This window comes from Rhipicephalus microplus, chromosome 2, assembly GCF_043290135.1.
Source record: "Rhipicephalus microplus isolate Deutch F79 chromosome 2, USDA_Rmic, whole genome shotgun sequence".
NCBI lineage: Eukaryota > Metazoa > Arthropoda > Arachnida > Ixodida > Ixodidae > Rhipicephalus > Rhipicephalus microplus.
In genome coordinates, this window is record NC_134701.1 from 78,206,695 (window position 1) to 78,348,738 (window position 142,044).

Below are 142,044 nucleotides of genomic sequence, written 5' to 3' on the forward strand. Positions count from 1 at the left end.
GTCATATGCGCTACGTAAGAGAGTGCCAGTATAAGGTGTGGTAACCTTACGTAGACGAGTACACAAATCCGCATGAATAACAGAAATAGCAGCCCACGTGTCTTCCAATGCCTGAACTGGTACCCCTTCCACATACACTAATAACAAGTTGGCTGGGCCCTCTGGAGGTCATGGTGTTTGTTCGAGCAATGCAGCTTTCCCTCCAAAAACTGCACTAGCTAGTTTTCAGACTGGTGGTCAGAAGTAGGTACAGCCAGTCTCAGAGGAGTTGTTGAGCGTCGTAGAGGTGAAGGGGACCGCCGGCGTCCAGGATAGCAGGGGCGAGGTGCGGCGAGTGGAGAAATCGGAGAGAAGGAACGTGTCGTAGAGCGTCGCTGGTACTGGTTCAGGGATGGCTCCGAATCCCTTTCGTAAACATCGTAGGCACGGCGTTCGTCCTGTTGGAAGCGCGTGGAAGCGGCCTAATTGGCCCCTTCCGCGCGAGGGGGAAATTAGTGTAAGCACAATATTGACACCGTTTGACTTTCATCTTCTTCATCTGTATATAATCATCATTGCGAAAAACGTCGTCTTCGTTCAAAGGGTTTATCAGGCGATTCGGCCTAATAAACGCCGTCGAGACTCCAACGCTGCTACTGTCTTACAGAGACTGTCTTACACTATTATTGCGCAGTCACTGTTCGAATTTGATTGTTTTGGAATTCCGGACGAGCCGAATGAAACTGAGGTGAAGCTAGGGGATGAGGTTGTTTACGGCGTCTTTCGTGACAAATTAGGGATAAAATGTACAACCGTGGTGCGAGTTCACCCAATTGAAAAAGCATACTCCGGAAGGCTGGTCATTGCGCTCCTTCAGAGTTACTCTGAAAAAGAAGCACTGCTAAAGAACGCACGCAAGCTAAAGGGAACAGGCATATCATTGCAAAATGACTATTGTGCAGACACATTGCGCAGGTGCTGACTTCTGTGGAGCAGTACACAAGACGAAAGAGCAAGTGGTAAGAAAGTCAAGCTTGTTCATGATAAGATTCGCATTGACCGTACTCTCTACTTTTGGGATGACGCACACAATATACAGAAAGAAATTTCAAAGAAAAAGGAAAACTCTGAGACAAGAACGTAACATACAGAATAGCAGTCACAGTATCGGAAGTTGCGACTGCTTACGCTAAGTGTCCATAGTATGGTCAACAAAATAGAAAAACTGCATGATACCTTGCTGGCAAACGATCCTCAAGTGTGCGTTATTTGTGAAACTTTGTTGCACGATGGGGTGCATGATAATAAATTGTTTCACCGAACCTTCAATTGTTTTGAGCAGATAGATGTTCCCGAGGTGGTGGTGTTGCAGTCATTGCAAAAAACAGCGTTGGTGTAAGAGTACTAGATCAGATTAACAAACATGAAAGTTTACTTTTGAGTGTCACTGTACAAATCGTGCAAGTCATAATATGTTGTTTTTATCGGGCCCCAAATGCTGATGATCAGTACATACAGAAGTTATATGATCACATTTTGAAGTTTAAAGAAAAAAAACTTAATAATTACTCGTGATTTTAATCTCCCACAAATAGATTGGTATCATCGGAGATATGGATTGGTATCATCAGAGATAGCCTGTTCTGTGACTTACTCATTGATATTCTGCTAAACATGAATCTCCATCAAGTTGTACATGCACCTACCCGTGTTGGCAATATTCTCGACTTGTTATTTGTTAGTGACGTTTCCAGCGAAGGAGTTGTTGAGATTGAGAATGGCGTTTGTTATCATCAGTTGATTTCCTTCACGGTTTCAATGAGTGTGAGTAATGTATGGTTACCCTGTGAAAAAACGGAAGTTAGAGATTATCATAAAGCGGCTGATGAATCTCTTATTGATTATTTAGACTAGTACCTAACTATTGTTGACAGCGATGTAGACCTTTCTCGGCGAGTGTTTACGAGCACCATTACTTATTGTATTGACAAATTCATTTCTTTGAAGAGCGTTAAGAAACCCTTGTCCAACGCTTGGCTAAGCAGAGACATTATCCAAACTAGGCGCAAACTCAAGAGAATAAAAAAGAAACATAAATCCAAGAGCCCAGTGGTCACAGATTTAAAAAACAATTTGCTGGCTAAAGTGGAAAAGGCGCGAGATAGATTTTTCAATCATAGCATTCCTGAATTTATTACAAACTCTCCCCGAAAGTTTTGGCGCTACCTAGGCCAGTCTAAAAAAGCCGCACAAAAAGTAAACATGAATGGTAAAATTATAGAAGACCCCCAAGAAATTGCAGAACATTTCAATGATTACTTCTTGAGTGTGTTTTCTGAATTAGACTGTTATGAAGTAAGCAATGCAAGACATGTAGTGCACGAGATTACGCTTTTTCGAGAAGGTGTTTTGGAAATGCTTCTTTATCTTCATGTACGTAAATCTGCAGGCCCTGAAAGGATACCGAATGTTTTTAGGACGTTACTCGGAGCAGATTTGTGTTTTTAACAGAATTTTTTCAGTTATGTTTACGCTTAGAGAATATTCTATCCTACCGGCGCAAAGCCAGAGTTGTCCCAATTCATAAAAAGGGAGACTATCTTGCAGTTTCTAATTATCGACCAGTTTCTATTACAAGTAGTTGTAGTAAATTATTAGAACACATTGTAGCAGGTTTTATTCGCCAGTATTTGAGCGATCACAAGGTCCTCTGCAACAACAGCATGAATTTCGAAAGCGGATATCGACTACAACTCAGCTTGTGTCAGTTGTTCATGATATCTCTGAGGTACTTGACTCGTCCGGACAAGTTGACATGCTATTTTTCGATTTCAGTAAAGCCTTCAATAGGGTGCCTCACTGAAAATTAATCTACAAGCTCGAGAGCATTGGTCTCCCTTCAAACATTATATCATGGATCCAGGCATACCTACGCCACAGGCAACAGTTCGTAGAAATTAAGCGATGCTCGTCCGTTGCGCGCCCTGTAACGTCGAACGTGCCCCAAGGCAGCGTACTGGGCAACTCCTATTCCTGATCTATATGAATGATATCTCAGAAAAACTCCCTAGTAATGTGCATGTAAATTTATATGTAGATGACTGTGTCATATTTAAAGAAATTACTTCACAGAATGATCACCAAAGCTTGCAGCAATCAGTCACAGCTATTTCAGAGTGGTGTAGACTTTGGGGAATGGAAATAAATGTACAAAAATAGTTTTAATGAGAGTAACAAGAAAAAAAGAACCTAGCATATTTTCCTATGTTCTGAACGACACCATAATAACCGAGGTTGACCAGTATAAATACATAGGCGTCACGTTTAATAACAAACTTATTTTGTCAGATCATATATTTCTTACATGCCCTTCAGCTCTGCGCAAATTGCGGTTTTTGAAAAGAAAGCTTAGCAAAGCTCCGGCAAATACAAAGATTTTGGCATACAACGCAATTGTGCGCTCAAAACTTGAATGTGCAGTAGTTGTATGGGATCCTCACACCAAAAAAGACATCATGAATTTGGAGCGTGTGCAGAGGAAGGCTGTTAGATTTATTTTTGGAAAATACAAAAAAGAACATTCCCCTTCACTTCTAACGCTTACTAATAAAATTAGTTCACTAGAACATCGCCGTAAACTTAGTCGTCTACAGTTCCTGCACAACGTAATAAATGGGAAAATTGGCCTTCAGAAGCGTCATTATCTAGTGCCCCTAAACACACGGTTGACTAGACACAGACACAGCTTTTCTCTCACGCCTATATTAGGCAAATCCAAATCTCACATGAACAGTTTTTTCCGTGCACCATAAAAGAATGGAACTTTTTACCTGTTCACGTCATACAATCAGAAACCTTTACAAACGAATTAGAAAACCACTTCTCTTAATAATTAGTGTTTAAACATTTCTTGCAATTGTGTCATGAATCCCATGCGTCTTGCACTGTACGTTTTTCTTCTTGCATTGTTAGTCTTTTTGTGAATGCCTTGTCATTGTATTATTGTATTTGCCCCTCCTGCATGGGCCAGCATATTGGCCTGCAGTATCGATAAATAAAATAAATAAGACGCATCGTCATATGACGAAAAGTCAGTGGTTAGTATTTTCAGCCCAATTTTAGATTGGATTTATTCCCTTCGACTACCCATTTTCATACCCGTTTTTGTGGCGGAATTTTTGGCACTAGTGCTCACCTTACGCAAGTTAGATACAGCAATTACATCAGCTGTCATAATAATAGATTCATTATCTCTCTGTTCGGCACTTCCTGTTGGTGCTGACAATCAAGTAACAAAGTGGTTCCGTGCACTAGTGCCTGCGCATTCGAGAAAAGTACGATTAGTTTGGGTGCCTGGACACAAAGGTTTATTTCTAAATGAAAGAGCCTATTCCTTTGCTGAGTCGTCAATTAGCGAACCAATTCTACCGCACTGTCCATCATCCGCTTATGTGACTGCTGCTCGATTCCACAGACGTACGCTTATGGAATTCTTTAGAGGTACAGCACTAACAAACTCTACAGAATATCGCTATTTACTATATCCCTAGCGAAGAGACTTTTGTCGCACTCGTAAACAAGAAGGAGCTGTCACAATGCTGCGCTGCCGGGTACGAAATCTGACTTTCTATGAACACAGGTCTGCTCAGACACCTTAGCCACTGTGCGCGTTCTGTCATGAACTGTAAACAATAGATAATTTCTTTTTGACATGCAGGTGGTTTAACACATTACGAAGACCCTTTTAAAAATACCTTTACGTGGTATTGGTATGTACTTATCGGTGCTTGTCATTTCGTCTTTTGGAGCTTCCATTTCTAGGTTCTCTGATGCGTCAGTATGCGCGGCCGTTCGGGACTATATTGATGAAACTAATAGATTGTATAATTAACCTGTTTCGTTATCCAAACATGTCCGCAAAACTATATACGTGTAAAAATCATATTATTGCTCTATTCTAAGAATAAATTTGTTTATGTATATAATTTTATGCATTACATCAAGCGTCACACTTTCCTAGGCTATCGGTGATCTTTCTATATCCATTATTCCAAATCTGAACAGTAATATTTAAAACCACTCAATTTGTGGCCATTACCCCATAGTGAGCATGCGCCACAATCAATTGGTGGCGCATGCTCACTATCAATTGGTGGCAATCAATTGGTGGCGCAATCAAAAAAGAGGTTCTCCACGATCGCCGTCACCACGGCGACGCGCACGGACACCGCCGCCGGAAAACTAGTCGGTGCGGCCAGTGGGGTTGAGGCGGCGAGATCACAGGCGCTATCTACTGATATACCCCCGTAGCGTTTATGTTGAAGAACAGAGTTCATGTAGTTGTCGATAAAGTGGCTACTATGACACTTGTGTATACAGGCGCATCAGTCTCAGGGATGAGTGTAAATTCTAAGAATCTGCTAGGGCGTGATGTTTTGCCTGAACTGCGGGGTGACATTTCGTGGTGTAAGTGGCGACGCGTTGTGTCCGGTGGGGCATTGCACTGTGGACGTCTCGCTGTGTGGGAAGGTGTTTTGCACAAAGTTTGCGGTTGTTCCGCGGTCTACACATGACTTTATTTTGGGTATCGAGTTCTTGTGTGAGTGTGGGGCAACTGTAGACTGCAGAAGTGGGCACCTTTCTATACACGGTACTTTCCTAACGGTGTTCTTGGAAAATTTCTGTCCGCATGAATGAATCTATTTTGTCTTCGTGAACACAGTCATTTCTTCATTTTCTGCTGTGTTGTCGTGACATGTTCCAGTAACAACTGCGGCACGTTTGACGCCATGATCGAACCGATTGACTTGGCATGTCTGAAAAAGAACATCCTCCTTCCCTATCGTATAGTGTCAGTCGCTGATAGATGGGCAGGTGTGCGGACAATGAACAGCTGCATGGAGCCTGCAGTTTTGTCAGGCGTCATGCAACGCAGTACTTAGACCCGAATTATCTACGACGCTGGTTGCGCTTGTTGATGCTACAAGCCAAAATGAACATCTAGGCTCACAAGGTTCAGAGGATGCATAATTGCTACAAGTGGTCAGCAAGTCGCTTGACCAAAGCGAATGTCATGCACTGCTTGACGTTTTATCTAAGCACTCAAAAGTGTTCGATTTTTGCAAAAACAGCGAAAGGTCCTTAATTCCAGCGTCCCGGATACGTCGCCAGATTCACACCTAGTCGGCGCATCCCATTAGGCAGAAACCTTACCGAGTGGCACCACCGTAGCGCAAGATCATCGACGAGCCAGTTCAAGAAACACTGAAAAGGGGAATAATACAGGAATCAGCAAGTCTGTGGGCTCCTCCCGTCATTCTAGTGAGGAAGAAAGATGGTACTTGGAGATTCTGAATTCACTAGCACTGACTGAGTTCTGTTACCAATAAAGGCGTCTATTCACCGCCACACATCGATGATGCTCTAGGCTGCCTGCATTCCGCGTCCTACTTTTAACCTGTTGACATGAGGTCAGGTTACTGGCAAATTTCGATGCACGCAGCTGACAAGGAAAAGTTGGCATTCGTTACGACCGATGGACATTATGAGTTCAACGTTATGTCATTCCGATGATGTAATGCTCCTGCGACATTCGAAAATTTTATGGACTTTATATTGCGTGGTTTAAAATGGCATATATGCATGCGTTACCTTGACGATGCCGTAATTTTCGGACATACGTTTGAGGAGCACAACACTCGCCTAGACCTCGGGCTCAACTGCATTGAAAAAGCTGGCCTTGCATTGAATGAAAAAAAGTGCCACTTTGGCGAGCGACAGACATTTGTATTGGGACGTCTCGTCGACAAAGAAGAATTAGACTTAACCCACAAAACACAGCGGCCGTTGAATTATTTGAGCCTCCTGAATCTGTGAACACCTGCGCAGTTTCATCGCTCTTTGCTAGTATTTCCAGGTTTGCGTATGTGGTCCACCCCCTGACGAGCCTTCTTTGCAAGATTAGCCCATTTCAGTGGACCTCCGAGTGTGATGCCGCGTTTCACCAGCTGAAGTGTTTGTTAACTTCGCAGCCCATACTTCGGCACTTTGATCTTTCGTCGCCCACGGAAATTCACATAGACACCAGTGGCATCGATATTGGCGCCGTTCTCGTTCAGCGTTCTGGTAATGAGGAACACGTCGTGGTGTAAGCAAGTGGTTCTTTAAGCAAGCCTGAACGCAACTACACAGTGAACGAACAGGAATGTCAAGCGGTAGTCTTTGCTGTGCAACGGTTTCGCTCACACATCTATGGTCGTTCGTTCACTACCATCACAGATCACTATTCCCTGTGTTGGCTGGTCAACCTTCATGAACCATTCGGCCGCCTCGCACGATGGGCTATTCGTTTGCAAGAATTTTTCTTCACCATTTCATACAAGGCTGGCCGTCTACACGCTGATGCTTATTGCCTCTCCAGGATGCCGCTATCGACGACAGATTGTGAAGCTGCTAACTTTGACCACCTTATCGCTTCTTTGCGTCTGGCTTTCCCGATGCCTTGACTTTAACCGCTGAGCAGCGTGATGAGCAAGCTTGAAAGCTCGCTTCCCTAGAGCAAGAAAGTCAATAAGCGAAGGCCGATTCTGCGTCCGAAATTGTCTTCTTTACCAGAGAAACTTCTTGACGACGGGCGCCCGCTTTCTGCTGGTTTTTCCTGCGTCCGTCGAAACGTTAGTTCTGCGTCTCACGCATGATGACCCCACCTCTGGCCATATAAGAGCCGCACGAACACTTAGTCGCACGAAATAGCAGTTCTATAGGCCGAAAATGAGCAAGACAATTCAAAGCTACGTGGCCAGCCGTACGCAGTGTCAGAGCCACAAACGGCCCACCTCAGGTCCAGTTGGTCACCTGCAACCCGTAAAGCCTCCCGGTTCACCCTTTGAAAAGACCGGAACAGATCTGATGGGACCATTTCCATGCTCCTCCAAAGGTAATCGGTGGATAATTGTATGCGCCGACTACCTGACGTGGTACTTCGAGACGGCTGCCTTGTCCTCCGCCACGGCCGTCCAGGTTTCGGTGTTCTTGTTGCATGCAGTCATCCTCCGACAAGGGCCACCTCACGTGATAATAAGTGACCGCGGACGACAATTTACCGCTGATATTGTGGAATCATTACTTTGTTTCAGAGCCTCCAAGTTCCGACACTCAACTGCGTATCATCCACAAACTGACGCCCTCACCGAGCGCACAAACCGGACGTTCATCAACATGTTGTCAATGTACGTCGCGTCCGACCACAAAAACTGGGATGAAGTATTACCATTCGTCACGTACACCTTCAACACGGCGAAACACGAAACGACAGGCTACAGCTCTTTCTATCTGCTCTACACTCGCTCACCTCGGCATACGCTGGACACTATCTGTCTTTTGTCGTGCGTGATGATTTAACAATAGCGGAAAGTTTGTGTCATGCGGAACAGACACGTAGACTTGCCTGCTTACGAACACAGGCAGCGCAAGAGTCCTCCAAAACTCGCTACGACAGTCAACACCGGCATGTCACTTATGCCCCCGCAGATCTAGTGTGGGTGTGGATTCGAATTCGCAGACGTGGCGTGAACCAAAAGCTACTGGCACACTACGCCGGTCCGTTCGTGACACTCCATAGTCTCAGCGAGGTCAGCTATGAAATTGAATGTGTCTTTCCTAGTGGGCCGACGTTCATGCAAGACAGAGGTGACGCATGTTGCCCGCTTAAGCCGTTTACACGAAGGATACAAGATTTACTAGCCCAGAGGGCTTCGTCTGATAGAGGAGGAATGATACTAAGTCTCATTACCAAGAAAACCAAGGAAATTCGAGAAGGAAGACGACGCTACTTCGACTGTGATCGTGGACTCAGTGCCCAATAAACCCCCCCCCCCTATGTTACCTTACCATACGTAACACTACTCACAAGGCAAGTTTCTCTGACATATGACAATGCGGTATATATTCGTCAGCAAGGCCGGCTGGCCATAGTTCGGTGAACTCACTCATGTGTCGACTTATTTGCACTTACGCAGACTCAGATCGAGCCGTGAGACTGAGTGAGTTTAGGTGAGTTGTATTTCGGTGAGCTGTAGTCCGAGTGAGTCCGCTTCAAAAATACTTTCGTGAGTGTGAGGCCGAGTGAGTTCAACTAAAGAAATTCTGGCTAGTCTTGAGTCCGAGAGAGACCAAAGCGCAAGATACAGTTCTTGAGCACGTATGAGCGAGGTCCACTTTTTTTACCGACCTATAGCCATATTTACTCTTCTTCAGCATTACTCTTAGCCTCCCTTGAATTCGCGTTTTTACTCACGTTTAATCACCGGTATTCCAAAGCAGTTTTTCAATCACCCATTTCTATACGTATTGATCAGACGTGTGAATTCCGTAAGGTAGTGCCTTGACCTCCCCCTTTTGCGCCAGCTTTTAAGACTTCTGGATCACTATTTCAGTAGATCCCACGTATAAAGGGAATCAATGTTATGCAAAGAATGCGCATAGATTGTGACTGTGTTCTAACATTTTAATTGAGCGAAACGTCACAAAGTGGCACCAATGATATATGTACAACTGCACGTACAAATATACGTTAAACAGCCGCATATACTCTATGTAACTACTGTTTTACAATTGCGTAACGCTGCCAACTGGAAAGTGGGTAATAGAAACTTCAGGAATGCTGTATACCCGTGCATTCAGATTTGGGTGCACGGTAAAGAACCTCAGGTAGCCGAAATTTCCAGAGCGTTCTGCTACAGCGTCTCTTATTATTATATACTGGTTTTTGGACGTTAAACCTTCTTTATCCTTAGCAACACCAGAAGCGGTAAGCTGATATAAAGTTTTGGTGCTTGCGACAATGATGGCCCTGGATATTGCCCCATAAATCAGCTTCAGCGGATGGCCCCTAACTACATTTGACGTCAACGCGACGTGAAAGCTGCATCATAAGGGTACATATATAACGTTAACAAATTGGACAGCGAGGAATGCAAGCATAATTCACGTTTTGAAAACTTTATGGTTTACTTGAAAAGCAGCTTCGAAACCTGGCGTAGATCTGTGCTAGAATACTTGATTGCTACGAATAATGCGGGTGTTCTATTCCTGTTCGGACCCCGACATTAACTTTTTGGATTCATCGAGTCATTGCTGCCGATGCCGGTCGGATTTTTTTTAATGCTCACGCATTGAAAATGTCCATGTCTGTTCTCGCCTTTCCTGGGTATATATAACGCGTCAATAATATGTGGCGCAAACGAGTGGCACGTTTTCGCCGGCGGGTGTGGGTCACTGTTTGACCTAGAGTATTCGACGACGTATACATGATGCTTTTGTGACATGATCTGATAACCAGGAAGTTGTGTTGGTCCAACCATGTTACTCTTTCATACTAATTATGGTTTACCCCGAGTTAAGCGTGTGATCACGAGAGCACTCAAACGTAGGCACCCAGATGGATAGATACATTATTAGGCGCTCAAAGTGCCGGCAGTACGCGAGAAATCCTTCGCATTTAATATATAATATGTTGTTCTGTGTTTTAGGACAAGATGACATAGTGAATTTCTTCACCCTTGACTAGCTTCTTCTCTAGATAAGGAGGGAAGGTGCTGACGTTCGGAATGGGTTCGCTCGGTGACCCGAATGCTTGGTGGCAGCGCAAAACAAGAGCCGTAGTCAGGTGAAGACACGCTTTATTGCAGTCTCAGCCATCTGCCCGTGTCCAAGCTCAAACCTCCGCTCTTCTATTTCACATTCAAACACCCTCTTTTCAACCCTCGGCTGAACAACGGGTCTCCACACAAGCAATCGCACGTGTGGGCTCGAATTTCCACAACCAATTGCAAAAATACTTTCATAACAGGCACTGCATTGATAAAAACAATGTTACGAAATACAACACGAGAGGGGACAAGTTCTCCACGAGCACACTCTCTCCCATGCCATGCCGTTTATGGGCTGACCTTCGTCAGTAGCCGTTCTCACGCTCGAGCTTCATCAGCTTTCTCATTAAATGTCACTTCGTAGAAGCCTCCTTAAGCACCGAGAGTACACCTTCAAGCCCTGTGCGCTGACCAGGTGTGCTTGCGACAGCGAGGCGCCCCGCCATATTAGCAACCCTCAGTAATGACGTATAGCGGGCAAGGATAAGCTCCTCTCCATGAAGCAACTATGGTTAGCCCAGTGGTTGCGTTCCTGCGGCAATCTCGATGGCACAAGTACATGCCGACAATGACTCAAACTCAGATCACTGCACTTGACTTGATTCTTACAGGACGCGTTTCCGAGTAAGCATTCCTCGTCTAGTCGCAAACGGGGGTGACCTTGACGGCTCTGCTCGTGACGTGAACCATATGAAAGAAGGAGTCTCCTTCCTTTCCCGGGCGCGGGTCTTCTGCGTTTGCCTTTCCAGAACCGGTCGGCGTCGTTAGTTTACGGGAGCTCCGCCGTGGCGGTCTAGTGGCTAAGGTACCCGGATGCTGACCCGCAGGTCACGGGATCAAATCTTGGCTGCCGCCGCTGCATTTCCGATGGAGGCGGAAGAGTTGTAGCCCTGTGTGCTCAGATTTGGGTGTATGCTAAAGAACCCCAGATGGTAGAAATTTCCGGAGCCCTCCACTACGGCGTATCTCATAATCATATAGTGGTTTCAGGACGTTAAACCCGACATATCTATCTTAGCTGATGGGTCGGGAACTCATTTTGTGTTCTGCAGCAGCCACATTAGTGGCGCTACACACAACATCCCGGTAAATTTTGCCTCATACTAACTTACCTTCTTAGTCTAAGAGCACCCATAACTCGTATTCGAAGATACTTTACCGAATTGCACCAAGGAGAGCACCAATCACGTAGATTTCAGTGTTTTGAGGCGAATTTTAGGCAAGCAGGTCCATAAATCGACTCACACAAACTCACTGAGACTGAAATAAAGCTGTGAGTCTGATACTGAGTGAGGCCGCGACTCCAGGTGACTGTTTTCCTGAGCTTCGGTTAGAAGGAGTCCAGTGAAAGAAAATTTTTTCGAGTCTCGGTCCGAGTGAGCTCCACACCTGAATTATATTTGGTAAGTGAGTCTGAGTGACCTCTAAAGGTTTTGCTTACCTCTGCTGCTGACCAATGGGAAAAAGAACTTTCAACATAGCACGTTCAAGGGGCGAAGCTCCTTAAGGCGTGGGTTGTGCGCTGGCAATTTATGAAGTAGTTGTAGTAGTGCGTCGTAGTAGTAGGTTGCCACCACCGCAACTATAGACTTGAAAAGCGCAGCACGTGCGCACTCAATAGAACTAAGAATAAAAACCACACATGTTTTATATAAATAGAAAAATACTTGTTTCTGATGAAATAACCTACACCTACGAGTATCGGTGACTTAATCTCCACTAAAATTTACCTTGAGCTTCATTCTACTAAACAAAACTAGTATCAGAAGGACGCACTTTGAGCACTATCTGACCACAAAAGGTTACCACGTTGAACTCGCTTGGCGTAACCTTCTTGGTTTTAGCAAAGTTTAGTGAGGGTTGGGCCTCAATGCCATAAACTAGAGGCAGTGAAAAGTGGGAACTAGACACAAAGTGCACGCCATAGGAAAGTACGCGCGTGCCACTTCTCTAGTCTGGCCGTGTCACCTCTTGTTTATTTTTGAAATGTCTGCTGGATTGTGGTACTTCTATATGATTAATATATTATGAAAAAGTGTGAGATACTGATTCTTGGAGTGATCACTAGATGAGTGGACGGATGGACGCATGGACGGAGAGACAGACAGATGCACAAACAGACACATGGACTTATTGACGGAGGTGCGGATGGACAGACGGACGCACAGACGGATGACCGGACGGACGGATGCATGGACTGACCAGTCGGTGGACGAACGGACGCATAGGTGGACGGATGGGCGCACAGTTGGAAGGACACACGGACGGATGCACGAACGGACGCATGGACGCACGAACGATCACACAGACGGACGCACGGACGGACTGAAGCGCGGACGGACTGACGGATGCTTCTCCCCACTCATCCCATGCACTCCGAGAATATGCTGTTTTTTTATTACACCTAAGGTGCGCTAAAATATCCAGCACGGCACTCTTTTTGCAGCATGTTTCTAGTAGAAAGTACACAGCTTCTAATAGGTACACAGTGGGCTGCACGTTGCACAGCAGTCCACCGGGGCGTGTAACACTGGAAAGTTTAGCGATGATATCGTCGTGACGTCAATGATTTTCGACATGGAGCACCTCAATACTTGCCTGTTGGGTGGTCATTCACTGGCCAGGCGGAAAAAGTCCCGTCGTCGCATCGATGAGACGGGGGTCGCTGCGGAAGTCTTGAATGAGGTTGTAGTGTGCCAAAAAGACTATAGCCAATGCTTGGCTCGGTGGCATCGGCGATGACAAAATTTCATTGAAAGATTCTAGTGGAATGTAGTGTAGCAGCGTAACGTTGTTTGATAACCAAGAGTTTATTCTCGAGTATTTTCTAAGAAAGCGTCTAGGTCATGGATGCCTGTTCAAAATCTGCTGTGAATAAAGTTTGAAGGGATCACTTTTATCAAGCGCCTAATTCTTTACGTTCAAAAAAATATTGTCAGAATGGTAAGAAATAGAACTGGACATAGAGTGAGAAAATAACAGCAAACGAGAGCACTTTACTCCTAAGCACTGGTTTAGTGGATAAATCGAAATATGCGTAGACGTTTTGCGCAGTGCGCAATGCTTCTGTACATAATGTGGCGCTGAACTGTGTTCGCGCTACAATAGGTATGGGGAAGTCAGTTTTTTTTGTCGTTATAATAAAGAACAAACGAGCGTAGTTAGGTGCTCTCCTCAAGAACTTGCGGTTTTCTATAGTTAGGATTGAATAATAAACACAAGCACCCCACGTGAACGAAGCGTAGTCTCTTTCCGTTGTCGCGAGATGAAAAAGCGCAGTAAATGACACAACCCGGTAGTGAAAGTGAAGTTATATATTTTATCACGTACAACACAATTCCAGCATGTGTAACGGTGGAAGTGATAAACCGGAAAATCACACGACAGTAGTCCCTGGAGCCCCTGTTATTCTCACGAAAGTGACTTGCACGCACTTTCCATCGCAGTCGTTGTGTAATTATTCGCTAGGAAGGGTGCCAGTTTCTTCAGTCGGTGGAGCCGCAAAAACGCTCCGTGGCCGCACTTGTTATTCCCGTCTTCGAACTCAATGTTGACAGCCGCCAAAGAGAACTTGAAGGACAGCGCGTTCAACTTCGCCTCGCATAACTGCAACAGAAAGGACCACCATTATAATTTCCTACTTACAAGCAGTGCCGTCTAGATCTAAAGCACGCGCCTAGCAATGTCGTTCTTGCAACAGTTTGTAAGAACAATAGTTGGGGCATGCAAGCTTCATGCCATTTGCATGAATTTCTTTCGCTAGGCTTTTGACGTAAAACTGAGAGAGGCGACACACACACACAAAGAGTAATCAGCAAACTGTACGGGTTTCTGTAACAGTGGCCATAGTGGCATCAGGGGAGGTTAGCCTGACTTGAATGACCCGTAATTGTTCTGCCTCAGCATATTTTGGATTGTATAGGTCTGAAACCTAGTGTTTAAACAAGCCAGTGTCTCACAAGAAGACCATAGAAATTCGTTACACGTTCCTTCTCGTTGTCCAGGGCGCTTCTGGAAAGATGGCGCCTTCAAACGTCTGGTGTGTACGACCAACTTTTTGCAAAATGCAGACGATCTCACCGTTATTCAGCTGCCTCATAAATTCAAACCGCGCCATCATATTACAACAAGTAACACGTATGTCCGAGAGGCCCTAACTTTCAGTACTATTTTGGGCCACGGCAAGGAATATATGTGGGCACACCTGACTTTTAATCACGCCTGTGCAGAAGGTGTACAACAAGACACAATCACTGATTTCGCAAATAATACAATTTTTTAAGACTGTCTAATGTTTTTTACGATGTCTTTTTTAAAATAAAAAGCATAGCGCTGCTACGTCGTAAGTTATCTGTACAATTACTGTTTGATTGATAAGTAACAAACTCTCACACCTCAGGCTGGTGACAAAACGAAGTAGAAGTGCTTGTTGCTCAATAAAGTATTCGAACTGACTAGATGGAATTTCTTGCCGTAGTCTTCAGAAGTATGCCCGTAGATAACACAATACACCAACTGACTAGATGGCATTTCTAGCCGTAGTCTTCAGATGTATGCCCGTAGTTAACACAATACACCAATAATATTCGAGTTTGAATCGCCACCTTTAGGGCATACTAGCGCCTTAAAATTTCGAGCCGTTTTATAGAGATTGATTCACTGAAATGTGGGGTTTAACGTCCCAAAACCACTATATGATTATGAGAGACGCCGTAGTGGAGGACACCGGAAATTTCGACCACCTGGGGTTCTTTAACGTGCACCCAAATCTGAGCACACGGGCCTACAACATTTCCGCCTCCATCGGAAATGCAGCCGCCACAGCTGGGATTAGAACCCACGACCTGCAGGTCAGCAGCCGAGTACCTTAGCCACTAGACCACCGCGGCGGGGCGTTTCATAGAGACAGTCTGGTGTCATTAGCTACCCGCAGGAGTGTGTAACTAACCATAAGCCACATCAGTTGTATGTAACACAGTTCCCAGAACAGTGATTTTCAGTTTCATACAAAAGATTTGGGGATGCTGAGGCAGCACCTTTGTCACCTAAGAATGGGGCTGCCACATATGCCAAATACAATGACTTAGGGTGGAGGAAGGGCGCTGCTATGAACCATTCTTCAGATGCAAAAATTTTCAGACATCAGATTTTGGGAGAACTTGGTATTTCCTCTTCTCGGGGCTGAATAGAAAAACCTAAAGAGGCAAAGGGTGGGGGTGGGTCGCTGAGGGCCATCACGTTGAATTTGGCGGTGATCGCACATGAAATGGTTGAAAAATACAGTTAGTGAAGCAGTACACGGGCACAGCATCCGTTGGTGGAAAAGAAATAACGGGCACGAGCTACTATGTAACAGTTATGGCAACGTAATGGGCATTGTAATAACATCAAGAGTGCAAGCATGTGCTATAGTAGCCACGATGCAGCTGTTAATTGAAGCTTGCAGTCGAAGTCAGTTTTTCTGTGCCTGCAAGCTCAGGGCGCGAAAACCATCGCGTGGTTAATGACACGAAGGAGTGGTCTTTGATGAGCGCTGGTGCTGTCATATACAGCATCTATTAGAAAGATGAACAAAAAACGGCGTTCAACAGTCGTAAAGAGCAGCCCGATTTTGCAATATTCCTTTTTCACCATCCCAATTCCGTTGATGTAAGCGACATAGCACAAGTGTCTCGGCATTGACGTTCCGAACAGCCGCTACTCAATTATCACCGTTACTGTCACTCACCGTACTTTTATACGTATTTAAATATCTGAAAATGCAAAAGAGCAGAATAATTGGCCTCGTATTTGCATTTTGCGCTGCAAATGGCGCCGAAAGACGATAGTCTTGCATCTGGAGAGAGTGAACGAAACGTTTATTTGATTTTTATGCGCAAGAAAATCGGTGAGTGGTATTCTGGAGGCGCTGCGTTAGAGTGCCGTGAGCGTGCCGCGCAGCCGAACGAGCACATCTAGTCACATCACACGTGAGACATCAGCGCTATCTGGCAGTTATCCTGGAAAACGAAACGCGCGGCGTGCGCGCCCATCGTGGAGGCGATAAGGAGTAGAACGCAAGGCGATGGGTAGGTGGCGCCACCGCGTCGTCATAGCAAAGCGTTGTAAACAATTTTTTTTCTGAGCATCGTGTTGCGCTGTGAGCGCAGTGTGACAAACGCGACGGTCGTTAGAATTACTTATGTGTGTCCTCTCTAGTATACAGCCACAAATGGAAAGTATTACCGTAGTTTTATGGTGCCTAAGATATGCGCAATTATTGCTTTCGAATTGAAAATCGCACAAGTATGAACGGTAAATGTTCAGCAATACTGGTGGGCGCTGTGGATGGGGCCCACCGTTTAGAGTACCGTTTAGGGTATGATAAGGGCAGACAAACAAACAAAAGTACAGACCAAAATTTTCGCGCGGACGGTCCCCAGGAAAGACTATCGTCTTTTAAAGACTTTGGCGCACAGAATCGAACGTGGGACCCCTGCGTCTTGAAAGCAAGGAGTTAACCACTAAACCACTGAGCCGCACGTACTTCACCTGTGAAACGGCAAGCTATTTATATCTGGCACACATCGCTGCTGACGCGCATCTCGGGAGGCATGGTGTTCTCATCATTACCAGCAAAGTAGCGCAATGATTGCGCGGCACCACATCACGCAGTTGTGCGCGCTCTAATCTTTCACGCGTACTTTGCAACGCTTAGAAAAGGGGCGGGACGCTCCCTTGTGCGCCCTTCACTCTATGCTCGTGCGTCCTCATCCCGCGGTAGGGAGGAGGGAAAAATCGTGCGTCTTGGCTGGCTTCAGGCTTTACCTGGAACAAATCTGCTGTAGTTATCAGGCACAATAAGCTCGCTGCAATAATCGCAGTCTCCGTTCGTGAAAAGCGCGCCCTTTTCAGACACAGCGTAATAGCAACTGAGACGCTTATTCTGATGACATTCAGAATAAGCGTGCATCCGTACCTGTGAGTATGTGTAGTGCGTTACTTCTGCGTGAAAACAGTGGGGCACGTTTTGATCTGCTTTCCATTTTACGCGTGACCTTCCAATTTGTTGCTATCGCGCTCATTGCTTCACCTTTGCGGCAAAGCTGTTACTTTTAGTCCACTTCTCTTTCTTCACATTTGTAATGTTTTTATTACAAATGGCTCCCCCTATATTTTCTTTGGCATTATCGTTTGTTAGTTATATTTATATAGTTTCTACCAAGAAAAAAGGAGCCCTTCAAATTTCTACTCCTTCAACCATAGTTACAAGAAGAAAAAGCAACACCGCGCGGAAATAATGTAGATGAAAACCCAGATAGTTAAGAAAATAAATGGGTGGCTAAGCTTCAATTGCTGTACCTTCTGAAAAATTCTGTTGCCTACGAACTTATTCCTAACGTGTTATTTCGTGCTTCTTCTGTCGACGTAATGTAAGGTCACGTGGGTACTATATTTCATTCGCCTGGCTGTAATAAGGTGCCGAAAGGTAAAGCCTGTGGGACGCACCTATTTTCTGTCCTCGTCTGATAGTACGCTCTGAATTTCTAGATTATGTCATAACAATACGTTCATACCACCAGAAATATTAGGTTGCGCTGCGTCTCACGCTCAAGTGGTGAGCTGTGACAACAACAACAACAACAACAACAATCATAATAATAATATTATTATTAATATTATTAATAATATTATTAGTAATAATATTATCAATATATCATCGGCAGTTCTACGTTCCGAAACAACTACTTGATTGTGAGAGACACCATAGTCTATCATAAGCTGGCTCCCGGAATTCTGTAACATGCGCTTACATTATATCGCACAGCACACGGGCCTGCTAAATGTCACCATCAAAATACGATCGCCGTAGACGGGATCACACCCGCGTCCTTCGGGTGAGCATCTGGGCACCTTAACGACTGCTTCACCGCGATGGACAGTAGTGATCTATAATGACTGAGAAGTCAGCAAGTTCGTGAAAGGAGGAAATAGTGTGCTACTAGTTTTACTTTGTATAGCATCCTAAAGTATTGTCTTAGCCCGCCTTTCTGCACCCTTGAAGCAACACTGTGTTTTTTTTTCTTTTTTCAGCGAAAATTAGCTGGGACACAAGCGCAGGCACACACATCTATTCATCATTGCAAGTGGCGCACTGTCAAAACAAAAGTAAATCAGTGTAGCATTGCGTTAACACGCGTGCTTACCTTGGCTTGAAGCGCGGATGCACTGTCGTATGTGAAAAGCCAACGTTCTGCCTTGTCGTAAGTGACGAGTGCTTTAAATTTCTTGTCAAAATAAAAAGTGCCGTTCAAGGTCGCGTCGCTGCATACCTGTAAGAAAACTTGTTGTGAACTTAAATTTTCTTATTACGTGTGAGCAAGTTATTATAGAGCAGGTTAAAAAAACTACACCATTTCCCACTAAATAAAAAAAAACATGCAGTTGCGAAGCAGCGGGTGTTCACGCTCACAATGGGGACGACGTTGACGTCGGCCCTCATCGCGGTGTTGCGCAGGAGAGAAACATGTGGATTCGCAAAGCTCGCAGTGACGGACCGGTGTTTCAAACTGGAACAAGAAAATCACTGCTCATGGGCAATGAGAGGCATAAACACTCTCATTTGAGGCAGAGGCCCGCAGTCTTCACTTAGTTAACGCGAACACTGCGAACTTTATTGTACAATAGCGCACAAAAGATATCTCACACCAGCACTATCTTGGAGGTGAACAGAAGCCTTAGAAAGTATATAGCAATGATTAATAAAGAAATTTAAGACCACTGTCGGGTACTGTGCAAGCAGCAATGGAATGAACTATGCGATTCTGTGGATGGTGGTAATAAAAGGAGGGACACCTGGAATTTACTCCAACATTTACTGGATGAGACTGATTCTAAGTCTAATCAGAGGATAGTGACAGGTAAGCTGGTGCATGAGGCGTGCTAAAACTGATCAGAGGAAGAGGTGCTGAGGAATTTGGCCGAGAGATATCTTTCACTGCAAACCTGCCAGGACACATCTGCCGTTCGTTTGGAATATGGTGGAGATGAGAATATATTTATGGATAAAGAATTTACTGAAAGTCATATAAGGATGACATTGCAGGATTTTTATAGTCGATCGGCAGCAGAGCATGATGGCATTGGCAATAAATTGTTAAGAAATTTAGACAAGGGGTCTATTGCGTTTCTTACGCGGGAGATAAATAGCAGAAGGAATGAAGGATCTTTCCCATAAGAATGGAAACTTACGATCACTTTTCTCATACCGAAACCGGGCAAGAGCATAGGGCTGGAAAATTTCAGACCAATTTCGCTAACATCGAGTTTGGCGAAAGTCACTGAGCATGTCATTTTAAATAGGCTAACGCGTTATGTTGAGGACAATGGGGCCTCTACGCACTCAATGATAGCTTTTCATCCCGGCCTCTGCACTCAAGATGCCATGGTTAGGATTAAGCGTCACCTACTTGATCGGTGGAAAAGGGATACTAGGGCACTACTTGGACTTGATGTGGAAAAAGCTTTCAACAATCTCCGACACTCCGTCATTCTACAGGTGCTGTGAGACTTGAATCTGGGGCAACAGCTTTTTCTCTTTGTTAAGGCTTTCCTTGAGGGTAGAAGGACATGTCTCAGGTTAGGGTAGATCAAGTCTTCAGTCTTCAAATTGTGTTGTCGTGGTCCATCACAAGTATTTGTACTCTCGCTAAAGTTGTTCAATGGGGCGATGTCAAAGCAAGGTAACGTACTGGACGCTGTCGAGGGTATTGGCTATGCTATCTACGTGGACGACGTCACAGTATGGAGTGTTGGTGACAGTGACGGAGAGCTTGAGGCTAGGCTGCAGAAGGTTGTAAAGCTCAGGGAAAACGGTTTGGCTCGTATGGGACCAAAGGGCTCCTCCTAAAAGTCGGAGTTGTTAATCTTCAAATCCAAGAAGTTAGGTCGCAGGCCGAAGAATTACACACCGGAAGTTGAGACTGCATCAGAGTTGGTACTAGCAATGGGTTATTGGTACCAAAAGTTGATGCTGTAGGGGTTCTTGGTTTTGAAATTGATGCAAATGGATTGAATAATATCACTTTTCAGCGTATTACCAAGAAGACACAGGAGGCCACAAGACTTATCCGAAGCATCTCTAACAGGCATAGAGGATTTGGCGAAAAAGGTGCGATGCGCTTGTTTCACGCATTTATTTTGTGCTATTTTCGTACATAGCTGCTATGCTAAATTGGAAAAAGGGGGAGAAAGACAAATTAGAAGCTTTAATTAGAAAAATCGTTAAGGCGGCGCTTGGTTTACCTATGAGTACACCGGTGTTGCGGCTGGGTTTGCAAATTACTCTTCCTTAAATTGCCGAGGCTCAGCGCATAGCACGGAGAGAGAGAGCGGTTGCTAGGTACGCCAGCTGGTAGGTATATCTTACAGTCAATCGGAAAATCGGTGGTGACTCGTGATGGTGCGCGCCTATAGGAGTTAACAGTGAGCATGAGGTTCATACCATCGTTCATCCGTTTCCGAGAAACGTGCACCCCAAGTATATTGTAGGGATGCGAATGGCGAGAGCTGGGGCTTTGTTGCGCGAGGCAAAGGATCAGGACGAAGAGTCTGCGTTTGTTGACGCAGCATGGATAGCATGGATTACCGGAAAGATGCTTACTCGGTGGCGGTGGTAGATGTAAAGGGGAGCATTCGAAATGTCGCTTCCGTTTATACGAAAGATCTGGGGGTTACTGAACAGGTGGCTATTGCCCTAGCACTAATTGATTCGGGAAGAGTTCTTTAGCGACTCGCTCGGCAATTAAAGCCTTCTCGAGGGGAATTATTAGCGAACCGGCTTGCGACTACTGCAGGGTAAGGACATCACACCGCATACCATTAATTGATTTTCAGTGCAGATAGGGTCAGTGGAGGGAGCCCAACGTAACCCTAACAAGGTGGCGCACAGGAAGGCACGAGGATTAGTTTGCCCTGCAATCTCTGAGGCGGCGGAGTCTTCCGCTCCGGAGTTTGGGGAGCAGCTGTTGACGTACAATGATAAAACCACACTATATTACTTAAAGCGCGGAAAATTCCACTTGCCACATTCTAGATTTAACAGGCCACAGGCGGTTACATTAGGACTTCTGCAGAAGTGGACGTACCCCAACCCGGTCGTCATGAATAAAATATTCTGGAGTGTGGGGTTTCAATTTTTTGTAGTAGCAGTGGCGGCTTTCTCGATTTTGAACACATGCTTCGGCACTGCTCGGCAATGGCTGGTGCGGCTTCTCACGGTGAACAGTCGTGGCAGTGAATGCTGCACAGTGACTCACTGGCGGACCAACTCAGGACTGTTCAGAGGGCCCATATGGTGGGGCTTGCTCGATTTTGAGCACATGCCCTGGCGCTGCTTGGCAACGGTTGGTGTGGCTTCTCATGGTGAGCAGTGGTGGCAGAGAATGCTGCATATTGACGCACTGGCGGACTACCTCAGGACTGTTCAGAGGGCCCATATGGCGAGGCTTGCTCGATTTTGAACACGTGCTCTGACGCTGCTTGGCAACGGTTGGTGTGGCTCCTCGTGGTGAGCAGTGATGGCAGAGAATGCTGCCCAATGACGCGCTGGCGGACGAATTCTGGGCTGTCCAGAAGGCCTGTGTGGCGGTGCTTGCTCGACTTTGAACACATGCTCGGGCGCTGCTCGGCAACGACCAGTGCTGCTTCTCACGGTAAACAGCGGTGGCAGAGAAAGCTTCCCAGTGACGCGCTGGTGGACCAACTCAGGGCTGTCCAGAGGGCCCGTGTGGTGGGGCTTGCTCGATTTTGAACACGTGCCCTGGCACTGCCTGGCAACGCCTGGTGCGGCTTCTCATATTGAGCAGTGGTGGCAGAGAATGCTGCCCAGTGACGCGCTGGTGTACGAACTGAGGGCTGTACACAAGGCCTGTGTGGTGGTGCTTGCTCGATTGTAAACACGTGCTCTGGCGCTGCTCGGCAACGGCCAGTGTGGCTTCTCATGGTGAACAGTGGTGGCAGCGAATGCTGCACAGTGATGCACTGGTGGACCATTTCAGGACTGTTCAGAGGGCCCATATGGTGGGGCTTGCTCGATTTTGAGCACATGCCCTGGCTCTGCTTGGAACGGTTGGTGTGGCTTCTCACTGTGAGCAGTGATGGCAGAGAATGCTGCACATTGACGCACTGGCGGACCAACGCAAGGCTGTCCAGAGGACACGTTTGGCGGGCCTTGCTCGATTTTGAACACATCCTCTGGCGCTGCTCCGCAACAAGCAGTGCTGCTTCGCACGGTGAACAGTTGGCAGCGAATGCTGCACAGTGACGCGCTGGCGGATCAACTCAGGGCTGTCCAGAGGCCCATAAGGCGGGGCTTGCTCAATTTTGAAGACATGCTCTGGCACTGCTTGGCAAGCGTTGGTGTTGCTTCTCACGGTGAACAGTGGTGGCAGCAAATGCTGCACCGTGACGTGCTGGCGCGCAAAATCAGGACTGTTCAGAGGGCCCATATGGCGGGGCTTGCTCAATTTTGAACACATGCTCTGGCGCTGTCGGCAACGGCCAGTGTGGCTTCTCAAGGTGAACAATGGTGGCAGTGAATGCTGCATAGTGACGCGCAGCTGGACCAACTCCAGAGAGCTCGTGTGGTGGAGCTTGCACGACTTTGAACACATGCTCTGGCGCTGCTCGGCAATAGCCGGTGCGGCTTCTCACGGTGAACAGTCGTGGCAGTTAATGCTGCACAGGGACGCGCTGGCGGACCAACTCAAGGCTGTCCAGAAGGCCCGTGTAGCGGGGTTTGCTTGATTTTGAACACATGCTCTGGCGCTTCTCGGCAACGGCCGGTGTGTTTTCTCATGGTGAACATTGGTGGCAGTAAATGCTGCACAGTGACGCACTGGCGGACCAACTCAAGGCTGTCCAGAGGGCCCGTGTAGCGGGGTTTGCTCGATTTTGAACATATGCTCTGGCGCTGCTCGGCAATGGCCGGTGTGGCTTCTCATGGTGAACAATGGTGGCAGTGAATGCTGCACAGTGACGCGCTGGAGAACCAACTCAAGGCTGTCCAGAGGGCCCGTGTAGCGGGGCTTGCTCGACTTTGAACACATGCTCGGGCGCTGCTCGGCAACGGCCGGTGTGGCTTCTCATGGTGAACAATGGTGGCAGTGAATGCTGCACAGTGAGGCGCTGGCGGACCAACTTAAGGCTGTCCAGAAGGCCCGTGTAGTGGGGCTTGCTTGATTTTGAACACATGCTCTGGCGCTTCTCGGCAACGGGCGGTGTGGCTTCTCATGGAGAACAATGGTGGCAGTGAATGCTGCACAGTGAGGCACTGGCGGACCAACTCAAGGCTGTCCAGAAGGCCCGTGTAGCGGGGTTTGCTTGATTTTGAACACATGCTCTGGCGCTTCTCGGCAACGGCTGGTGTGTTTTCTCATGGTGAACATTGGTGGCAGTGAATGCTGCACAGTGACGCACTGGCGGACCAACTCAAGGCTGTCCAGAGGACCCGTGTAGCGGGGTTTGCTCAATTTTGAACATATGCTCTGGCGCTGCTCGGCAATGGCCGGTGTGGCTTCTCATGGTGAATAATGGTGGCAGTGAATGCTGCACAGTGACGCGCTGGCGGACCAAATCAAGGCTGTCCAGAGAGCCCGTGTAGCGGGGCTTGCTCGATTTTGAACACATGCTCTGGCGCTGCTCGGCAACGGCCGGTGTGGCTTCTCATGGTGAACAATGGTAGCAGTGAATGCTGCACAGTGACGCGCTGGCGGACCAACACAGGGCTGTCCAGACGGCCTGTGTGGCTGGGCTTGCTCGATTTTGAACAATTGCTTTGGCGCTTCTCGGCAACGGCCTGTGCGGCTTCTCCCGGTAAACAGTGGTGGCAGCGAACGCTGAACTGTGACGCACTGGCGGACCAACTAAGGGCTGTGAGGCGGCAGAGGGGCCTGGCCTCTCTAACTCGACGTGGGAAGAGCCAACATCAGTCCTGGACGGATCCTCAGGACTCCAATAAAGTTATCCATACTACCTTAGAGGCCAAGATCCAGTGCCTGTATATACGGAGTGGCCAGTGAGCGGTTGTGCTGTGCGATCGAGCAGTCGGTTCTTGCAATCAATAAACTCGCTAGAAGATGCCGTCTGCGTGGGTGTTGCGAGGCGTAGGAAAAAAAGATACAGGGGAAAGGGACGTGCATGCACAATGGTGTTGTAAACTCAGAGGAGAGGAATGCCTAGAGGAGAGAGAGGGGGAGTGATCTGAAGAGCTTGTTAAATATACACTACAGAGAAATATGGCTCTAGTGTCTATGGCAGCTGCAATGCATGGCGCTTCACTGAGCACGGGAATTAGGGATATGACAATACACTGCCTAGTCTTCGTATTCTATGATCGTTCTGGCTTCGCATGCCTTGAAGCTGCTTTGTCACGAAACAACAATAAGCAAATGTTCGGCAGTTACGCTTCAACCCTTAATAATTATTGTCTACCATTTTATATTGCCTCATGTTGAAAAAGAGTTGTTCTTTCTCTAAAAAACATAAACACAGCAATAAGTGAAGCCGCAAGTGCATTAGACGCCTGCAAGCATGAAGACTTGGCATTTCTACGCCATACTCAAATATCCCATGGTCGCTGAACAACCCCAGCGCCAGTGTCTCCTCTAGTTATATTAGGAAATTCTATAGAGCGAGCGTTGGTTAGCAGACGCTCAATGCGTTAGAATTGTGAGGCGAGAGAGAGAGGGATGCGTAGTAAGGCTGATCATGCCGCACAGCAAAACAAACTCGACCCTAAGCTTTTTCGCATTTAGAATTAGTTTATTGATTAACTCAAGAGAACGTAACGATTAAATTAAGAATACATGATATCTTTGCGTGCGTTATGTTGATCTTATAGTGTTTATTAGGGTTTATCGTCCCAAATCCACGATATGATGTGAGTGATGCCTTAGTAGAGGACTCTGGAAGTTTTGAGAACTTGGGGTTTTAACACGCACCTACACCTAACTACACGGGCCTCAAACATTTTCGCCTCCATCTAAAATGCTGCCGCAACGCCCGTTATTCACTCCCGCGACCTGCGGGTCAGCGGCTGAGTGCAGAAGCCACTACAACACCGTCGGGTTAGATTTCAATCGAGCAACACAGCTGATTTTCATTTAGACACCACGTTGTGTAAACCGCCCTTGAATGTGGACAAGATAGTGCTTTTGTTAAACTTGTGATTTTTATATTACAAAATATACAAACTTAAGTATCCTGAATCTTGTTTTAGTGCTGAATATAGCTCTTGGACTGAGACATTCAAGTAGAGTGTAATGTTGTGACAAGAAAGAATTCAAGCGCGAAACATTTTGGTGAAATTCGTGGAAGTGTACTTAGTACAACAATTGCATTGATATATTGAGCTTCCAACAACTTACAAAACTAGATTACTCAGCATAATAACCAAATTTCGCGTAGCCGAAAAAAGGATGCTCTTACAAAAGGTTGCTAAGAAACAACGCTAAGACAATATTCACCAAAGTTGGAAGGACACCACGTATCAACAATTTTTCTCCGTGACATATGCTAGCTTAACTCACTCTGTTCGTTGCCATAAATCAGAATGGTTTCTTTTTTTTTTCAAATACGTTTGAGATTGCCACCAAAATGGCCGAAACGTTCGGCGTGCAGCAACAGTGTGGTGAGCTTCGAACAGCCAATCTGGACAAAACGTCAGCGTCAATCTCCTTACACAACTCGAGAGATTCATACGCAGAATAAAAAGCACGAAACGTTAAATGAAAGCATTTAAGGCACCTATGAAAATCCGAACAAGCAAAAAAAATACATTCCAGAAGAAGCCTCCACGAGAATTATTGAATGTACCTAGTTTTGAAAGTATTTTTATTATAATTCAAATGTGCCACCGCACTTCGAAGGCATAATCATTTCACCAAAAATATGCGCAACCATGAACGAAAGGACATATCTACTTTTGGACATTGTACCCAGGGTAGTACGCATTCGCATGAACGAACGTTCGTAAGTACGTGATTAACGTTTCTTATTCATTCCTCCTACGTATCTTTGTCTTCAACAATTCGTCCACCATTATGGCATTTGACAAAGGCTGTGTTGGTGGACGTAATCGGCACCAAAGCAACAGTATTTGTTGGAAAACTTCAAATAAAGAAAAAAAGGTGACAACTGACTAGAAAATTGTACATGTGACAGGAAAAAAATAATACAAGCCCGAATCGGCTTTTCAAAAGTGGAGCTGAATTTGCGGATCTGATTACTTATAAAGCAGTAGAGCCACAGTTTAAAGACCTAAAACATTTCACGTGATGCGATATGTTTTTAGCTCAGAGCATTTCGTGTTTACTTTTATTCCTCAGACATTACACGCGACAGCGTTGATACCATGAGCATGAAGGCCGAGATGGTAGACTTTGAGTAAAGATGGCCCTACTAGGATTACTAAACGTGCACGTAAACCTAATTTTCAATGACCATATAAATAGGACTGCGTGCGAGAATCGAACACGGGTCTACAAGCTATATTATACCCACACTATAGCTGAGTCACTACGTCCTCACAGCCGGCAATTTCACGTTGTCTAATTTCGTGCCGCAGTACACAGTGCGGAATTTTCAAATTGATGCAAGCAGGTGAGTATGTGTACAATTTTATTGTCACCTTGGAAATGCCGCCTAGCTGCCCCGACGGCGGAACTTTCTTGGAGCAGGGCAGCCCGAGCGAGTAATTGCCAGGCGCACCTATTATAGTGTCCGTGAGGTTCGGCATGTACCAGCGACCTTCTATACCCAAGGTTACGGCAAACGAAGTTATGGAAGGCCATAGACTAGCTCTTGACGACAGGTCCTCCAATGTTTTCTCCTGGAAATGAAAAAAAAAGTTCTCCATAAAAAAGGTCTCCGCAATTCACCTTTTTCTCAATATAATTACTGTACAATGTCATAAGTTTGGAGTGTCTTCATAAAAAAGATGATATTCTGTGCCTGTTCATGCAGCCACATAGGCATTTCCAGATGGTTTGTCTTTAAAAGAAGCTTATCTTCGAGTAAATAGCGTCGACTGAAATTGTTGCTTTGAAGAATAGCACTGGTTACCCTGTGTGCGTGCCAGCGTTACCGGGGAGGAGAGGGGTGCTTAGTACCATACAAGCGCAATAAACTACTGACATATTGCTTGAGTGCATTTGACAAATTCACAAAATAAGTGCTGCTGTTAAACTAATATGTGAGCAAACTTGTAAACAAGTGTTAAGTTCAATGCTGTTTTTTTGTTAGACACACTATTAATGAGAACTAACAAGCAATGATGCCAAGGAAAATATAGAAAGTGGTATTTTTGCTAATTTTAGTGTTACAGAAGGAGAAAAAGTGCAATAACGGGACGAAGTAACAGCCACAAAACGCAGGCGCTTGTGTTGAGTAGTCATTATTACTTCGTCCCGCCCTTGCGCTGTTTCCCCTTCGGTATCACGTACCAACTATCCCTCCGAGATACCCTTCTCGAATTAGAATCTAAGCGAAAAAAAAGAAAAGTGAAAGTAAAATTGAATACCCGCTGGTAGGTTCTGAAGTTACGGCATTTTAATGACGCGTCTGATGCCCTAACAACTAGGCTATGGCAGTGGTAACCCCTCCGTACACTTCAGAGATTTTATATTTACACTTAAACGTGGAAGCGTTAGTCAGCGCTGCCGTGTGTTGCTCCTTCACAGGTAGTTCTTTAAGGAAAGAATCGAACCGCCGCTCTTAGCCTGTATACGCAGCGCTGCTCTGTATTATTACATACATCAAAACTTGTATATAGATATCTCGAATCACTTGCAACGTGTCTAGTTTGTTGAAATTTGCAAGGTATAGATTGTGACGACCTACCTTTTTTTTACAAATGGTGCCTACAATAAATGTGCTTATTCACAGTTTTCGCGATCGGGTTTTCTCCAGTTAACCCAATCTTCAGCAAAGAACTTTTGTCGCATCGTAGATGTCGTGCATGATGACTACAGAGCTCTAGGTAAAAACTTTTGTTTAGGAATTTATAATTTCTCAGAAGACTGGGATACTGACCTTCACATCCAGCAAAAACGATTGTTTTCAAGTTTCAATTTGCGCTAATAATATACATTGTTAATCCTTTGGAGGCTTCCACTCCCTTTTGCGACACTCTTTTTGAGAACCTTTCATTATTACATAGGAGGTAAGAAAGGCCGATGTCGTGATGTGATCATAATCCCGCTAACGGGCGTCGCTGTCCCCGTAACCTACTTCCTTCGCATTGATTAGAGCTGGGGTCGGCAAGCTTTTCAGGCAGAGAGCCGAGCTGCATTAAGCCGACATGACGGGGCCCACACAGTAAACAAGAGAAGGTGAAGAGGGAGAGGATTTGAAAGTATTGATATTTGCACACACCCTAGTTTGTGATCCTGTTCACATGACGACAGTCGACGCAGAAAGTTCCGTCTTCCTTCATTAACACCACGGAAGACACCCAGGGATTCTTGGATGGCTCAGTTATGTTGTCGTCTAGCGTTTTGTCGACTTGTTCATTTATGGCTTCTCGTTCTCACATTGAAACTGATTACGGGCTGCGACGAACTTGATGGGCACTTTCTCTTGTCATGGCACAATGTTTTTGGCTAAGGTCTGTCGAATTATTGACAATGTAGTCCATGAATTTCAGGAGCAGATAATTCGCGCTGGTTTTTCTGGTGCTTCGGGAAGCTCGGGTTGACGCCGAAATCTATTTCGGGACGTCCAATTGTCGAAGCAGGTTCAGTAGCATTGGAGAGAGTGCAAGCATCGCTGGTGCCAACGATTTCTTTTATGTAGGTGGCCGCCATACCAACGTTGAGGACGTGTACCTATTTTATCACATGAATAGACAACGCCATGGACAATTCGAACTTCATCTATGAAATTCAAGACAGAAGTCGATGAGAGAGACCGCGAAAAGGTTTTCTTTACAACATCAGATGGGCTGTGCGAGTTCAAGGCCATGTCATGTGGTGTTAATTCGACCCCCGCAGCTTTCCAACCTGTTATGGATACAGTACTGGCTAGCTTGGAGTGCGAGAGTAGCCTTGTGTACCAGAAACATGTTTGCGCTTTCCTTATACTTTTATTAACACTTCAGGCATCTTTAAGCTGTCCTGCAAGCAATCAGGACTTCTAGACACAAAATTGGTAAAGCATTCTGTGGAAAATTCTTGTTTTCAATGATCACTGATGAAGACGTGTCATCACATAATCAATGCAAGCTTGCAGACCCAGGTTGAACGTTCATTACATTGTGGTTATCCTACGCGCCTGGTAAGTGCCATCGCCGAAAATGTGAGCGGGAAACGAAGAGAGCACTCAGCCGCCACTAAGGCAGCCAACGTCACTGTAGCATCCTACGCGTATGCCATTTCGCATAATGTGGGAATTGATTGATTGATTTGTGGGGTTTAACGTCCCAAAACCACCATATGAGTATGAGAGACGCCGTAGTGAAGGGCTCGAGAAATTTCGACCACCAGGGGTTCATTAATGTGCACCGAAATCTGAGCACACAGGCCTACGACATTCCCGCCTCTATCGGAAATGCAGCCGCCGCAGCCGGAATTGCAACCCGCGACCTGCGGGTCACCAGCCGAGTACCTTAGCCACTAGAATACCGCGGCGGGCGCATAAAGTGGAAGACTAGCGAAAATTTACAGTGCGGACTTGGTGTTTTCAGCCCCGTGTGGTTACCAGGATTGTGAAGAAAAGGTTTATGCAGACAGCAGCGGGAAACGAGATTATATGATAAAGAACAAGAAACCACGTGAAATTCGTTTCAGTCAAAGTGTTGTATTGTGCACTAATTTACTTGTGAACGCGTGTACACCAACCAAACTGGGAGGTGGGTGAACCAAAGACCTTGGGAACACCAGTACAAGGTAGAGAAAGCTGTACCTCGTCGTTTGTGAGTTCACTGTCAGAGGTGTGATTGCGCCCCAGTGTTTCAAAATGCCCGCATTCTCGATGGCGCCCGTGGCAGAAATGCGTGCGAAACAATTTAACCCAATGAAACTGAGAAAAAAAGAGGCAATTTCTTACTGTGTCTTTTTAATTTTGTTAGCCAAAGCAACGAGGTATCTCAAACTATCACTTTCAATTTGGAGGGTGCAGGTCGTTGTAATTATTGATCACAGGAGCATGAGGTGTGCTGTTATCTTACGCGTTGTTGTTGACGTTTTATTAATTTGCAATGGCTGAATCTTTGATCTAGGTGAAAATGCTTGAGGCACGTGTGCCTATAGTTAGGTGAACGTTAAGGAAGCTCACTTGGTTAAAATTCGCAGAGCCCTCCACTACAGCGGCTCATAATCATATCGTGATTTGGGGACGTTAAGCCCAGTCAATATTGTTATATTAGGGTTTTATTGATCTACTGTTATTTCAGAAATGGCGTGTCTGATAACAAACGAAATCAGTTTCTGCTGTTAGGGCATGTGTCTCTCTTCTCTGCCCCTTGTCCTGGTGTGCTATGTCATATAAATGACGAACTCCAAACTGGCCAACAATATATATTGGCACTTTCATTCACGGACTTGGTAAGCCAAGATATATTTTCGAGCTTCTGAACTACGTCTGATTTTTGTCTTTCCTAATAATTTATAATATGTGTGACCTAAAGGTCGATGACATTATAGGTAGACGATTCTGTGGCACTGATGATTAGGCTTCCTTTTAAGCAATCGCTCAAACTGTGTCTCTTTTTTATTTCGAGGTACTGTTGGCTATTGGGGCCATTACAGGGGAGAGAGCGGACGAATCTGGTCAATGGGAACCATTATTTAGAAGAAGAAGCAATGTGTCACTATACATACATCGTAAACCAAATACGACATAAGGACCATCATGCGAAACATAATTTGGCAATGTACAGTAGATATAAAAACGAAAAAAATAAATCATAATCTTTTTTCACTAACATTTCTTATGTTACATGTACAATATACCACCTTATTTATGACTGATATATGAAGCTTGACGTCCGAAAACCACGCTATAATTATGAGAGATGCCGTAGTTGGGAGCTCCAGAGATATCGAGAGCCTGGTTTTTTTTAACGTGCTCCCAAATCGGAGCATGCAGGCTTACAGCATTTTCGCTTCCATCGAAAGTTCAGCCGCCACAGCCGAGATTCGACCCTGTGACCTGCGGGACAGCAGCTGAGTACATTAGTTACTAGACCACCGCGGCGTGACTACAGTATATCACCTACTTTTCAGTAATATACATCACAATATCAAATTTTGCAACTTTCAAAAATTATGTGGTTGACAGTCATCGCATTATATAGAAAAAAATGTTCGCATTCAGTAAGATATATTCCAAAATATTTTGTAGTGCTCGACTCAATTGTTTCTAATGTTTCACAATCCTGTGCAGCGTCTGGTAAATTTTTTCATTCTTTCATAGTTCTAGGGGATTGAGAGTATGCGTGCGTGTTTACACGACAGTATGTAATAAAATATTTCCAGCGGTAGACACTTCATAGGTTCCGGACATGTCACAGAATGAGTCATCGTGCTACATCAAAGTTAATTGTATTTTGAGAAAACAAGAGCCAGATTTTTAATCTAGCTATGCGACGGCATTACAAAAGGGTTAGGAAGTTTAAATCTTGCGGCATTTCTGTCACCGAATCATTTCGGAAGAACGAATAAATATAGCCGCCCTTCTTTGCACTCACTCAATTTTATTGATTATTTTTGTGATAAAATTTACATGTGATGCTTGCATATTGTATTGTAGCCTTTACTGTTTTTAAATACGCTGTTAACTTTACTCACTTTTACTGATTCTGGAGCAAGCTTTGTTTTCCGACTTTGAAACTATACTTGATTTTGAGTGGTAGAGCCAATATAATTGATACGTTGAGTGCAGCCTAGTGAAAGTGTTTACGTGTCGCCACTTCCAAGTATTTACATATTTAGTGGTAGCTAGCGCAGCCATACTTGGTTGATACTTAAAACTTAGGATGTGCTAAGCCTCGTTTGTTTGTAACTGCGAGTATATTGTTCCCAGTATATGAAAGAGTTATCGGCGAAAATAATGATACAACACTATCATTATTCTAAATGTAAAGTATTACCATTCCAAGTACAGAACCCTGCAGGACACAGGAGATATTGGTGTCGTCGAACTAGTGATGATGGTCATGTAAGGGCTTCCGCTGTGTAAGTCGCTTTTATGCCACTGGCATTCTCTTCAGTTACTAATGAAAGTATACGGCTCACCCGCAATTGAGAGAGGATGTAAGCATGAACTTAGCACCAGCAAAGCAGAATGATAAGAGATGATACTCGCCCCACCGTTGATAAGCAGCCACATTGTGACTTAGATTTTCTAGTCAACTGAGCCGGAATGAACCTGTATTTAACTGAGCAATATTGCAGGTCTCGTCTTAGAGGCATAAACCGAGTCGCACCGGACGCTGCGAGTGGTCTCAACCACGTACCGGAGCGTTATCTATCGAAGGAGGCAGCGGGAACGCATAGAGCAACGCTGTGTCAGGCTCTTGCTGCAGTACTAGGTGCAATAGCATGCCTGATTGATTGATTTGTGAGGTTTAACGTCCCAAAACCACCATATGATTATGAGAGACGCCATAGTGGAGGGCTCCGGAAATGTCGACCACCGAGGGTTATAAGACGTGCATCCAAATCTGAGCACACGAGCCTGCAACATTTTCGCTCCATCGGAAATGCAGCCGCCACAGCCAGGATTTGAACCCGTGACCTGCGGGTCAGCAGCCGAGTACATTAGCCACTAGACCTCCGCGGCGGAGCGCAAATAATGCCTTATCATAAAATGATTGCTTATATTGAATTTTCAAGGGCGAAAAACGTTAAGCGCTTCGCACTTCTTGTCATCCATCTATATATAGATTGCATGTGTTGTAATCACGTTGTCAGTAAACGCTCACTGCAGGCCATAACACGGCTTACATAGCTCAAAGCCTATTAATGTATACGAAAAAGGCCTAAAGTATTGCAAATAAAAACTAACCAAGAAATTATTGCAATAATCTGCTTACGAACACTAAATAGTTTCGGAAACATGCTCTTGACTGCAGCGATGCGCAAAGAGCGCGCCACAAAATGACCGAAGAAGCGAATGTTCTTTCTCCTGCGCTTTGCCGGCACTGTGTTCCTACAAAAATATGATTCGAGAAACAAGCTCGTAGAACTTGCTGCAGCCGCGCGTATCTGAACTTTCGTAAGAAGCAGTAACTCGATAAATCACAGCGAAAAAAATCAGCAGATCTCAGGTACCGGGGAATCGACGTTATGCGAAGCATGCGGACAGAAGGTGACCATGTTGCAATTTTTGTATTGAGCGACACGTCATGAAATGACGCTAAATATTTGAACAAATGTTGCACGCTTCTAGTGGCTAAGGTACCCGGCTGCTGACCCGCCGGTCACGGGTCAAATCCCGGCTGCGGCGGCTGCATTTCCGATGGAGGCGGAAATGTTGTAGGCCCGTGTGCTCAGATTTGGGTGCACGTTAAAGAACCCCAGGTGGTCGAAATTTCCGGAGCCCTCCACTACGGCGTCTCTCATAATCATATGGTGGTTTTGGGACGTTAAACCGCACATATCAAATGTTGCACGCACAGACATATGTTGAAGAGTTGCACATATTCATATAACCAGTGGTTTGCACTTACGCAGCGATGCCGATTGGAACATTCGTATTAGCAACATTTCAAGCTGATATGCAGCGCTGAGACGCGCGAGAATGCTGGCCCTGGACACTGCTACATAAATCAACTTCAGCGCATGGCAACTAACTACTATTGACGTTAACCTGACGTGGCGGCTCTATCAAATGATTACATATGTATTGCTTATGATTTGAATAGGCGGCATTGCAACCACTATTGACGTTTTACGAAGATTACCACCTATTTCAAAACTAGATTCGATACTTGGCTTAGCTCCGTGATAAAACTTTCATTGCCAGGCAGAATGTTTGTATTTGTTTCCTGCTGGGACCCGGACATTTATTCTTTGCATTCGTCGCGGCGACGCTACCGATAATAGGTGTTAACGCTCGTGCTTTAAAATTGCCCTTGTGTGATCTCACCATTCCTGGGTCAATACTAAGTTTCAATCGCCTACCAGTGACACATACTCGCACATGGGTAGGTGCCACTGTCTGGCGGGAAATGCTTGACGACGTATGTGACGGCATTGTGATGTTATTCATGTCTTGACCAGCGCGTCATAGTCGCGAAACCATCTTACCCTGCCCTGCTAATTTTGATTCACGTCAAGTCAAGGGGGCACCCGAACGTAAGCGGCTAGGTATATGCGATCAAAGTCATCGAAGTTCGCTAAGAAATGCTTCGCATTTAAAAGTAGCGCGAATGTCAAACATCTCGTTTATGAATCTCCCTTACAATGCTCTAGCCGTGCCAGAGGAAGCATGCATGCTGTTTCCAAACAATGGTGTCATCTAAACTTTAGTAAGCGTTGCAGTGGGAGCTTTAGCAACGGCACTCGCTGGGTGACTGTGCTGCGCACTTCCTCAGGTTTACCAATAGTTGAGCTACTATACCTTTTTGAACGAGATAGCATTAGAGAGATCGTGTCCCAGAAATTCCACCGTCAGCGTCGGTACAGTTGGTTGTGAGCGAAAAATCGTCCGTGAGCGCAAAAACCGAGAACGAAGCAAATAAATTAAAGAATAAAATATCAGCCCCGTTAAGGACTGAACCTGGGCCGTTCGCATAGCAAGCAGGTGTACTACCACAAAACCACAATTTCACTTGCAACTGCTCAGAGAAAATAACGCTACCTAAATGTCATGTAGTGGAAGGAGTCCCCTTAACGCATTTTGTTTGACAGGTGTCACGATGAAAGCGAGCCTATTAAGTGATTTGTAGGCGCATTTGGGAGGCCTTTAAACTACGTCGAAAAAGGCCGGGATATTACGGCCATCGCCGCTTAAAACACACAGGAACTTTCAAACAGCTCTACACATGGACAAATATGTACATCTAGCGGAAAACATATCCTGCCTTTCCAGAGCCGTTGATCAAGCAAACAGCTAACGCAAACGCCACCTAATGTGCGCTTATCTTTAAGACATTGTGAAACTTTTTATGGTCTCCGAGATGGCGAGCGCGTCGCTGTATCTTGGAGGCAATGCGACTCTTGCTTTAGATCAAAAACTTGTATGTACCATTCGCGTGCACGTGTGTGTGTGTGTGTGTGTGTGTGTGTGTGTGTGTGTGTGTGTGTGTGTGCGTGCGTGCGTGCGTGTGTGTGTGTGCGTGTGTGTGTGTGCGTGTGTGCGTGTGTGTGTGTGCGTGTGTGTGTGTGTGTGTGTGTGTGCGTAAGTGCGCGCGCCATCGGTGAGACGTGAAAACCGTGTTTCAACTACAGCAGATTGGCCCCGCCGCGGTGGTCTAGTGGCTGAGGTACTCGGCTGCTGACCCGCAGGTCGCGGGCTCAAATCCCGGCTGCGGCGGCTGCATTTCTGATGGAGGTGGAAATGTTGTAGGCCCGTGTGCTCAGATTTGAGTGCACATTAAAGAACCCCAGGGGGTCGAAGTCTCCGGAGCCCTCCACTACGGCGTCTCTCATAATCATATGGTGGTTTTGGGACGTTAAACCTCACGAATCAATCAACTACAGCAGAGTGCTGTTCTAGCAGAGGGAAGTGGCCACACTGCACAATCACTGCATTACTATAGATACGTCATGCATGCGCGCACGCGTGTTTGTGTGCGTGCGTGTGTTTGTGTGTATGTGTTTAACAAAAAATAATAATTAGTGTGCACTTAGCGGTTGAAGGGCATACTAGGGGCTGGATTTCGCTATCGTGTTCAACTCTTAAAGGCGAAGCTCAAGGGAACCCGATTTTTTTGTGCTGGTACATACCAGTGTGGTGTTGAGTGCCCTAAATTACCTGTCTGCAATGTCGCGCTACGAATAGCGCCGTTGGATACATAGTATCGTTCACATACTTTGCTGAAGTGATCCTTATTCTTCAGCGGCGGATGAGGCTTTAAGGAGCTAGCTCGCCAAGTGTTTAATATGGGGTGAAATCCCGCACCATATCCTTCATTACATGGGTGACTGCTAGATACTGCACTGTTACTCTTATTTCAATAATGTTCACTAATGGTGCGCCTACTACCTTTCTTACAAGGAGCCTATTACAAAGAGCCTAAACAACGGTTACGCTAACCATGGTTCCGTTAACCGTGGTTGGCTGATGTTACATAAAACACGAAACCGTGGTTATGCCGCTAACCGTAGATTCAAGAAAGCAAGCTTGGCAACCTTGGTAAAGCAGATAGTCCAGAATATGGAGGCACCGACCACCGATGAGTGCATGCCGCAAGTGCTTGCTTTGCCTGTGTGACATGGGTATATATCAAGCGCCACCTTCGGTCGCCACTGTATGCAGCAAGTGCTTGCTTTGCCTGTGTGACATGGGTATATATCAAGCGCCCCCTTCGGTCGCCACTGTATGCAGCAAGTGCTTGCTTTGCCTGTGTGACATGGGTATATATCAAGCGCCACCTTCGGTCGCCACTGTATGCAGCAAGTGCTTGCTTTGCCTGTGTGACATGGGTATATATCAAGCGCCCCCTTCGGTCGCCACTGTATGCAGCAAGTGCTTGCTTTGCCTGTGTGACATGGGTATATATCAAGCGCCACCTTCGGTCGCCACTGTATGCAGCAAGTGCTTGCTTTGCCTGTGTGACATGGGTATATATCAAGCGCCCCCTTCGGTCGCCACTGTATGCAGCAAGTGCTTGCTTTGCCTGTGTGACATGGGTATATATCAAGCGCCACCTTCGGTCGCCACTGTATGCAGCAAGTGCTTGCTTTGCCTGTGTGACATGGGTATATATCAAGCGCCCCCTTCGGTCGCCACTGTATGCAGCAAGTGCTTGCTTTGCCTGTGTGACATGGGTATATATCAAGCGCCACCTTCGGTCGCCACTGTATGCAGCAAGTGCTTGCTTTGCCTGTGTGACATGGGTATATATCAAGCGCCCCCTTCGGTCGCCACTGTATGCAGCAAGTGCTTGCTTTGCCTGTGTGACATGGGTATATATCAAGCGCCACCTTCGGTCGCCACTGTATGCAGCAAGTGCTTGCTTTGCCTGTGTGACATGGGTATATATCAAGCGCCCCCTTCGGTCGCCACTGTATGCAGCAAGTGCTTGCTTTGCCTGTGTGACATGGGTATATATCAAGCGCCACCTTCGGTCGCCACTGTATGCAGCAAGTGCTTGCTTTGCCTGTGTGACATGGGTATATATCAAGCGCCCCCTTCGGTCGCCACTGTATGCAGCAAGTGCTTGCTTTGCCTGTGTGACATGGGTATATATCAAGCGCCCCCTTCGGTCGCCACTTATTTCTCTTCACCGGGAGACGGACACACAGACGAGTGAACGACGGACGGGCGGATGCTACAAAAAGTGATGCTAATTATCAAGGTATGATATTAAGGTCACTTAGAAAGAGCATCAAAATGTAAATTAAGAAATATTGTTATATAATGTGTTGTGAGAAATCAGACAAAAGACAGCACCGTTACTGCGGGCCGGCTGTTCTTTATCTAACTTCTGTCTCTTCCACCTCGCTCTACCTGCCCTTTCGCTGGATTTCCACGCGCTAAAACAATGACAGATCGTGGTCATTACACTCGGTCATCACTGAAAGTGCGTGAAGTTCTGATAGGCGTGACTGGGCTGCATCTTAGTGGTGTGACTCTACCGCGCTGCGACTTGGCTCGCGGATTTGCCTAAACGTGTCGGTTGGGCAGCACTGGCTATTTCACTGTGGCCGTCACTGGTGACGACGTAGCAATCGGCACTGGTCTCGCACGTTCTGTGGTCTGCCGATTAGGATGGTTCTGGTTTGTGGCGCTGACTGTATTGTAGTGGTCGCACGGTTCAGCTGGCCACATGCAGTTTGCGGTCGAACGTATGAGTTAATTTGTGCTTGTCTTCCATATTTAGGCTGGGAGTCTGAGCATACTGACTGAAGGAAGGCTGCGAACGAGCTGAGACCTTTCTGCACGTCTCGCCAAGATTGACACTGGTATCAAAAGGTGCCTTGGTTGTGGTGCTCCTCCTTCCGAACTTGTCGACACTTGGTCGTTCAGCGACAGATGCCGTGCGAGAAAGTTCGGTGTTGTGGTCCACGTGGCCTGAAGGCAACACAGTGGCAGTCTGAATGAAGGGGTGGTTCTGGGGAATGATCTCACATTCCAGGGACCGGGATAGGCCAATATCAGCTTCTTATGGTGAGGCTTGTGGGTGTTACTTTCATCTGTTGGTGTCGAATTCATGAAATCTGAAAGGTGTGGTATGGAGCCCTGCTCCCCGGCGGTATCGGTGTCTAGTGCGTCTCCTTCCGCGTCTACGGTTCTGTCTGCGTCGGGGCTCCGGCGAACAGTTAGGCAATCGGAGATCTTTCCCTTACAAACCTTTCTGCGAAAGAAGGTTGCTTGGCTTAGGGTATAGCTGCACCATAGGGACGATGTTCTTCCCGAGCTAGAACACTAAGAGGTTAACTGTTGAAGTGGTCAGTCGCAGAGTTCCCATTCGTCGTAGAATCTGGGTTGACATGAATAGGATCAGACACATAGAAAAGTGGCCGAAATACATACGTTAATCTAGCACACCACTCCGGCGAAGATTGTCGTCTGACGCCTTCCTAATTGTTCCAGGCTATATCAGTGATGCGAAGGCGGTCGATGGCCACTATCCATTTCCAATGCTGAGGCCAGACATTGCGGGTGCCGACAGCGTTAACAGTTTCGATACACAGGCAAACATTGTTCTTGAATCCACAGAACTCCGGTAGTTCCATTTCAACCACTGATGGTAATGTGGAAATCAGCGATCCCAAATTTCGCCAGCTCAAACAGTCTATCTTCGGAGCAAGCGAGAACGTCGCCTGCATGACGTCAGTGGGTAGGTCGGGTGAGGAGCCAAAGGAACAAGGGGTGACGGCTGCAGAGATAGCGGGGGTACTGGTACTCACACCGGTAGCATAGGCTCCGCAGTGCGAAAGCGCCAAGCTCTGAAGTTGTTGGCCCTAGTGCGCGGCTTCTTGATAATGTTCGCGCCATCGTCCCGCGAGCCACCTGAACAACCCTTGCCGGCGGCTGCGGAATATGCTGCCAACGTAGCAATTAACGCGGCTGTGTCATGAATCGGTGAAGCGCAGTTTCAGTACCATTGAGTTACCAAGGAACCATGGAGGCGTGAACTTTTCGTGGTCGGTACTTGAAGCACCACAAGCAAGCGGCTAACGAGAAGTGCGATCCGAAATTTCGCCAGCTGAAACAGTCTGTCTTCGGAGCAAGCGAGAACGTCGCCTGCATGACGTCAGTGGGTAGGTCGGGTGAGGAGCCAAAAGAACAAGGGGTGACGGCTGCAGAGATAGCGGGGGTACTGGTACTCACACCGGTAGCATAGGCTCCGCAGTGCGAAAGCGCCAAGCTCTGAAGTTGTTGGCCCAAGTGCGCGGCTTCTTGATAATGTTCGCGCCATCGTCCCGTGAGCCACCTGGACAATCCTTGCCGGCGGCTGTGGAATATGCTGCCAACGTAGCAATTAACGCGGCTGTGTCACGAATCGGTGAAGCCTAGTTTCAGTACCATTGAGTTACCAAGGAAACATTGAGGCGTGAACATTTCGTGGTCGGTACTTGAAGCACCACAAGCAAGCGGCTGACGAGAAGGCTTCGACGCCGTCCTTGCCAAGCGGCGCTATCCTATGGCAGCTCACTTGCGGTTTGCATGCCAGGTCCAGCATTTGCGGAGGACACAGTGACTCCGCATCTCACGACTGCGCAAATCGTGACCAAGGAGGCGTCAATGGCGTCCGTGGGAGCCAGGTGGGATGCTAGAGTCCTGTTGACGGGATCCACGCACATGGGGCCGTTAACGGCGTTCCCAGACAAGAAAAGCCCGTGCGATACCTTGGCGTTAATTGGTGTTGCTGCGCCGATGACTAGAAGTTGAGCCTCCGACGAGACCTGGGCAACGTTCGCAGCACCTGGAGGTTATGAGGCGGCGAGGAGGCATAGGGGACATCCCCGAGCTGTGCTTGGTGCAGTGGCAGATCGGTGGTTTCCATGGCCAAGAAAGCATGGATGGTTTTCCTTGTCTTCGCTAAAACTGTTGCTTGGGCGAGTTAGTTCATGATTATTCAGACTGATTTATCAGCGCAAAAAAGACGGAACATTTAGAAAGTCTAACACACACAGCGCTGTGTGTGTATGTCTTGGCTGGCAGGTCCAAAATGCTCAGGATACACGAGCACAGGTGATGGCTTCCTCAAGGATTCGTTTTTCGCGATTGCGTCATTCTAATGAATAAACGAGACAGAAACAGCACCCTTGCTGATGGCTGGCTGTTTTATTCCGACTTTCTCAATCTCTGCTTCGCGACAACTACCCGCACGCTGTCAATCTTCGCCATAACAGTATATATATATATATATGTATATATATATATTTATGTATATATATATATATATATATATATATATATATATATATATATATATATATATATATATATATACATATATATATATATATATATTGTGACAGTTCTAACGTAGTATACATGCTCGAATGCGATATCTGTAATCTACAATATATTGGCTATACAGAAACACCGTTTAGAAGTCGGTTTAATAATCATAAGTCGCATGTCAAAACCCTTCCAAATCTGCCTCTATCGAAACATCTAGCAATACCTGGTCATTCTTTCGACAATATTAAAGCAACGGTACTGGAATCCGGTTTCCGCTCACATCATAATCAATCAATCAATCAATCAATCAAACTTTATTTCAGGAATGCATACATTACGTGAGTAAAATTTTACAGTACAGAGGAGGTCCCGAAGTTAGAAAACTGTCGGGGGGACCTCCGTTAGAGAATAAGTAAATTGCGATAACAATGCAGCAAGCAGTGAAAAACACTTTGTACGAATTAAACAAAGCGGAACAAATTAATCATGAGCGGGAAATGCGCGAGTCGTTTCTAATCTACAAGTTCGGTACACTAAACTCTGGAATAAACGAACACGCAGGCACACTCGCCAATCTATCTTGCACCACTTAAGGTGTCTCATACCCTTCCGAGATTTCTAGTTCATTTTCTGTTATTTTGCTTCTTATTTTTGTTTTCGGCAGAGCCATCCTTGTTCCCAGCTTAACAAGCTCAGTTTACCTGTTTATCTTTAGTATGTATACCGCTCGGTCATGTGCTTCAATCTGCACGTATGGTTATCATAATGCTTTCCACACCATGCGCCATATTTATATTTAAAATCTCTTTCACTCGTACTGATGTCGCTATAACGATAAGAGGTGACCACTGTGTCTATGTTACTTTACGCATTGCATCTTCACATTAAATGTATTTTGCCTTTTTGTATAATCATGTCGAATCACTTCCGATTGCTATTGCGCATGTCCCAAAACATTTTAAAAATGTATATAATGGCTACGAAAGCTGCATTACATGTCACACTGATAAAGGCTGGCCCACCAGCCAAAACGTATGTGAATATTAAAAGTGTTTCCTCGTTAGTCGTGCTTTTTCGCTTCCGTTTCTACTACGGAGCCAGTGCGCTTTCTTCCTCGCAAAGTCTATATATATATATATATATATATATATATATATATATATATATATATATATATATATATATATAGGCAGGCATGGTGGTTGAGTGGCCGTAGCGATGCATATAGTCTAGTAGATCCTCCGTGAGCGGTCACAACGTGGTTTATTTCGACGTTTCGGCCTAGAGTCTGGCCTTCATCAGGAATCGCTGATGATGAAGGCCAGACTCTAGGCCGACACGTCGAAATAAACCACGTTGTGACCGCTCACGGAGGATCTACTAGACTATATATATATATATATATATATATATATATATATATATATATATATATATATTTATATATATATATATATATATTTATATATATATATATATTTATATATATATATGTATATATATATATATATATATATATATATATGTGTGTGTGTGTGTGTGTGTGTGTGCGTGTGTGTGTGTGTGTGTGTGTATTGTAGTGAAGAAGATGAGCACTACTCAGAAAGGCAGGAGGTAGTATCACTCAGTCGGTGACGAAGACGACGTTTGGTTGGCTGGGTACTCAGGCTGGTTCCGATATTCCCACTTGACGTGTCGTGGCCGCTCTCCTGTTTTATAAAAGAGCGCCACTTTAAAACGCCTCATTTTAATTGGTGGAGGTGCTCGGTTATGCATAATCCTGAAATGGCAACATCGTACGTTGCCTCCAGTTGCTACGATGTCCACGGACGACGATCAGCAGGCGGCCGCCTCGGCTCCAACTACTGCAGCTCCCGTCTGTCTCGGCTCCTTTCGGCTATGCAATCGGCCTACCTTCAATGGAAACGATGACAAAGACTTTGAAGACTGGCTCGACAAATACGACCGGGTGGGCAAGCACAACAAGTGGGACGATGCGCACAAGCTTACTGTCGTCCAATTTTATTTGACCGACGTCGCCAGTCTGTGGTACTGTAATCACGAGAGAGACCTCCCGACTTGGTCGGCCTTCCGAATGGCGTTTGCGGACTTGTTTGGCCGCCCAGCGCTTCGCAAACTACGGGCCGAACAGCGCTTGCGTACTAGGGCTCAGGAGAATGGTGAGAATTACACCAGTTATATTGAAGATGTGGTCGACCTTTGCCGGCGTGTCAACTCGGCCATGACAGAAGCCGAGAAGATCAAACACATCTTGAAAGGCGTGACTGACAACGCATTTCAGATGTTTGTCGCCAAAAGCCCGCAAACGGTAGCGGAAGTGATCCAACTTTGTCAGAGTTATGTTGAGCTCTGGAAACAGCGTGACACCACCTGTCGTGCCAGCGCACCATGTGCAACAATCTCCGCTTTAACGTTGGCTGGCACTGCTATAGACTAGACCACTTTGCTTCTCGAGATCAAGCAATTTGTACGAGAGGAGTTCGCACGCCAGTTGTCCCTCTGCCTTATACCTCTGAAGGTGCCCCATCTACTTTAGCGCCATCAACACAGTGAGTAGTCCAGGAGCAAGCGTCCGAGGCGCTACCAACAGCTCACGCACCACCTGTGGCTGCTCCATTGACCTATATCGAAGCACTGAACGGACCCTGACGTCCGCCTGTCACGAACGGCCACGTTTTTTTGTCGCGAACGCCTACGTCCACGCGTCCCTTTGTCGTACCGACTGAACCTATGTACCAGGCTGCCCGTCCTCTCTCCCAACCACCACCTCCACGCTTTCAGAACCCTTGGCGCTCTCAAGACAACCGCTCCATACGCTTCGCCTGTGGAATTGCGGGTCACGTGGCACGATTTTGTCGACGGCGTGAGTTTTTTTCTGCGTGACGACGTCAGGCCCAACAATTATGATTTCCCACCACGATCTGAGCCTGCTGTGTCTGGCGAGCCTGCCGCCATGGACACATTTTCACCTCGCTGGAACTTCAACAGACACCAGTCGCCTTCACCTCAACGCCATTCCCTTTCACCAATGTTACGTCGACCTCGCCCTGTCACTGAGGAAAACTAGAAGCCACAGTTCTGGGGGCAAGAACTGCGGATCTTTCGAACTCCACAAGACCATGTTTTTCACCGTCCAACGTCGTTGCTGTCCCCGTTGAAGGTATACCTGTTTTTGCATTGGTCGATACTGGCGCCGCAGTGTCTGTAATGACTGAAAAACTTTCCCGTCGACAAAAAAGTCACGATGCCTCTTCACGACTTCGTTTTGAGCACTTCAAGCAAGCAACGATTTTGCCCTTTTGCTGCACGCAAAGCACGTCTCGTAATTGCTGACAATATTTATGTCGTCGAGTTTGTAGTGCTCCCGAAGTGTTCCCATGACATTATATTAGGCTGGGACTTTCTCTGCACTCATCATGCCGTCATCGACTGTGCTCGACACGAAGTGAGTTCGCGCCGTTATGTGAAGCTGCTTCATTGACTCGTCCCTTTGACCTGCAAAAGTTTTCGTTGCCGCTGACAATTTGATACCCCCGTTCTCATCCACCCTAGTTCCGCTTTCCTGTGACGTCTCTAGTGGCTCAACTGTTCTTTTCACGCCTTCTGAAACCACTGTTCGCCGCAAGTGCTTCCTGATTCCTTTCGCCGTTCTGAATGCTTACGAGGCATCAAGTGCAATTTATGTTTCAAATCCGTTTCCCTCACCTTCCAAGTTACTGTACGGAGAGTGCTTGGGCTTTGCCGATGACATTGATCTCTCGAGTGCACGTGTAGTTTCTGAGCACTCGACTAAGCTACCTATTGACGCTGTTGATTGCTGCGCGTCATCCTCTTCCCCATAATTCACCGACGCAATTCCGTGCTGCATCGACACCAACCTTACGGCTCAGCAGCGCCCCGACGTCATCGCCCTCCTCGAGCGCTTCCGCGCCAGCTTCGACCACCAGCAACCGACTTTGGGCCGTGCTTCCACAGTATCTCCCCAAATCGACACTGGCCTTCACGCTCCTTTACGTCAGCGTCCGTATCGGGTATCGGCATCTGAGCGTCCCATAATCGCGTAACAAGTTGACGACATGTTGAAGCGAGGTGTTACTGAGCCCTCTAACAGAGCCCGTGGGCCTCCCTAGTTGTTCTAGTCAAGAAAAAGGATGGCTCAATAAGATTCTGCGTCGACTACCGCCGGTTGAATAAGATCACGCGCAAAGATGTTTACCCGCTAGCTCGCATAGACGATGCCCTTCACTGCTTACAAGGCGTGGAGTTCTTCTCATCACTAGATCTGCGTTCAGGTTATTGGCAGGTTCCCAAGGCTGAGGCTGATCGCCACAAGACGGCTTTTGTTACCCCCGATGGCTTATGCGAATTTAACGTCCTGCCATTCGGGCTCTGCAATGCGTTTGCCACTTTCGAGCGCATGATTGACAACATCCTCCGTGACCTGAAACGGCAGACATGTCTGTGTTATTTAGACGATGTCGCGATATTTTCAAGCGACTTTTCAACGCATCTTCAGCGGCTCGAGACAGTGCTTACTTGCCTCACCTCCGCCGGTCTACAGCTCAACCTGAAGGAGTGCTGCTACGGCGCTCGAAAACTCCTAATTTTGGGCCATGTTGTATCTAGAGATGGCATTCTTCCGGATCCGACGAAACTCCGTGCCGTTGCCGAATTTCCTAAGCCGAAGACCTTAAAAGAACGTCGCAGCTTCCTCGGTTTATGTTCATATTTTCGTCGTTTTATTCGCAACTTCGCCTCCATCATACCACCCTTGTTTGACCTTCTTGCCGGTAACAACGACCTTTCTAGTTGGTCGTCAGCTTGTGATGAAGCATTCGCCACACTCTGCCACCTTCTTACGTCACCTTCTATACTGCGACAATTTGATCCTCTTGCCCCGACGGAAATACACACGAATGCTATCGGAGTAGGTCTCGGTGCTGTGCTCGCCCAGCGTAAACCTGGGCTTGATGAGTACGTCGTCTCTTACGCCAGCCGTGCATTCACAAAAGCACAAGCCAACTATTCCGTCACCGAAAAAGAGTGTCTCGCCATCATATGGGCTATAAGCAAGTTTCGACCCTATCTTTGCGGGCGCCTATTCAGCGTGGTTACAGATCATCATGCATTATGTTGGCTCTCCTCGTTAAACTATCCCACCAGCCGGCTCGCCCATTGGGCGCTTCGGCTACAAGAGTACGACATTCACGTTGTTTACCGATCTGGCTGAAAACATTCCGACGCAGACGCTTTGTCTCGATCACCTCTACGATGTAAAGTGGCAAGTCGCCGTTTCGCCTGCCCCCGACAAATCTGCACTTAGTGTCAGCGACATGCTACAGGAGCAACGAAACGATCCTTGCATCGCTTCTGTTATCAACTTGTTGAGTCGAACTCCCTCGCAAAATATCATTAGAGGTATGCGCCGTCAAATACAGCACTTCGTTATCAGAGATGGTTTGCTATACAGACGGAATCATCTCTCCGAAGGACGCCAATGGCTCCTAGTCATTCCCAGACGTCGTCTCTGCTCAGACATAAGCGCCTCCGTTCACGCCGACCCACAATGCGCCTATGATGGAGTGTTAAAAACCTACACCCGCCTGTCCCACCACTACTACTGGCGTCGAATGTATTGCTTCGGTCGTCGTTACGTACGTTCCTGTCTCGCTTTCCAACGCCGGAAGAATCCCACTACAAGTTCTCCAGCTCCACTACAACCCTTACCTTGTCCTGCCCGACCGTTTGACCGGGTTGGTATCGATCTGTATGGACCTCATCCAATTACATCGGCTGGAAATCGCTGGGTAATCGTCGCTATCGATCACCTTACGCGCTACGCAGAAACGTCACCACTCTCTTCTGCGTCAGCCAGTGACGTCGGTCGTTTCATATTGCATCAGATCATTTTACGTCGCGGTGCACCACGTGAACTCCTGAGTACCGAGGGCGTGTGTTTTTGTCAGACGCTGTCGAATCGCTTCTCAAGGAATGCCAAGTCATTCATCGCACCACCACCGCGTATCATACTCAAACTAATGGCATAACAGAACGATTCAACCGTACATAGGAGATATGCTGTCAATGTACGTCGCAACCGATCATGCCAACTGGGACAATATTCTCCCTTTTGTGACATACGCGCATAATACTGCTGTCCAGACAACCACTGGTTTCTCTCCATACTTCCTCATTTATAGTCGCGATCCCTCTTGCAGGCTAGACACCATCCTTCTTTACCACCCGGATGTTGCTGAGTCGACTACGATGTCACAAGCTGCTAAATACGCGGATGAGTGTCGCCAGCTTGCCCGCTCCTTCACAAGTGCTGAACAGCAACGCCAGAAACACCACCGCGATAGCCCAACGCCTCCAGCTTCTTAACCACAGGATGACCTTGTCTGGCTTCACATCCCTTCAACCAGCCCTGGTCTCTCAACGAAACTGATGTACAAGTATGACGGCCCTTACCGTGTAGTTAAACAAACTTCACCCGCCAATAACATCGTGGAGCCGCTTGAGCAGCCCCATGATCAACGACGCCGTGGACGTGAGACCGTCCGCATAGACCACCTAAAACCGTATTACGATCCCAGTATTTTTCTCCTGCCCAAGATTCGCCAGGATGGCTCTATTCCGGAGGGGAAGAAAATGTAGTGAAGAAGATGAGTGCTACTCAGAAAGTCAGGGGGTATCACTTAATCTGTGAAGAAGACGACTTTTGGTTGGCTGGCTACTCAGGCTGGTTCCGCCGTTACCACTTTACGTGTCGTGACCGCTTTCCTGTTTTATAAAAGAGTGCCACTCTAAAACGCCTCAATTTGATATATATATATATATATATATATATATATATATATATATATATATATATATATATATATTTGTGGTACAACGCGAACAAAACACAGGTACACCTTGAGACTGCGAAAGCAGCGTGTTTTCAACAGCTGAGCCACCAGATCGTCTTTTTCGGTCGTGAGTGAAGCTAGAGGCCCACTACCTGGTGTCTATTTCCCCACCACTATATATATATATATATATATATATATATATATATATATATATATATATATATATATATAATGTGGCTGTGAGAATAGCCGCCATGGTAGCTCGGGGGTAGAGAATCGAACGCGTTATTCTGAGGTCGCAGCATTGGCTCCTGCCCATGGCAAGATATCTTTTCACCCCCTTTCCCTTCTTCACATTGACCTTACTATTTGGTCTCCCAACCTTCCCTATACTTTCCTTAGCATTTTTGTCTTTTAGATTTCATTATTATTGTGTCGAAACACGAAAAAACGAGCCCTTAAGTACATACTTCTTTCCCTTATTCATTACCTAGGGTCTCGTACTGGCAGACTTGGTGCCTTAGGTTGTATACAAGGCACTCTTAGTCAGCTGCCACTTCGTAATAAGTTCATGTGCTACGTGACACCACACAGGCTCATACAGAGTGTGCCACACTCGCTGCAATGGCTAGAGATGGCGCTGACTTACACTCCCACGTTTAAATTCACATATATACCCAGTAAACTTGCTGGAAGAATAGCAGCCATGGTAGTTCAGTGGTAGAGCTTCAAACGCTTATTTGAAGGTCGCAGGTTGAGTTGCTGCCCATGGCAAGTTATCGTTTCATCCACTTTTTTTCTTTAAATTTACCTAACAATTTGGTCTAGTAACCTCCCCTATATTTTCCTTGGCCTTATTGTCTGTTAGATTTCATTAATATTGTGTCAAAACACAAAAAAACGAGTCCTTAACTACACTTTTTTCCTGATATACATATATATATATATATATTGATTTTTAAATATATATATACCAAGAATTTGAGGACGGGCAAAATGAAAACTTTTCATTTTTCTTACGTTTCAGCCGGGAACCAGCCTTCATCAGAGAAAACACTATACAAATATGCGGTTTTCTTAAGTAGGCATGTTATATAAGGGGCACCTGGCACGTGAACCATCCCTATCATGCACTATCTACAGCAATACGTGGCGAGCTATGAACGGTGAACAGAGAATGTCAAAGCAATGTCAATGTAAATTTATGACAATGCTTGAATGATGTGTACATTAAGTAGATCACATAAATAGCAGTTTGAAAACTACGGTAATATTTACAAACAAAAATAAAGCTATCAAACCCATACAGGAAATCACACGTACAAAACAAAAAAAGTATGGCAGAAAAGGTTCGAATGAAACAAGATGCGTTACTAAGATTTTCATAGGGCACAAACAGAATCGATAACACAGAGTCAAGACATTAACTGCACCGAAAACGTGTGTGAAAATCTGCGTGTACAGTGATTATGAACAGACTGTGATGAAACTAGAACTTTGTTCAGCGCCGAAATTATATATATATATATATATATATATATATATATATATATATATATATATATATATATATATATATATATATATATATATATATATATATATATTTATATATATACATATATATATATATATATATATATATATATATATATATATATATATATATATATATATATATATATATATATATATATATATATATATATATATATATATATATATATATATATATTGTCGCGGTACAGCGCGAACTAAAGGCAGATAAACGTTGACACAGCGACTCTCAGCAGCCGAACAGCAAGATCGCCTTCTTTATCTTCAATCAGCCAGAGCTCCACTACCTGGTGCCCGCCAAATCCCCTTATCGTCGTTTTGGTCCACCAATACACACGCGTCATTTGCCCCCCTCTTAATGAGCATCGCCTCGATGCTAAACCAGTAGTGCAGTTTTTTTTTTTTTGTCTGATCTTTAAGAAGCGTCTTGCGCAGTCACTACCTTTCATAAGGCTTCATGCGCACAACGTGAACTAGTTCAGGACGGTGCTGGCGAAGCCTCATACTATATGAACTGTCGGGAACGACCTCGTAAGTAACATGACTCAGTCGTCGCAGTACTAGATATGGCCCAAAGTATCTCCTTAGGAGCTTTTCAGAGAATCTTCGTTTCCGTATGGGCGTCCAAACCCATACTCTGTCGCCGGTCTGGTAAACTACTGTTCTGCGGCGAGAATTGTAGCGGCTCGCGTCGTACTCTTGTTGCTGGATTCGCAGGCGTGCTAGTTGCCTTGCTTCTTCCGCTCGTTCTGTAAACATCTCGGCGTCCGGTTCGATGTCGCCGCATTCGTGCGCTAGCATTGCATCTAACATGGTTCGTACTTCCCTTCCGTGAATTAGGCTGAACGGGGTCATCTGGGTTGTTTCTTGCTTGGCAGTGTTGTATGCAAACGTGATATATGGCAAGATTTCGTCCCAATTTGTGTGTTCGACGTCCACGTACATTGAAAGCATGTTTTCAATTGTTTTGTTCAGACGCTCTGTAAGCCCGTTCGTTTGCGGGTGGTAGGCGGTGGTCTTACGATGGATTGTTCCACTCAGCATGAGGACTTGTTCCAAAAGAGCTTCCGTAAATGCGGTTCCTCTGTCTGTGATTACGACGCTTGGTGCACTATGCCGCAGGACAACGTTCTCGATGAAAAATTGTGCCACCTCCGCGGCTGTACCTCTCTGGATAGCATTTGTTTCAGCATAACGGGTAAGGTAATCAGTCGCGACAATAACCCAGCGGTTCCCAGCCGTAGAAGTAGGAAGTGGGTCCAAAATATCCATGCCAATCTGGTCGAATGGTGTTCTTGGGACCTGCACGGGCTGCAGGAGGCCAGCTGGTTTAGTCGGCGGTGACTTCCGTCGCTGGCAGTCGAGGCAAGTACGAACATGGTGTTTTACGGCTATGGTCAGTCTTGGCCAGAAGTAGCGCTGCCGTACTCTGGCCAACGTTCTTGTGTAACCTAAGTGGCCTGAAGTCACCTCGTTATGGCATGCTTGGAGTACTTCGGAGCGAAGGGCTGCTGGGATGACGAGCAAATACGCAGATTCTGTCGAAGAGAAGTTTCTTTTGTATAGTACTCCACTCCGTAAGCAAAATGATGACAGCGTTCTTACGAAAACAGTTGGTGGCTTCTGAGATCTTCCCTCCAGGTAATTAATTAGGGCAAGTAACTCAGGGTCGCCACGTTATTGCTGTGCAATAGCGGTTAAGTCAAGCACACCGAGAAATGCTGTTTCCTCTTCATCGGATAGAGTTGCCGATTCAATGGGTGAGCGGGATAGACAGTCGGCGTCCATGTGGCGCTTTCCTGACTTGTGTACGACAGTCATGTCGTACTCCTGCAGCCTGAGACTCCAACGCGCTAACCTCCCGGTAGGGTATTTAAGATTTGTCAACCAACACAGTGAGTGGTGGTCGCTGATGACTTTGAAAGGGTGGCCGTATAAATACGGGCGAAATTTTGTGACCGCCCATACCACGGCGAGACATTCCTTCTCAGTCTCGGCGTGTGTTAGTGTTCGACTTGCATAGGCGATTACTCTTTCTGTGCCCTCTTGCAGCTGCACAAGCACAGCTCCCAAACCACTATTGCTGGCATCAGTGTGTAGCATCGTTGGGGCTTTCTCATCAAAGTGGGCAAGCACTGGAGGCGTCTGTAGTCGCTGGCGGAGGTTCTTAAAAGCAGCTTCGTCTTCGTTGCTCCATTGGAAATCAACGTCTTCTCTCGTGAGACGGGTCAACGGCGATGCGATGCCTGCGAAGTCCGCGATGAATCGTCGCGGACTTCGCAGGCAAGTCCGAGGAATCGTCGGACAGCCTTCTTATCAGTCGGCACCGGGAACTGTGCAACAGCTGCGATTTTTTCAGCATCAGAACGAACGCCTGCATGACTGACAACGTGGCCAAGAAATTGCAGCTCTTCATAGCAAAAGTGGCACTTTTGCAGGCTTCAACGTCAAGCCCGTAGACCGTATGGCTTGTAAAACTGCCTCAAGTCTCTTAAGGTGCTGGTCAAATGTTGCGGCGAAAACTACGACATCATCAAGGTAGACCAAGCAGGTTTTCCACTTCAACCCAGAAAGTACGGTATCCATAAGTCTTTGAAAGGTAGCAGGCGCTGAACATAAACCAAAGGGCAAGACTTTAAATTCATATAAGCCATCTGGTGTCACAAAAGCAGTCATCTCGCGGTCTCTTGGGTCTACCTCGATTTGCCAATACCCACTCCTTAAGTCCATCGATGAAAAGTAACGAGCATGTCGAAGTCTGTCGAGAGAGTCATCTATACGAGGAAGTGGATACACATCTCTCTTTGTCACCTTATTGAGTTTTCGGTAATCTACACAGAAGCGCAGGCTGCCATCTTTTTTTTAACGAGGACTACAGGTGACGCCCAGGGGCTTTTTGAGGGCTGAGTGACGTCATCTTCTAGCATTTTGTCGACTTGCTCTTGTATCGCGTTCCTTTGCAGCCACGCGATAGGGGTTTTGGTGAATTGGTCTCGCCATGTCCTCGGTAATTATCCGATGCTTGGTTAGAGGCGTGCGGCCAACTCTTGATGTTGTCGAAAAGCAGTCTTTGAATTCGGCCAGTAGCTCAAGAAGCCTCTTTCGCTCGTTCTTAGGCAAAGTAGTGCTAACGTCAAGAACTGGTGTCGAATCAAGTTTTGGCGCCTCGTCGACTACTGCCAAGCAGCCTTCTGCGTCTGTGATATCGTCGAAGTAAGCGATTGCCATGCCTTTTGGAAGGTGCCGGCGCTCATCACTAAAATTTGTCAGAAGCAAGTCCGTGCGTCCAGCGGCGACACTGACGATACCTCTTGAGACGGAAAAGCCGTGTGTGAAGAGAAGCGAGGTTATTCGGTCTGCTACTCCTTCGCCGTCAAACTGGACAGCGGCTGCCACAGAAACAAGCGTGCATGACCGAGGAGGGAGAACCACATCGTCATCAGTTAGACACAATTGGTTTGGTCGCGCCTGTGTACAATCAGGTGCGCCCGCACTGTTGCGGAATGTAATCAAACTGTCTGGGATATTGATTACGGCGCCATACTCTCGTAAGACGTCCATAGCAATAATTAGATCCTTGCAGCATGCGGCGAGAACGACGAACGACGCAACGAAAGAAGAACCTCCTATGTCGATTCTCGCTGTGCATCTTCCAAAAGGCATCAATAACTGAACACCTGCCGTCCTTATTTGAGGGCCTGTCCAAGGTGTCTTCACTTTCTTCAGGCGGATGGCGAGGTCCTGACTGATGATAGAAAAGTCGGCACCGGTGTCGACTAAGGCTGTTACTTTCTGGCCGTCAAGAAAAACACTCAGGTCAGCGGTCACAATGTCGTCGCTCTCACGTCTTGTCGGATTTACAGCGTCGTGTAATGGGGGCTTTTCGTCGTCATCTTCATGGCCTGCAACCTTACCCCCAGAGATCGCCGCCCTCAGTTTCCTCGTCGCGGGCTGGGTGACCTTCTTGCGTTAAGGTCCGCGGAGGTACGTCGGTGTGACGAAGGTGAATGAGCGGGAGAAGGAGAGCGGGATTGACGTCCCAAACCTGGCTGGCGGGTAGGTATTGCCTCCTCGTCAGAAGTACGGTATTCGTAAACGTGAGAACGGGCTTCATAGAAAGAGACATCCTCCCGGCGTGGTATGCATTCTTCGTTCGCACGTCGATCGTCAGACCATGTTCGAAGAGGGCGGAACGAATCACTGCGGTGCCAGCAATGACGGGCAATATGACCTGCACCTCCGGAGTTAAAGCATAGTGGACGTCGATCGATTGTGCGCCATGCGTCTGTTCTTCGGAGCGGTGGACGTCTGAGCCTCCCTTCTTGCGACGATGTCCATGGGGCTGCTGTGGACGCCTGGTGGTACGTCGGCTGGCTTGGCGGTCGGCTCAGGGTCTGCTCTTGCCGCGGTGACCAAGGAACCGTCAGCACTGGGTGATATGGCGGCGATGTACCAGATGGTGAACGTCGCAGAGCATCGGCATAGCTCATGGGACGGTGCTCGTCCCCAGAACCAGCGGTAGAAAATGCGTGGCTGATTTCGTCGCGTACCAGTTCAGCGACGGACGCAACGGGTGTTTGAGCCACTGGATTCTGGATCTTTTGCAGTTCTTCGCGAACTATCTCCCTAATGAGGTCTCGCAGGGAGCTTTGATGCTCCGGTATGGCGGAAGCATTCATTGGGGCGCTGCTAGACATTCGATGATACTGCCTGCATCGTTGATGGAGCGCCCGCTCGATAGTCGTAGCCTCCTTGATGAAGTCAACTACGGTACTTGGAGGGTGGCGCAGTAGCCCGGCGAAAAGTTGATCCTTCACGCCGCGCATGAGGTAGCTCAACTTCCCATCTTCACTCATGTTCGGGTCAGCTCGACGAAAAAGACGACTCATATCTTCAGCAAACATAGTAACGCTTTCATTGGGTTTTTGAACCCGTAGCTTCAACAGGTGCTGCGCACTGTCGCGTCGATCGACATTGGTGAACGTATCGACAAGCTGTTGTCGGAAGTCCCCCCAAGTTAACAGACTGGCTTCTCTGTTCTCATACCAAATTTTCGCACCACCGTCAAGGTAGAAATAGGCGCGTGAGCGCTTTTCTTGTTCAGGCCACAGATTAATCTTGGCGACAAGCTCGTAGTGCTCAAGCCAGTCGTCCTCGTCTTCATGGGCGCCGCCACTAAAGTGATAGGGAACCAGTGGTTGAAAGATGGTTACCTGTGAAGGCTGTGTTGGCGGGGGGCCTTGGGGCGCTGGTTGCGGACTGGCGTTGGCCATTTGGAGAGGTAATCGGCACTTGCGAGGTTCCGTGGAAGGCGTGAACTCTGGAGCGAGGCCTATCAGCCGCCGACTGAACCGGTGCACGGGCGTTGCAATGGGTGACAATGCGTCCGAGCTAGATGAACAGCTCCCAGTGGGCGTATGGAGCATTAGGTAGGGTTGCGTCCCAGCACCTCCACCAGTGTCGCGGTACAGCGCGAACCAAAGGCAGATAAACGTTGACACAGCGACTCTCAGCAGCCGAACAGCAAGATCGCCTTCTTTATCTTCAATCAGCCAGAGCTCCACTACCTGGTGCCCGCCAAATCCCCTTATCGTTCGTCGTTTTGGTCCACCAGTACACACGCGTCAATATATATATATATATATATATATATATATGTGTGTGTGTGTGTGTGTGTGTGTGTGTGGGTGTGTATATACATATATATATATATATATATAAATATATATATATATATATATATATATATATATATACGTTTTTTTATGACGGTATAGGAATTAGCACAGAGGATTCAGGGGTGCTCTTGATCTTCTCCGAGCCAACTCCTCAATAATAGTTCGCTTCGTGCACATGACGTGATTTGTTTCCGAAAAGAAGAGTGCATAGGCGTTTCCTCTAAATATGAAGCTGCGTCATAGAAGTGCCGAAGTTCAGTTAGGCCCAGACATTGTCACGAGTGCACAGTTTTAAGAGAATGTTCAGTTTCTCCAACGTCAAAATATTATGAAAATAGTGACAGTCTAATATCGGAAAACTACGATATGGATGTGGGAGACTGTGTTGTGTAGCACTCCGGAACTTGCGATGACCATAATCATTTTCACGTGCGTCTGAATTTAACCTTATAGGCCCAAAGCATTTTCTTTGCATCTATGGCGGGGATGCCACACCACAATCTGTGGGTCAGCAGTCGAGCGTAATGATCACTGGACCATCGTGCGGGTCAGCTCTTAGTGTCTAATGCTTTACTACTTGCTAAGATGTCATTTTAGGGTGACCATTTTTTTCTGTTTGTGATTCATATACTAATTTACAAATACTGGAACCCCATTAACGGATTTTCGCAGGATAGGTACAAATATTTCATGCAACTAGTAGGGCAAATAAAAACAATAAAAAACGAACTACATGTTATATAAAATTTATGCAGCTATAAATATAATTGAACAACACGTCAAATACAGTTATTAACACAACGAAAAAGAAAATAAGTTAGTTACACAATATGGGACGTAAATAAACTCAGAGATAGCTGGAACACCCCATCGTTGGACAGTTGATTCTATTCATTTAGGACCATGGGAAAAATGAGTTTTTAAAGCAGTTGTTGTGAGCAGAGAATGGGTGATTGTTAACTCATGTCGCTTTTAGCGAAGCCCCACTACTGAAGTGAAGATAGAGTGCCTGTGGGAAAACCAATCTAACAAAAACTTATTCAGTATTGTATCCTGATGCTGCATAAACAAAGAGTTCATAGTAACAACCATGGTGCATGTGTCAGTTCTCTCTCCTTACGCAACCGAGCACAAAAAATTGATTCAGAATATAAGACAGTCTCAACTACCGTGTATTGCATTCAAGAAAAACAACTGAGGTAGAGGTTATATTGACCAGCTTTTTTCCTCCGATGTAACATTTTATGAAGTAAGCTGGGTCATCCAAGAAGTCTACGTACGTATTTGGATACAAATACATTTGAAACTAAGTGGTTAAAGCACTAAAGATTGCACAGACACGAGAGAAGCAACTTACGAGTCGCACTGGGTACTCTGAACGAAGGAGGGCCCGCTTGAGTAAGCTTTCAGACAATATTGTTGGAGGCACCATGTGGCAATGGGTGTACATGTAATCTGGCTCGGCGTGATGGCCGATGGCAACAAACACGTCAATAGAATAGCCACTGCATCATGAAAGAAAATAACTGTTATTGGCATCATGACTTAATACGTGCGTCGATCAAGTCTACTGCATGGACATTGTTACGGGGATTATTGCACTTGTCACATAAAAAACAGCGAGAGTAGCAACAGATTATGAAAATCAGCTAGACTAAGGAAGACGTTGTGAACTACGAGATAGTAGTGGGGCTGTCAAGTGCACCAATAATCCTGTAAAATACGCCAATCCTAAAAACTGGCGATTCACATAGTATAGTGGGCAACAAGAGCAGCGAATTGTAACGTGACTTGATACGGTCAGCCAGGTAATCTTTCGCACGCACTGACGGAAACTGAGAGACCATGTGCTTTACGATGCTATTTGCGTGGAATGCTTGCGTGGCAAGAGTTGCAGAATCTGACTCAGCAGAAGCTATGACAAGACACCAAAAGGCCGCATGAAAGAACCCGCTGCAGTACTCAAGAATCACAGTCGAAAGAATGAGGAAATAGTTTCGGCGATGGATATGCTTTTTCCTTGCATTGCGCTTATAAAGCTTCTCGACTCACTTTCCGCTTAAATTATAAAGTAGCAGCAACCCGTTCTCTTCCTCTCTATTTGTTTCTTTTTCGACTAACGGAAGTGGAAGTGCCTTTATAACATACCTCCCAGTAGCTATTTTTTGAGGGAGCTGTATGTAAACCTAGCGATTGGGGATGTAAATATATTTATTTATGTATTTATAATACTGTCAGTCTCATTCCGAGACCATAGCAGGTGGGCATACAAAATTGACCAACAGGTAAAAAACAAACAAACAAAATACAAAAAAATTGCAGGAATGCAGCGCTGCGATGACAAAAGTATGCAATTGAGTGTCAATAATAGCTGTCAAGGAATATCCAATTGTACATATGGAAATCAAAAAAAGTGCAAATCAGTATAGAACACAAAAGTAATTTTTAAATATACATATGATTTTCAGATGTGACAAAAAGTATACAAAAATAGAAGCTATGCACGAATAAATTACAAAAAAAACAGAACACTCTGCACAAAGCGCTAGGCTACTGACATGCCTGGAATGGTGATGAAATTAATCACGGCCTGGGGATGGCACTGAAAAATCAGATGATATTTTCAAATTTTGATGCGAAGTCTAACAATGAATTCGCGTTAGTAATCGAGGGATATAAAAAGTTCCACTCTCTGACAGACGTGGAAATAACGAGTGCTTCAAAGTGTCATTGTGGTAATTATAAATTTTTAGTCTGAGTGAATTTTTTTGTCGGGTTACGCGAGATTCTGATGAACTTATGTACAACAATGTGTCCATTTTATGATATCTATGAACAAGCTGGGAAAGTTTGCTCTATTCGCCAGTGTTTTAAAGCCGCAGCTTGTCAGCATATTTGTGGAAGAATATATTTTTTATATTTGTTGCGAAAACTGACTGCGGAAATAACTGGCACGCTGCTTACCGAGTTTCAGCCAATCAGTGATGAACGAAGTGCACAATCCACAAGGTGCATAGATCGAGAATCTCACCCCTGCTTTAAGTTTTTGTTTGAGTTTTATTCGTTACGAAATCATAAAGTATCTAACACTTGTATACAGATGACGTTCACAGAGTATGAATACAAAAAAATGGGGCCTTCAGATAAGAACAACAACGAAAATGAATTCAATACAATTGGCAGAAGATTAGTAGGTGCTAATAATAGTCTTATGCAAGGCAAAACAAGCAGCAACATGCTAGAACCCGAGAATTTTCTTTCAAACCAGTACTTCAAGAGGCTTTGAAAAACACATGCTGCATGTCCAAAAAACTGCAAGGAGGGAAAGGTGGAAATTTCCAATGATGATTTCGAAAACAGGAGGTGAATGCTGGAGCCCGGGCTCTAGCACATACCTCCTGTTTTCTAATTTCGTGCGCTGTACGTGTGTTTACTGGGTACGTAAATGTCGGTGTGCTTGCGTTTGTGTAGACGTGCAGGTATATGTACGCTTTTTATCACTCGCCAGCGCTGTGACCTAGTTGCGTCGTCCTAGCAAGACAATATCCTTTCTCGCGTTTGCGAAGACGTATTGTACTGCAAAAGTTCTCTTGATTGTTGACTGGACTGCTTCGCCTTCCGTTTTTTGAGATATCCTTCGTCATCTCTGTCATTCGACTGATCCGTACATGCCTCACTCGTCTGATTTCCACTGCAAATAATGTCACCGCGTGTCTTGATATGAGGCAGTGAAGTCTTTCGTGTGCTTTCGGCCAGTTTCTGTTTTAGGTTTCCACAGTACATCATTTAAAGCGGTCCATTTCAAGAACTACATGTAGTCCTTATTGGTGGACGTGTTGTTATAAAACCTTAGTGATTGTTACCAACACATGTTTGTCATATCATTTAACACCGTATCGAGTGCTCACTCACCTCAGCCTGTTAGCAATCTGCTGGGTCCATTGCTCGGTGAAGACCGGAAAGTGAAGTATTGTGTAACTTGGTCGCTTGGCTTCAATTTTTTTGCTTTGCATAATATTAGAAAACATCTGTTGGAAATAGCAACACGTCGTGTAAATAAAGGGGAAATAGAGGAACGTTGTGTGAAATTTATGTCAACATATTTGTTCTCGCTTTGCATGGTTTCACTCTTGTGCATAAATAAACTTTTCCGCTTCTAATGAAGCTTCAAAATTATGCGGCAGACACGTGATTCAATAGCACACCATAAAAAAGTGGTACTTTTTGTTCTTTTTCGACAGATGATTGCCGCCGTCAGAAGAACAATCTACTGTTCAAGCTTCTTCATTTATTAGATGCAATTGAATAGAGTGTGGTTGGGAGGGAACCACATTAAAGCAACTTGAAAAGCCTTTTATCCCCAGGCTGTCTTTCGCAACATGGCAACAACATTTGAACCACAAGACAATGTAAACGAACACTGTACAATCTATACAATGAAAACAATCTAATATACAAATAGATTATTATTCCTGTGGACATATTTACAAATCCTATTCAATATAAAAGTGTTATGGAGTGTGTGAATATTAACATCAGAACTTTTTAAATTGTATGTCATATTTGGAAATCAATAGCACAATGCTTGAAAGCCATAGTCAGTACGCCACCGCGGTAAATAACATTGTTCCGAGTGTCGTTTCAGGCGGAGAAATATTTACTTGTAGTTTAAGTAAACTGCATGCACAATTATCACTCTATTCCGGAAAGGGAATAAAGCCTATTTGCATTGCCAGATGGACGGTTTGCAAATGCTTTGTACGAGAACGTCGATCTTTGTAAGAGAGTGGGATCATTTATTAATTGCATTCTTTCCCATCAGAAGTTAAAATGAAGCGAAATGGCAACAAGAAAACGAAAATTATTTTAAACAATGACCTGTGAATTCACATGTTTACCCGTTTTTCATTTTGGAAATACGGTAGACTTCTGTATCCAACCTGTTACTGTTGCTTGCGTTCTATCTGCCTCAGGTTTCTCAGAATCTGGTAATGTACGGCGGATTAGGAAGAACACAGAGGCGAATAATTACTAATGGTTTTTCATGTTCAAATATTTCTATTGCTTGAGGCTACAGCAATCTCACAACTTATGAAAGAATTGAGAGTCACTATGCAGTGAAGCAACATTACCGAAAAAATGCAAGTATAGTAAGTAGTAACATAAAAAAACCGACCATAAGACCTGCAGCTGAATCTTCTGCAAACAAGCCAACGTCTTTGCCCGTGAATCTCAAGGGCGTGTTGACTTGACCGTAGTGGTAGATCCGCTGGTCCCACAGTGCCTCCAATCGTGTCCTCGTGTCGTTAGCGGAGGCAAGTGCATCAATCGCGGTAGAGTTTCTTGCCACCCTGAAATTAGTAGACGAGATTGTCCAAGCACAGGTTTCTTCTTCTTGACTGAAGCTACCAATCGCTTAGCCTCCTCCTGCTTATTTCTACTCACCTAAAGTCTATTTTGCCGTCACTGTCCCTAAGCCCCAATGCTTTGAAAAACTGCGCATCAATATTTTGCCCATAGCCTGGAGCCCTTTAAAGAATATTATCAAATGTTCAACCGTTTCCTGCTCCTCTCCACATGCCCTACATAACGTGTCTGGGCCATCGTATTTTGCTCGGTACATCTTGGTCCGCAATGCTCCAGTTCTGGTGTCGAACAGCAAAGAACTTTCCCGCCAATTATCGTGGATCTTTTCTTTTGCAATTTCCTCCTTGAAATTTTGGTAGGTCTGCAGTGATGATTTGGTAAGCATTCCGATCTTCCACACGTCCCTCTCTGTTTCCTTCACCTTCCTAATCGATGTTTCCTTTTAGTTTGGTATTCTGCTGTTGTCTAAATACTTGCTTGACGATTCTCGAGTTTGCTTCCCCAATTTAGTATCAACATTCTATGTGTACAAATAGCTGAAAACTTTCCTAGCACAACCCTTCTGTCCCATTTTTCTCAATCGCTCCTCAAACGCTATCTTGCTGCTAGATTCAATGCACTCCAACGATGCTTATCCCATGTCACTTTGTACCCTCTGATTTGGGGTGTTTCCGAATGCTCCCAAAGCAAGTCTACCTATGCGACGCTGTGTAACACCTTTCCAAACTCCTCTCACAACGTCACACCTATTATTGTTACACAGTGCCCTATTTTGATTGGAGCAGCAATCCTGTTACCCTTAGTCATTACGTATCTTTCATGCTCCCTTAGGAACTCAGCCGTGTTATTTATAGGTACATCTAAATGTTTGTATTTAGCCACTATTTCTATAGTGACTTTCTGCATCTCAAGGTCACTGCCCTCATTATTATTAGAAATCATGATTGCCAATTTTCGCTACTGAACTTCAAATTTAACCTATTTCTCGCATTAGCGCACATGCCTATAAATCCTCAGATCTTCCTTCTTGTCGACTATTAATACTATATCCTCTGCATACATCAATGCTGGTAATGACTGTTCAATGTGTTTTCCTTGCTTGGCAAATCAGAGGCTGAAGCCGAGTCGACTCCCATCTAATTTGGCTTCTAGTCTCTGTATATACATCATAAATAGCAAAGCTGACCAGGCACATGCCTGTCGAAGCCCGTGTTGTAATTCTATAGGTCAGATATCTGTTCTTCTCATTTTATAACTACTTTGTTACTTTTAGACATATCCTTTTGAAGATTATTTATTCCATTTTTCACAGCTAGTTGTCCTGTATTCCCCACGATTCACGCTCGATCACATTATCGTGAGGTTCCCTGATATCTAGAAAAGCCAGCCACAAGAGCCTGTGTCCTTTTTACGCTATTTCAATACATTGCATCGATGAAAGCAGATTGTCCTTCAACCTCCTTCTTTCTGGAATCCGTTTGGTAGTTGTCCCAGAACTCCTTCATTCTCCACCTTGTCTGTTTTATTTACTTTATTGTCCACATCACCAGCCTGTAAACTACTGATGTCACTGTTATAGGATGGTAGTTGTCTATAGCAGTTATGTTCCCCTTTTCTTTGTCGATCATGCTCATCCTGCTTAGTTTCCTCCCAATTGGAGCTTCAGCATCTATTATTGCTTTGCTCGCTGCCTCTCTTAAAGTTTGCTTAGAGTTTGGCCCTGCCCCGCCGCGATGGTCTAGTGGCTAAGGTACTCGACTGCTGACCCGCAGATCACGGAATCAAATCCCGGTGACAGTGGCTGCATTTCCGATGGAGGCGGAAATGCTGTAGGCCCATGTGCTCAGATTTGGGCGCACGTTAAAGAACCCCAGGTGGTCAAAATTTCCGCAGCCCTCCACTATGGCATCTCTTATAATCACATGGTGGTTTTGAGACGTTAAGCCCCACATATAACACAAATCGTTAGAGTTTCGCCCTAGTTTCTTTATCAACATAATTGGAATGCCATCAAGGCCTGTTGATGTACTATTAGGAACCCTCTTCGCTGCTCTTTTCATTGTGTCAGTGAAGACACCGTGCTAATTGGTCCAGCCTCATTTGGTATGATGCCGGCAGCACTTTCTTGCTGTTTCAAATTTTTCTGTCATCATTCTTTTTATATATTCCATTGCCTCATCCCCTTTTATTGTAACCCATTGAACAGCAGTTGAAGTATAATCTCCTGTTCTTAATACTCAGAGAATTCTAGTCTTAATACTCGAAGATTTTACATGGTTTCGAAATTTTGCAGCTGCCTTTCTATCCTCTTTTTTTACTTCCGCCATCTCTTGAGCCGCCTTTCTTCTAGTCTTTTCAGTGATCAGATTGGACGCTTCCCTTCTGCAACTAAAAAGCGTTATAAACTTTTTTTGGCATTATCTTCCTGTTCACTCCTCTGTTTAGCATACCTGTGTTCACTGGAGGCTTTCTGACGTCCTATTATGGCTCTCATTACTTCCTCATCCCTCTAGCTCTTCGGTTTGCTTCTCCTTCACCCGGTTGACTTGACCCGTACCTTAGCAAGCTTTAACTCAAGCAATCGAGCTAGATTTTTGTACGTCCACTCTGTTTTACTATCTTCGGTGATTATTTTGTGAATATCTTTAGTTGCTAATTATATTTGCCATTTTGAATAAACATTACCATGTGGTTGCTCATAATGCCCCCTTCTCAATTTCATTTCCCTTCCAAAACTCAGCTTGATACGTTTGTTATCAATTCCTAAGCTTTCGAATTCATATTCATTCATGTTCATCATCCTTAGCTGGTCACATATCTTATGTGACATCGTTGCGCCATTTATTGTTGATTGTAGCTTTCCCACTTCCGATGTTATCTGCCCTTCGCCCTTCTCGGTACATTTGCAAATGATTATTTCATGCCTTTCACACAAATTTATAGCATTCTTCCTGTTGGTTCAGTATATTCATTTATGTCTTCCACGTGCGCATTCATATGTCCTAATATACTTACCTCACACTATCCTCCTAGCTATAATTTGTCATTTTCTATGAGCTGCATCATTTCTTGGTTTCCCGCTATGGCTTTTGCCCCTGTCCACTAGTATACAAAACTGAGGAGCGTCATCTGCCACTTTTCCTTTTAGCCATCAATGTTTCCTGCCCTACTGCTTGATCATTTGCCAGTCTGTACTTTTATGGAATAAATGCCCCAATACAACTCCCCCCTCTTGGCTGCCTTCTGTTCTATTACAGCAATGTCATGCGTAATCCAGATTATTAGGTGGTTGTTCCATGTTCCTAAGATATTTCTACGAACTCATATGCCATCAGCTTGTCCTGCCTTACCTGTTTTATCTCTCCCCAGTCCAACCTATTCCTGCCGCCCTGCATGTTAGTATACCCTACTTCTGAATTTGCTCTGCCCTCATGCCTACGTGTGATTTCTTCCCCGGACTCGACGTGTCTTAGATATTGGTGCCACTTTGGATTCTTATCTGTTTATACCACCTGTCAAAGAGCAGGATCAGAAGCTATAACCTTTGAATAACTTATCTGAGGCTTTAAAACTGTGCTTCTGTAATGGCCATCCTCCCGTGCATATTATAGGGTGTTCTTGCATCTAAACGTCAGAGAATTAGTCAGCACCTACGACTGACGCTCTCACGTGCTCTTGACTGTTGCTCTTACAATTGAGTGCACATATATACGCGATAGAGCTGGCGGTGGAATGCCTGCAACCACTGCTCAGTGTCAAAGCATCGAACCCATTATTAGAATGCCGCACAATTGAATCCGGCTGGTGGCAATTTACCTGTACGTAAACTTTTATTTCGTCACAATTACAATAAATTCACTTATGTCAAGATCACATGTACTTTTCCCGGCATTATTGTTAGTTATTTCTCAATAATATTTTATCTAACAAAGGAAAGATGCCCTTAAATATACAATTTCTTTCAGCCACATCAGGCGTCTGATTTTGGCAGACTGGTGCTTTAAAGTGGTTTGTGAGGGGTTATTCGTCAGCTACCATCTTGTGATAAGATCATGTACTACTTGACGCCACACAGGCATACAAAATGTTCCACACTCACCGTAATACCAACAGGTGGCACTGAGTGACAATGCGACATTGAAATGCACACACATACTCTAGAAAGCGGACGTCGAGATGACCGCCACTGTAGCTCAGTATTCGAGCATCGGACGGGTTATTCGAAGTTCGCAGGTTCAGATCCTACCTGGGGCAAAATCTTTTTCTTTAACTTTTCATTGTTCACATACACAATTTGCATCTAACAACATCGCCCATGCTTTGCATGGTACTATTCTCTGTTATTTTTTATAAAGATCTGGGAACTGTCACACTGACATAATAGGAAAATAAATGTCGAGGTTCTATAAGGAGCTCGAAAGGCTTTATGAAAATTTTACCGCTTTGAATGAAGCTCCAAGTTCCCGGGAGCGCAAAGAAGCTGGAAACCTTCTAATGCTTCTTTTATTAACCGATGTAGCAAATTGCTCTCACAATACCCCCACAACGTCAGATGGAGGTCTGTGAAAATTGGCTCTTGGCTGTATTTCGTCGGCTGCTATAGATAAGTGGTTTCGATAAGCGCGCTTATTTTTCACTTAATTGCATTTATCAAATGACGCTTAACTAAAGATTATGCAGAGTAAAACACGTTTGTTTCAAATTTTGATAAACACATTGGCTACCATGTGTCATAATTGGCCGCGACCCTTTCGGCCGTAAACGTGGCGTGATGTAGTTCAGGCTATCTAAAAACACTCTTTTTGAATAATTTCAATGATTTTGACTTTGTAATTATTTTACTGGCACTTCGCTCGAAACCGAAAATCTATAAGGGCCCCTCCGAGTTCAAAGACGAGGAGTGATTTTTTCTCAGCATCACTACGCTTCTTACAGGCGATGCCTCCTCCTCACAACTTATTTATGCAGAACTCACGTTTGCAATACAAGCTCGAAGCGTTGAGCCTATCACGATTGTGCATTTTTGGCTAGCCAGTCTAATCTCTGTTTTGTATAGTACGAAAGGAACAAAACGAAATGAAATCAGCTGACCGCGCACCTTAGTAGTGCAAGCATAGGAGAAACAAGTGGGTGAGTGCATGCAAACGGTGGGTGAGTGACAGTTCATTGCTAATATTCCTCATATATGAAAAGTATGTAGCTCAATGTTGTCACAAGAATTGTGGTTCTGACGTTAAGAGGAGGGGCGCAAAAAAAGAGGAATGCCAGGAAAGAATAAAATGTTGGGGTGCGATGCAGGTTGACCCGAGCTTCTGGGGCAGACGAGTTTGCCCCGAGATCGCTCAGCGGCGGCCATGGCATGAACACAGTGCGGAGCACGTGATAGCAACGTTGATGGAAATGGCTACAGGAACGCACGTGGCGTTGGGAACGCATGCGGGACATTTGCGACGGTTATCAAAGAAACGCCCCGAGTGAACACGTCAGCGCCGCCACTCAATAAACATTATAACAGTGCAGCGACGTCAGCATGATTGTCGCGTAATCTTTTTTCCTACTCGTCAAGTGCCTACTACAGGCGTGTTCACGGACGTATGCACTCTTTCAGGCTGGTTAATGCGCTCCACCTGCAGCATCGAGATTTCCACACTCGAAGGCAGCAAGGGTGCACACGCAGCCCTCTCGTGCTCCTTGTTGCGCTTCTATCAAACATTGGAAATATATATAAAAGCAGGTGGTCACCAAGAGTGCTGCATCATGGCAGCATTGCGGCTGTAATTGGATACGTCGTGAGCGCGGTGAAATTTAATTCGGGACATCGTAGCCACGTGGTGATATCACTTTTATTTCTGCATGCGTGTGTGCACAGTCTGTGTGATAAAGCTGATAGATTCATCGAGCCGATCGACGTGATTACTGCTCCTCGGCCCGAGCAAATGAGATAGGCGTACTCAAACTTCGCCGCGGGCGTCTGTCAAACTAATTAACGCTTGAACTCGGATACAAACTTGTTCATTTTGAGAAGACCCCAGTTCAGCTCGTAACTGTGATGGCGCCGGTGTGACTGTAAACCCTTTGATTTAGTGAACGCCAAGCGGCAGCTTCTTCGCATATAAAATATTCGGGGGAGCTTACACTACTTTTGCAAGGCTTGGGCCACAGAAGAGCTTGTGACAACCTGGCTTCTTGCAGCGTTTTCATTTGGTCGTCTACTCATGTGCCTGCTCGGCTTCGAAGTGAAGACCGCATCAGCTCTGTCTAAACTTTGATTGTACCATCCCACTGAGCTATGTTGTCTTTATAGATAAAGCTTCCATAAATGACAATTAGCATCAATATGATCAGGATGGAGCTAAGTTGTAATCATGACTAACAGGATACTAATTGTCATCATATTACTAAAGGCTAATTAGTATTGTCTTAATAGCGTACTCATGATTTACGTCACGTACTTAGCATGGTTTCGTTAGCTCATCAAGTATAGCATGCATTAGATAGCCCGGTTATAGCTTTACATGGCTTCATCAGCGCGGTCTCCTTAAAATGTGGCGCAATTACCTCGGCCCTACCATGACGTGGCGTAATTAACTTGTTCATAGCATGTCCTGGTCTAACTGGCAAAGTATACCATGTAGCCAAATAGTTAATTAGCTGGCCGTACGTGCTTGCGTGCTAGCGGCCGATGACAACAGAGATGATGCGCACTGCTCGGCCGGTGCGCATCACATCACTCAGCCTGTGCGCAGCACACGTGGTATATATTGATTAACATGTGGCCTCAAGATTAGTTGCAATCATACTGTTGTAAAACGCTCGGCTGGTACTGATCTCAGAGACCACCATGCTGATTATTCTAAAACTGACCCTTTGCATGCGTTAAAAGCTTCAAAATAAATTTATAAACACCCCGCGCCTATAAAAAAGTATCACCGCGAAAAGTTTCTCACACTTTTATTGCATCGGTGCACTTATGCATTCAGTTGAATGACAAACAAATGAAAGATGATGCCCATGGCTTGAAAACACCGCCCAACTTAGTCGACCGTCCTTGGCGTAACCAGTTACCGTTCTTGGCGTAACCAATCGTAACCAGTAAAACGCAGGGCGCTGAGAGGTGGATTTGACTTTTTAGTACTGTTGGCTTGTTCATAAGGGGGTGCTGCCAAAGCTCGGGAATATACCGAGTTTCACCGAACTCTGCCGATCCTCAATAGCACCCCTGTTTTTATTTTCAGAGGCTCCATAGGCGTCCCCTAATAGGCCCGTAAAACACAGTCATAGCAATAGTTTATAGCGCGATAGTGTAATTTCGCTCCATATATGTAGTAGCGGCTTTATCGAACAGGATAAACCATATCTCAGGCAAACACATCTATTGTTTGTTTTATGATTTGGCAAAAATATCGGAAGGTAGGCTAGGTTAGAGTAGGCTATCCGAACATCATAGTTGTGATGTATAAGATAGACGCAAAGATACGAAAAATTAGGCATAATAAAAGAAGAAAAATAATCAGAGGCACCATTTCCACAAGTACACCATAGAGACTTCAAACGCATGAGCAGAGTCTATTGGCTTAGTCCGTTCATATGGCGTGATCACATCGTCGACAGAGTCCGTAAAAACAATGGCAAGGAGTAATACAAAATAAAGACAGTTCATTAAATTTGTGTCCATCAAAAATACCAAGGGCGCTCACTGCGCGACATTATTTATCCTAATGCGACCACGGTCTAAGTACTTTCACAATCGTAAATAACCGTGTGTCTATTGCATTCAAGTAAGTCAAACTACAAGGTTAATTACTGTCCACAAGGGAAGCATTTATTATATGACGTTTAGTGATGCTGTGTATCTGTACAATATTTATTTTCGAATAATATATGAAGCGTTAGATTTGGTGTGGTTCTAAATACAATAGTAATAAGGGGCTTGCCTTAGATGTACATTACCATACCTGCAGTCGTCAGCATGCTTAACACCCACGCTCCGACGCGTCACCTCGACTAGTTTGACTTATGCATGCCGCGAAGCACTGGGCACTGTTTCCAAGATAATACCTCGACATGCTTGGATAGTATCTCGGCATATATGAGTAATATGTCGGCAACAGAACCCAAAGATACGTGACGCCAGCGTCAATCAAAATGTTTCAGGTCATGTTGTGGAGCGTTCTTGTTAAGCTTGCTTGCGATTGTACATCAAGTTAGATCATTAGCGCTGTGAGTTTATTGGTTTTTGCTGCGCCGCCATGACAGCCTTTTACGTGGATTCTGCCTTATTCGCTCGCCCATACCCGCCAAACATCCTGGTTTAACTTTACCGGGTCTTTGACATCCCGCTGCGTCACGCTCAAATTGACGACTGTGAGAGCCGCAGTTTTTAGGGACTGGCTAGAACACATTAAAGCGCTGTGCTTCTCAGTGGACCACACCTCGCTGGGCTAACACAGTCGAGACAGCGTCATATCTTTCCAAAACGCTGCCGCAGAACTTTTGCGCTGCACATCTATTATCCTTTCACCCTTCAAGAGACAGCGCCATCGCCGTCTCTTGAATGGATGCTCCTTCAATGCTCCTTTCCAGTTACACGACCTTCGCGCTGCTCTAGCTGAAATGAGGTGAGGTACAGCTTAAGGCGACACGAAATCACCGTTAAAGTCCTAGCAAATCTACCAGATGCAGCGCACCAGTCGCTTCTCGACTATATTATGCGATCTGGTTCAGAAAAACACCCCTCCCACTAGACTGGAAAATATCTCTAGTAACCTTTATTTCGAAGCCAGGAAAACCTATCAACACTGAGAATATCGAACCTGTTCCTCTTAATTCTTGCGCGTGGAAGATAATGAAAACTATGGTAAGGGATCGTCGCTCTCCCTTTTTGTAAGATCGCCACCTTTTCACCCATTTTATGTATGACTTCAGGCACAAGAAATCTTCGCAGGACATACTCCAACACCTACACCATGAAGTACTTAATCCGGTAGAACACCCCTACAACGACAAGGTCGTTCTAGCACTTGATCTTAAGGAAACCTTCGACAACGTCAAGCACGAAGTCATCCTAGCTCACCAAAGTGCCACTAACTGCGGCGAGCGCGCTTTCAACTACATCGAAACCTTTCTTACTGACATAGCTGCGTACAATCGCATCCAAAATCAGTAATACGGCTCCTATCCACTGGCTACGCGAGGCACACCACCGGACGCTGTATTGTCACCTCTGCTGTTCAACTTGGCTATGGCGCAGCTCCCTCCCGCTTGGCTGCTCTCGACTCGGTAAAGCATGTGCTTAATGCCGACAATATTTATTTATTTATTTTTATATTTATTTACTTATTTATTTATCTGTTTGTTTTTGAAACCCTCAGGATACAATTGTACATTATAGAGGGGAGGGGCAGAAATACAGATGAACACCAAAAGAACTACAGGAATATGTAAACACATTTACTATGAACATAAATATAATGATGAAGTTTTGCATGCAAGGAGTACCCTTTATTGAAAGACAACTGAACTAGAACCACAAAGAATACACTAAACAGTCAATAACACTTACGCCGATCAGTACAGCTTACGATTTTGAGTTTATTAGTGCATTCTTAAATTGTGTGGAGTAGCTGATGCTTACTAATGATGCAGGTAAGTTATTGCACCCTATTGACGTCTTAGAGAGAAATTATTGTGAACATGCTAAGCTGTTGTGACAAGGTATGCTGACCTTGTACACGTGATCATGGCGAGCAGAATGGTACGATGTCGGGTGTATCCAAAGTGAGCGAAGGAAAGAATTGCGGTGATGGATTTTATGAAATAATGAGATGCGTGAGTTCTATCTGCGAATAGAGAGTAATGGAATATGGAGTGTACTCTCCATTATTCAAACACTAACAGAGCGATGATAATTACCTAGGATGAAACGAACAGCACTATGTCGTACAGATTCAATTTCGTTATTAATGTGACTTGATGTGGATCCCAGATGGATTAGGCGTATTCCGAATTGGGGCAGATGTATCCTATATATAGCAGTCGTTTTAATTGTACAGGTGCAAACGTGAAATTTCCTTTCAGATATCCTAATGGGTGGTTAGCTTTTGATGTTATGTATTGTATGTGCTGCTTCCAAGAGAGGTCATTGGTAATATGAATGACAAGATAACGGTAGGTGCTAGCAGATTGAAGGGGGCAGTTATTTAGTGCATAGGCAGGGCAGATTGTTTCACGAGAAATGCGCATCGATTTACATTTGTTAATGTTGAGTTCCATGCACCATGTGAGACACCACTCATATATGTTATTCAAGTCGGATTGAAGGGTTGCTATGTCAGAGGCATCAGTAATGTTGTGATATGCAACGCACTCGTCCGCGAATAAACACATTTTGGGGAAATGTCGGGTATATCATTAATGTATATTAAATATAAAAGAGAACCGAGGACGGACGCTTGAGAAACATCTGATTCGACAGGAGTCGAATCAGATGTGAAGTCATTCGAGACCACGAATTGAGAACGGGAAGAAAGAAAACTTTCTATCCATCCAATTACTCTCTGGCCCTCAGAGGGATGCCTGGGCAGCATGGAGGACAGCCTGTGAACCACGGCTCATAAAGTGGACGAATATGCCACGTACTGCGGCCCCCAGTGTTTCCCACAGAAGTCTGAATTCGTGCACCTTCGGCTCTCGGCCAAGTGCACTTCATTCATTATCCTTTCCCTGCACTGTGAACCTACAGCGTTTCTTTATGATGAGATAAGATTTGGCAATGAGATAAGATTTGGCATTCATTAAGGTCTTCAAAAAAACTACTGAGGCATAGGATATCCGTGTCCTTGTACTCCACATTCACAAACACCGCAGGGTCGAGACAATAATTCACAAGCAGCGTAAGTTTGGAGAACAGGTGGGCCGCATGGTACGCCGAGTCTCCAACTAGCGGGAAGGTCTCAAAAGCAAGGATGCGTTTTGTCTCGCATGTACTTTTGTCACTAATCGCATCTTGTATGCGACTCCGTACCTGCACTTACAGAAGCATAATGAAGATTCCTTGGAGGTCTCCTTCAGCAAAAATGTCCAGAGAGCCCTAGATCTCTCTATCACTGCTTCCGATGCAAAACTCTTTACCTTGGAAGTAGTAAACACGTACCAGGAGCTCCGGGAGGCCCACCTAACAAATCAATACACGCGCTTGGCGCAGGCCCCATCAGGCAGACGACTCCTAGATTGCCTACACATTCGGCATAAATTCCACACAGAGGAGCAGGTACGAGTGCCATAACATTGGAAACACGCGATTCATGTTCGACCATTCCCCACCAATATATCCGGTGAGTCACACGCTGGCCGTCAAGAGACACAGGATCTTGCTCTCCAGCGCCAAGTTGGCTCTAAACAAAACGAATTTTACACGGACATTACTGGCCCTTACCGCGAGTGTTGGTATACGGCCGCCGTAGTCCACCAAGACAGGCAGATGGATGGTCTGTCCTTTCGCGCACCCAACGCTGTCCATGCTGAAGAGGTGGCCATCATCACCATCATCATCAGCCTGACTACATCCACTGCAGGACAAAGGCCTCTCCCATGTTCCGCCAGTTAACCCGGTCCTGTGCTTGCTGCTGCCAATTTATACCCGCAAACTTCTTAATCTCATCTGCCTACCTAATTTTCTGTCTCCCCCTAACCCGCTTTCCTTCTCTGGGAATCCAGTTAGTTACCCTTAATGACCAGCGGTTATCCTGTCTACGCGCTACATGCCCGGCCCATGTCCATTTCCTCTTCTTTATTTCAGCTATGATATCCTTAACCCCCGTTTGTTCCCTAATCCATTCTGCTCTCTTCTTGTCTCTTAAGGTTACACCTACCATTTTTCTTTCCATTGCTCGCTGCGTCGTCCTCAATTTAAGCTGAACCCTCTTTGTAAGTCTCCAGGTTTCTGCTCCGTAGCTAAGTACCGGCAAGATACAGCTGTTATATACCTTCCTCTTGAGGAATAGTGGCAATCTACCTGTCATAATTTGAGAGTGCTTGCCGAATGTGCTCCACCCCATTCTTATTCTTCTAGTTACTTCAATCTCGTGGTTCAGCTCTGCGGTTATTACCTGCCCTCAGTAGACATAGTCTTTTACAGCTTCAAGTGCACTATTACCTATCTCGAAGCGCTGCTCCTTGCCGAGGTTGTTGTACATTACTTTCGTTTTCTGCAGATTAATTTTAAGACCCACCTTTCTGCTCTCCTTGTCTAACTCCGTAATTATGAGTTGCAATTCGTCCCCTGAGTTACTCAGCAATGCAATTGCATCGGCGAAGCGCAGGTTACTAAGGTATTCTTCATTGACTCTTATTCCTAACTGTTCCCATTCTAGGCTTCTGAAAACCTCCTGTAAGCACGCGGTAAATAGCATTGGGGAAATTGTGTCCCCCTGCCTTACACCCTTCTTGATTGGTATTCTGTTGCTTTCTTTATGAAGCACTATGGTAGCAGTTGATCCCCTGTAGATTTCTTCCAGAATGTTTATATATACTTCATCTACGCCCTGATTCCGCAGTGTTCATAGCCATAACCATAGCTCTAGCTATATGGCCATATAGGTGGCCATAGCTCTAGCTATATGACACGACAGTTCTAAAATTTTGGTATCAGACTCCAAAGGAGCTTGCCAAAATTTTCAACTGGGGTGGATCACATCCCTAGCTACCACAATTCCTAAATCTTATCCGCGAGTAGTTTACCCATCTCCCCGCTCACTAATCTGGACTCCTGGTCATCAGGGCCTGGCAGGCAATGAGCCGGCGCACGCTGCCATCCGCTCACTCATTCCTCGGACTACGGCCTCTCTGACCGATAAACACTGTGTTCTTGAAGAGAACGTTCCCCTTCTACCTTCTAGAGAGATAATTACCTAAACGCAGGGACGCACGGACGGAGGCACGCACGAAGGAACAGACGGACAGACGGACACAAGACCGAACGGACGAACTCATGGATACTTCGCTCCACACACCGTTATGTACTTCGTGGATATACTGAGTTTTTTTATGCGCTACGTTAGTATTAGTTATGTATTACCAACGCACCCAACTACATGCCCTTGCTAGTTTTAATGGCTAAAATACACCAAAGACGGGTGACCTTGACTTTTCGACCGCGTCTGTCTCTGCACAGCTTACACTCTTTTATGCACTGTATTTGTGGCGGCTGCAATTCCGATGGAGGCGGAAATGTTGTAGGCCCGTGTACTCAGATTTGGGTGCACGTTAAAGAACCCCAGGTGGTCAAAATTTCCGGAGCCCTCCACTACGGCGTCTCTCATAATCAAATGGTGGTTTTGGGACGTTAAACCCCACAAATCAATCAACTATGCACTGTATTTTTTACACTGTATTTATGCTTGTTTGTTCTCACCTAATTCTCGTGTTATCCACCTTGCTAGGTATTGGTATGAATTTTTATGTTCCAATTGGTGTGTTAAAATATCAATTTAAATATCAGAGTATACATTTATGATCTTTTTTTTCGTTGACGCCATTTGTGAGTGTCGCAGGGCAACGAATGTCCTTTAAAAGGACACTAATGGGAAGAGTGAAATTTGTGATAACAGTCTCACAATTACCAAATCACCAGACTAGCTGATCGAAGACGCTTTCTGAGCGGAAAAACGTGCAAAAAGTGCTGGTGGTGACGCCGCTTTGAACTTCACGCGAAATGCTGTGACATCATAAATTTTTTTGCTATAGATTGGCATAGCCCTTTTAAATATAATGTACAATTTCCCTGAGAGGACCTTACACTTACCATGCAAAGGGACTAGAAGTTTGCTTCAAATAAGGAGGCCAAAATACAAGAACATTTTTTTGAAGTCGGTGACGTCACTCACCAAGGTTTTGGCGTGAAATTTCAAAGTACAGATTTGACCTTGACTTTTTCCGCTTTTCATAAACGTATGATGACGAAATGTAGAACATTATGGCTCTCATAGTAAAATAATCATTATAAACCGAAATATTGTTCTTTTTGGGGCCCACTTAAGTAATTCGCTAATTACGAGTGCTGAACAGGATAGTAGTTGGTGACTGAAGCAGCCGTCCTTTATGCAACTCGACGCTAAAACACTTATTCTGATACCAAGACCTGTTTTCAGGAGATGTTCTGTCCAAGTACATGATCCTAGCGAAAACTTCAGCGGCTTCAAGTGCCACAAAGTTACTTTTGGCATGAGCCATAAATGACTGGCAGTTCTTCAAACTTGACCATGTTCGATGTGCGTTTACGTTAGATTATTCAGGAATTAATTTGAAAAGATTGAGGTGTTCGTTTATTTCAAATATTTCAGCTCATTGTGCGCGTATCTCTACAGAAAGCTCCGTGACGCAGTGAAACCTAAAGGCAGGGATCGGCTTATGTCGCTCAATTGCTGTGCTGTGGCCAGCGACGCATATCAACACGTGGAGCGCAGTACGATGCTACAAAAACGACAACAATGTTCTGTGCCTAAAACTGCGACAGGAGTCGTTTACGTTCGAAAAAGCTGTCATATGTTTATCTCAAATTTCACACTTGGTGATTCTGAATTTTCTTTTTTTTTCAACTCTTTAAATGCGTTCTACATTTCGAACCACAATTCACAAGGTTAGAAGAAAATGTGTTGAGGAGAAGTCTACTTGCGATAAAAAAAAAACAATTCAAGTTGACTTACATGTAATCGATACCGATGCCATATTCTGTGGTAGAGTGAGCCTTTGAGGTTTCCAGAAAGTATGTAAAGTCGTCGTCGTAAGGAGGGTCCAATGAGCCCCCGTCAGCTGTGATGAGCGAGTTGAACGTGACGATGGTACACAGGCCGTCCGGCGGAAACACGTATGTGTCCTCCTTGAAACCACTGCTCAGCGTGCATAGCAGCGAGCCCGGCGGCAGGGGCTTCTCTGAAAAGGTAAAGAAAGCGAATCCCGCATGTTCAATATTTTTAAACTGTCATTCTGCTCACCTACAATGCTGACGGAGAACTCCTCATTCGCTAAGGAGGCTCGTCAACATGACGGTGAGCCGTAGTAAATAACAGTGGCCTAGCAGGACCGAAACGTGGTGAGTGGTGATAAGATGAACTCTGCAGATACTCAGTACAGAGGCTCTGAAGCGCTGATTCTTAGACCCATTCTCCCACAGGGTCCAAACCAGAAAACCTGCTAGCGAACAGCACGAAAGGAGCGCCCAAATGAGGTGAACACTGGACGACCCCGCGTAATGTTTATTTACATTTTATCACTTCTTCACGGGATGTTTTATCTTAAGCAACCGTTTTTTCTGCGCACCCAGCGTGCTTGCTTGCCGCATTGGGATTGAAATCCAGTGATAAAATTACCTCAAGCTAAAGAACATGCTTATTTTAGAATCACTAGAGAGGCATCTGCCACTTCCATGATTCTCAAATTCATCGGCGGGATGTCAATGACGAGGATTAACTTGAATTTGCGGAGGAAAAAGCGTATGCCATCAATTCTTTTGGCCTACCACTTTCCCATATCAATCACTGCCCTAAAGTTGATACAAGAAAGTTACGTAACAGTTCAATTTTAGTTGCCCCTCAATGTAATTTTCGCTGAAGCAGACTATTTCCACATAGACATACAACGTTTGTGCAAAGATGACAGGTACTTTACCGTCTAGCCACCTTTACTGAAAACGTGCGTATACAAAAAAAACATCCTCTATGTTATAATGTGGTGTATAAAAACTACAACGCCACTTTGCCAGCTGATCTGATGGCTCCTGTTTTTCTTTTCATTCAAAATAGATGCAATATTATGGAAAATATTAGATCATTTTTTCGCTTTTTGGCAATGAAAGCAGTTACGAGATCACAAGCCATGGGCTGTAACTATCCACCATCCCCGGGATCCGCAACCACTATCGCTCAAAATAAAAAATAGTCGATACAAGAAGAGACAACCAGAAGTAATCTAGATTCTAACCTGGGTACTCTCTGTGGGTGCAAAGTATTCTACTATTGAGCCATGCGGAGCTATTTTTTTACACAGAAGTGTTTATCTGAGGTCCACTAAGGCTTCCATGACGTACTTCTGTCACGAAAATGAGTCTGAAAAATAACATGATCAGATGAAAATTAGCTCCGTCCCTTTGAGTCGAACTTTAACTCTCTCGTCTGGTGAAGACAGCTGCCGGGCAGGTTATCCCCTGTTCCAGGGTCTCATGCACTGTAGGCTTTAAAACCATGCCTTTCATATCAACCACTCTCTTTTCACAGTACTCTTGGTAAAATGTAAAAATGTGTCATGACCATGTAACAGTTACGTGCTGGCCCAGACCAACTCAGGGCTGTCCAGAGGGCCTGTGCGGTGGCAGAGGGGATTGGCCTCTCTGTACCGACTCGGGAGCAGCCAGCGTAAGTCTTGGACTGATCTTCAAGGTCATAATAAACTTATTCATACCGTACCATGAAACCCTCTACTGCTTCCATCAACGCGGCGTTTGTACGTGTCTGTCCTATTGAGTGCAATTACAAAGGGAGCAGTGAAATTTTGTGAACGCTTTAACATGCTTCCAGGTGGCAACCCTACCAAAAAAGTCGGCCTGGCTAGTAGCGTCAATCCATGCCAAAAAGTCCCCTCCAAAGCACTCCGTAAATATGGTTAACGAATAAAAGCCGAAAGCTGTGACTCCGGTGCTTTAAAGTGGCTTCAATCCGGCGCCGCACTGAAGCCTTTCACAACTAAAATTTACATGTTCGTGCTTCCTAGTCGCGTTAGACAAATGATTGGCTTGAGTTTACCCAGTGCTGTATATCACGTGCCGCGCATTTCGCGTAGCATAATCATGGAGGAACGTAATGAGTTGTTAAATGCGTTTCCCAACGCGGTAATCACAGTGGCTCTTCTCGGACCTCATAATGAAATTTTCCTGAATTCTGCGGCGAAACTAAAACCAAAGGACCGATGAGCGCAGCAAGCAGATGACTACAATGACGTCAGTGTTCAAACCAGTGTTTACAGTGATGCAATTTTTCTCCGTTCGTTAACGTATATGCATTATGCGTGCTGTAATTGCGACCGCGGCCCACACACCCACACAACGAAATAGATTGATGATTGATGTAACAAGACTCCCTCATTTCAGTTGCACTTTTTTCCGTTTTGGTTTCGCTGGAAAATTGGGAATAATTTTAATATTTCGTAGTTATTACTAGAGACCGCTTTCCCAAAATCTCGAAGCGGCATTCGTTTATTCGCATGAAGCAGTTTAAATATCCCTTTAGACTTAGCTGCCGAACTCCTAATTAAAAAGTTATTACTTGAATTTTGTAATTACTGTTTCAAATGATGTCTTCAGCCCTCCTAACATGGCTACCGTTATGGAAAAAGCAAGTGTGAGAACAGCGAGCAAATAGCGTCTTTTGCTGATTTTTAAACAATATTCCCCGTATTTTTTGAAACACTCTGTACTTACATAGCATAAAAGAAAACATAAAACCAAAATATACAGTTACCATGCTAAAGATTCCTCTCATTATTATTAAGAGAGCTTATCCCGTGCTTTATTTTTGTGTTTTACAATTTCTGGTAACCAGGTTTCAGGTGTTGTTTCACCGTTTACATCCAGATTAGCTCTGTGACTAATCTGTGTAAGGCTGTCCCTCCGTAAGAACGTGCAGCTAACCACAGGTGTTAGCGCGGCGCCACATAGCTCACGCTGCTGCTGCGCGTTGACGTCACGCATCTTTCGCAGTGCGCGCTCATATCGCTCTCCTCGCCTGCCGTGCTCTCGCCGCGGTGCCCACAGCTGCCACCTCGTCCATTCGCCCGCAACTCCAGCGACCACCACTGGCTACATTACCAAAATAAACATTAAATAAACCTTACCAACTCGAAATAAACCTGAAATAAGCCTGACCAACTCGAAATAAACCGGACCCGCGCGTAACGTCAGCGTTTAAACATGTCTGTACGTGTCACCTACAAGACCTACGCCAGCAATCGCTTTCAAACGAACGTTCCAGCACTAACCGAAGTACCTGCGTTAGCACTCTTCAAACGGTGACGCCACCAGTGCGTGATGCTGCTGCTTCGCATCACAAGACAATTCTCTTCGAGGAGATGGTTCAAGTTTTTCCTACCCCAGTATACAGCGACGGCATCGCTAGGGTACAAGTTCACGTCGAAGCTTGTGAGCCAGCGTGAGCGTGTGTTCGCTAGGTGAGCTGAGAGAAAGGAAAACAGCAGTGTGTCGTTCAATATTTCTTTCAATGACGCGCTGGTTCAACTCTCACACATCATTTTCGGCAATTGCCGAAAAAAGATGTGTGAGTGATACCATCAGGGAAAGTGGGTCTATATAGCCCCTTGAAAGGACACCGGGAACGTGTCAGTCTTCAGCAAAACTGCGATTGTAAACTGTACGTAGAAGCAATGACTCTTTCCATGAACTCCGTTTCATACGCGCTCAATATTTTAATTACCTACGATTGCTGATGCAGTCACGCTTCATATTGCGTACTCTACCTCCGTACCAGGCAGCTTCTACTATATAGGAGTGGTTGTTGGCGCTTTGCAATGACAGCGGTTTTCAAGAAAATTACTGGAGCAGAGCTGCGGCTGGGAAACAGGCCTACATGTTCATGCCTAATATGGGACTGACAGTGCAAAAACAGCTTTCTTGACCGAGTAAGGAATGCGTTATATCTATATCAATTCGCGAACTTAACACGCCCTCTCTTGATCATTCTAGGCCAAAATATCTGCGCAAACCAAATAACGTGAGCGCCTCCAGAGAATTCCTGTGCCTCCAGAAGCAGGAAAATGACAATACCGACCTTGTATTCACCGAAATTTATGACATGGCTTGTAGCGTTGCGTGGCACTTTCTGACACACAGTTTCTGCTCTCCCATGACTTTTTTAGAAATAAATTTTGCCGTTTCCATAAAGATGTGTTCCTTTGTTCATTCAATTAAGAATGGTTCATTGCTTTCCAAAAGCGCAGATTCAAGCATTACTGAATGGTGCTCACTTTGAACGCGGGATAAAACCGCTAGCACATCCCGGTTATAATGTAACTGGCACAACAGCAGAGAATTGATTTCATGTTTTTTTTTTGTTTCGCTGGTAATTACTTGACTATCTCAAAGCTTAGCATAGCTTTCGAACAAAACCTAGAGTCTACATTTTAAAACACTTTTCCAAAATACCACAAAACACTCTGAATGCATGTGAGAAAACGCACATGATGGGTGGGCTTACGAATAAACAGAAATCGTGTGTAGACGGACTATTTGGCGTAGTAACAAATGTTCAGAAACTTCGCCCACATAACTTTGGCTCTGCTGCCACAGAAAGTTGTCGCAAGGTATAACGCACCGCGAGTTGGCGGCTTTAGCCCATATTTGGCGTACAGTAAAATTGCCCTCATCTGGCTGCCACACCAGTCATTTTGGTTCCACTATCACCATTAACTAACACAGCCACCACAGGTATCCATGACCACAAGGGCATTTGCATGTTTTAGTTATTATTCATGGACATTATTCGTCGGGACAGAGATGTATCCCTAAGCGTCATTGTGAATGCATTTACAAAAAACGTTGCTTTATCTGTCAAACGCTGATATTGTATGAGCTTGCCTATGTCAATTTACAGTAAGTACTTTACTCCTGTGAAGAGACGTTTTACTTTCATGTTATACCAAATCCTAAGGCATATCACCCAACCATGTCTTTTTTTCTTTATTACATTTGTTTTGCAGAATATACAGCAATAATACACTGCAAAACTAGTGAACACAGGGAACGACCAGTATAGCCGTTATAATTCTTTTATACGCCTAAGTGGCTAAAGTTTTCCAGCCACTCTGATACTGGGAGCCTAATTTCACTATTGCAAGAAAGTTTGAGATCGCTTGACGGCAATATTTCCGAACAGGCCGGGGGTGTATGACGGTATGGCGGATTACCATGTATGTTTTCGAAATTCTGCAAAGGCTGAGCAACATAATATTGTAAAGCGTTCCGTCATATTGTTCGTGAACTGGTAAAAACCTGATCCCGTAGGCTGCAGAAATGTCCAGTGCACAAAAATCTTACAAAAGCGTTATGTCGGAAAGAAAGCACTGCCATGCGCATTTTAGTTGGGTAGAAGAGCAAAATGACAGCGAGGCCTCACGCAGTGCGAATTGTATCACAAGGCGTCATACAATATGAACTGAGCTACGAGTTTGGTTCCTGCTCACGGCAAGTTATCTATTAACCACTTTTCTTTCGTCACATTTACACTACAATTGGGTCTAATAACTTCTCCTATACATTCCTTGGCATTATTGTATGTTAAATCTAATTAATAATGTGTTAAAACACGGAAAACGAGCCCTTAAGTATACACTTCTTTTCTTATTCATTAACGAAGGTCTCGTACTGGTGGACTTGGTGACGTTAGGTTGTATACGAGGGACTATTAGTCAGCTGCCAGCTCGTAATTAATTCATGTGCTACGTGACGCCAAACACGTTCTTAAAGAGTATGCCACACTCGCCGCCATGGCTACAGGTGGCGCTAACTGACATTCTCTCGTTTATATTCACATATAAAACCAACAAAGTGGCTGGGGCCCCATTCACCTTCGTGCGAGAGACTGCGAGGGCAGCCGGGATCCCCGGTGGCTACCACCGGGGATTTGGGGATAGCCGCCGTGGTAGCTTAGTGGCAGAGCATCGAACGCGTTATTCGAAAGTCGCATGTGTGTGTGTGTGTGTGTGTGTGTGTGTGTGTGTGTGTGTGTGTGTGTGTGTGTGTGTGCGTGGTGTGTGTGGTGTGTGTGTGTGTGTGTGTGTGTGTGTGTGTGTGTGTGTGTGTGTGTGTGTGTGTGTGTGTGTGTGTGTGTGTGTGTGTGTGTGTGTGTGTGTGTGTGTGTGTGTGTGTGTGTGTGTGTGTGCAATTACCTGCCACCAAACTCACTAACAATGTTCCTCCTTTACCTTCAGCGGTGCATCGCGCCAGCCGCCCCGCTCTCTCCTTCTTTCCTCGTTTTGTTTTCATTTTTCTTTATTTAGTTATTTATTAGTACTCTTTAGAATTTTTAGTTGGTTTATTTGGCTTCTGCTGCCTCTAATATTTATGATTTGCCCAAACATGCGACATGTCCCCACTCTTAACAGGACCTCGCTCACCCTCCTCTCTTTTGCCAACTCCAGCCAATAGGATGTTTGGCACAGCATACTTCACCGCTGTAAAACAATACTAATTTGTCGCTCTCTCCCGTTTCTTTCTTGCACCACCGTGTGGATGCTGCATATTCGCATAGCGTCGCACTTATCATATTCACAAGCCCTGACAAAGACCGGTCCACCGGTCAAAACCGTTGGAAATAAAACTAGGACAACCGCTAAGTTGGATCTCTTCTCTCATATATATATATATATATATATATATATATATATATATATATATATATATATATATATATATATATATATATATATATATATATATATATATATATATATATATATATATATATATATATATATAGCAATCTACCCGTATGACGTCTAGAGCTTGTTGGATCTGCTTGGCCGCGCTCCAAACCCACTGCGAGTGGAGCACGTTGCTGCGCGTTCGAACGGACGCACGGAGGTACAACGTTACACAGGCTAGTCAAGAGCTGCTTCACATCTAAACTGCGGAGATTTACATGGACCTCACTTCCTTCAACCGAATCTTAAGATGCCCGGTAACCGCTACGAGCGTGAAGATTTCTCGAAACCGAAACTAGCACTGAGTTTCAGGGGCTTGGTCGAATCACGTCCTACAGTCAGTACTCACGTGCGCCATTTTCAGGTCCCGGCCCCTCCGTCGAACTGTTGGCCGATTCGGTGACATCACTCGAGTCCTTTGTGAAGCTCGCCGCTGAAGCATCGCTTCCAGTATGCGTTGCCGTTTTGTTTGCCGCGTAGCTTGTGGTCGTCGAATTTTCCTTTGGTGGCGTGGTGGAACTTTTTGAGGTTACTGCGTGATAAAATGCCAGATCAAAGAATCATAGCTCTAATAACCACCCTACTTGAGCGCCTGATTGCAGAAAACGTTTTTATGAAACGCAAGACGCAATCCTACTTTGCCTACAAAGTGTATTTTTGTTGCTTCTGTTAATTGTGACATTTACATGCGTTCATTCCCAAAGGAACATTTTCATTTTGCCCACCTCAATGTTGCGCTGGTTTGGCTACACGTTGTTTGCTGCTAAGTTGTTCGAACCCGACCACGGAAGTCGTATATCAATGGAGGCGAAATGTTACAGACCCGTAGTGCGCGACATAGTAATATTTTCGGAGCCCTACCCTGAGGCCGGCCTCATATTCGCACCATGGAGCTGGCACAAAAAAGCCCGATAATATTATTTTTATTATTTCTCAGCCGCCAAAAGAATTACGACCATTTTCATCTATCTATCTCGCTATCTGTCTGTCTGCCTGTTTGTGTCTGCGTATGTATGTATGTATGTATGCATCTGTATGTATGTATGTATGTATGTATGTATGTATGTATGTATGTATGTATGTATGTCTAGCCTTCTGCTTCAAGGTGCTCTCGAGATCACCTCCTTTCCTTTGTGTGAACCTAGATTGGCATAGGATAGTAGGATAGTTCGACGAATATGGCTTTCTGGTCGTGAAATAAATAGCATGAAAAATTTTATAACGTACTATAAGCGTGGAATGAAACACGAACAGTGGTCAGCCTTCGCGGTGGTATAGTGCGTGCCGCCCAGTTGCTATGATTGACAGGCATGCGCATCTTGTTCGGCAGCTCAGAGGATATGGGCGTGCCTGGCTATGTTGATAAGTAAACGGCGTGCACTATACCATCGCAAAGGCATGCCGCTGTTCGGGTTTCATTTGACACAGATAGTACGTCACCAAACCCGTTCCTGCTTACCGTGTGGCCCATACCGTAAATCACGGGATGTGGTATACCGGTATGCGGCACAGGTGACCGACAGTTTATATCTACTTAGCAGCGGGCACCGCACACTGACTAGGGGGAGATACGTTCTTCACACTGTTAAAGTTTTACACACTTTCTTGTCTGAAAGTCTTTGACATTCGCCATTAGGAGCACGCAGAAAATAGACTCGTTCTCGCGTTTCCATGCATCCCGGCCACAATCTGCCGAAAGATGCAGGGCACGAGACGCGCGCGTCACGTTCTATTTTCACCGAAGCCGTCTCAAGGTAGTTTTTTATCCACTTGGCTATGTATTCTGGCGCTCTAGGCAGACTGGAAAACTCGACTGAACGGACATGGAAAAATTTTATTTTTGTCCTAAAGGACACGTTTAGTGCGTAGCGGGCGTCCCCACGTAGGGACCGACAGGAAATACCTGACGGCCGTGTCGTGAGCTTGCTGGATTACTGGTAGACGAGAAGTGAGCTTCTCAGAGACCTCTCCCACTTGTTTGAGGTAGAGTCAGAATGACCGTTTCTACACTCCTAGAGCATGTGTTCGAGTGCTGCCGTGTGTCCACACGAGAGGCACGGGCCGCTGGGGTGCGCATAGGAACAGAAAACGTAAAACTTGGCAAGGTTTGCTTATGTGTGAGTTTGTAATAAGCGTAGGGTTAGCGCCTGCAGTCTGTTAAGTTTGAATGTTGACCGAAAAAATGCGGCGTTCAAGGTGAAAGTGCTTTTTGATATTATTGTACGTAAAGGGTGCATCCCGATTGGTCTCTAACTCAGTGAGTTGGGGTTGCCTGTGGCGGCACGATCGGTAACTGCACGTGCTGCCTCATGGGCGATCTCGTTGAGGTTGGACGCGGCACTCGGAACCCGGCCGAAATGAGCAGGAAAGCAGCTGACAATGTGGTGCTATTCCGTAAATTAAATGCGATAGCGTTAAAAAACAGACTGACAGCGTTGACTCGAAGAATGTGCAGAACAAAATTGAGGAACCCAGCAGCAATCTAGCCCAAGAATTCTGCGTGCCATTCAGGTATTCTATGACAGAACCGCAGTAAGTCTTGAAGCTGCTTGGAGGATGAAATTACGGATGCGTACTGGCAAGGACACCTCAACTATCGCAGCAGTGCTAGCTATTTAAGTTGATAACAAGTCAATGTTTATTGGTACTAATTCTTACTGTTATTGTTACTTTATTATCTGTTTAAGGTTACTTCATTGTTCCTTTGCTGCTGCTGTGGTCTGCTTGATGAAATTGATTACTGTGTGTAAGTTTAGAGCGTGAAATTTTGTTTATGTGCGTTAAGGTTTATTTCTTAGCGCCTATTTTGTTGTCGACATTACTTCCGTACATTCTTGTATTAATTCACTCCCACCCATGTAAAAATCGCTCGGAGGGATCCGCCCTACTTGAAAAGAAAATGAATAAAAATAAACATTACATATACACCTATATCACACCAGCGTCATCTCCTGTTAACGTGAATGTAGTACCTTTGTCGACTTCGCTGTCATGGCAAAGTAAAATTCTCAAAATTTGGCAAGCTATGTACCAGCGTTTCTCGACCGTAAGAAATGTGCTAACACTCACAAAAACACGTCGATCCACTTCAAAACGCTAGGCTTAAAGCCGAATGTTTCGGCACAGGCAATAACACGCCGACAGCTTCGCATGATTCCCGCAGGGTGTGAGAGCAGCCGGTTTTTTTTTTTTTTCGTCCTGGATGTTTTTGCATCGTATGTTAGTATTGGCAGTATACATCAATTTCGCACTTTTAGCTTCATATACAGCTGTAAGTTGACAGTCATTACTTCAAAATACCTTCTGTAAACACTTTGCTTAGCTCTTGTTTTTAGATTCATTTAACGAGCATGCTTCACTGTGACAGATTGACCGATGAATAGATAATTTCTCAGAGTGCACAAGTTAACTACCAATTATCAGATCTCTCAATATCGCTGGGCTCTTCGTTTTTGTTTTTATTGTTGTCGTACGCATGTACCACTGTCTTTTAAAGCTTCTCGCTTAATGTATTTAATCATTTTTGCGCTTTCTGACCATGATTGCTGTAGGCCACTATTAGGCACGGGAATCGTAGTTTGCAGAGATACTTTTCATTAATACTTGTCTACCTTCCTGCCCAATCCAGTCACTTTAGCACATTTTTAACCGCAAAAGGAACATTGCAAAACACTGCAAAGGAGTTCTGCGGAGACCCGCAAGGTGGCGTAAGTGTTACGAAAGAGAAAATGGTGAACTACCTGTTTGAGACACGACGCCACAAGGAAATCCATACGGATTTCTCAGAAAGAAAATCTTTTTAGTTGGATAGAATTCAACGTGGCTCAGAGACGAAACTTGGGACCAATGTCCTTCCGAGCTGGTCACTCTACCAACTGAACGAACCAGAAAGCTAGCAATTGGCAGCGCGAGGGTGAATTCATCCACTACTCGAAGCAGATGGACGCAGGTAATGCAAATGAGGGCTTGGAGGCCTTGATTTCTTTGTGGCCCTGTGTCACAGGCAAGTGGTCATCTCTTTTTCTTTTCATTATTGCGAATCAATAAAGACGTAGTACCTTCTGGTATGGCATTTTTCTCGATTGTAATAGTTTAGCTTTTCTTGTGAAGAAACAAGGCAGCTGTGAGCTTTCCGGAGATGTTGACATAATTTTACAAGTTGCCTCTACGATTCAGCAGCAAACTTTTTAAAAAATTAAAATAATTATGCTCTAAAAACCTAGTCCCCATTCATTTCAGCATATTACTGGAGCTTCAAGCAGTTGTTTTTATTACATGATTTACCAACCTAATTATAATATATTTTGTTACATCCACTAGGAGTCACCATTGCCTTAATAGTATTTCTCACTCTAACAGTCGGAAACGTTTCATAGCTCGCATACAACAATAATTCATTTTCGTGAGTAAGGGTTTTTCGCTTCTCCAAAGCTTTGTTATTTGAGCAAGCTAAATAGCACAAAAATGATGCCACGCCATGCGAATTTATCTGAACCAACACAGGGAGTTCACCGCATGTAAAATATTCTGCTTTGAAGAGTTTTCAACCGTCGGCACGCAGTCCTTTTATGGGTTCATAGTGAATTTTAAGGCGGCGTGAAATAAAGATCGTTTAGCAAACTGTAATTGCACCAAGCCTCAGAAGCTTTCTTAACCGCAATTACTTTCGGTGCCCGCTGCGCCGGTCACTCTAAAATCGCTGAGTGGTGGGAAATTTTCGACAAGCCAAATATCTGTGGTGTTAAAATACTCAAGCAATACAAACCTCGTGCGTAAGTAACTGGTGGATATGCAGATCCGCCTGAGCCGCTGCGACCGTCGAAGCCTACGCCAGCGCAGTCAACGCAGTCTTCAGTTGTAGCACTTCCTTCAAGGCAGCAGAAAAGTTAGCGTAATGTGAAATATGAAAAGTTGAGCAACTGGTGCACGAATTATGCGCAACAGACACGAAAGAAGATCAGCGGAACACTGCAAGTTCCTGCCGAGAGAATGTGACTGGAGGCGAGGTTTTGATGGAAGTACCTCTCGTTCTCGAGTCTAGAGGTAGACAAATCGCCTGTCTAGACGTCGGCTTTAATTATACCTTCTTTCTGAGTGTATGTGCAGTCCGCACCAAACGTTTCAAGGCCACAATATGCTAGAAAAATTGAATAACTGTAACTCAAGCTTGTTGCTAAACGCAGTAACAAGATGGGGTGTAAAGTTTGACCTAATACAATAACCAATCGCTGAAAATTTTGAAGTTCTCTTAGACCTCGTGGTTCTGAAAATGCTGATGTGGACTTTAAAACGCTTTTTTTTCATTCTATGTACAAAACGGTCCAGTGTTAGAGCGAACATGCGAACTCATGGCCAATGGGCAGCGCGGTGCTACCTGGCATTGAGATTTGTAAATAGGGCACACACGCATGTAGAATCCTAAGGGCAGCGCGTGCCCAACTTTATCTGCTAATTCACCCCCTGCGTGTATGGAAGCGCTGTAAAGCGCTTCAGTATATTTGCTGTGCAACTTAGCTTACCTAGCTGTGCGTACTGCTCATGGGATTTCCAGCAAGCGCAAAAATACGCAGCTTTATTTATTGCTGTAGTTTTTTCTAAGCTATCACCGATAATCCTGGGATGTTTTTTTTCACATACTTCTCACAGCAACTGCCCGCGTTTGATAATAGGCAAGTCAGGTTGATTGATTGATTGATTGATTGATTGATTGATTGATTGATTGATTGATATGTCAAGTTTAACGTCCCAAAACCACTGTATATATGCGTATCAAACACGCTGGGCTAGAGCGCTCCAAAAATTTTGACCGCCGGGGGTTCTTCAACGTCCACGCAAATCTGAACACACGGGCCTACAGTATTTTCGTCTCCATCGAAAATGTGGCCGCCGCAACTGGGATTCGATCTCGTAACCTCCGAGTCAACAGCCGAGTACCTTAGCCACTAGATCAGCGTAGTGGTGCCACAGACAAGTATAATGTAGTGAACATTCCTAGCTTGTGTTTGTGACCTTTAAAATCGGCTGATTAAGGTCGAGTTGATGTCAATGGCCGCTCCCATGGCGAAACATGGAAGAGGCCTTTGTTCTGCATCAGGCTGATGATGATAATAATTATGATGATGATTATGATGATGATAATGACTTTCACTTAGTTACAGTTCGAAAACAAAAAGCGCGAAGGGACACTGCTTGTTGGCACACGCCTAATGAATGAACAGAGAAGTGACAGACAGAGGCGCGGGGCATGCGCCAATTTCTTGAACCAATGCGCATGCACCGCGTTTCGAAACCTAGCCAGCAGTAAGCGCTCCGCGGACCTCCGACCGCGCAGTCGCGTCCTCTAACAGTGGACTGTACCGCACATTCAACAGACGCAGTGTATCATGAGTTGTTGTGCCAAAAGACTAAAAATATTCATTGGGAAGATCTAGCGCACCAAAACCATGGTGTTACTTAGAAGCACACTGAAATTGTGGATTCTGAAATAACGTTTACCACAAATGAAGAAAAAAAACCTATATTATTCAGGAGTTTCACACCACTGCGACAGTTTCAAGCATAAAGCATTACCTATAGTGGCATTATTCTGAATTTGACAATACTAAAGTTGTTCATCGAACAGCGCTGCGTTTAGTCTGGAAGAGTTAGCCAGAAACCTTTGCCTTTTTCTACGCTTATATACTGAACGTAGATGTTAAGCATAATGAGTCAAGAAAATTTCTAACGCTACTGTGTCACTACTTCCTGCCAAGTAAGCCAAATAATCAGCAGCATGTCTTTACAGCACACATTTCTACTCTAACTACGAAAACAAGATGACGAAAAAAAAACTCATTCGCCTTTAGATATACACCTACTTTCCTTAGAGTCTACATGAGGCTACATGTTTTTGCTTTTGCTCCCGAAAACCAACCGTGTCGGCTAGCGGAAGACACATGGTGCGAATACTGATGCGATTTGCCATATGGCTGTTCGTGCCAACAGCCGCATTCACCAGGCGTCCAGCAGCATGCAGCGACGATTTGCACGCCTAGCGTGCATTCAACTTGCTGAATGTAACCGCACAGCAGCCGCACCGGTTTGACAGCCGCAGCCATCGGCAGCACCGGAGCGGACAAGGGGTGCCACAGGTGGGCGCCGTCGCAAGTTTCTGCCTCGCCACTCTGATCACCCTCGTATTTTTGGATATCTCCATTGCCAGTGGCATCAAAAACAATGGATACACTGTTTCTGGCGTGAAATAAGTGATTATTTCATAAAATGATGCTTGAAGCCTGCTATTTCTGCAAGGCAACACTGGTTTTCGAACCAACAATGAGATGTGGAGCCGTGATGGAAGTCCATTTCGCAGGTAAACAAACAGTGGCACCGGCGGTCTCGGCGAACCAGCCCGCTTCGTTCCCACCTTTGGTTTTTACATCGAGACTGTCGATTAAACTAGTTGCATGGGTGAAAGCGTATTATAAGGTACGAGTTTTTATCGTGTTGGTAAAAAGAAGCGCTCGACAATGAGCTCGCGTTGGAAAGACAGCGCCGCTACCGAGAACGTCGTCCTTGCTAGGCCTACGTTCGGAGTCGATAATGAATGTGGGCTGTGTCGATGTTTGTCGCTCGCGAGGGCGTAGCTTTGTTAGCGATGTTATTAGACAACAAGGCATGGCTGTGTGAGCTTCTTTATTTTGCGCTTAATAAAAAGAATACGATGTCGCCCAAGCGTGCAAGCTGAGGGGTCGTATGTGGACGGAGCCTGAGCGCTGATGGCTGTTCGCCCCATGTGCAGTGAACCGTCGTACGCGGAGTGCGGCGTCGCGTGCCGCATCGGATACTAAATCGCACCATGTGTCTTACACTTTATGCATGGGAGCAACGACAAATTACCTTGTGTATTCATAAATACCAATGCATAAAAATGTCAAAATACACATGCTCAGACATCATGCACCAGATCAAAATCGTGAATTGTTTTTAAGAGCCTGACGACTTGCTTACCTCCAGCGGCCATCACAAGTAGCATCAAAAACATGGTCACCATGAAGAGCACGGCAGCTGTAGACAGGCAGAACAGCCACATGTTCTCGGAGCCGCCCCTTCAGGCCAAAAAGCAAATGTGATATTACTGGACGTAAAAACACATTCATATAGTAAAAAAAAATCGACACACAGTCTTCTTCTGTGAATGAAATAAGATGATTACATGATTGTTATACCTCAACAGTGCTTGTCATTGCACGAATGCAATGACGTGCATTTGGGCAGCGTAATAGAACTACGAATATTTTTTAATGGGAATGTGTCATTTTGTGCACATATTTCCCTTTCGTGACACTGTCTTTCGACACGTTGCGTCCATCGACGCTGTAACATGGGGCCCCTCACTTTACCTCAAGACATGCCATATTTCAAAAGTAGGTGTACCTTAGCAATAATGCGCATCATGAAAATTCGAAGGCTATTGTCAGATCTCGCCTTCAAATCAGAAATTAGAAAAAAAGCATCTAGAATAACCACATAACATTTTTAAAAGGGCTTTTCGCACTTGTAGGAAATGACCCAACTAATATCACGTGTGGTGTAATCGTCAAGACGAAAAAAATATGACATGACGTGTGCTGCGGGATCAAATTGACGACAGATGCTTACAGCCTGTAGATCAAACGTGGCGCCTCTACTTCGCGTTTTGTACATGAATAAACATGTTGATTCAAAAGAGGCCGTTTATTTGACGTTACATAATGCGCCATTTCACCATGGTGCTACCAAATACGCACAAGACCTTGAATGATAACTGCATTCCACAACCTATGGAGTCAATTCAAACAAGTTGTGGTTGTGGAATCGAACTATATAACGCATAGAACCGGTATTTTGGCCACCATTTAATGCGAACATGAAAGGGTACCATAGCTCAAGCTGTTATCAGCCCAAAATAACATCCAAGTTCGGTGGTAATGTTTTGCGCAACATCAACACAACTGTTAGGTTCCGTCGCATATGTCATGTTCAAGGTGAAAAGAAAGAAAAAAAGCACCAAGGTTCAAGCTGGAACGAGACACAGACATTATAGCACCACCTCGGTATACCACTGAGCGAGGCCAGTGCAGATGTTTAGAAAAAAAAACCCTTATTGGCGTCGCGTACGGCGAGGTGCGTACAGCAGGTACTCTTTCAAAAAAAAAAAAGTTGGCAGTTGTTAACATAGTACATGCATTCATAATTACTTACTCATCCTTCTCCGCTGCAGCTAAAGAAGTGAAGTAAATTGCAAAAGGTGATCATTGTGTGCACTGCAACAAGATGAAGGAAAGGATGTATGCGTGCACATGGCTTTTGCTTGGCTAGCTTTACCGCAACCATCCAGCTACAAGCTTAGTTAATTATGGTGATCTGTTCACATTGCTTACCGGGGAAGTGCGTTACAAACAGTTTGGCAGCCCAACACAATGAGATGTTAAATAAAAAAATCAATTGAATAAATCAGTTTTATATGTCCGTGCTTATTTTTGGCAGCGCTTGAATGAGCTTTACAAAATTTTGCAGCATGAGCTTCGATATTTTGTGCGTAATAAAACACACAATCTTATAAAGGTCGATGCCTGTTTGGATGAGTTAAAGGGAACGACAACGAATTTTCATAGAGTCTATTCTTTTCAGCGCAACGGAAAGTTTAGCGGTCAGTAAGTCTAATCTTGGAATGTTAAAGTGAAAAACACCGCGAAACATCTTTAATTAAAATGTTTCTATCCGCAGCGAATGCGAAGTCGCATACTTACATGCTGCAAACAGTGAGCGCGACAGCGATTTGTGTTCTAGCACACCGGTTTACTGCGAATGCGTGCACTCCCCGCGCATGGTCATGGCTCGGTTTCGTCCAGTGCCATATTCCAGGTCACTCTATTGGCGGCTGAAACAACAGCGCCGCTTCTCACTGTACAAACACTTTTACGAAGTACGCAGTGCAGAATTGAGCGGCACTGGTTAATAATTTCCATACTTCATTTTTGAGGACTGGCGTGCACGATAGCATCGAACTTCGCGACTACGTATAGCGAAGTGCTCGTCACCATGTTCTATATTCCAGCTTCAAGGCTGTTCCGCTAAGCTTGTGGCGTGGCACTTTTTGTTACATTGAATCATGATATCAAAATTATAAATGCTTGCCATAACACTATAATATTGCTGTATTCTGTCACTATATTTTGTGGTCTCAACATTTCAATCAGAATCTGATCACCCATTCTGGCCAGTTGTCGATTTTTTTATTGCTAATACAAGAGAATATATGGCCGACCTGAAGCACTTATTTGAAGAATATAAGTAAGAATAAAATAGTATAAGAAGCGATTTGCACTCATACACCTATCACACAGCTGATTAGGGGGAAATATTCAATTATTTTTATGCCACTCATTTAGTTATCGTAGTAAATAAACCAGATATTTGCTGATAAACTCCTGCCAAAAACATAATAGCTCCTTACCGGCACGAATACATTGTTAAAAAGCCAGTCAACAGGCTCCGAAACGCGCTGAAAACGCTCGCGCATTTTTTCTGCGCGTGACAAACCTCCTTCAATGCGCAGTGACGTCAACTCCGTGATAAGTGACATGACGCAGCACGCATATTGTCGATTGGTCTAACCAGGTCTCAACAAACAGTAATGAAGCCAATGTAGCCGATCGCCGAGTTGCCGTCACGGCGCGTTGAAGGATGTTAGTCACGCGCAGGGAAAATGCGCATGCTTTACCAGCGCGTTTCGGAGTCTGTTGACTGGCCCTTCAATAACACTGATTCTTACAAGTAGTTTATTGTTGAAAGTGTAGGAATTTATTTGTAGCAAACTTTGAATCGTATTGGCGCTACTTGGCGGTGGATACCTGTGGGCAGCAAGTAAATTGCTGAAAAGGTCTACGATTTTCATTTTTCTAAAAAACGTTTCCGAAATTTCTTATGCTGCGTCTCTCGCTCTCACAGTGCCTAATGTATTCATTTCTAGCATTAAAGAATTATGAAAACCCCACAGACGCCACTAAAATATGCCAAGCCATAGCGAGTCGGTGCGAGAACATTCAGGCCGCGCCCCCAAATGCAGTGCCCTTTTGCGCATACCCTTTTGGAATTGTGACAGATCAAATTATTCCAAATGGAACAGTTGTTTTCACGTTCAGTGACATTATTTACTTCTTAGGTATTTTTCAATTTTCTCTTTAAAAATAATTTACTTTATTTAAATATAATTTTTTCTGTAGGTATGTTTTCAATTATTTAGATATTCAGGTACATATTGCCACGTTTCTTTCCTGAAATTTTATTAACCTGTTACACTACGTTCAGCGCAAACCACTCTACGTTGTTCAAAAAGCTTTCAGGCTGTAGTAGATGGTTTTGTTAGAATTACGCCTACTTCGTGAACATTAAAGGTTATTGTGGAATCTACGGCGCCACTAGCAACAACGCTAGAACATTCCAAGACAAGTGTATAAATGCCGACACACTTCGCCGCTTGTGAGTTGATTGACGGCCGATGCTCTGCTCGGCTCTATCAGTGCAGTTGTCTTGCTGTAATCTTACTTTCCTTTTACGGGACCACAATTTAGGCCTGAATGAACAGTTTATTTTCCGACCATCCGTTTGCTGCTTTTAGCAACGTCATTACCCCCCGACATCTAGTCGAGGTGCAGCTTCGTTCATGTACCTGACGCCCCAGTTAAGCCGTGAACCCAGCGCAAGCCGCGGAGAAGACACCGACGCCAACAAGGAGCTGCGAACAAGCCGCCGGTAGCAAGGTTTACTACCGGAGTACGGGCCTCTACAAGACAAGGCGCGGAAGACCAAGGCAATGACCTCGACTGCGGTGGCAATGACAACCGCTGCGTCACAGCCCACGATCGTCATGCATCAACCCAGGGAACCACCAACTTTTGGCAAGTCGTCCTTCCAAGACCCGGAGACCTGACTAGACACATACGACTGCGTCGCCGCCATCAACTACTGGGACACTGAATATAAGCTCCGTCACAGGGGCTTCTACCTAGAACGCATTGCAAGAACCTGGCTCGAAAATTGGGAGTCTGCGCTTCAAACGTGCAATGTCTTCTGCGGCGCACTCCTGCAAACATCCGCGAGCGTCGCTCGCAAAGAGAGAGCCCCTGCTTTGCTAGAGACCCAGATTCAGCTACCAAACGAAAATGTTGCCATTTTCGCAGAAGAAATGACCCGCCTATTCTGTCACACTGACCCGGACATGCCTTAGGAGAAGAAAGTTTGTTTCCTCATGCAAGGGGTCAAACAGAAGCTCTTCGTGGGATTGATGAAAAATACACCGAAAACCGTCCAGGAGTTCCTCTCAGCAGCAACAATTAACTATTCAAAAACCTTCAAGATGCGCACACGACAATTCAACCGCCGCTCGTCTCCAGGCTATGCAGAGATACAACCACTGAGCTCCGATGATCTGCGCGAGACCATAAGGATTGTTGTGCGCGAAGAACTTCGCCTAATGTTCCCGTCGTGCCAGCCTGAAGTTTCGTCGATCGCAGACATCGTCAGAGAGAAAATTCATCAATCAATGAGTATCTTTGAGACATCGCAACCTCAACCGCAAGCCATGAGCTATGCTGCGGCTACCCGACCCTATACTGGACGTCTACGTCAAGAGGCCGCGCCGCCACATTTTCGTCGCCAGACACCAACACTGCAACCGCCGACGCCATACCGTCCACCCACCGGCCAGTGCAATACTCCGGGAAAAACCAACGTGTGGCGCGCCCTCGACCACGCGCGTCTCTGCTACCACTGCGGGGAAGCTGGCTACACCTACCACCGCTGCCAGTACCACCAGCTGGGACTACGTGGTTTCGCCATCGATGTGCCGTGTCCACAGTGGGATGAAAGATTGCATGACATCGCTGACTGTTCCGCCGGAACGCAGAAAACACCCCGAGGATATTCTCGTTCACCTTCACTCGGCCGCTAGATGTCACCGCACTGTCGTCGGTACACTGGCACAAGTCGCGGCCGGTCTCCTAGGCCGTATCAGGAAAACTAAGTACAGCAAGCGATGGAGGTGCGGTTGCTGCACGACGAAGTGCCGAATATCCTCCACCACCAATGACACCAACACAACAAAACTTCAAGAACCCTCCGTCACCTCAACGTAGCCCCGACATCAAAACTTCACGACCAGAAGAAGTCCTCAGTACGCAACATTGAAACAGTGGTGCAAACCATCGTAGCCGTGATCTGACGCCGCAACCCAACCACAATGCCAGGTGATGAACTAGCGACCTCGACATTCTCATCGATGGCCACAACGTCACAGCTCTTGTCGACACCGGAGCCGACTATTCCGTCGTGAGTGTGACTTTCACCACGAAGTTGAAAAAAGTTTGAACCACTTGGGAAGGCCCTGAATTCCGTACAATCGGAGATCACCTAGAGACACCATCGGGAATCTGCGCAGTTAGAGTAACCATTGACAGTCGCATTTATCCTGCAAGCAGCGTCGGGCAGCAGCATTGCTCGAGAGATGTTACTTTTGGAATGGACTTCTTGAGCCTCCATGGTGCGGTCATCAACCTGAGAGCGAAGTGCATAACACTATCCGCAAAAAAAAGCACTGCCGCTGCACACGTCGTCAAGAAGCTACACCTTGATTGTGCTTGAAGATTAAGTCATCATTCCTCCTTGCTGCAGCGTCAGCATTTTCGTTGGCACTCAAGAATCAAGAGACATGCAAGCCGTCGTTGAAGACGACCAACACTTGTTTATCAACCGTTAAGTTTGCGTCGCCAGAGGAATAGCCGAGCTGCGAGGAGGGAATGCAAGAGTGATGACGGCAAAGGCATGACGGTTGCTACATCGAAGAGATACTGAAAGCCAGCAAAGCTTTCGCCCTCAACGATTCCGTCGATTATACTCGGACGACTAAAACCTTTCAAGCAGTTTTCTATCTTAATCCGAGCCTTCCGGTGCATAAACAAGTGCAGCTCGAGAACCTGCTCTTGAAATACAAGAACTGCTTTTCATCGTCATCGAGAATTCGACAGACGCCTGTCGCGAAACATGGAATCATAATAGAATAAAATGCCAGGCAACTCTGTCAGAGTCCGTATGCAGTTTCGACCCGAGAACGTGAGGGCATAAAGAAACAAGTCGACAAAATGCTCCGCGATGGCATTAACCAGCCTTCAAAGAGCTCAAGGGCGTCCCCGGTGGTGCTAGTGAAGAAAAGGAAGGGAAAACTACGCTTTTGGATTGACTATTGCCGAGTCACAAGATAGCGAAGAAGAACGTATACCCTCACCCCTGAATAGACGACGCCCTTCATCGACTCTATAACGCCAAATACTTTTCATCGATTGACCTCAAGACAGGCTACTGGCAGATCAAAGTAAACGAGAGAGAGTGAGAAAAACTGCGTTTATAACACCACACGGCCTTTTCAAGTTCAAGGTCATGCCCTTCCGTCTTTGATTGGCACCTGCGACTCTACAACTCGTAATGAACACAGTGCGGGCAAAATTGAAGTGGCAGACTTGTCTCGTTCATTTTGACGACGTCGTCGTGTTTTCCTCAAGCTTCGATGAGCATCTTCGGCGCTTTGAAGCTGTACTTCAAGCCATCAAGACTTCTGGACTCACCCTGAAGCTAGAAACGTGCCGCCTAACGTACGAGGAATTCTTGTTCTTGGGCCACGTGATAAGCAAGTCCGGAGCCAGACCTGATCCGCAGAAGACAGCCGCCATCGCTGCACTTCCGCCGCCCGCAGACAAAAAGGCTGCGCGTCGATTTCTCGGCCTGGGCGCCTATTACAGGCTCTTCGTCAACAACTTTGCGCGCATCACCGAGCCGCATACTAACCCTAAGAGAGCTGACGTCAAGTTCAAGTGGGAAACCCGCAGGAAAAAGCATTTAAAGAATTTTATTTATTTATTTATTTATTTATTATTTATTGATACTGCAGGCCAATCTGCTGGCCCATGCAGGAGTGGCAAATACAATAATACAATGACAAGGCATTCACAAAAAAACTAACAATGCAAGAAGAAAAACGTACAGAGCAAGACACACGGGATTCACGACGCAATCGCAAGAAAAGTTTAAACAGTAAATATTAAGAGAAGTGGTTTTTTAATTCTTTCGTAAAAGGTTCCCATTGAATGACGTGAACAAGTAAAGAGTTCCATTCTTTTGTGTTGCGCGGAAAAAAACTGTTGATGTGAAATTTGGTTTTGGCGAATATTGACGTGAGCGAAAAGCTGTGTCTGTTTCTAGTCGACCGTGTGTTTAGGGATACTAAAAATGAGGCTTATGAAGGCCAATTTTCCCATTTATTATGTTGTCCAGGAACTGTAGGCGACTTAGTTCTACGGCTATGTTCTAGTGAACCTATTTTATTAGTAAGCATTACAAGTGAAGGAGAGTGTTCTCTTTTGTATTTTCCAAATATAAATCTACCAGCTTTCCTCTGCACACGCTCCAAGTTCATGATGTATTTTTTGGTGTGAGGATCCCATTCAACCGCTGCATATTCAAATTTTGAGCGCACAATTGCGTTGTATGCCAAAACCTTTCTACTCACCGAAGCTTTGCTAAGATTTCTTTTAAAAAACCACAATTTGCGCAAGGCTGAAGAGCATGTAAGAGACATTTGATCTGACCAAGTAAGGTTGTTATTAAACGTAACGCCGAAGTATTTATACTGGTCAACCTCGGTTATTATGGTACCCCTCAGAACATAAGAATATATACTGGGTTCTTTTTTCTTGTTACTCGCATCAAAACTGTTTTTGTACATTTATTTCTATTCCTCAGTCTACACCACTCTGAAATAGCAGTGACTGATTGCTGCAAGCTTTGACGATCATTCTGCGACCTAATTTCTTTCAATTTGACACAGTCATCCGCAAATAAATTTACATGCACGTCACAAGGGAGTTTTTCGAGATATCATTTATATAGACCAGGAACAGGAGTGGTCCCAGTACGCTGCCTTGCTGCACGCCCGAGGTTACATGGCGCGCAACGGACGAGCATTGCTTATTTCTATGAACTGTTGCCTGTGGCGTAGGTATGCCTGCATCCATGTTATAATGTTTGAAGGGAGACCAATGCACTCGAGCTTGTAGATTAATTTTCCGTAAGGCACCCTATCAAAAGCTTTAATGAAATCGAAAAATAGCATGTCAACTTGTCCGGACGAGTCAAGTACCTCAGAGATATCATGAACAACTGACACAAGCTGAGTTGTAGTCGATATCCCCTTTCGAAATCCATGCTGTTGTTGGAGAGGAGCTTGTGATCAATCAAATATTGGCGAATAAAACCTGCTACAATGAGTTCTAATAATTTACTACAAGTACTTGTAATACATAATACTGTAATAGTTACAGTACTAGTACTTGTAACTGGTCGATAGTTAGAAACTGCAAGATAGTCTCTTTTTATGAATTGGGACAACTCCCAATTCATAAAAATTTGCGCCAGTAGAATGGAATATTCTCTAAGCGTAAACATAACTTGAAAAACTCTGTTAAAAAGACACAGATCTATTCTGCGTAACGTCGTAAAAAAACATGCGGTATCCCGTCAGAGCCTGCAGATTTACGTACATCAAGATTAAGAAGCATTTCCAAAACACCTTCTCGAGAAATTGTAATCTCGTGCACTACAGGTCTTGCATTGCTTAGTTTATAACAGTCTAATTCAGAAAACACGCTCCAGAATCTATCATTGAAATGTTCTGCGATTTCTTGGGGGTCTTTTATAATTTTACCATTATTGTTTACTTTTTTGGCTTTTTTGAATGCCTTAGGTTGCGCCAAAACTTTTGGGGAGAGCTTGTATTAAAATCAGGAAGGCTATGATTGAAAAATCTATCTCGCGCCTTTTCCACTTTAGCCAGAAAATTATTTTTTATATCTATGACCATTTGACTCTTGGATTTATGCTTTTTTTTCATTCTCTTGAGTCTGCGCCTAGTTTGGATAATGTCTCTGCTCAACCAAAGGTCGGACAAGTGTTTCTTAACGCTCTTCAAAGGAATGAACTTGTCAATACAATGAGTAATGGTGCCCGTAAACACTTGCAAAGAAAGCTCTACATCGCTGTCAACAATATTTAGGTGTAAGTCTACATAATCAATAATAAATTCATCATCCGCTTTATGATAATCTCTAACTTCCATTTTTTCCCAGGGTAACCGCACATTACTCACACTCATTGAAACCACGAAGGAAATCAACTGATGATCAGAAATGCCATTCTCAATCTCAACAACTCCTTCGCTGAAAACGTCACTAACAAATAACAAGTCGAGAATATTGCCACCACGGGTATGTGCATGTACAACGTGATGGAGATTCATGTTTAGCAGAATATCAATGAGTAGGTCACAGGACAGGCTATGTCCATATCTCCAATGATAGCAACCTGTTTGTGGAAGATTAAAATAACCAGTAAATATTAGGTTTTTCCTTTAAACTTCGAAATGTGGTCATATAACTTCTGCATGTGCTGATAATCAGCATTTTGGGCTTGATACACATATTAAAGCGACGCTTACAGATGTCTCCGTTACTCGTGCATTTCGACGAAAACGCCAAAACAGAAGTGCCCACTAACGCAAGCAGCGTAGGACTCAGCGCCGTTCTTGTGCCGAAAACTGATGGAATGGAAAGGGTTATTAGTTATGGTGGCTGGTTTCTATTCAAGGCAGAAAGCAATTATTTCACAACATAAAAGGAGTACCTTGCCATCATGTGGGCGACGTCAAAGTTTCGTCCTTACCTATATGGCAGGCCCTTCAAAGTTCTGAGCGACTACCACACTTCGTATTGGCCAGTTAACTTGAAGGACCCTTCAGGTCACCTCACCCGATGGAGCCTGAGACTACAAGAATTCAACACTACTGTCATCGACAAGTCCAGGAGAAACCACTCCGACGCCGACGGCCTGTCGCGAGCGCCCGTCGACCCACAACTACCCGAAGACCTGAATTAGAACTCCTCCTTGGGAATGATGACGGCCGACGACTTCGTTGAACGCCAGTGGGCTAACCCGGAACTTAGGAGGCTAATCATATATCTCGAGGGCGGTACATCCGTTGTTCCGGAGGTATTCAAAGGGGCACTTGCGTCGTATTTGCTGCGAAACGGCCTTCTCCAAAAGAAAACATTTTCGCCGCTTCGAGCCAATTACCTTCTTGTGGTGACTTCAGCTCCTCGACCAAACTCCTCGAGGCCCTGCACAATGATCCAACAGCAGGACACCTTGGTGTTTCCCGCACGCTCTCGCGAGGCTACAAGAAAGGTACTATTGGTCGCGCCTTAGCGCCGACGTCGCTCGTTACGTGAGAACATGCCGAGACTGTCAGCGACGCAAAACACCGCAGACAAGGCCAGCCGGCTTTCTTCACTTCGCTGACCGTTCCAACGAATCAGGATGGACTTATATACTAGGGCTGTTTTTAACGTCAAATTCAGAAAACAAATCGATTGTCGTAGCTGCTGACCACACATCCACTATGCTGAAACAAAGGGTCTACTCAATAGTAGCACTGAAGAGGTAGCCAAGTTCTTTGCTGAGAACATCGTCTTTCGCCATTGCACCCCAGATGTTGTCATCACCGATATAGATGCGGCCTTTACTGCTCAATGCTTAAGCGATCTTGAGACATAGCCAGACAAGCCACCGCTGCACCACCGCTTACCACCCATAGACAAATAGTCTCACCGAACTGCTAAACAAGACAATTGGGGGCATGCTCGCCATGTACGTCGACGTCGAACAAAAGACGTTGGACGCCATCCTTCCGTACGTGACTTTCGCATACAACACGGCCGTACTCCTGAGGAGACGACGCAGATGCAACTGTACAAGTTGCTCTACGGAAGGAACCAGGTAACGACGCTCGGCGCAGTGCTGGCCAACATCGCTGATGAAGAAAACCTCGACGTCACCCTCTCTCTTCAGCGCGCTGAAGAAGCTACTCAACTCACCCGCCTGCGCATCACGAATCAGTAGATGACGGACCACCGCTGTTACAATCTTCGGCAACGCTTCGTGGCATACCAACCGCGTCAACGTGTCTGGGTATGGACGCCGATACGCCGACATGTACTCAGTAAAAAATTTCTCCGATGGTACTTCGTACAATACAGGATAGTACGACGTCTCGGCCCACTCGAATACGAGGTTGTACTTAACGGCGTTACGAACTCTCAACGGCACCGATCACGACCGGAAGTCGCCCATGTCGCACGGCTCAAGCTGTTTAATGAACGTTAGCGATCCAAAAGTATATTTTGTTGTTGTTATTATTGCTCTATTGTACTTTATTATTTGTACTTTCTTACATTACTATTGCACTTTGGCCCGCCGCTGTGGTCTAGTGGCTAAAGCACTCGGCTGCTGACCCGCAGGTCACGGGATGGAATCCCGGCTGCAGCGGTTGCATTTCCGATGAAGGCGGAATTGTAAGCTCATGTGCTCAGTTTTGGGTGCACGTTTAAGAACCCCAGGTGGTCTAAATTTCCGGAGCCTTCCACTAAGGCATGCCTCAAAATCATATGGTGGTTTTGGGACGTTAAACCCCACATATTATCATCAAAGCAGTGATTGCGTAGCGTGGCCACTTCTCTCTGCGAGAACGGCACTCTGCTGTAGTTGAGACACATTTTTTCATGCCTCCCTCTCTCTCTCACAAACACACACACATGCACACACACACACACACGCGCGCGCGCGCGCGCACGCGTGTGTGTGTCGTATTATGTGTGAAACACAGGTATTAACACACACGTAATACCTGTGAATTAACACGGTATTAACACGTTAATACCTGTGTGCAAAAGCACTAATTCTTAGTATGATAGTGATGTTCTTTCCTGCTTACATTTAACATTTTTTTATTTCTCCTTTCACGGCAATACGCTTCACGTGAACTTGATTATAGATAACATGGAAGGCAAGTTTGTTAATTAGTGAATATATGATCTTTTCGAGCTTTAGATCGGTCTTGATGCGTTTGTTCTCATTTTTATCTTTAGCAGTGAAATAATTATTTTGCTCCTCTTGACATGCTAATGATCTGTAGTAATCAAACTTATGACTCGAGAGAGCTATAAATATATGACGTGGGCTGTAATAAGACAATCTCATAGGACCGCTTCATCAGCTGTAGCGAAAACATACTTCTCACGCAACATGTGAAAATGTGGAAATGACAACAAACACTCAGCGCGAACAGCACCTGTCCCACACTATTTCTTTCATCGCGCTATCCACTTTTCCACACTATTACACAAGTTCCAATTAACAAACTAACCCACAAAGCAAACATTCTGAATTGTTGCTTTTCTCTAGAAATGGCAGCCAGTAATTTTCTGATTATTCATTCTCTCACATAGAATTTCAGATACCCAAGATAGGCATTGTGGACGGCTTAGACGAAATAGAGGCACTGTATGCGCAATGCGCCTGTGCTTTTTGGTGTCCCGTGTTTTTTTTTTTCTTCATAGACCAGCTTTCAGTGTCAAAGAGAAAACTAGACGTTGAGTTGCCTTTTCTGCGGAATAGTCAAATAAAACTGCATAATAGGAGTTTGTATTCAGGTGATAGTTATTCTTCGCTGTTTATATGCTTGCCGCACGTGAACTTGATTATATACCCCCGCTGACAATGAATCTTACCTGCCGGCTCCATGGTTGGTGCAGGTGCTCTCACTGTGGGTAGACAAAGCATTTTAGTGCCATACTCATTGTGGGAGCCTGCTCGCAGTGACCAATAATGAAATGAGTGCTCTGTGCCTTACCGCCATCGGCGATGACTGGCTGTTCTGGAGGAACTGTGGTTAGGGAAAAAAAGTATCAGCTGCGCATTCCATTCGGCGACTACGTTTTTTGTACTAGAAAGTATTTTTGCACGCAAATTTTCACGGCAGTGATTCCTGATTGAAATATAATGCATCGTTGGGAGTCGCCAGAATGTGCATTGTCTACCTTATGGTTGTTTGGAAGCCAAAGCGGATTTTCATTTTTACGGCACCAAGGCGCTTGGCAAACGTGATTTGGTCGGAACCAGACTCCATCAACTGAGCATGCCTAGCCCTAAATAAAGAGTATTCTACATAGCTCCTACGCAAGAAAGACAGAGAAAGACTGAAAATGCTTGTTTTTCATCAACAGGCCACGTACTTATATGCGATCTTTCTAAATTGATGTCCTCTTTTTACGAATGTTGCGCGTATAGTGCTCGTAGTATCAGTACTTCTGGTGCTTCTTTATCTGTACTTTTCGCAGACGCAACTTGAGTGCATCGACGTTTCCACATTGTCTCGGTATTAGCGACGTGAACTGCAGTTTCACTGTCAACATCTTTGCGTGATTAGCCTTTATGTGTAGGCATACCCGAACATTTCACACGTGTTTCAATACAAATTTCTCAATAGCTGTTTTAAAAGCTGTACATCAATCACCCGTGACATTTACAATGATACCCTTAATTGGCCACATCAACCAATTCGGCATTTTTTTCTTAAAATGAATATCAAACTTACAAGAGGTTATTCCAAACTGATTGTTCTAAATGAAAACTTTCGTGCTCTTTACTACGCAAAACGATTTTCGAAACTTCCACTCAAACACCATAATTTGGCCACACATTTCATCTTGTGTGACATACCGTAACGCAAAAACATTACAGTTTGGTGAAGGGATTGTAAAGTAACGGCTGCACATGGTCACTTTCATAATCAAACGCTGCCAAGTTGTCATATGTGCTGGGTAAATAAATTCAACGCCGATTTCATACACAACTATCAAGTTACCGTTGCCGGTGGCTTTGGCTTCCTTCGCCACTGGCACTTCATCTGCAAGTTCAAACAGCAAAGTTTCAGGTTGTCGTAATTGTTAAGGAAGTGAATTTAGTGTAGTTGCTTCGCACAAAATAACAACTTACCTACGCCCCCGATATTGGCTTCCTTAGCTGCTGGCACTTCATCTGTAATATCAAAGAGCAGTAATAAATCTCGGCTAACTACACTACTTCTCGAGTATTTAGGCCAAAGACTTGGTGACCTTTCGACCTCAATCATTGCATCTTCTGACCATCACCATTTACTGCTGCACTTTCTGCACAAATGAATGAAGACTCAGATGCTAAATATGACACTAAACTATAAAATTGGAATGACCCAGATAAAACTAGCTTGAAATCAAAGTAATAATGCTGAAACTAAACCACTACTGATTCGGAATATGCCTGCTCGTTGTGCGCAGGCATGTAGGCTGAATCACGACACAAACACAAAGTAATACAAAAACAGAATATGGCTGATGGACATGACCGCACATGCGGAGTCAACAAGCTTAACTGACATTGCAGAAGCCGAAGAAAGAGCGCGGATAGATACAAGATAAACGCTAAAGAGTTCGGGAGGAATTCGGTTGAACGATTGTCACTGCAAGTAAACTACGTAAGGTTTTTGAAGCCCTCGAGGTTGCTTAAGCAATGTCCGCACCTCACGCATCTATCATTTCGCGTGTGACTTTTAGGGGCGAAGCTCCTTAAAACTGCAGCCATTCGTCCCTCGTCGTAATACGTAACATGTCTTACGCTTTGACGTGCAATGTAGTGCCGGTGGGAGATTTTTCCTGTGCGTCGCCTAACAATGAAAAATCGCAGCGTGCGCGTTAACTACTAGCCGAATTCTCCTGTCTCTCATTCCCCATTATCAGCCATTGGCATGTACATTGAGCACTATGTGACAGGAAAACGTTGCTACGTTATACTCGCTGGGCGTAACCTGTTTGGCTTTAGAAAGGTTTTGCGAGCATTGGGCCGCAGTGCCATGAATACAGTGAACTAGTATATACCATGAACTCGAGGTGGTTAAAGGGGGGAAGTAGACCCGAAGCGCAAGCCATAAGAAAGTGTGCGCGTGCCACCTCTCGTTCAGTCCTTGGAATGTCCGCTGGATGGCGGTGCTTCTATATGCGGAATATATGATGAAAATATGCGAGATGGTGGTACTTGGATTGTTGACTAGATGGACGATCGGACACACAGACAGATGGATGGATAGACGCACGCATGGCTGCACGGGTGAATGTACGCATGGACGCACGCAGAGGCAGACGCATAGATGGACGTGTGGACGCTCGAACAGACGAATGCACGGACGGGCGGATGGACGCATGGACGGTCACACATGACAGACGCATGGACGAACGGAAGCAAGAAGGATGGATGAACGGATGCTTCACCCCACTCTCTATCATTCACCCCATGGATATGCTGCCATTTTTTTTTTATCGCCATAAGCAGGCTCGGCTTGAAATTACAGTTCACGGTGGTTCATGCACGTCTATGCATGCATTGACCAGATGAAGCCGATTTCTGCCTGACAAAAAAAAACGGGTCTAAAAATTCGTATATAGTAGTATTTGAAGTTCCAGATATATTCTCACTGAAGTCGACTTCTAATACCCGTATTTTTGGTGGCTAAGAAGATATATTCGCTAAAACACGAACTGTAAATAAAACAATGCTCGTAAGTGTCCATAAAAGTTAGTCTCATAGCAGAGTTTTTCGTCTATATTAACTCTTACCTGAAGTTGACTGCTTTAATCTGACATACAGTGATATAGTTAAACGATATGCCCCTAGCAAGACATATCCTCATGTGTCATATCGTCATCGTCATGTGTCCTTCTGTCTACTTATGTGTGTGTCATTACGTAGCACGAAACTACTATTCCCAGCTATATATATCTCTGCTTTGGGGCCGCACACCGCGCACCGCGTACTGGTTAGCTGTCACAAAATTTATAATACAATTGTTGTTTTCTATGCATCGTCTTGTGTCCTTGTATCTACTTATGTGTGTGTCATTACGTAGCACGAAACTTTTGTTCCCAGCTATATACACCCCTGCTTTGGGGCCGCACACCACGCACTGGGTAGCAGTCACAGAATTTATAAGACAATTGTTGAAAGGTGCTGTGATCGTTACCCTGCACCTACACCAAATGTAACAGGCGTGTTCTTCGTAGGAATTTCAGCAAGAAACTCGCATGGACAAGCAAGCCAGCTGCAGCACAGAAAAACAGGAGGCCGAGAGCGGGACACATGAACTTCGTCGTCTTTTCTCTCCCTGGCACAGAGCTAGCGCCGATGTGCACCGGTACAATTTATATTTTGCGCTACACGTTGACTGCAGCAGCTATTTTCCCTCACTAGGGAATTGCCGACGACATAAGAATTATAGTTACTGTATATGCTACCTTTAGGTAGTAGAGTTGCACTAAGGTATGCCATCTTGGGTTCAAAACTTTTGCAGAGAAGCCACTCACCACCTGCGTAGCAGCAGCCCTTGCGCTTCAGAGTTATTTATTCCTATATTTATGAAGGTACGAGAAAACCTCAGTTGCTCCGGTCACGCTTAGGAGCCTTCATTTCATGATCACGTTCTTGGTATGAAATAATAAAACTAAGTGCGTCGGCTCGCTTAACCAGTGAAATATATATTTATAGTTGTTCGAACAATAGCTTCGTCTTTTTTCCCCCTGTTCTTTTCATTTACAGATGTGAAACTATTCCAGCCCATTTTATAATGGTTGAGCCAGTTAAAGGTAAAAGTTTATACTCGTGTTCGACGCATTCATGAACTGAGGAGGAAAATAGCTATAGTTTTGTAAGCTTCAACTGAATAGAGCTAGATAGCAATCGAGAGTGGCTGTGTGACGCCCGTGTGACGCGCCGCTCTCGTATTACGCTCGTATAACAATTGCGGCTCACTACTGCTGATGTTAATCGCTGCTCAATGGCCCTGTCACGCCCAACATTCCTTTCACTTAAGGTTTGATAGCTGCCATAAATTTACAGGCCAGCTGCAACACGTTGCCGATTTCACTAGTTCTAGGGTATTTTTTATTTTTAGCGTTTTACCCGTCAGACCAATTTGGACGTGAGCAGGTGACACACTCTGACCAACGCTGCAAGTATAACGTATTCACTGCTTTTGTGGGTAATACAACAAGATCAAGTTTTGCAGTGCCGTGGATAGATAAAAAGAATAGAAGCGTTTATTCCTTTTTCACAGAACTCTAATCTTTCTATAGCAGCACCCACTGCACCAGCGTCTAAATATATGAGCGGTATGTAGTACAATTCAACACAAAATGCACTGACTACCACATTTCTAGCGACCAACAGCCGACATGACTACAGAACCGAAGAAATGCGGTGAGAATAACAACTGCCGATGTCAATCACGCTTTATGTGCCCAGAATATGCGAAGCATGGAAGCGTTATCAGCGTCATCTGCGTAGTGTTGGCTTCTCCGCAGTACAAATGATATCTTGTGATCACGTGATGGCGGTCACAAAACAGTGGCACAACTCTGCTACCTGAAAGTACCATATGCACTAGTTCTAGTAAGGATGAAGAGGAGTGACGTCGGCGTGAAGGGGAGTGGTGGTCACCGAGATGAAGTCATGGAGGTGGCGAAGATGAACTGCTGGGCTGCACGATAAGGTGAGCAGCTTAATGTAGGTAGCCGCCGTAGCAAGGCGTTGCGGCAGATTGATGAGCAGATGGCAATGGCATGCGACGGTTGCGAAATCGGGCCACAAGTCCGGCGAAACAACAAGCGAAGCGAATTGGCCATTTGTCGCGTGTACGCCGGGATTCTGAACATACTGGCCTCGAAATGGCATTGGTGGCAACGCAAAAGGCTGGGCTGTTGGTGGGCGCATCGGGACAGGTAGGACAAATGTCGGAGGTGGGGGTTGCGCCGTTATTGCGGCATATATCAAAAGTGCAGCCCCAGGCGGGCACGGTTGGACCAAAGGTGCCGACTCGGCTGGTTGATCGTAAATATCCCTTCTCATGACAGCAGCGAAATAAGAGAAGCATCGTGTTATACGAACTTATCGGTGAGAGGTAGCACAGACAGTTGACGCACCACCCTCTGCCGAATGACGTCTTCGCCTTCGGTACACAGCGTTGTAGCGGGTGACGACTTGGAAACAATCGTGAGGCTTGAAAGTGACTGGGTAGATGTAACAGGGCTGCGGGCAAGTACTTTTTTTCAAGGCAGCTCGTTGAAGCTGTCGCGAGGAATGATGACGGCCACGAGAGAAGCAGGTCTCCGCACAAGAAAATTGCGAAATGCCTCGTCTTCGATGTCTCTGAGGATATATGCTTGAACTTTTCCTCTTTACTGATAGAGGCGTTGACACGGGAGCAAATATGTAACTCGTAGCTGTTAGGCCTACTGGCGTAGGCGTTGTTCAGTGCGAACTTTTTTTCAATGTAGGGTTGCCGAAAACTCCTGCAAATGCTGTCTTGCAGCTGGACCAGGTAGGAAGATGACGCTTATAGTTTTAAAACCAGATGTTCGCGACGTCCACAATTTAAAAGGTGGTGACGCGTAGTTTTCTCGGGTCACGCAGTTGTTGGTTTCACTGACGGCCTCTTAGATGAAAAGCCAAACTTCAATGTCAACCTCACTGGTACCGCTGAAGAATGGAGTGCCATGTACTGCTGGACAGCGCCACTGTGGCCGCCGCAGGTAGTAGCACCGGTGGTGCCAGATTGGTTGTTGGCAACGTTGGCCCTTGCGGCGAATGAAGTTGGTGACAGCGTTTAGTTGCGAAGTTCCAGGTTGAGGTTAGTGATGGCAGCTGCTTACAACAAACGTCGTGTGATGATTTATCCAGGGAGAAGCAACAACTTTACAGTCAGAGTAGTGCCGGTCCGCCTTGAACGAGGATCTCGCGCAGAGCAACTAATGGTCCAGACTATCTTCATTCTCTTTTTCCCTACACTATATACAATAATAACGTAGCTTATGGCACGAAAAAAAAACAGGAGAGAAAGTCCTTCTCTCGTGTTTTTTTTTTCGTGCCATAAGCTACGTTAAGATTGAACCAACTCGCCCAACAAGTCACTCTGCTGAAATACATGCATCTGTACCTATATGCGTACACACTTTTGTATACACACTGGTTTTGTAAATAACTATAAGACAAAGTAAATTAGGTGGCACCTGGCTTCGTATTTAGTGGATATATCTTATTTACTTTGACCAATTTCCTAGTATATTCTTAGTGTGATATCAAACTTGTTTTAACGAGAGGCTAAACGTAATTGTAGACCTGAATGGTTCAGCAGCGATGCTGCGAGATATGCAATTAGGGTTATACCGTACCTAATCTTGGTAGCAGCAACCTAAATTCAATGTCTGCAGAGCGAGTATTTGAGAGCGTCTTCATGTGCTGTCGTAAATTGAAGCTTGTTTTTATAAATTTCAGGTAATAGGCTGCACTCATGCAACAGTCTTGCTTTGAGCATACCATGTTTTATAAGTAGCTGGCTGTTGGAAATCTCCCTTGAGTTGCCAAGTAGTCTTAGAATAGACGGATCATTTTCTTTTCTGAGACTCCCAATTTGTTTAAATTCTTCTCGCATATAGTACCCTATACAAGCATACAATCATTCAAGCGCGAATAAAATGACGGAGTAAATATTTTTCAGCAATAGTAGCACAGGTGAATTTCTTTTGAATGTGTACCCAAGAGTGTTGCTTAGTTTAGATGCGAGACTATTATCACAATGCAGAGGTTCAAGTAAACGTTTCTCCTCTACATTGTTACGTGGTGCACATTGTAGCCTGCAACTTTTCCAATGTGTGCTTTTTATTTTTAGCGCCAAAATATTTTCTCAACGCAGCAACCACAACGTTGATATACTATTGATGAAACCCTAAAGCGAAATCACCGACCCATGTTGGCAAAAGAAAGCGCTTTCCAAGCTTGTATAATTACTCATCAGATTTACTCTCATAAAACTTCCCTTCACTCTTTCACACTAATTGGTTATTGCTGCATGTTATCTATGTTTTACCGTACATGCTTCCACTGTTTTTCGCATATATATTTTTCCTGGCCTATAATGAAGGTCCACAGTTTACTCCAATCTACTTCGGCACTACAGCTTCAAACAGCACAAATGAATGGTACGTAATATCTCAAAAACTTACCTATCTTGGGCTTACTCGCCGTTTCAGCTGCAATTCAATGGGACAATGTTAAAATATATTTCAATTTTCTTCAAGCATGATTATTCAGATATAAAGTTAAGTGAGCTACAATATAAGCTATGGGTAGAGTGTTGGAGCTTCGAAGTACAGTTACAACTTCGCATTCCTTGACATTAGTATTGCTTAAAAAACATGGTATGTTGATCCCTCCATCGTAGAAATAGTCAAAAAACGGAAGTAAAATATGCCCTAACAGAAGTAGTTCGCGTAGTTTACAGTTAAAACACACACACACATACACTATATATATATATATATATATATATATATATATATATAGTCTAGTAGATCCTCCGTGAGCGGTCACAACGTGGTTTATTTCGACGTTTCGGCCTAGAGTCTGGCCTTCATCAGGAATAAAGATACAGTTTGTCGGTGCTCAGCTTTATACAATCTCAAATCAGAGGGCATAGTAAGAGGGCAAAAAAAGAAAAGAAAAAAAGAAAAGAAAAGGAAAGAAAAAAAAGATAAAAATAATATATGGTGAACGCCCCTCGGGTGCCCCCCTTCCACTTTTCCCTCCACTCCCCCCAACTCTCTCCCCCCTCTCCCCTTCACCTTTCTGATGTCAGCGATCTGTGTATGCTTCCGTTCACTAGCGCATTCCTCCCGATCAGACGGTCCCTCCTGGCACTGGCGGTTCGGTGTGGGGCAAAAAAGAGCTTTTCAGGAAGTCCTAAGCCTTTAACTGCTCGGGGTCCCGTAAACAATTCGTCGTAGAAGGACGGGGGCCGCGTATTGTGTCAGAGGCTGGTCAGCGGGCATTTTAGGAACTACTAGACTATATGCAACGCTACGGCCACTCAACCACCATGCCTGCCTATATATATATCTATATATATATATATATATATATATATATATATATATATATATATATATATATATATATATAAGGGAAAGAAGTGTATACCTAAGGGCTCGTTTTTCCGTGTTTTTAACACAATAATAATGAGATATAACAGACAGTAATGCCAAGGAATGTACAGGGGAAGTTATTACCATTAATGGAATGTAAATAAGAAGAAAGAAAAGTGGATGAAAAAATTACCAACTGTAAGCAGGAATCGAACCTACGACCTTCGAATTACGCGTTCGATGCTCTAACCACTGAGCTATTACAGCGGCACTCCCTCCATCCACTTTTTTGGGTTTATCTGTGAATTTTTTTAGAAGTAGGAGCGACAGTCAGCGCCATCTATAAGCCAAACAACGAGTGTGAAAACACTCTTATGCGCATGTTTGGCGTCACGTAGCACGTGAACTTATTATGAGCGGGCAGCTGATTAATTGTCCCCCTTATACAACCTAAACACACCAAGTCTGCCAGTACGAGACCCTCGTTCAATGAAATAAGGAAAAGAAGTGTATACCTAAGGGCTCGTTTTTCCGTGTTTTTAACACAATAATAATGAGATATAACAGACAGTAATGCCAAGGAATGTACAGGGGAAGTTATTAACATTAATGGAATGTAAATAGGAAGAAAGAAAAGTGGATGAAAAAATTACCAACTGTAAGCAGGAATCGAACCTACGACCTGCGACCTTCGAATAACGCGTTCGATGCTCTATCGCTGAGCTACCACGACAGCTATCCTTCCAACCACTTTATTGGGTATCTATGTCAATTTAAACGTGGGAATGTCAGTCAGCGCCACTAGTAGCCATGGCGGTGAGTGTTACACACTCTTTATGAGCCTGTTTGGCGTTACGTAGCACGTGAACTTATTACTGACTGGCAGCTGACCAGTAGTCCTCCGTATACAACCTAAAGGCACGAAGTCTGCCAGTACGAAGCCCATATATATATATTGTCACGGGGTCGTGACGTAGCCGAAGACAGGAGACTTCGTGTTAGGATTTAACTGTTTATTTGGGCGAACCTGTGCCCGGTAAACTGAAAGTCCAATTACAGCAGCAGTCTCGCACAGATAGCAGTCTCGGACTGATAGCGGCGAACGGAGAGTCGGCCTTCGATCAACAACAACTGACAAGCGGCGAAGCGCGTCGGCATTTATACTCTTGCCGTCGAATGTTCTAGCGCTATCGCTGGCGGTGGCGTAGCTTCCAGAACAATCTGTACCGTTCACACAGTGGGCGTGATCTTATCGAAATGATCTACTACAGTCCGGAACCTTCTAGAAAACTGCAGGCGCGGTTTGCGCTGAGAATTGTGCGGTGTTTTCGGACGATAACAAAAACTTGGGAAATGGAACGTGGCATTGCCCCCCTCTGAAAAAAGGCATCGTCCCGATGCTTTAACTAAAGATGAAAGTACAATAATAATGCAAGAAAGTACAATGAATAAATTACGATACAACAGTAATACAAAAAAAAACAATAGGTCAGTTTGTTAACGCGCATGAAACGGCTTGAGGCGCGCGACATGGACGACTTCAGGTCGCGATCGGCGTCGTTGAGAGTTCGTGATGCCGTCGGGGACAACCTCGTAATCAAGTGGGCCGAGCCGTCGAACCACCCTGTACGGTCCGAAGTACCGTCGCAGAAGCTTTTCACTTAGTCCACGTCGGCGTATCGGCGTCCACACCCAAACACGTTCACCGGGCTGGTATTCCACGAAGCGTCGTCGTAGGTTGTAACGGTGTCTGTCGGTCGTCTGTTGATTCTTGATACGGAGACGCGCAAGTTGTCGGGCTTCTTCGGCGCGTTGAAGGTACTCGCTCACATCGAGGTTTTCTTCGTCGGTGACGTTGGGTAACATGGCATCGAGCGTCGTTGCCGGGCTCCTTCCGTAGACCAATTTGTATGGCGATATCTGCGTCGTCTCCTGCACCGCCGTGTTGTATGCGAAGGTCACATACGGAAGAATGGCGTCCCACGTCTTGTGTTCGACATCGACGTACATTGACAGCATGTCGGCGATCGTCTTGTTAAGCCGCTCGGTGAGGCCGTTGGTCTGTGGGTGGTACGCTGTCGTCCGGCGGTGGTTTGTTTGGCTGTATGCCAAGATTGCTTGAGTTAAGTCGGCAGTGAATGCCGTTCCTCTGTCGGTGATAAGGACCTCTGGGGCGCCATGACGTAGGACGATATTTTCGACGAAGAATTTAGCTACTTCGGATGTACTGCCTTTTGGCAGGGCTTTTGTTTTGGCGTAGCGGGTGAGGTAGTCGGTAGCTACCACGATCCACTTGTTTCCGAAAGCCGACGTCGGGAACGGCCCCAGTAGGTCCATACCAATCTGCTGGAAAGGTCGGCAAGGTGGATCAATTGGCTGCAGAAGCCCCGCTGGCCTTGTCGGCGGTGTCTTGCGTCGCTGACAGTCCCGGCATGTTCTCACATAACGAGTGACGTCGGTGGTAAGACGTGGCCAGTAGTACCTTTCTTGTATCCTCGCGAGCGTGCGAGAAACACCGAGGTGCCCTGCCGTCGGATCGTCGTGAAGGGCCTGCAGGAGTTCTGGTCGCAAAGCTGAAGGCACCACAAGAAGGTACTTAGCTCGAAGCGGTGAAAAGTTTTTCTTTTGTAGAAGACCGTTTCGTAGAAAGAACGACGCAAGTGCGCGCTTGAATATCTTCGGGACTTCGGCGGTCCTGCCTTCGAGGTATTCTATTAGAGCCTTAAGTTCCGGGTCGGCCCTCTGACGTTCAGCGAAGTCGTCGGTAGTTATCGTTCCTAAGAAGTAGTCGTCATCCGGGTCGTCGGGTAGCGGTTGGTCGACAGGCGCACGAGAGAGACAGTCGGCGTCGGAGTGTTTTTTGCCGGACTTGTAAATGACAGTAATGTCATATTCTTGAAGTCTCAGGCTCCATCGTGCGAGGCGACCTGAGGGGTCCTTCAAGGTGGCTAGCCAACACAATGCGTGGTGGTCGCTCACAACTTTGAAGGGCCTGCCGTAGAGGTAGGGGCGAAATTTCGACGTAGCCCAGATGATGGCGAGGCACTCCTTTTCTGTTGTGGAATAATTTGCTTCTGCTTTGGATAGCGATCGGCTGGCGTAACTAATAACCCTTTCAAGTCCGTCAGCCCTCTGCACAAGAACGGCGCCAAGACCTACGCTGCTTGCGTCAGTATGTATTTCTGTCTCGGCGAATTCGTCGAAATGGGCAAGTAACGGAGGCGTCTGGAGGCGATGTTTAAGCTCCTGGAAAGCGTGTTCCTGCGGCGTTTCCCACTTAAACTCCACGTCGTCCTTGGTAAGGTTAGTGAGAGGATCGGCGATGCGGGCGAAGTTTTTCACGAACCGCCTATAATAGGCACACAGGCCCAGAAATCGGCGCACGGCTTTCTTGTCAGTTGGCGGCGGGAAGTCGGCGATGGCGGCTGTTTTCCGTGGATCGGGACGAGCTCCAGACTTGCTGATAACGTGCCCCAGAAACAAGAGCTCCTCATACGCAAATCTGCACTTTTCTGGCTTCAGTGTGAGTCCGGAAGTCTTGATGGCTTGAAGTACAGCTTCAAGGCGCCGAAGATGCTCGTCGAAACTCGAGGAAAACACGACGACGTCGTCCAAGTACACAAGGCAAGTCTGCCACTTCAATCCTGCCAGTACTGTATCCATAACGCGTTGAAACGTTGCAGGCGCTGAGCAAAGGCCGAAGGGCATCACCTTAAACTCGAAGAGGCCGTCCGGTGTTATGAACGCCGTCTTCTCTCGGTCTCTTTCGTCGACTTCGATTTGCCAATAGCCAGTCTTAAGGTCCATTGACGAAAAGTACTTGGCGTTATGGAGCCGATCAAGTGCGTCGTCTATTCGTGGGAGGGGATACACGTCCTTTCTTGTGATTTTGTTCAGGCGGCCATAATCGACGCAGAAACGTAGGGTCCCATCTTTTTTCTTCACTAACACCACGGGGGATGCCCATGGACTCTTGGACGGCTGGATAATGTCATCCCGCGGCATTTCATCAACTTGTCTCTTCATGACCTCACGTTCTCGCGTCGAAACCCTGTACGGACTCTGACGGAGTGGTCTGGCATTTTCTTCGGTTATGATGCGATGTTTTGTGATTGGGGTCTGCCGAATTTTCGATGACGACGAAAAGCAATCTTCGTATTGCAGGAGCAGGGCCTTGAGCTGTTCTTGCTTATCGTTCGGAAGTCTGGGATTGACGTCGAAAGCTATGGGAGGGGCTTGGTTCCTCTGAGCAGGTTCCGCAGAATCGGCGAGGGCGAAAGCATTGGTGGCTTCGACACTTTCTTCGATGTATGCGACCGTTGTCCCTTTGTTCACATGTTTGTACTCATTGCTGAAATTCGTGAGCAAAACCGTTGCTTTGCCTCCCCGCAGCTCTGCAATTCCTCTTGCGACGCAAATATTTCGGGTGACCAACAGATGCTGACTGCCTTCAACGACGCCTTCCAAGTCAGGTGATTTAGGAGCGCCGACTAAAATAATGACGCTTGAGCGAGGCGGAATGGTGACTTGTTCTTCCAGCACATTCAAGGCATGGTGTCCTGACGGCGTGCGCGGCGGTAGTGCTTCTTCTGTGGATAACGTTATCGACTTTGTTTTTAGGTTGATGACAGCACCATGGAGACATAAGAAGTCCATGCCAAGGATGACATCTCTCGAGCAACGCTGTAGGACTACGAAGTCTGTAGGATAAATACGGCCGTTAATGGTGACTCTCGCTGTGCAGATTCCTGCAGGCGTTACGAGATGACCTCCGGCTGTGCGGATTTCAGGGCCTTTCCAAGCTGTCCCAACTTTCTTTAACTTCGCGGCGAACGACCCACTGATGACAGAATAGTCGGCTCCAGTATCGACGAGAGCAGTCACACTGTGGCCGTCGATAAGAACGTCGAGGTCGCTAGTTCGCCGTCTCGCATTACAGTTAGGGCGTGGCGTCGGGTCACGGCTGCGTCGGCTTGTTCCGCTGTTTCCATGCTGCGTCGTCAGGCCACCTTCGGTAAATGAGCTTTCGCCGTCAGGGCTTTGCCTGGCTGGCGTTGTGTTCGGAAAGCTCCGTCGCGGCGTCGTCGTCGTCGGAGGATCTTCGGTAGTTCGTCGCACAGCAACCGCACCTCCACCGGTTGCTGCCCTTAGTTTCCCGGATACGGACTAGGAGACCGGCCCCGCGTTGGGCCAGAGTACTGCCGGTGGTGCGGTGACGTGCGACGGCTGGGCGACGGCGAACGCGAAGGGCTTCGTGGTGTCCACCGAGTTCCTGTCAGGTAGTCGGCGATATCACGTGGTCGTTCTCCTGGCTGTGGACGCGGTGCATTGACGGCGAAGCCACGCAGTCCAATCTGTCGGTACTGGCAACGGCAGTATGTGTGTCCGGCCTCGCCGCAGTGGTAGCAGAGCGGGCGATGGTCAGGGGTGCGCCAGACGTCAGTCTTCCTCGGTGCACTGCGCTGGGCCGCTGGCGAACGGTATGACGTCGGTGGGGGTGGTGGCGGCGGTGGCGTCTGTCGACGAAAGTGCGATGGGGCGGCGTTTTGGCGTGGACGGGGAGGAGCGTTGTGGCGCATTGCAGCGGCGTAGCTCATAGCTTCCGGCTCGGGCAGCGGTGCGTGGGGAATTTGAAGCGATTGCCGAACTTCTTCTCGCACAATGTCGGCAATTGAATCCACTTGAGGCTGGGCCGAAGGCAACAGCTTGCGCAGCTCTTCCCGCACGATCGCTCGGATCGTTTCACGCAGGTCTCCGGAGTTACTGGCTTGAGCAGCAGCGCAGTCTGCAGTCAGGCGACGATTATACTGTCTGGTGCGCATATCCAGGGTCTTTTCGATAGTGGTCGCTTCTGCTACAAATTCTTGGACGGTTATCGGTGGGTTTCTCATCAGTCCCGCGAAGAGCTCCTGTTTGACCCCTCGCACGAGGAAACGAACTTTTTTCTCCTCAGGCATGTCTGGATCAGCGTGACGGAATAGTCGGGTCATTTCTTCTGTGAAAATGGCGACATTTTCATTTGGTAGCTGAACCCGAGTCTCTAATAAAGCAGCGGCCCTCTCTTTGCGAGCGACGCTCGCGAACGTTTGAAGGAATGCGCCGCAGAAAACATCCCACGTTCGGAGCGTGGACTCCCGATTTTCAAGCCAAGTCCTTGCGGTGTCTTCCAAATAGAAGAACACACGACGCAGCTTTTCGTCATGGTCCCAGTGGTTGAGGGCGGCCACACGGTCGTATGTCTCGAGCCAGGACTCCGGGTCTTCGAACGATGACCCATGGAAAATTGGTGGTTCCCTGGGTTGATGCATGACCATCGTGGGCTGGGAAGCTGCGGTTGTCATTGTCGCTGCAGTCGCGGTCATGGCCTTCGTCTTCCGCGCCTTGTCTGGTAGAAGCCCGTACTCCGGTGGTAGCCCTTGCTGTCGGCGGCTTGTTCGCTGCTCCTGGTTGGTGTCGGTGTCTTCTCCTCGACGTGGGCTGGGTTCACGGCTTGACGGGGGCGTCCGGTACATGAACGAAGCAGCACCTCCACCAGATGTCACGGGGTCGTGACGTGGCCGAAGACAGGAGACTTCGTGTTAGGATTTAACTGTTTATTTGGGCGAACCTGTGCCCGGTAAACTGAAAGTCCAATTACAGCAGCAGTCTCGCACAGATAGCAGTCTCGGACTGATAGCGGCGAACGGAGCGTCGGCCTTCGATCAACAACAACTGACAAGCGGCGAAGCGCGTCGGCATTTATACTCTTGCCGTCGAATGTTCTAGCGTTATCGCTGGCGGTGGCGTAGCTTCCAGAACAATCTGTACCGTTCGCACAGTGGGCGTGATCTTATCGAAATGATCTACTACAGTCCGGAACCTTCTAGAAAACTGCAGGCGCGGTGTGCGCTGAGAATCGTGCGGTGTTTTCGGACGATAACAAAAACTTGGGAAATGGAACGTGGCAATATATATATATATATATATATATATATATATATATATATATATATATAATTATATCTTTATATATATATATATATATATATATATATATATATATATAGGCAGGCGTGGTGGTTGAGTGGCCGTAGCGTTGCATATAGTCAAATAAATCCTCCGTGAGCGGTCACAACGTGGTTTATTTCGACGTTTCGGCCTAGAGTCTGGCCTTCATCAGGATCACACACACACACACTATATATATATATATATATATATATATATATATATATATATATATATTATAACTTGCACAATATCTATCCGTGTATGACAGTGATAACACCGCTTCAAGTAGATGCATCCTCTTTCACGCCTATTCATACATCTCCATCCCGACGACCGACTTTGATCATTAAAGGGACCCTGAAATGGTCTTGGTGATATTTTACACACAAATTAGGCTAGTATACCTAGTTCCGAGGGTCCTTTAGAGACTAATTTGAACTTTCTTCGTAAATTGTGTAAATTATTACAACACTTTAACGCTGCGAATCACTGCGGATTGATGCAGTGATTCTACTGCAACTCGGTCAAACGTGTTCTCAACCGCTCATTCACAAATTGACAAGTTTTCGCCACTTGACATTACTGTGGCTGCAAATCTGATTGGCTGTAATGGGCTGTGAAATGCGTGGAAATGAGAAAAGCTGGTAGTGTAGCGCCACCTATGGAGTCAAAATGAACCACACCACGACCTTTGTTTCTCTTGACAGATGGCGCGTATGCTGCCGGAAGTACTCTGTGGTGATGGCCTCCGAAACAGCGCACAGCCTGTCGGCGTGCAATGTCGGATGTCTTGAATGGTGAATGCTCAAATCATCGAGCGCACTTATGAGAGATCTGCGATCCCCAGCGATACCATCGTGCCTCTTGAGTTGAGGGGGCCAGGCAGAGGTGAGAAGGGGGTATGATATATTTGTCCGTAGCAGCTTTGGTGCGCGGCGCGTCATTATGTTCGTGGTGCACATGGTTCAAAGATGCTGTAGTCTACACAATAAAAAACCTCAAAAAGCAGTTTCAGGGTCCCTTTAACGGTTATACATATCCTTGTGGTCAAGGTGCTTGTGGTAGCTGTAGTGGGTAACGATGAGGGCGCAACCACAGAAAATGGTGTAACAGCTATAGAGAGTGACTGACAAGATTCCGAACTTAGGCTAAAGTCGACTATCAGGTAGACTACTGGTGGCATGTGGTATACTTGTTGAAGACCACTGCCCTACCAGAGGGAAACGAAACGCGCGTCGTGTCCTCTTTTTGGCCCACCACGTTTATTCGTGTGGCGAGCAGGAGTGGGGAACGCGCAAATCTGAGCGGCCAAGCAGGGTTATTCTTGGTATAGATGGATGTTATAAATGACGGCGACACTTGAAATTAAGTTGCCACCGAGGGTGTGTGTTAAGGCATTGGCAAAATTTCACTTCTATTGGGAACGCCCTGAACGGGAAGGACGCTTAGAAACGACGATCGGGCGGAAGTAATCGTGGATGCCATGGTCATAATGCATTACTGCAATTTACAAAGAATGATATGACAGAATACTGGCAGATATAAAAGGCGTATTTTATAAAGCATATGCCTTATGCGACCGGGGCACAGGGGATAGCGTGGCCGGTATGTGTTGTCGTGCACACAGAGGTCATGGGTTCAATTCCTGTTGACGGAACATCTCTCTTTTGATCATGCGCATTACTTCGATGACGTTTCAGTGACGTAAATACGTCACAAAAATCTAGGTGGACCCCGGCACAAATCGCTTTCGTATTATTATAGCCTTTCATACCATTTTATGCACAACAGAGCTATTTTCCTAATTATATGTTTATTGCGCTCTGCTGGAAAGAGCTAACATTACTATCACGGCGTCTGAGTCAAATTTTTGCAAATGTGTCGTGCTCATTTCATTCGATCAGTTTGCGCATAAATATACCAATTACAATCGGCGAATGATTCCCTAATTGCATAAGTGTTTCAGTGAAATGACGCCATTCTTTCACACAGTCACATCTACCGGATACATAAATTCCTACCTGTGCAACATACACTCCTCTCATTTTTTCTGCCATTCTTACTTCTAGAATAACACCTGCCACCACTCGGCAGCTTGTAAGGCATGAATACGTGACGGCACTATTCAGCCGACTCATGTGCGTCGCGTTTGCACTCTTGATAACACCGTGGTGCTAGTGCTTCTGCGGTAGTTTCATTATTACGATGTAGAGCTAAACTGGCGTGGCATGAGTAAAGAGTGAGCGTAAACAAGCGGCAACATGATTATCTTCTCATACTAATTACGGACTTCACGGCTCACGCGACGTAGTCTCGTTGTCCTCTCACTGTCCTTCTGTTATGCAAATTTTGGCATGACATCACGTAAGAGTATGACGATAGTAAATTGGAGGTTATAACAAGACCACTATGAAATTTCCACAATGACATGTATAACAAGGCCTTGTTAATGTTATTGCTGTTTCATTAGCCGGATATATTGAATTTTATGAGCACATGGCTAAAATAAATGACGTCTTGACATGAACACAATGCTCGGCATGTCGTGTGCTTCAAACCATACAGGACAAGGTATTGATGTTCTCGTCTTCATTTAACCGCATTCACCTCTACCGGAACGGCCCTACCGTTACATTACTGCATCACGGGTTCGATACCACTGCAGCAGTCACACTTTGGTGAAGGCGAAACGATAGATTCCCGTGTACTGGGCAATATCAACAGTGCACTTTAGAAAACACCATATGTTAGAAATTTCCAGGACTTAGCACTACGACATGTATATTGGTCTTATCTTGGCATTGGCATGTAAACATCATATATAAAGATTGATTGATTGATTTGTAGGATTTAACGTCCCAAAACCACCATATGATTATGAGAGACGCCTTAGTGGAGTGCTCCAGAAATTTCGACCACCTGGGGTTCTTTAACGTGCACCCAAATCTGAGCACGGGCCTACAACATTCCCGCCTCCATCGGAAATGCAGCCGCCGCAGCCGGGAATCGAAGCCGCGACCTGCGGGTCAGCAGCCGAGTACCTTAGCCACTAAACCACCGTGGCGGGGCATCATATATAAAGAGATTTCCGTTCGTGCGTGAGTTACATGATACCTGAAGAATACCGCATGGATAATGGGTTAGGACATGAATCACATGACATGCACGACAGGCCAGTCCCGACGTACATCAAAAGGTGCCATGGTGACACGACAGTGGTCGTTTCATTACCTTGTTTTATACTTTCAGTACATAACAAATTACATAAAGGAATGTGATCAAATGACGTCCGTGTATTACAAACGTGAACGGCAGCTGAGGACAAGAATGTGCGTGACATCTGAGCTGTACAGCATGGATACCATAACCGATAAGCCCATGTCTTCAACCCACCTTGGTCTGTCTGTTAGCCTGACTTATACATCGCACTGTATTAAACTAATTCACGACAACTATTCTACAGTGAAAGACGTGTCACATCATGATGCCTCAATTCGTCTCGAAGTCAAACAATGCAGTGTGTAGAGCGCCTCATTGACTGCATCGTACAGCACGGAATTCTACAGTGCATTGAATATGAGCTTGTTTTAATTATTGTGAACTCTGTGCTACCGGTTGCAAGAAAAAAACAATACATCCAGCATTTCTATTCGCTTCAGGAATAAAAAATGATGACCTGTCTGGTGAAGAGTTAAATATACAATATTCTAAAAAAAAAGATTAGGAAGAAATTGTTTTTGTGAGCTATGCCATTTACTTGAAATTAGGTGGTAACAAAAGTTATTCTGCATCGATAATATTCAACTTGAATTCGAAACTTTTGGCCTTAGCCATATTTGCATATCTTTAGGTTTTCTTGGTTTTGACCGAAAAAATAATGTTTTTCAAGGTAATCCTAAAACGTACCTGGCACATCATATGACATATCGAACACTGTATTGCCCAAGCCTGACTGACTGCACTCGCAATGAGCACATCGACGTTAGTTATCTAAACATGATTACTGTGTTCGAGGCTCAACTCATGCTATGCTAAGAATATGGCTCTTTCTGGCTATAGTAGTCGAAATGTCTGCCAAAAAGAAGTTGCGTTCACTAATGTATACACTGCAAGAATATTGTGACGCGCATTCGAGAGCGTAGCTGTAAATAAAACTCGGGTCACCTAATATGAGGTGACCCAAACGTACCTATAGTGGGTACATTCATACCGTAAATTCCATATGTAATACTAGTAGGTGCATTGAAACTCTCGAATTGATAAAATCGATTCCCAAGCACTAAAACTGCAATGCTATAATGGACCCACTGTAGTGGGGAATTCCGTAATAATTAAGACCGCGATTAGTAACTTGCTCTCAAATTTAGGTACGGCAGTATCATTTAATTTAATCCTTATTGAAATGCTATCCCCCTAGTCTAGAAGTGAACCTGCCCCTAGAGCCTATAGCAGCTGAAACCTTAGGTGCTACTGGCCGCGAGATCGTACAGAGTCGGCACTTTGTGGCGAGCGGAAGAAACCTCTACATGTGGATCACACCAAGAGACGCTTTCTAGTCTAAGCGCGTTCGCATGTGTGGGTAAATCATGCACGTACTCAGAAGGAAACGTATTCTGTTGTTTTGGCACGCTCTCAATTGCTTGTACGTATGTCTACAATAATACGCAAGTGTTCTGCCTTCCGAAACTTGTGTGCTCTCCAATAAGTGACGGCATGCAAACGTCACTATGACGGTACGTGTAGTAATCGTTCTATCGAAAGCCTGAAATTATTTCATTGTGAGTGCCACATCATCGTTCAAGAACTTCACATCGAGCATTTCTCGTCATCCTAAACAAAAGAGGCACTAAGTCACGAGGTGTGAACAAAGAATCGGAGCGACACCGCCTCGTAATGTGTTGGTGATCTCGATATGCTTGGGGTACAACAAAGCAATAACGAGCGTATGCGAAGTACATTTAGGAAATTAAGAAGGCTTCAGGCCAAGCATTTCTATAACGGCATGAGTATCCATGCAAACATAAAAGCAGGGTACACAAAGCTCTTCATCTATCTAGGCAAAACATCGGACTTCTTTTGTTTTCGTATCTGCTAGATAAACAAACAAATATTAACTGTCTCGGCAATGCAACACCACTTATAATATTGTATATGCTGAACACACGTGCAAATAAAATAATGATAATTGATGGGGTTCAACGTCCCGAAACCACCACATGATTATCAGAAAAGTCGTTGTGGAAGGCTGTGGAGATTTCACCCACCAGACGTTTCTCGGCGTGCACCTTAATTCAAGTACACGGTGAGTACCACCTCCCAGCCGATCCGCAACAGTGACCGTGGCTGATGCGGAGGCCAGGCCCTGCCTTAGCGTGGGGGTAGCACCAGCAATTGGCCTCGGAGTTCGTGCCTGCCTAACATGCGTCGCGAAGGGTGCGACGGCAGTGTTATCAACTATTCCGGCACACTCCCAAAGCATGTGCCGCGGTGTGGCCTTTTCCCCGCACGCTTTACACGCGTCCGTCGGGTACAGGGGTGGATAACACAGGCAAAGGATCGCCGGGCTTGAGTACGTATTTGTCTGTAATAACCTCAGAATTGCGGCCTGTATTTTGTTCAATTTCTTGTGTGGTGTGGGTATTTGCGTCTGTTTAGTCTGTAACGTTGTGTAATGCCGTTCAATGTGGTCAGGCGATCACCCCAAGACCATCCGGTCATTGCCGTTGCGTGAATAGTGTCATCGCCCCACTCTCAAAGGTGAAAGCGCCCACCTAATCAACCGCGACTCGGTGAGTGAGATCTCGAGCTACAGTGTGGGCACAGTGTTGCCTGCGAGTAGGACGCTGGTGTCGAAAATCATTGACGCGTATATAAATATAGCCTTCGGCATCCATGTCAAGCGTTAACAAGACAATCACTTCAACGAAACGTAATCAATGAAATTCTCTCGTGTATTCCGTAAATATTATCGACTACACTCCAAGATAACACATCCACGGCTAACATTACTGATATACACTGAAAATCCATCATACAGGGTCATGAGAATGCAAGCAATTCAGCATCTTACCCATGGCTGCCATCGAAACAGGGATGCAGATAGATGATGAATAAGATGATCATGGCACAAAAGTATGGCTCACACCCACTCTGAGGGATTAGCGAAACAGCCATTTTACTTCCTCATCTTGACTGAGTTGCGCGAAAAAAAAAAAGAAGTATAAAAGGAAGGCACCTAGACACAGCGCACAATCACAACTGAGTTAGGGTGAATTACCTACTCGCCCAGCAGTTCGTGCCTCTGAAGCCATCTTACCTTCTCCTCTTGTTAGGCAGCACCTGAACTTGAATTTACCAATGCACGCCTACTGAAGAGAACCTATCGCCACGGCAATAAAAATGTTTACATAAATCGCTAGTTCTAAAATTCAGTTTATAAATGCGCTTACCTTGAGTGAGCAACGCAGTACGTAAAAGCCAGTAACTTTCATGTTAAACTCCTTCCCATTTATAATGTAGATCTGGCATATCGCGTCACGTGGCCTCGTGTATGTTAGCAATCACTAATAATGTCGCTGGCTCTAAATGTTCTCTTTCGTTCTGTTTCAACAGATGGTTGAATTGATTTGTGGCACGGAGATGAGAGAGAATGTGATACCTGTTTTGAACAGATACTTCTAAAGCCAGATAAGGTGTTTCCCAACGTACACAAGCTCATTTTCGTACTCATTTTAGAAGCTACGCCAACACATTGTCATCCGTACTTTCCACTCGATTCTTCCCCTCAGAAATGAAGGCAGCCTCTCGCTAGTGTTGCGAAGCCTGAAGGAGATGAGAAGCCGGGCAGCCTTGTTGTTCTTGTTCTTGTTCTTGTTCACCTTCACTTGTGGCTCATTCTTTTGTTTGTCTTCAGTTGTCGCTTCCTTTCATTTTTTTTCCCTTGCGGTTCGCATTTTCGAGATTTTCAATCTTTCTTGTGCTTAATATTTACTTATAATTTCCTACCAATTTTTTCTTCCTCTTTCATTCAATGTCTCTCTTGCTTCATGTTTTCATAAGTTTTTATTTGGGCTTTTATGTAAAGTGTTCCGCATGCAACATCATCGTCAAGATGTTCGAAGAACAAAAAGAAGGAGAAATCTCATCATAGATATTCCAATGTGCCACATATGGCTCTGTTATATGTGGCTTTGCCTCTGTTAAAGCCATCATAAAGCCTCTTGCATAGCAAGAGCTACAAGCCTCCTCTTCAGTGTGAGCATACGCTTCAGATGCATGGCTATGCCGAATGTGCTCTTGCATGCGTTTCTCCAAGCGAAGACGGCAGCATACGGCAGCCTGCCCCCTAATGAGCTAAAACCATGAATGTAAAAGTTTTTTTCCTCTTAGTGTTGCTGTAGTATTCTTCGTGATATTAAAGTGCTATATAATCCCATGCCCATTTGTTTGCGTATCAGAACTTTTACGTGTTCCAAAAATGCCGAAGATGTGGCGATGACGAAACGCTGGAGCATTTTGTTTTCTCCTGCCCGGACCAGACCGGAGAAGACCACTTTAGAGGACGGAAACTGTACCTTTGAACTGTAGTAAAAAATAAGGCTAGTGGTGGCGTACTGAACTGCAATACCGCGAGGCGAGATGGCGCTGCTAATACTCTCATCATCGTTGGACAGACGCATTTTTTGTTGTTGTTTCAGAAGTCTACTGTATATATGCGCTGCCACGCTGGTCCCTCCCTGTGGTATTTTAATTTGTCTCCCTGCTAAATCGTGGTTCGAGTGCCAAATTATCACCAGGTGACCAAACTGGCCTAGACTTGTGTGATAGATTGTCAAATCACGCGAAATGACGCCAGTAGGCAACGAGAAAGCGTGCGCAAGTTTTTGTGCTGGTTTCTGTTATCACCAAGTGTGCTGATATCTATCACCGCCTTAGCTACATAGGCAATGTCTTTCTCTTGTAATAAACACCTCTTTGTTCCGTCTCGTGGTGACTTACGCGTCAGACATTACAACTGGAAAGAACAACGTTAATGAATTAAGGTTTGCATCATCAATTGCGAGTGTCCAAAACGGTACAACCGATGTATGCAGTCTGGTACGAACAAGACAAGTTATTCGTACATATCCGAAGCTTTCAACCCATGTGTAAAGACTTTTCAAAGCTAACACAATTATGAATATAGTGAACATCTAGATCGCTGGATGAACGTCACTCTCATCGTGTTGCGGCGTTCGCGTTTAATTACTCAGATTCAGGACAAGGGCATGATACTGCAGTCAGCCAGGCGCTTGCCAATTTGTGTTCATCGTCAAGTGAAGTAAATGCATGATGTGCAGTTGGAAACACAAGTTGCACAATGCCGACAGTTAGGTCGCGCAGTGAGAGCAATAAAGTTTTGCTAATTTTTTTATATAAACAGCCGCGGATGCGTGCAGTTCTGAATATTTGTCGCATTTTAATGTAACCTTGAGTACTTTACAAATGGACATTGTTGCCTTTTCTCAACAGGGTAAGTACGAGTTTTTTCTGTAGACTGTGAGCCCATAGTATAGGTATTGTAATTAGGTGACAGGCATAAAAAAACGCCAGGCCTGTGGGGAACGCGCAGCACAGTCACAGCTAAAACTTTTTCTAAACACTTTTTGGGCAACTGCTAAAAGAACACTTGGGGGGTACCCACTACGCCATAAATAATCATAATTTTTTAGCGAAAGAGATTATAACATCCCAACAAGGGTCGCCTGCAGTGCCTTACACTCTAAGCAAAAAATGACCGAAATGGCAGCAACGGGTGCTTTTAGTCTTTCAGACCAACTGTTGCTCCCCAAAAAGACCAAGGGGAACAGAATGGCCGACATGCCCAAAAAACAGGAAAGCAATCGTACTTGGCTTAAGTTTCTAAGAGAGCAACGGAAGGTGGAATGGAAGTAATGGGTCTCATCACGCAATGTTTACTCCGCTAAATGACACCACACGCAGACAAAGATATATGCGTCCACGGTGATATTCAGGGGCTAGATCTTTTGTGTGTGCCGAATTGCACCAAATAAAACATTTATTCATTTTAGCATCCGTATATAATAAAACCAGCGCTGACTGTCCACAGAAGGCCTGCTAATACAGCTGTTGCAACGCGTGTGCCATGTTTTGCTCGTGCGTATGTTTCTGAGATTGTGTCTCTACTTTTTCGTCTTATAGTTTAGTGTATTCTGATCTCTCGAGAGCGCAACGTTGTTGTGGATTTTGTTGCTGGATGGAACAAACACGACGTAATTACGTTTTCAGCTGTATGAACGCCAGTTGGCTCGTCGTACAAAATACGGTGCGTGCATCAGCTTGCAGTTGAGCGGTGATAAACTGCATCGCATTTTCAACTTAGTGCTCTTACATTGTGCAAGTATTTAGTGTCTAATGTTGCTGATGGCCTTTTAAACTTTCGCTTTTGTACTTGATCACGGTATGTGCAATGTGTTGAATTCTCGAGCATCTGGCTGATTGTTTTTCCTCCAATAACATGGTCGCTTCTATTGTGTTTTCGAAAGGAAAATGGCTCGTTTTTCTTTCTTCACCATATCATTTGCAGCTGTATCGCACTAAATGACCGCTATTGTTGCCGCCTGCATCCCCTTTTGCTTCTTCTATCTGCCCGGCAGTGCCAGTGCATACTTTTGCTGTTAAATGATCCTTTCCACGATAGTACCTATTTCGTAAAAATACCATTGAGCGGGTTTCTTCCTGGCTTAATACTGGTACTTGTCCCTCATTGGCCTTATGTAACGTTAAGTGCTTGGTGTTAAGACATCATGTAAAGAGCGTTCATTAGATGAACACTGATATGGCTTGTGAAGTAACGTTTGACAAAGCCCACGATTTGATTTTGAATTTCTTTTTTAGTACACTTCGCAAACTGTGAATTCTGATTTGATGTGTTTGTGTGCGATTAATCATTATGTATTGATTCTGGCATGTAAAACCTCATACTTTTGTTTATTCTTCCAGCAATGATATGCCTCACATATGCTTGGGGGGGCATTCCACTGCACTAGTTTGCTGGAAACAACAGTTCTGCGCACGCAGCTCGAGTTCATCACAAGTCCAGAAGTTGACCTCGATTTTGTCCTGATGACAAAGACTGCCCTGTGCTGAAAATTCAACATTTTTCTTCACGAAATACGCAGAAAATCTTTGATGTATTATGCGGCTCAGTTAATGTTGCCAGTGGTGCAGCGAACAATACTGCGTGTGCTCACACGTCGCCTAAAAAAATGAAAGTAAAATAGTAAAGCTTTTTTCTTTCCACTGAATTTTGTCCACTTTTTTGTTACAAGCCCACAAGCAGTCCTCTGCCAAGGAGCTTTGGCCGTGTGTTCAGTGTCCGATAAGAATAAATATTCAATCCCACTAGCAGTAACTGGAAGCATGAGCCGGTGCTCCTAAGCGAGTAACTATGAAAACGCGAGAGTAACGGCCAAGTATACCCGTTGGTATTCAGGGAGCAATGGTTGAGAGTAACCGTTGGTTCTCGGGGAGCAACTGGAGAGAGTAACTTTTCATCTCCCGAAGGAGTAACTGAAAGGAGATCAACGGCACGTTTCCCTACAGTTACTGCGTTTAGGAAAGTAACGGGAGTGGCAATGCAATCATTCCCTTAAAGCAGCAACCCCTACACCCCGATTCCTCTCATTTTTTTAGAGTGTAGTTGTCCGCTGCTGCCACTGGTGCTCGTAACTACTATCGCACGAAATAAGAAAAAAAAACTGCGCACGTAAAACACCAAGGAAACAGCGGGATTCGTACCGGCGTCTCCTGCGTGCCAGCCCAGTATTCTACCACACAGTCATGCCATTCCTTGAAACGTAACTGCAAATATTCTTAGGCAGGCTTGATGCCGGAAAAGCAATGGTGCTAGTATGAGTAACAAAGCATTTTAGAACAGCAAAGGAAGAAACGGGCATCACACAACGCGAATTGCGTAATGACTAGGTCGTCTAATGCTCTATCCAACTGCGAAAGCTTGTTCTTATTCACCTATTGACTGTGGTGCATACCCAACTACAGGCATTATTCTTCATTGTCGTCAACCACTAGATAACAAAATTTGCACTAAATTTCTTAAAAGTGTGTAGCGGATACCACGCTTCCCCAAATAATGACGAAGGAAGCATAGTATATGCTGGCCCTTTCTACCTATTCTGTAGACAACTGGAAATTATTGCACATTACTTTTTGTCATGTTCAAGATATTGCCACGTCGCTTTCCTCAAGCTTTGTTGTCACGCCGTTACACTATGTTCCACGCAAACCATGCCTACAACGTTCGGGATGCTTCGAGCTTGTAGTAGATCGTTTTGTCAAGATTACGACTACTTCGTGAACATCACATATTTCTCGGGAACCTACGTCGCCGCTAGCAATAACGCTAGAATATTCAATGGCAAGGGTACAAATTCCGACTCGCTTCGCCAAATGTCAGTTGATCGATGGCCTACGCTCTGCTCACTGCTATCAGTGCCAAGCTCTTGCTGCAATCTGATTTTTCTTTTATGTGGCCACAGGTTCGGCCAAAAAAAACACTTTTGATTTCGGCAAGTCGTCTCTACTTTTGTCGGCGCCACGACTCCATGACATCTGGTGGGGGAGCTTCCCGGCCCATGTATCGCACGCCCCCTCCAGCCGTGAGCGAAGCCAACACTGTGAAGAGGACACTGAACCCAACCTTGATCAGCGAGCTAGCCACTGAAAGAGTTCATGGGCGTCACCCGTTGTGTTAGTCAAGAAGAAGGACGGAACCCTCCGCTTCTCCGTCGAGTATCGTCGCCTGAACAAGATCATGCAGAAGTACGTGTACTCTCTCCCCCCTCCGGATAGCCGGCGCCCTGAATCGCCTTCACAACGCGAGGTAATTTTTTTCGCTGGACCTCAAGGCCTGCTATTGGCAGATTGAAGTCGACAAGAGAGATAGAGAAAAAACTGCCTTCATCACACCGACGGCCCATAGGAGTTCAAAGTCTTGCCCTTTGGCCTTCGCTAAGCCCCCGCGACTTTCCAACGCGTTAGAGATTCAGTACTGGCTGGCGTTAAGTGGCAGACTTGCCTTGTGTACCTGGACGACGTCGTGGTGTGTTCATAGAACTTCGACGAACACCTCCGGTGCCTTGAAGTTGTACCGCAAGCAATTAAGAAATTCAGGCTCACCCTAAAGGTATAAAAGTGCCACTTCGCATACGAGGAGCTCTTGTTCTAGGGCCACGTCATCAGCAAGTCCGGCATTCGCCCCGACCCGCAGAAAACAGCTTCCATTGCCAACTTCTCACTGCCCACCGACAAGAAGGCCGTGCGTTTATTTCTTGGCCTATGCGCCTACTACAAGTGGTTCGTCAAAAACTTAGCCCACATTGCAGAGGCACTCACTAACCTTACCAGGACCAACGTAGAGTTCAAGTAGAAAACTTTGCAAGAGGAAGCATTTCAGGAACTGAAACGACGCCTGCAGACGCCTCCGCTACTTGCGCATTTCGACGGCTTCGCTGAGAGAGAAATACGCACCGACGCAAGCAGTGTAGGACTCGGCGCCATTCTTGTGCAGAATACTAACGGACTGGAAAGAGCCATCAGTTATGTTATCCGGTCACTATCAAAGGCAGAGGTCAACTATTCCACAACAGGAAAAGAGTGCCTTGCAAACATCTGGGCTACATCAATGTTCCGCCCCTACCTTTACGGAGGCTTTTCAAAGTGTTGAGCGACCACCACCCCTTGTGTTGGCTAGCTAACTAGAAATACCCTTCATGTCACCTCGCACGGTAGAGCCTGAGACTTCAGGAATTCGGCGTTACCGTCGTGTACAAGTCTGGAAGAAAACTCTGACACCGACTGCCTCTCACGTGCCTCCATCGAACCACCGCTGAAGGACGACCCTGACGATGAGTGCTTCCTAGGAATAATAAATGCCGACGACTTCGCCGAGGGACAGTGAGCTAACCCGGAACTCAGGAGCCTTGTAGAGTACTGTCAGCATCAAATGATACGCGAACAGCGGAGCGCGTGGCACAAGCCTTAACAATGGCATAGTGCGTGCTGTCGACCAGTCATTGGCACAGACAGGCCCACACATCCGGTGTGACAGCACTGCGCGATCCCCCTATAGCACAATATTTCTGCTTGTGTTCCAGGTATGCTATTTGAAAGGAACAAAAAAAACAGAGGTTAAACTACTGCAGCCGAAGGCTAGTATTGTAGCACGGTTTGTCATCACGGAGGCCATCATCATAGGATTTCTGGCTAATTCTATTTATAGTAGACAAAAGTCGGCTCATAATGCAGGTAATTTCACACTGTTTCACTTCGTGCCGGTAAAGCGAAACAATTTGCGCTCTCTCTTCCGAAGAAACGCTCGGCATTTCCAGTTAAAGTGATGCGTTTTCGTGTCGGTCTCTGAAAGAAGGGTGCAGGTGAATCAGCGCTGGCGAACTAGATGCAACGATAATTTCAAAATTAACACATGCAAACCGATTATATTTTTGTTTTTGTTTTATCGTGCCAAGTCACCGATGGCACTGCGATGCTGAATTAGGTGATACTATCAAAAGCGCTTGGCACGGCCACGAAGGTCACCATTACCACCATACGAAAGCTAGAGCAGAAACAGAGATAACGCACTGTAGGGTGATTGCGCAGTGCTGCCAAACCGGATTTGCATGCCTGTCAATCGTAATGACTGGACGGCCAACACTATACTGTTTCTGATGCTCAAAACACGCGCTCCGCTGTTCGGGTTTCACTTGACGCCGATAGTACCTCCAGGTCAAGGCCACCATTTTTCCAAAAGTATTCAAGCAAGAAGTTGAGTCATTTGTCTTGCAGAACGGTGTTCTCTAGAAAAAAAAAACTCGCCTCTTTGAGCCAACTACCTCGTCGTAGTACCTTCAGAATTACGTCCACAAGTTTAGGATGCTCTACACGATGACGCAACGTCTGGGCACTTCGGTGTTTCCCGTACGCTCGCAAGAATACAGGAAAAGTATTACTGGCTACGCATTTCCGCCGACGTCAGTCGTTATGTGAAGACACGCCGGGAGTGGCAATGATGAAATACACCGCCTATGAGGCCAGCCGGACTTCTCCAGTTCATCGAGGCACCTCAGTGGCCGTTCCAGTGAATCGGCATGGACTTATTGGGGCCGTTCCCGACGCAAACTTTTGGGAACCAATAGATCGTCGTAGCTACCGACTACTTCACGCACTACGCCGAGACAAGGGTCCTGCTCAAGGGCAGTGCCGCCGACGTAGCAAAGTTCTTCATTGAAAGTATTGTCCTGCGTCACGGAGCTCCACAGCTCCTCATTACACAAAGAGCTACGGCCTTTACGGCGGACCTAACTCAGGTGATCCTGAGGTAAAGCCAGACAAGTCATCGCCGCACCTTCGCCTGTTATCCACAGACCAACGGCCTCAATTAGGGTGTAGTGGAACATACGCACCAACGCGTATGCGCCTTCGGAAGACAAAGAAAAGCCCGTGCTCTGATTGCACGAGAACCTGTGCCACCTTTGCCAGACTTGCTGTTCGCCCATTTTCCGTCGCGACCTCGTTGCGACTCCTCTGTTCGAATTAAGATCATCACATTTGGTGGAGGCTGCTGAGATCCCTAAGCAGACCTGGAGCTCCGCTCTCGCAAGTTGGCCGAAAGACCACCGTACAACATGACTGACGCAGTCGCCAACCAGCCCATCCCAGCACAGCCAGCACCATCAGCTGCCCCGTCGACCTGCCCCGGTGCTACCCATCAGCGGGACCTACCAATCTTCAGCGGCAGTGGTGAGCAAGACGTCGAAGACTGGCTCTCCTTGTACGAACGCGTGAGTGCCAGCAACAAATGGGGCAACGACTCTAAGCTTGCCTATTTTATCTTTTACTTGGCTGACGTCGCCAAGCTATGGTTCACCAACCGCGAAACCGCCATCGCCAGCTGGTCCACCTTTAAGACCCTCGTGACCGAAGCGTTCGGCCGACCAGAGGTCCGCAAGCTCCGCGCTGACCAGCGTCTGCGCCACCGAGCCCAGCAACCTGGCGAGACCTTTACTAGCTTTATTGAGGATGTGCTCGACCTCTGCAGGCGTGTTAACTCATCCATGCCCGAAGAAGAGAAAATTCGACATATTCTCAAAGGCATCGAGGATGGCGCATTCCAGATGTTGCTGGCGAAAAGCCCGACCACGGTGGCAGTCCTCGTAAGCCTGTGCCAGAGCTTCGATGAATTGCGTCGTCAGCGTTCCATCGCCCGACAGAGTGTCCCATCACCAGATTCGATCTCGGCCGTCGCACTCGCAAATGGCAACGTTCACCAAGGAACTCTGTCGAACCAGATTAAAGACTTCATCAGGGAGGAAGTCGCCCGACAGCTCTCCGTGCTGCCGCATAGCGACGCACCCACGACAAGCCTCCCTTCGAATATGCAGCAGGCAATACGCACTGAAATTTGCAATGCCCTCCCTACAGTTCCAGCGTCTTACCCATGCACTTCGGTGCCATCTGATCTCTCAACTGCTGGCTACGCACCAACTACGCCGCCTTCACCTCTCAGCTACGCAGCAGTGGTCGCACGGCCCCCACTGCATCCAGTCGCCTTATCGGCTCCACCTCCTCCGGCCTCGCCTCTAGTTTACAGGCCCCCACCTCGCTTTTTCCGTCCATCTAATGAGTGGCGCACCCGAGACAATCGTCCCATCTGCTTCGCGTGTGGCATCGCTGGACACATTGCACGCTTCTCCCGCAGCCGTCCCACACCTGCGCACGCATACTTCGGAGCTCCACCTACGCACCGCAGCAGACCACCACGTCTGCATATGAACAGAGGCACTCCGACTCGGATCGCCACCCATCGACTGCTCGTTTCCCATCACCTCTTCGCCGATCGCCATTGCCTATGCGTCGTCGACCACCTCCTGAGGAGGGAAACTAATCAGTGCAGTTCCTGAGGCAAGAACTGCACCTTGTGCGCAATTCCCAAGGCCTTCATTTTCGCCGCAAAATGTTGTTGATGTCGATGTTGAGGGAGTCACCACATTAGCGTTAATTGATACCGGGGCCGCCGTTTCTGTGATGAACGCAAAATTTTGTAGGAAACTGAAGAAAGTGACCACATCTCTCAGTGGCTTGGTGCTGTCCACGGCTAGTGCGCAACGCATTCATCCCTCAGCTGTGTGTACGGCGCGCGTCATCATCCGAGACGTTTTGTACGTCGTACAGTTTTTTTGTTCTACCATCTTGCTCTCATGACCATATCCTGGGTTGGGATTTCTTATCACGTCATGAAGCTATCATCGATTGTTCCCGTGCCGAAGTGTCCCTTGTGCCAACGTGTGAATTTCCACCACCCGACTGCTCTCCTCTGCTCTGCAAACTCATCGCTGATGACGACATCACCTTGCCTCCTGAAGCTTCGGTCCCTATTAGCCTTTCATGTGTGGCGCAACCTGACGGCACGGTGATGTTTACGCCATCTCCGGTTTTTACTGAACGCAAGGGCATCGTTCTCCCATTTGCTGTTCTTACAATTGCGTCTGGTTTAACCATAATGCTGGTCACCAACCACTGCAACTACCTTATTGGCTTACTTCGTGGTGAAACGTTAGGATATGTGCAACCTGTCGACCATATCGATGATATTATTCTTCCCGACGAAACGCCATGTCACATTGCTGCAATCACTCATGCGTCTGAGCCATCAAGTTCACCAGCCTTCGACAATGCTATTGACGCAGACCTTCCCCTCTCGCATCGCCGCCAACTTGTTGCTCTCCTTAACAAGCTTCGTTCTTCTTTCGACTTTCAAGAACCTGCTTTGGGCCGCACCACGACTATCACTCATACTATTGACACCGGCTCACATTCGCCTCTGTGACAGCGTCCTTACCGCGTTTCCACCGACGAGCGCCGCGTCATTATGGAGCAAGTAGATGACATGCTTAAACGTGGAGTCATACAGCCTTCTCAAAGCGCTTGGTCATCACCTGTGGTTCTGGTCAAGAAAAAAGATGGCACCGTACGATTTTGCGTGGATTATTGCCGCCTAAACAATATTACGAAAAAAGATGTCTACCCGCTACCACGAATAGACGATGCTCTTGACTATTTACAAGGCGCGGATTACTTCACATCTTTGGATCTGCGTTGTGGGTATTGGCAGGTGCCAATGGCCGAATGTGATCGCCCTAACACAGCCTTTGTAACGCCGGATGGCCTATATGAGTTCAAAGTCATGCCATTTGGGCTCTGCAATGCGCCTGCCACATTTGAAAGCATGATCGGCACCATCTTGCGTGGCGACAAATGGAAAACCTCCTTATGTTACCTGGACGACATCGTAGACTTTTCTTCTGATTTCCCGACACATCTTGCTCGCCTCCACGAGATTCTGACGTGTCTAACTTCTGCAGGCCTACAACTTAACTCCGAGAAGTGCCACTTCGCAGCACGAAAACTGACCATCTTGGGACATGTCATCACAAGAGACGGTGTTCTTCCGGATCCCGATAAGCTTCGAGCTGTCGCTGACTTTCCGTTGCCCACATCACTGAAAGCCCTAAGAAGTTTCGCTGGTCTCTGCTCCTACTTTCGTCGCTTCGTGCGCAACTTCGCGTCCATCATCGCACCTCTCACGAGTCTGCTTTCCTACAGCAACGGCATATCTGCATGGTCACCTGCATGTGACGACGCATTTCGCCAGCTGCGCCGCCTGCTGACCTCACCACCTATTCTTCGTCACTTCGACCCTGCTGCGGCCACAGAAATTCACACCGATGCAAGTGGCATCGGTCTTGGTGCAGTTTTGGCACAACGGAAAGGCACCCAAGCCGAATACGTAGTCGCCTATGCAAGTCGCGCTCTCAAGAAGGCTGAATTGAATTACTCCGTGACAGAGAAGGAGTGTTTGACCATAACTGCGCATTGACGAAGTTTCGCCCGTACCTTTACGGCCGTCCTTTCGACGTGGTCACAGACCACCACGCTCTATGTTGACTGTCTACCTTGAAAGACCCGTCCGGACGCCTGGGGCGTTGGGCACTTCTTTTGCAAGAATACGACATCCGTGTCATATATCGTTCCGGTCGCAAGCATGCGGATGCCGATGCACTTTCGCGATCGCTATTAACACCAGATGTGGCTTCTCTTTTACCACCTTGTCACCACTCGACACGACTGACATGCTTTCGGAGCAGCGTAAAGACCCATACCTTGCCTTGTTAGTCGACTACCTTACCGATCTGTCTTCTGTCCCTTCCACGAGAGCGCTACGCCAGCAAGCAGCCCACTTTTCCTTACGAGACAACATTCTGTACCGCCGCAACTACATGCCTGGTGGTCGGAAGTGGCTCCTTGCTGTCCCAACTCATATGCGCTCTGACATCTGCATGAATTTGATTGATTTGTGGGGTTTAACGTCCCAAAACCACCATATGATTATGAAAGACGCCGTAGTGGAGGGCTCCGGAAATTTTGACCACCTGGGGTTCTTTAACGTGCGCCAAAATTTGAGCACACGGGCCTACAACATTTCCGCCTCCATCAGAAATGCAGCCGCCGCAGCCGGGAATCGAACCCGCGACTTTCGGGTCAGCAGCCGAGTACCTTAGCCACTAGACCACCGCGGCGGGGCCTGCATGAATTTCCATGCAGATCCCCAAAGTGCTCACGCCGGTGTCCTTAAAACCTACGAAAGGCTCCGCCAACGCTATTACTGGCGAGGAATGAATCGCTTTGTGCAGAAATACGTTCAGTCTTGCACCACTTGCCAACAGAACAAGACACCTCCGCGGCACCTTACTGGCATGTTACAGCCGCTCCCGTGCCCGGCTCGCCCATTCGACCGCGTGGGTATAGACCTCTATGGCCCCCTCCCATATAGTATTTTATTATTTATTTTATTTATTTATTTATTTGTACCCTCAAGGCCTACAGGCATTTCAGAGGGGAGTGGGTTACAAGGTTATACAAAAAACTAAAAAGCAGCAACAAAAGTAGTAAGCAGATAAGTACAAACATACATGGGCCCTAATCATACAATGTTAGCTAGTGCTGCACGAAACTGATGGTTGTCTTCGATTGCGGCGGTCAGTCCGGGAAGGCGGTTCCAATCTTGTGACGTCCGAGGAATAAATGACTGAAAGAAGGCATTGGTGTTGCATGGTATTGTTCCTACTTTGTGTCGGTGATCCATACGAGAAGAAATATATGAAGGAGGAGTAATTAACTCACTGAATAGGGGCGAATTATGGTAGTAAATTTTGTGAAAGAGACAGAGGCGAGAGTGTTTGCGGCGCGAAGTTAGAGTGGGTAATTGAAGCAAGTTTTTCATGGACGTGACACTTGCCGCACGGGTGAAATTACCGAGAATGAAACGTGCTGCGTTGTTCTGCACGAGCTCAAGTGATGTCACCAGATAGTCATGGCTCGGGTCCCAAATGGACGATGCATATTCTAGTTTAGAGCGAACCAATGATTTATACAAAGGTGTTTTTAAAGAGGTAGGTGCAGAAAAGAAGTTGCGGCGAAGGTAGCCAAGCAGGCGATTAGCATTATTAATAACGGCATTATTATGAAGCGACCAGGTAAGATCAGTTGTTATGTGAATTCCTAGGTATCGGTACGACGTCACAGGTTCAAGAAGTGTGTTGTTAAGGTAATAGGAACCCGTCTAAAGGGCTGTTCTTGAAATGCGTAAGACTTTGCATATAGTTGTATTAAGTTTCATTAACCATTGCTCACACCAGTTAGAAATTGCATTAATGTCCGATTGCAGTGCCGTAACGTCGTTATCGTTGTTAGTTTCTCGAAAAATAACACAGTCATCTGCAAACAAGTGAATATTAGAGAAAACACAGCTAGGTAGGTCATTAACGTATATCAAAAACAGAAGTGGTCCCAAGACAGAGCCCTGGGGAACGCCGGAATGAACAGAACTGAGTGGAGAGTCATAGTTATTGGCTGTGACGAACTGGAAACGATTAGAAAGGAAATACTCAATCCATGCAAACAACTTAGGATCTAGATTTAACTTGCTTAGTTTGTAAAGGAGTAGTTTGTGAGACACCTTGTCAAAAGCCTTGGAGAAGTCGAGGAAGATACAATCAGCGGATGAACGGCGATCTAAAATTAAGTGTAGCTTGTGGGTTAATGAAAGCAATTGGGTCTCGCACGAGAACTTCTTTCGAAAACCATGTTGCGTGGGTGAGAAGAAAGAGTTAAATTCAAGAAATTTGACCAGATGGGAAAAAATTACATGTTCGAGAATTTTGCATGGATCGCTTGTTAGTGATATGGGTCGGAAATTGTTAGGCGTGTGTTTGTTACCGGACTTATGGAGTGGCACCGCCTTCCCGACTTCCCAATCCGCCGGCAGGATGCTCGTGTCCAGAGTCTGCTGGAATATTTTGCACAAAATAATAGAGGAATACACAACAGTACTTCGTATTAATAAGGTCAACACCGGGGCTCGATGAGGGTTTCAGTGACTGGATTATTTTACTTACACCACCTGGGTCAGTAACAAGAGATAATTCCATGGAGAGATAATGTCCATGGAGAGATAATTACAGTTCTGAAGTTCAGGTAGCTCTGAAAACCGGTGGATTATTGTCGGAGTCGATCATCTGACACGCTACGCTGAGACTGCAGCTCTACCGGCAGCGACAGCCCACGAAGTTGCACTCTTCATTTTCCGCAGCTTCATTCTACGCCATGGTGCTCCGCGGGAATTACTCAGTGATAGGGGTCGAGTGTTTCTGTCGGAGGTCATCCAAGCTATCCTCGCTGAATGCAACATTATCCACCGGAAATCTACCGCATACCATCCACAGACAAATGGTCTTACTGAGCGGTTCAACCGCACACTTGGCGACATGCTGAGGATGTACACCTCCTCCGACCACACTAACTGGGACGCTGTATTGCCCTTTGTCACCTTCGCTTATAACACCGCGACGCAAGCGACTACCGGTTTTTCCCCGTTCTTTCTATTATACGGCCGCAAACCTTCCTACCCACTCGACACTATACTACCGTACCGCCCTGATGCATCTGAGTGCTCCCCGCTTTCGGAAGTCGCCAGATACGCTGAAGACTGCCGTCAGTTGGCTCGGTCTCTGACAAGTGAGGCTCAAGGTCTACAAAAGACACGACACGACGACGCTCACCGCATAGCTCCTATATTTCGTGCTGGCTCCCTTGTGTGGCTTTGGGTGCCCCCGCACGTTCCTGGCCTGTCCTCTAAACTTCTGGCCTGATACCATGGTCCCTACCGTGTCATTGACGTGACCTCCCCGGTGAATTACATCATCGAGCCATTAACACAATCACCAGATTTGCACCGTCGAGGCCGCGATACCGTACACGTCAACCGTCTCAAGCCCTACTACGACCCCCTCATTGTGCCTACTCCCTGAGTCGCCAGGATGGCTACCCTTCACCCCGGGGGTATTGTAGTGGAGCATACGCACCAACGCGTATGCGCCTTCGGAAGACAACGAAAAGCCCGTGCTCTGATTGCGCGAGAACCTGTGCCGCCTTTGCCAGACTTGCTGTTCACCCATTTTCCGTCGCGACCTCGTTGCGACTCCTCTGTTCGAATAAACATCATCACAAGGGGCAAAACAAGACCAACACCGACATGCTAGAAAAGTACGTCAACGTTGAACACAAATTGTGGGACGCCAACTTTCCGAACGTGACTTTCGCATGCAACACCGCAGTGCAAGAGACTACACAGATGTCGCCATACAAGTTGGTATACGGAAGGAACCCGCCAACGGCACTCGACGTCATGCTGCCAAAAATCACTGGTAAAGAAAAACGTTATGTTCCGTTTAGCTTCAGCGCGCGGAAATAGCTCGTCAACTCATCCACCTGCGCATCAAAAATCAGCAGGCGGCCGACAGCCGCCGTTAAAATCTTCGACGAAGCCTCGTGGAATACCAACCTGGTGACTGTGTCTGGGTATGGACGCCGATATGCCGACGTGCACTGAGTGAAAAACTTCTGCGGCAGTACTTCGGGCCGTACAGAGTAGTTCAACGTTTAGGCCTCGTCGACTACGAGGATGTTCCTGACGGCATTACGATTTCTCAATGGCGCCGTGCTCGAACTGAAGTCGTCCATGTCGTGCGCCTCAAGCCATTTTATGCGCAAACCTGAAGACTGTATTTTGTTGCTGTGCTTCATTCCTTTTACTTATTGTTTATTGTCTTTAATATTGTACTTTCGTCTTTTGTGAAAGCATCGGGACGATGCCTTTTTAAGAGGAGGGGAGGGGCAATATCATGTTCCTTTCCTCAAGTTTCATTATCACCCCGTTACACTGCGTTCAGCGCAGAACCGTGCCTGCGATATTCGAGGAACTTCGAAGCTGTAGCAGACCGTTTTATCTTTTAGGATTACGCGCACTTCGTGAAGAATAAAGAATATTCGTGAACCTACTCACCGCTAGCGATGTCGCTGGAACAATTGATGGCTAGCACATAAATGCCGACACGCTTTGGCGATTGTCAGTTGATCGACGGCCGACACTTTGCCCGTCGCTACCAGTGCCAGTGTCTTGCTGTAATCATGATACGTGCAGTTTAAATTGAATATAGTAGGTAATATTGTCATTTCATTTCTTTATTTATGGTCTTTACTCACCAACCTTACCTATAATAACATTTAAAAATCTCAATGCCACACTTTCGGCCAATCCTCCAAGCTGGGTACGTGCCATATATCGAAGGAAACAATAAAAACAAACAAATGAACAATAAATATCAGTCCACTACACGGCAAAACAAATTCAGATGAGCGTCCATATTGTGCCGCATCTATGAAGCAGACCGACTGGGGATCATCCTTGATCTTCTTTGGGACTGCCATCACTCTTGCTCTACGCCTTCCCTCATTGTGCTGCGGATGCTTATTGTGAGGGATAGGTGCCACAAGAATATTTTCTCCTTGCTCTTCGATGATTGAATGGATTCTCTCCTCGGCCAACGCTTGATGGAGGTTCAGATTGGCTAACATTCTTCTCCCTGCCAAAGAGCAAGATAGTCGAGCCGGCTAGGTCCATTCGTGTGCTTCGATAACTTTGTGCAGAGTACTGCGCACGCCTACTTGAAAGAGGTGTTCAGTGCGCTAGTAGTCATGGGAACACTGAGCACTCTTTCGATCCTTTTCCGCATGAGGGTGTTCAGCTTATTTTTCTCAAACTTGTGAAAGTTTTGCATGGCCACCACGTAGATGATCTGGCGTATGAGCAAGGCGTAGAAAGTCCTAAATAAGTTGTAATGGCCTCCTTTTATTTAGGACTCCTCTTCTTTTAGACAACCTAGTAATCAGTTTGATGACCATTTTTGTTTTCTTGGCGATCTTACCTAACTTAACCCTATTGAATCCATTGGATTCGATTACCATCCCCAAGATACGAATGGACTCGACACTAGGAATGAGGCTTCCATCGTGTCTGGTTTACTGATGTCGACATCTGCGAGTGGCTTTCATCGCCTAGGCGTGGGACCTCGTCTTATCGGTCTAAAAATGAGTAACTCGGACTTAATGGGGGAACATTTTATTCTCGTGTGTTCCCGCTATGATTCAATCTCATTGACTGGTGATTGGAGACTCACCTCAACATCTTCGCCAGCATTGGTGCACCATTTAGAACTTCAGGGGCGATGCAATCTGGGTTACGTCATCGGTGCTAAAAGCAACATGTCGCATTTCGCGACGGCTACCACCGGGTCACGCCGACGGACGCTGGGTGTGTCGGTCGTGCCTGGCGTCAGTTTACAGAGTTCTCACGCTTTGCTAGCGTAGCGTCGCTTCACCCAGCGTGCGCGTGCGTCGACTTTACGTGAAAATTTACCGGGCCCTTCCATAAAGCACCCCGTCTGCCTTTCTCCGTGACGTAGGG

At 45.7% G+C, this 142,044-nt stretch overlaps 1 protein-coding gene across 1 annotated transcript; it reads right to left on the reverse strand.

The window, feature by feature from the left end:
- Nucleotides 1-14,002: 14,002 nt before the first annotated feature.
- LOC142790003 (uncharacterized) lies at nucleotides 14,003-78,406 on the reverse strand. The gene is made up of 8 exons (XM_075885032.1): nucleotides 78,379-78,406; nucleotides 75,372-75,597; nucleotides 60,479-60,653; nucleotides 59,215-59,330; nucleotides 56,660-56,807; nucleotides 27,298-27,498; nucleotides 18,815-18,940; nucleotides 14,003-14,234 (listed from the first exon to the last, which is right to left on the reverse strand). The coding sequence occupies exons 1-8, from the start codon at nucleotides 78,404-78,406 to the stop codon at nucleotides 14,040-14,042; spliced, it is 1,215 nt and encodes a 404-aa protein (XP_075741147.1). The 3' UTR covers nucleotides 14,003-14,039.
- Between the last annotated feature and the right edge of the window lie 63,638 nt (nucleotides 78,407-142,044).

Coding starts and splice junctions, on each gene's coding strand:
- LOC142790003 (XM_075885032.1), bottom strand. CDS start 78,406: ATGCGTGACGTCAACGCGCAGCAGCAGC. Junction 59,331..60,478: donor ATTCAGCTGCAGGTCTTATG/GTCGGTTTTTTT, acceptor TATTTCCAACAG/ATGTTTTCTAATATTATGCA. Junction 14,235..18,814: donor CATCCGCGCTTCAAGCCAAG/GTAAGCACGCGT, acceptor TTTCTGTTGCAG/TTATGCGAGGCGAAGTTGAA.